This window comes from Dendropsophus ebraccatus, chromosome 5 (assembly GCF_027789765.1).
Source record: "Dendropsophus ebraccatus isolate aDenEbr1 chromosome 5, aDenEbr1.pat, whole genome shotgun sequence".
NCBI classification, from domain to species: Eukaryota; Metazoa; Chordata; class Amphibia; order Anura; family Hylidae; genus Dendropsophus; species Dendropsophus ebraccatus.
Genome location: NC_091458.1, coordinates 139,666,063 through 139,787,958, shown reverse-complemented (window position 1 = coordinate 139,787,958; position 121,896 = coordinate 139,666,063). Strand labels below are relative to the sequence as shown.

Here is a 121,896-nt window from a genome sequence, read left to right as displayed (position 1 = left end):
GTATCCAGCCCTGATATACAGCTATATGGATATACTGTACCCAGCCCTGGTATACAGCTATATGGATATACTGTATCCAGTCCTGATATACAGCTATATGGATATACTGTATCCAGCCCTGATATACTGTATCCAGCTATATGGATATACTGTACCCAGCCCTGATATACTGTATACAGCTATATGGATATACTGTACCCAGCCCTGATATACTGTATACAGCTATATGCATATACTGTATCCAGCCCTGATATACTGTATACAGCTATATGGATATACTGTACCCAGCCCTGATATACTGTATACAGCTATATGCATATACTGTATCCAGCCCTGATATACAGCTATATGGATATACTGTATCCAGTCCTGATATACAGCTATATAGATATACTGTATCCAGCCCTGATATACTGTATACAGCCCTGATATACTGTATCCAGTGATATGGATATACTGTACCCAGCCCTGATATACTGTATACAGCTATATGCATATACTGTATCCAGCCCTGATATACAGCTATATGGATATACTGTATCCAGTCCTGATATCCTGTTTCCAGATATATGGATATCTCTGATATACTGTATCCCTGTATATTGTGTCCTGCAGTCTTCCTTCATGCTGGATGTCAGACCCCCTTCAGTTCCAGCAATCCCTGTCCTGTTCTGGAGTGGCCCGGTAACCTGTATAGGAGATGACTTGTAGAAGCCCAATAGAGAATGTCTGCAAGTTATCAATTGTTTGCAAGGAAAGAAATGAGTTTGCATTGTGGGGGATTGTGCTACACGTGTAGTCTCCATAGGGGTCACTGCCATCACCTGGTCAGGGGTCACCCTCACTATAAGCACAATGCACTTAGAATAGAATTGGTGTCCTGGGGGCCATTGTTTCTGAACTTCGTTTGAACATGGTGGATGCGGCAACAACTGATAACCTGATCACCTGATCAAACCATCAATGACTGAGGAGACAATGCACGGGGGGCTACAGACCATTACTCTGCCTGATATCACAGGGAACAGTATATACCTGTATACAATGATCGCTGAGCTATAAGAACGAAGTCCAGACTACAAATGAGAGGACCTCTGAGCTGTCACTGTCTATAGAACATTACTAAAGACTCTGCTTAGGCCAATTCTATGGATAGGAAACGAACGTTTTGATACTCTCTCTCTCTCTCTCCTCTCTCTCTCTCTCTCTCTCTCTCTCTCTCTCTCTCTCCTCTCTCTCCTCTCTCTCTCTATCTCTCTGTCTCTCTCTCCCTCCCTCTCCTCCATTAGACTGGAGTTTGACACTGTGTCTCCTGGATAATGTGCTGGGGCCCCTGGATAATGTGCTGGAGCTCCTGGATAATGTGCTGGGGCCGCTGGATAATGTGCTGGGGCCCCTGGATAATGTGCTGGGGCCCCTGGATAATGTGCTGGGGCTCCTGGATAATGTGCTGGGGCTCCTGGATAATGTGCTGGGGCTCCTGGATAATGTGCTGGGGTCCCTGGATAATGTGCTGGGGCCGCTGGATAATGTGCTGGGGCTCCTGGATAATGTGCTGGGGCTCCTGGATAATGTGCTGGGGCCCCTGGATAATGTGCTGGGGCTCCTGGATAATGTGCTGGGGCCCCTGGGGCCACTGAGCTCCTTCTCTCCTTCTCTGTTGCACTTGTTGGTGTCTTGCTAGTCCAAAGTTCACCCTGAGTGTTTGAACGATAAACAGAGGCAATAAGTGAGTGTGTGTGGTGAGTGGAGTCCAGCCTCCAGCCTCCTCCTCTCCTGCCTCCCCTCTCATTTGCATGTGTTATGATGTCCCATGGTGGAGACCATGTCTGCCCAGTAGACTAGCTGCCTGTGGAGGAGCTGCTGAGTTGGTGCAGGCACCAGGAGGACAGGTGCTCGGTGCCAGGGACCCTCTTCCTTCTCTCTCCCTCCCTCCCCTCTCCTGGGAAGATGGTCTCCAAGTTATCGTCTCTGCAGCAGGAACTCCTCAGTGCCCTCCTGAGCTCGGGAATAAGCAAGGAGGTGCTGCTCCAAGCCCTGGAGGACCTCATCCCCACACAGCCCAGCTTTGGGGTCAAGCTGGAGAACCTGCACATGTCCCCGGGACACGACCCCGACAACAAGCCCGTCTTCCATACACTGACCAATGGCCACCACAAGGGCAAGCTGTCCGGGGATGAAGGCTCCGAGGATGGGGAGGACTATGACACCCCCCCAATCCTGAAGGAACTGCAGAGCCTCAACACTGAGGAGGCTGCGGAGCAGAGGGCGGAGGTGGACAGGATGCTGAGGTAAGGACAGCGAGTATATACTATATACTATCAACCATTATATATATTATACACTGAGGGGGCAGAGGTGGACAGGATGCTGAGGTAAGGACAGCGAGTATATACTATATACTATCACCCATTATATACATGTATATTATACACTGAGGGGGCAGAGGTGGACAGGATGCTGAGGTAAGGACAGCGAGTATATACTATATACTATCACCCATATTATACACTGAGGGGGCAGAGGTGGACAGGATGCTGAGGTAAGGACAGCGAGTATATACTATATACTATCACCCATTATATACATGTATATTATACACTGAGGGGGCAGAGGTGGACAGGATGCTGAGGTAAGGACAGCAAGTCTATCTATCTATCTATCTATCTATCTATCTATCTATCTATCTATCTATATTATATTACCCATTATATACACTGAGGAGGCTGTGGAGCAGAGGGCAGAGGTGGACAGGATGCTGAGGTGAAGACAGCAAGTATGTACTATATACCTAATAAATATATATAAATATATATATAAATATATAAATATATAAATATATATATATATATATATATATATATATATATATTAATAGAAATATGTCTGAGGAGGCAGAGAGCAGAGGTGGATAGGATGCTGAGGTGAGGACAGCAATATATATATATATGTGTATATATATATATTACCCATCTCTTCCATCTTCTGAACAGGGAAAGCTGTTATGTCTCTGTGTTCTCTATAAATGTGTATATAATATAATGAAAATTGTTTCAAAAAAAATGTAGAACCACCCCTCCACACTTCACAGTTCTAGGACAGAGCCAGATCCTCCCATGGTTTATGTACCTGCTGTTATCTGTAACCTGCTTTTCTTACTGCATTATATTCAATGCCATTCAGAACATACAGATACATACAGATACATACAGAATACACAAATACATACAGAACACACAGATACATACAGAACACACAGATACATACAGAACACACAGATACATACAGAACACACAGATATATACAGAACACACAGATACATACAGAACACACAGATACATACAGAACACACAGATACATACAGAACATACAGATATATACAGAACACACAGATACATACAGAATACACAGATACATACAGAACATACAGATACATACCGAACACACAGATACATACAGAATACACAGATACATACAGAACATACAGATACATACAGAACACACAGATACATACAGAACACACAGATACATACAGAATATACAGATATATACAGAACACACATATACATACAGAATACACAGATAAATACAGAACACACAGATACATACAGAACACACAGATACATCCAGAATACACAGTTGCATACAGAACATCCAGAATACACAGATATATATAGAACACACAGATACATCCAGAATACACAGATACATCCAGAATACACAGATATATACAGAACACACAGATACATCCAGAACACACAGATACATAAAGAATACACATATACATCCAGAATACACAGTTGCATACAGAACATACAGAATACACAGATATATACAGAACACACAGATACACACTGATACATACAGAACATACAGAATACACAGATACATACAGAATACACAGATACATCCAGAACACACAGATATATACAGAACACACAGATACAAACAGAATACACAGATACATACAGAACATACAGATATATACAGAACACACAGATACATACAGAATACACAGGTACATACAGATACATACAGAACACACAGATACATACAAAACATACAGATACATACAGAATACACAGATACATACAGAACACACAGACATATACAAAACACACAGATACATCCAGAACACACAGATATATACAGAACACACAGATACATACAGAACACACAGATACATACAGAACATACAGATATATACAGAACACACAGATACATACAGAATACACAGGTACATACAGATACATACAGAACACACAGATACATACAAAACATACAGATACATACAGAATACACAGATACATACAGAACACACAGACATATACAAAACACACAGATACATCCAGAACACACAGATATATACAGAACACACAGATACATACAGAACACACAGATATATACAGAACATACAGATATATACAGAACATACAGATATATACAGAACACACAGATATATACAGAACACACAGATACATACAGAACACACAGATACATACAGAACATACAGATATATACAGAACACACAGATACATACAGAACACACAGATACATACAGAACATACAGATATATACAGAACACACAGATACATACAGAATACACAGATACATACAAAACAAAGATATTTTATACACAAATAAATAACAATAAATATAAGTAAATACACTGGATTGATGTCACACTTGTTGCCGTAAAGTTGGTAAAATAAATATAATAAATAGATTTCTGTGACCTATATTTATTATTAATAAGGTAATACTTTTTTCCATGTGTTAGATATATAATATAGTATACGAAAATAATAGATAAATATCGCGTATGTGTATATTTTCATCTATATAGTGAGAGACAAGTAATTACTATATTTACAACATTATCAAAAAATTGGGAACGAAAGTGTATATGTATGTGTGTATGTATGTATGTGTGTATGTATATATGTGTATGTGTGTATGTATGTATGTGTGTGTATATGTATATATGTATTTGTGTATGTATATATGTGTATGTGTGTATGTATATATGTGTATGTTTGTATGTATGTGTGTGTATATGTATATATGTATGTGTGTATGTATATATGTGTATGTGTGTATGTATGTGTGTGTATATGTAAATATGTATATATATATATGTATGGACTCATTGGAATCGTTAGTAAATCGCACGGAACCTGTGAAAATCGTGTAGAAGAGAAGCGGAAATATCCGCCGTTTATCCCCGATATATTTCAGCTCCGTTCTCGTTCTCCGGTTGTTGCTGCGGTTTTACAAGAATATTATATTATCGCGTGTATCAGCATGGCGGAGCCGCCCCGGTATCGCCGCTCGGAGTATTAGTATAGTCTTGTATTTATGTTTGAGCGACTTTTGTAGTTGAGTGCGGTACCGGAGAGGAGGGCAGCGAGTGTGGCCGGTACCGGGGAGCTCGGGGCGGTAACGCGTGCAGGAGACACCGGGGCCTCCCCTGTGTGATCGGCCGCCACTGCTTACTATATATTTATTATACTTTATACTTTATTATAGTAAAGCTGGATATTAGTGACAGAGGATGCTGATTTTTTTTTTTAATTTTTTTTGTGGTTCTTGCAGAAGTTTTGAAGTTTTCCCTGTATAATTCAATGGTGTTATATAATGGAACAGAGACTAAATGCAATAGATCACCATTGTATATTGATCTATTAGTTATAGAAGAAGAGATTACATTTTTTTTTCTTTAGCATTTTTACCTGGAAATGATTGAACATAAATAAATAAATCCATGTATCCTTCCCTTCCCCATGTTTCTGTGCTGAGCTCTATGTCCTGTGCTGCTTATTCCTACCTGGGCCTTCCTAATCCACATCAAAGGGGATGACTGATGTACAGTCAGGAGGTGAATATGCTCCCCGCCATTGTGTACTTTTACCATGAGAACAATGAGCCGCCTATGCTGCCAGTTGTAGCTGTACGAAAATATATGATATGAGCTTTCCTACAGAATCAGAGCCCAGTGTAATGGAATATATAGGACTCTGGGTAGGAGCCAGTCTGCTTCATTATATATATATATATATATATATATATATAATTTATTTTTTTCCCCCTACTTTTATGTACTGGATATTTGTGCAGTTATAATTTTTTTCCCACCACCTAAAATGTTGGTGTGTCTATATATACACATATATATATATATTTTCTCAAATGCATTTGCCACGATTTACATCTACTTAAAAAAAAAAAAGAAAGTTGTGTGGGAGTTGTGAAGAGAGGAGACAGGCCGGGCACTTTGTAACAATACAGTCCACACCTCAACCAGCCAACAATGGTCGCTCCTCAATCAATAATCCTGCTTCTAATTTAATTTGTGTTGTATTCTGCCTGAGCCAAAAACCACATGTAAACCCTATGGGTGGATACAGGCCCGAAATGAGCAATGCCCAAAGGGAATAATAATGATGCATTCTGGGCGTAGTGATTTCTAAGTATAGTAACTAGATGAAATGGATACTGTACACAGTATTATTATAAAGGTATGGCACAGATTGACTATGGTATGTTATATGAATTAGATTTATACATCATCCTTTGTTATGGACTTTCCATCTGAGGCTATGTTCACACTACGTAAATTAACGGCCGTTTTTACCCGGCCGGATGTGTGCGCCTGAAACTACGGCCGTACAAATATGGCCATATGGGCTAGTCATGAAACTACGTCCGTTGTTAAATTTTGCTTTCTAGCCTGTTTCTAAGCGGACTGAAACAGGTCATTCATTTGGAATTCTGTGCCCAGCCCAATAAAGCAGTCCGAAAATTTTTAATTTCAAAATCAAGTTTAATTTGGCTGAAATAAGTATTCTGTGCGCGGCCGCATTGAAATCCACGGCCGTTGTTGGAGCATTACCGGACGGAAATAATTGACATGTTCATTTTTCACGGGGCCGTATAAACAACGGCCATTGTCTGATACGTAGTGTGCATAGTTCATATATATTGCAGCCATGGTACAAACCTCAAAACAACGGCCGTAGTTTTGCAGCGAGGACTACGGCCGTACTTTTATGTAGTGTGAACATAGCCTAAAAGTATTAGACAAGTATTTATACTACTTTCAATGAAGTTGAAAAATATAATAATAACAAAATAATATATAATAATATAGTATATATATTAAAATATAATACCAAAAATAGTATATAATAATAATAATAATAATAATTATATATATATATATATATATATATATATATATATATATATATATATATATATTAATATACTTTGGAGATTGTAGGATACAAGGATATTTGTTATATTAAAAAAAAAAAAAAAAAAAAAAAAATCTGGACAACTTTTCTGTTATTGCTTGAAAAATACGTTCCCATTATCCTCCCACTATTTTTGTAGTTGACATTATACCTTTGTTTTTTAAAACAAAATATACTGTCCAATGATATAAAATCCATGCACATTTACCTTCCTTTACTTATATCTGCTATGCAGAACATATAGCATAACCTGTGCAATATCGATCCTATTGAAGCCTATGGACGCTAGTATATAGTATACACAGTTCATAGTGTGAGAGTAAACAGGTGGTCACTCAGGAGGCCGGAGGATTTTGGTGTTTCACCTTTTTTACATTCTTTCTCCAGGTCCTGAGTATCAGTGTTAGCTCTGGATTTACCTTAGTATTAGTGGGAGGGTATAGTAAATAGCTACATGAAAAGGAGATGTGGTTATGAATACATGTGTGTGTTTATTTAAATGGCATTGTATACTAAGGAGTCCTTGAAGAAAAACTTCACCGCTGATCTTTCATCTATTCACCATTAAGCAGAACAGGCGGCCTAGCACCACAATGCAAACATAAATATAGCCTAATATTGGGTTAGTATCCGGGTAGAAGGACAACACTCGTTTTGCAAGGAAATTTCTTGCTTTCTCATTGTTAAGTTCATCGTACCTAGAAAACGAGACGATTGTCAGCAGAAAAGACCGCTTGGTCCATCTAGTCTGACCCTATATCCTGTTCTTTATTTTTAGCTCAGGATCTAAGTTTATCCCATAAACAGGTTTACATTTAGTCACTGACCTACCGCATCTGCTGTAAGTCTGTTTCAAGTATCTACTACTCTTTCAGTAAAGTAGTCTTTTCTCATGTTGTTCCTGATCTTTCCCTTACCTAACCTCAGATCATGCCCCCTTTATCTTGGGTTCGGTTTTGTCCCCCTTTCCCTTCTTTCCTTCGGACTATACAGGTTTAGTTCTTTAAGTTTTTCCTGGCACCTTTTATACTTAAATCCTTTCATATTTGGCGTTTTTGTTCAGTAATAATTTTTCAGGTTTATTCCTGGTTTATTCTCTATGGGTGTTTATAATAATATTACAGCCCTGTATTGTGTAGATATAGATCTATAATGTTTCCCATGTATATTATCTCATGACTGAGGAATGTCCCTGTGTGGAGCATGGATGACCGCTCACATATTCGGGACGTCATAAAGTACACATTGTCACCAGACTGGCATTAGGTTTCCAGCAGTAACCTGTCTGTTCAGGCTGCTACGGCTATGGGCTGCACTAATGTATAAAGGCTAATGGCTCATTTGTCAGTGGATTTGCGTGGTCACACAGCACATCTATTGCTCTGTTAAATCATCTTTCTTTAGGAGTCACTTACGGTTGCTTATTCCTCTGCTTTATAGCATCTTCACAAAATGTATCTTTTAAAAAAAAATCCCCCACAAAAAACCAACGCACTAATATATGAAGGCTTTAATAGACTAATGACTCATTTGTCAGTGGATTTGCGTGGTCGCACAGCACATCTATTGCTCTGTTAAATCATCTTTGGGAGTCACTTATGGGTGCTTATTCCTCTGCTTTACGGCATCTTCACACAATTTATCAGGGGAAAAAAATCCCCCCACAAAAAACGAACGCACTAATATATAAACACTTTAGTAGGCTAATGTCTCATTTGTCAGTGGATTTACGTGGTCACACAGCCCATCTATTGCTCTGTTAAATCGTCTTTCTTTGGGAGTCACTTATGGTTTCTTATTCCTCTGCTTTACGGCATCTTCACAAAATTTATCTGGAACCCCCCCCCCCCAACAAAAAACAAACGTTTTAATATATGAAGGCTTTAATAGGCTAATGACTTATTTGTCAGTGGCCTGTCTCTCTGATAAAGCACATTTAATATTCCAGTGTGTGCATTACTAGCCACTCTGTGTATTCAGCTCCACTGAACATTTATTAGTAGAAAACACAGAAAAAAAATCATTGTGTGAACATAGCCCTAGGTGGTGACAAAACAGGGAGGCGCTCATTATTTTCTGGAAGGTTTCTGCTTTTAGAATTCTGCAAAGTGTTGTTTTTCTTTATTGTTTAATTATTGAAACGTGAGTTTATAGCACCATACCCCAATGTCTATGGTTTTTTTTTTTTTTTGCAATGTTCCATCTTTATACATGTACTTCAATGTCACCCGTATGTGGCAAAAATTTGTGGCATTTAAAGGGGTTATCCAGCGCTACAAAAAAATGGCCGCTTTCTTCTAGAGACAGCACCACTCTTGTCTCCAGTTCAGGAGTTACAAAACCTGCACCCAAACTGAAGACAAAAGCCCAAAATATCTGCACAAGTTCAATTTGGAAATTGACCCTTGGTGTTGACTTCAAATCTGCAGCGTGCAGCTTAGTGGATTTTCCCTACTGACTTCAATGAATAATTCAGAATCTGCATTAAGGCTTCGTTCCCACAAGGTTTATTTTGCTCAGTTTTACGGCTGTCTTTTTGAAAGGATGCCAGTTTGGGCTGAAAATACTGCTGTTTTGGTATATTTAGGTGTATTTCGCAGAGATGCTTTGGATGTCGGTATTTACACTACACGTGGCTGCACCATAAAGCTATGCTTTCACACAGTATTTTTGCTCGGTATTTTGTAACCAAAACCAGGAGTGGATTGAAAACACGGAAAGGCTATGATCACACACTGTTGAAATTGAGTGGATGGCCGTCATTTAATTGCAAATAACGGCCATTATTGAAAAAAATGACAGCAATTTTTTGCCATAAAATGACGGCCATCCACTCAATTTCAACAGAGTATGATCATAACCTTTCTGTGTTTTCAATCCACTCCTGGTTTTGGTTGCAAAATACTGACCAAAATACTAAGCAAAGACACTGTGTGTGAACATTGCCTAAGGGTTGTTTGGAGAATTAGTTTTGAAGAATAATCTGTGTTTTATTACCTTAATGGAGACATATAATGGGGTCCATGTACAGGAATATGACTGACAACAGACACAGTATATAGTTACACAGGGTCTATTCTTGTTAATGGGTAACAGCTTCACACTTCATCACGAGCAAACTCATAGCTGTATGTTGGGAAAGCAAAATGGGATTCTGTGCACAGCTCATGGCTGCAGCCGAACACGTATGAATAGCTCGGAAATGGTTACTGCACACCGGTCCAGATGTACTGAAACCGTCTATGTCAGGGGTAGGGAACCTTGGCTCTCCAGCTGGTGCAAAAGTGCAACTCCCATCATGCATAGACAGTCAAAGCTTTAGCTTTGGCTGTCCAGGCATGATGAGAGTTGTAGTTTTGCACCAGATGGAGAACCGGGGTTCCCTACCCCTGGTCTATGTAGACATTGTCCGAGTGCAGCGGATTTATCGGTGTGATGCAGCTGGTGGAGACACATCAGTACATCAGGGTCAGGATATCTAAAGCTGAAACAGAATTTTTTTTTTTCATAACTAACAATACAAAGATCCAGATGTATTTACGTGTCTGCACCAGACTTCCCTCTCTCTGTCTGTACTGGTGTGATATTTGTCGTTTGGCGTTTTCCTGCCATTTATTAATATGTTGCTCCAGATAAGAGCCAGATTATAGACAGCCTCTGCTTTTTTTTTCTGGCCAAGGGGTTGCGTTGGCTCTCTGTGCACCTTAGCAGACACATTAAAGGAGTACTCTAAGTACAGTGCTCTCTGCTGCCGCCTCTGTCCATGTCAGGAACTGTCCAGAGCAGGAGAGGTTTTCTATGGGGGATTTGCTACTGCTCTGGACAGTTCCTGACATGGACAAAGGTGGCAGCAGAGAGAACTGTGTCAAACTGAAAAGAATACACCACTTCCTGCAGGACATACAGCAGCTGATAAGTACTCACATTACTATCAGGCTTCTCACAAATAGACTCCATTTCCACAAAGTTAACCCCGAGTAAATATTACAGGATGAAATGCGATATAGTTATGCGGTATAGTTTTCATGTTTCCATATGCCTAAATGCAGCTACAATCGTAGATCTACTGAGCCCCAAGGAACGCACCGTGTTACCAGCTCTTAATGCTATCACTTTTACCATTCCAGATGGGATGTCTGCATAATATTATATAGTATATTATTAGTGATATTGTCTCTTTGCTTTCTTTGGGGCCCTGAGTATGCCCACATATAAATGAACCTAACGTTGGTAAATATAAAAAGTCAAGTAATGCCTATACACCCTGTTGACAAAATATTTATTTATCAGATATCATTGGAATGCCTAAAGGAGCAGCCTGTAAGAACTGGTGCAGTCAGCACTTATGGCCTGGAACGTGCGGACATTCCTGCAGCCGCAAACACAGGCGGTATAAAATAATCCCAGGATACAATGTTCAGTGGAGCAGTGGTATCAATACAGGACAGTATACAGATGACATAAAGTAATAAAATAAGGCATTCCTCCAGTATATAATATGTGGTCTTTCCTCCAGTATATAATATGTGGTCTTTCCTTCAGTATAATATGTGGGGGCATGATCTGAGGTTAGGTGGGGGAAAGATTGGGAACAACATGAGAAAATATTACTTTGCTGAAATAGTAGTAGATACTTGAAACAGACTTCCATCAGATATAGTAGGTATATCTGCCACAGGGATGGGGAACCTTTGGCCCTCCAGCTGTTGCAAAACTACAATTCCCATCATGCCTGGACAGCCAAAGCAAAGCTTAGATAAAGTGGTCCATAAACAGGAAAATTTCTGAATATCCGTTTATAATTCGTGCTGTAATGTTCCTGAAGTAGATGGTGAAATCCTGTTCATTAACAAATATCATCAGTTTCTGTAGAGGATTTTACCCCTTTTATTGTAGAGAAATCTGCTGCCTGTGTAAAAACAATACATGTAAATAGTACATGTCTTGGGTCGTTTTATGTTTTACCCTTTTTTTTTTGCACCTGAATTCAAAACACTCGATTTATAGAAAAGAAATTGACAACAAACAAAGCTTTAAAAAACAAACGAGTGCATAAAGAAGCTTCAGCGAGCATAAAGAATAGGCTTAATAATTTGAGACTTGTTATTCTTATATAAAATGAGCATCTTTTAGGCTATGTTTACTTTTTTGTGGCATTTTTTGTTATAGAGATTAGTTAACCTCATCCCATCGACGGGTTGCAAATATTGTTAATGCAACAAGTAAGGATATTGACAGTGTTTGCACAGATAGTTTGTCCCAAGCAGATTTACTTAAAGCTAAAATAAATAAATAAATAAATAAATAAATCCATAACTTCCAGGAGCTTGGAGAAATTCCAGGATACTTTTCCAGAAGTTTTGTTGGCCAGGACAATGGTGTAAAACTAAAGGTTATGATTGGGGATGAGCAAATTTACAGTGGTCGGTTTGTTACCCTGCTGCCTTTAAACTCCCGAGTGCCTGGAAAAGCTGGATCCAGTCCTGGGAAACTGGGGTTACAGAGTAGTATTAGGGATTTATTTTTGACCGTTTCAGAATGAGCCAGCCTTGTGTCTGGAATCATTATTGGGAGATGTCTTATTCTTGTAACTTATAGCTGTGTGACATTACCACTTCTCTCCTCTATAGTGAAGATCCATGGAGAGCGGCAAAGATGATTAAAGGATACATGCAACAGCATAACATCCCCCAAAGAGAAGTGGTCGACATTACTGGACTCAACCAATCACATCTTTCCCAACATCTCAACAAAGGGACTCCTATGAAGACGCAGAAACGTGCCGCACTGTATACCTGGTATGTCAGGAAGCAAAGGGAGATACTAAGACGTAAGTATAGAAGTAAAACGTCTTCCCTCCTACAGGTTTTATAAGATATAGGCCCAGATTTATCAAAGGGTGTGAACTGCCTATAGTAACCAATCACAGCTCAGCTTCCAGCTCTGGTACAATAAAAGATTGGCTGTGATTGGTTGCTGGGGGAGGTTTACAGCAGTGTCTATTTTACGCGCTTTGATAAATTTGGGTCATAGTCCCTATTATTCACCATCATTATTATGGCTTAAAGGGAATATCCAGTGTTAGGCCATGTTCACATGCCTTTCCGTGGTCTCTGCAAAGATCATCTTTATGGCCGTAGAGTTCTGATGCATCAGAACTCCCCACAGCACACTATCAAGCACCCGGACGTAGCCGCTCGCTCCACAGTGTGCACTGACAGTGTTTTCTGCGGCCGCTATTCAATGAATAGCGGCTGCAGAAAACTGACATGTCAGTTGTTTGTGGCGCCGCGAGGGGTCCCGGCCGGAGTGTATACTATGTGTGTATGCTCCGGCCGGGATCCCATAGACACCAGGCCACCGTATTTTTTTTGGATTTACTACGGCCGTTACAACATTCGGATTTACAACAGCCGTATAAATACGAAAAAATATGTTGTGTGAACATAGCCTTTAGAAAACTATGGCCACTTACTTCCAGAGACAGCACCACTCTTGTCTCCAGTCAGGTATGGTTTGCAATTAAGCTCAATTCACTTCAATGCAACGGAGTTGTAAAATCTGCATCCAAACTGGAGACAAGAGTGGTGCTGTCTCTGGAAGACAGTGGCCATGTTTTACTAACACTAGATAACCCCTTTAACACCTCAACTCTTAATATTTCTGCATGTTCAGTAGCTCCGAGCAATGTGGTCTCTACCTACTCTGACATTGCCAGACTCAAATCAATCCTACAAATAATTCTGATCATAACAAAACGATAGATTTTTACCATCAAATCATAGAATCAGACCAATGCTAATACTGACTAATATCAATACCTTTGAATCTGATCTATCAGCCATAAATACACTTGATTCTAAATTGATCCTATTTTGATGTGTAGTATTAAGCGCACTGTTCGGAAGAACTTCCAAACGGTTCGCTGAACACTAGTCATGTGGAAGCTTAAAGCGAATGTACCACTAGGTACATCACTTTGTTTTTTTGTACATAAATAGACCAGTGCCGGTAAGGGGATGCTGGTGCCACGGTCCTTTTTTTGAAACGCCACCTGATTCCCGCACACGATGCCAGTCTATTCCCGAGCACTGGCCTGGCATGAAGCCCTAGAGGTGGGCCCGCCAGCCCCCAGTGTGGCGAAGCTCCCTCCCCTCTGTGTAGTGGCCTATCTCTAGGGCTTCATGCCAGGCCAGTGCTTGGGAATAGACTGGTGTCGTCTGCGGGAATCAGGTGGCGTTTCAAAAAAACGGACCGTGGCTGTATCATCCCCTTACCAGCGCAGTTTGAAAAAGGATCGTGGCACCAGCATCCCCTGCTGGTACCATCCATCACCAGCGCTGGTTTGTTTATGTAAAACATCCAAAGCGATGTACCTATTGGTATATTTGCTTTAATCTCATGTCATTGTTCAACACTACTAAGCTCCAAAAGATAATATTATATAGTAAGGTATTAGTTGTTGTAATGCTCAGTAACGTTTGTCCAGTTTCCATCCAACACCCTTTGTAAGGATAGAGGTCAAGGGCGACCTCAGGTTCTAACTTAACCAAAACAGAAAGAAACCATTGCTAACATTGTCTTTATTATGTTACTCTATGCATGTTTTCTATGGCTAGATATATTTTCCCTTTTCTTTACAGAATTCAGCCAAACAGTCCAGGGTTCTGGGAATATGACAGACAAGAGCAGTCAGGATCAGCTGCTGTTTCTCTTTCCAGAGTTTAACCAACAGAATCAAAGCACAGGGCCGCCTGATGATTCCTGCTCCGAACCCGCCAGCAAGAAAATGAGACGGAATCGCTTCAAATGGGGGCCTGCGTCCCAGCATATCCTCTACCAGGCCTATGAAAGGCAGAAGAACCCCAGCAAAGAAGAAAGAGAGGCTTTGGTGGAAGAGTGTAACAGGTAATGGCGGAGGCCAAGGCTTCAGTCTGTTCTATAGATTCTATAGGGTCCTATTAGAAGAAACGATTTTTAACAATTAATGATAAACAATTTGCAAATGAGATCTTTAACCGAAAATCATTCACTATATTACACAAAAAGATAGTCGTTAGTTTCGAACGTTACTACGATCTTTTAAGGACCTATTACACCCAATGATCATACGTCGAACAAAAAATTTCTTTCAACATGGAAAAATTATCATTGGTAGATCACTGATCGTTTGCAAATCTGTTTATCTAAGGCTGGGTTCACACTTTGTTTTTGCCATCTGTTTTTTTCACCTCTGTCCATGTCCAGAGCAGTAGCAAATCCCCATAGAAAACCTTTCCGGCTCTGGACAGTTTCTGACATGGACAGAGGTGGCAGCAGAGAGCACTGCCACCTATAACCTTCTAGTACTAATTGATTTGCCCTTTAAGACAAGCGTATAAACATCTTGGTGGTAGATTAATCAAACATGGTGTACAGTTAAACTGGCTCAGTTGCCCCTAGCAACCAATCAGATTCCACCTTTCATTTTCTAAAGAGTCTGTGAGGAATGAAAGGTGGATTCTGATTGGTTGCTAGGGGCAACTGAGATGGTTTCACTTTACACCATGTTTGATAAATCTCACCCCATTGTCTTTAACTTATTTTATTCCATTATGTTGTCAAGTAAAGTTCCTCGCTTGCGGAATCTGTTGCTGCTATACAAATTACTATTATTATTATAAAGTGCAATGAAATAAATAATAAACAATGTATAATAATGCCGTAACTTGTCAGACAAAGCAACAACAATGATACTAGAACAGGGATGGGGGACCTTGGCTCTCCAGCTGTTGCAAAACTACAACTCCCATCATGCCTGGACAGCCGCTGCCCAGGCATGATGGCAGTTGTAGTTTTGCAACTGCTGGAGAGCCAAGGTTCCCTACCCCTGTACTAGAAGAAGGAAGCAGCATTGTTACAGTCACGTTTGTGGTTTACAGAGCAGAATGTCTGCAGCGAGGAGTGTCTCCATCCAAAGCGCACGGCTTGGGATCGAATCTAGTGACAGAAGTCCGGGTTTATAACTGGTTCGCTAACAGGCGGAAAGAAGAAGCTTTTCGGCAGAAATTAGCAATGGACGCTTATAGCACAGGATCCTCCCATCCACATAACATGAATCCACTGATGTCTCACGGGTCTCCACATCACACGCAGTCAAGTTCATCTCCACCAAGTAAACTGCAAGGTAAGATACATTGTATCCATCTGTTATAGGGGCAATACATTCATTTCCATCTTCCCCTCTTCTGTATTTCTCGGAGAAGGGGGTCATGCCTTTTGGGGGACGCGGTTCTTGCCTGGAATGTGTTTTCTTGTTTAATGGCATTTAACCTTTTGAGCGCCGCTGCCCATAAATTCTACTATGGCAGGCTGCCACTTCCAGGGGGCCAGGGAGATTCCATATCACACTCTTTGCATTGGAATGTGTATGATGTCATGGCCCCCGATCAGGAAGTCACTCAAGTAAAGTCACTTTTAAAGAATTTAGTTTTATGCTCCAGTAAATGGGAATTTGATGTCATTTCTAGATGTTCTGTTGTTGGTCAGCTTAATGTAGCATGTAAGGGCCGGTGCAATGAATGGGATGCTGAATCGGGACTGATCAGATGCAAAAATATCCGGTGTCAGAGAGTGGAATCACCAAGGACCACATACTCCACATACTCACCTTCATAATCACGGGGAGAGGGTGGATGAAAACAATGACTCCGACTTACCTCCGCCGGCTTCAGCTCTGGTCCCTGTCCATGGCTGCTTCCTGGTCTATAGACCGGTTTTGGTTCCTGGTCTGAGAAGGGACTTGAGACATTATGTTGGAGACCCGCTTAGCCATTCAGCAGCAGGGGTGGGACACCAGTACAGACACTGAATGGATGAGAGGTCCTCCATAGTCAGGTAACAGAGCAGGAAACAGTGGGACACCAGGGACCAGAGCAGCGGGTTCTGAGCGGCAGTGCTGGAGCTGGGGGTAGGATAAGTAGATGTAATTGTTTTCATCCATCCCCCTCCCCGACAATTGTAAAAAGGGGGCCCGGCCAGAGTACCCCTTTAACTTTTTCACTGTTATATGTGTCCTTTATCCTCCTTAAGGGCCTGTTCACATTGAGTAAAACTGGCGGAACCCCCACCACGTACTCCGCTCAGAATCCCGCCTACCTCAGTATCTCAATGTAATGTGTTGCGCACCTTTGCTCATTGACATGTCAGTTCTTTGATCGGAGAGTGGAGGTGCACAACACATTAAGTTCAGACACTGAGGCAGGCAGAATTCCGAGCTAAGTCCGCGGCGGGGGTTCTGCTCGGAATTTCCACCTGTTTTACTCAGTGTGAACGGACACTAAAACTAGTACGTGGGAAAATCTATAGCCATTGATTTTTTTTTTTTTTTAATTTTTACAATCCTATGGTTCCCTGGATTTTATTTGCTCCTATTGCAGCCAATCACAGCTCAGGCCTCATCCTTACTAGCCGATCTGAGCTGTGACTGGTGGCTATAGGCAGAGATTGATAAATCAGAGAAAGACTTCGGCTGACAGATGGTTGTAATAATTTTCTGTAATTGGTGTCACTTTCTGCTCATATTCACACTAGGTTATATAGTGGGAACCTGATCCATAGAGTTGCATGCTTATAAACAATCTCCATGTACTTGAGCCTGTTTGCAGGAGAGTTTGGTTTTCTTATACAAATGCTCAGACACTTCCTCACGGCCCTTTAGCTTGTCCTCTGTTTTGAAGTGCTAATGAGAACCTACTGTAACCCTTCCTGGAGAATTGCCTTGGCCATGGATAGATCCTCTCACTTCCTCTTGCTGAGTCTACAATTACTATTACTACAAGTACTATTACATATAGCATTTTATTATACACACTTGTTTTCGATGAGACTGTCTCTACATTTTGTCTTAGCTTTGGCGCATACTTAGGGTAACATGGCGGTTATGACTCCTGCTGGGTGGAGTCTTCTAATATAAAAATAAATAGATTTGTAAATTATTGCTCTGCCGTGTGTTCTAGGCTGGAAAGAAAAACTGTTACTAACCAGGTTTATGGCCATATTACATTGCCTGATATTTAGGAACAAGCGAGCGCGACCTGCCAGTTCAGTGCTCGCGTGCTTCTTGTTCCCTGTTTGCTGTCGGAGCTATTACACTAACAGACATCGAGCAGGGGGAGCCGCAAGGAGCTGCGAGAGGGGCTTGCTGGATGATCTTTAGCTTGTCCTGGTGGCCTATAGAAAATAGTGTGGCCAGCAGACCGCCGCTATCGTTGACGTTTTTATTCAACATGCAGAAAGACAACGATCAGCCAACATAGTGATCGTTGTCTTTCAGCGTGAGCTATTACACCAGACGATTATCTTCACAAACGGACGATAATCGGTAAAGTATGGCCAAAATCGCTTTGTGTAATAGTACCCAGTCTCTGGTTTCATTTATACCTATTGATTTATATTTTTATTATAGTTTAGAATGTAGACATTATGATTCCTTCCTATGCCGGGGACTTAGGTTCGGAGCCTCCATCGGAGAATCCAGACAGCACCACAAAAGTGAGCCAGATAATCCGTTCAGGAACAGAAACTAACTGATGCAGATGGATACCTGGGAGATGCCATTGACTTTATTGGGGAACTTTGGTTTTTCATCGGGGGTCTGTTTATTTGATTGGACAAAAATTTGCTTGTACAAACGGCTTCCGGAACAGAAGTGCCACCCTAACCTTATTTGCTGTTTACTAATCCCTCCCATGATACATTTGCTGCATATTGTGTCTGTAGTTTCAATTATTTTTACGGGATCCATCTTTATCCCATTGCTGGTATGTGCCCAGGTGATAAGATTCCAGATGGGGAAACCACAAGAAGTAAAATGAAGAGTAGGGCAGGAGGTATTGTGTGATAGCGCCCATTGTCCATCTACCTGTAATCTTAACACTAACCAACTCAAAAGTCAAACAAAAGAAAGCTGACTTTGACAAGCACAAAGGTTAGCTGAGGGTCAGTGCGGGGTTACAGGTCTCTTCTCTTTCTGAGGAGCGGCCCAACATTTGTGTGCTAATGTAACTTTTCTAGGTGGTGGGCGTCTAATGAAATGTAAATGGGGATGACAAATGAGACCAACAAATGTGCACTGGTCTATAGATTCATCAATCCTCTTATTGATAATATAGTAACCACAATGACTATATCATTTCTGTATTGTTCTCGTGTTAATCCCCAGGATTCCTTGCAAATGAAGAATGGTGGGGTAAGGATAGGGCATGTATAGTGGTACAGAGATGACCAATCATTCTGTATCTTGTACCAATATAGCCCATTAGCAGGATAGTAAACCACCATATACTTTGTAGATTCATTGGTTTATGTAGCACTTAGGTACCTGCTGTTAAACAAGAAATCGGCAACTTGTATTTTGTGTGTGACCTCGGCATTATACAATCATCAAGCGGTATAGTTAGGAACAAATATAAAACATGGACTTTTATACAGGATGGTGCCCCGCATGATGAGCTGTGTCATAAGTAACAATTCCTCCAAGTAGACAGAAAAATGCTGTAGCACTCACCAGAAGTGAGCAAAACGTTTTATTGCAAACGCATGGCCGTGGAGACAACAATTGTTTCACGCTGGTGTGCGCTTCCTCTCGGCCCCTCAGCACACCGGCGTACGACAGAGCGAGACGTTCATTGCCTTCATATTGTTTGTATCCGCGGCCATGCATTGGGAATAAAACTTTTTGCACACTTCTGGTGAGTGCCGCAGTGTTTTTCTGTCTACTTGTATTTTTATACTCAAAATCAGTAACCAGGTAATGTTTGAAGTTTTTTTTTTAGAGAGTTCACCATGACAACTCGCTCTGGGGGGATCTCCTTCTATGTCTATGTTCCCTCTTGTTATAGATATACTCCTGAGTAAAAAAAAGAATATGGGAGAGATCACTGTAATTACTTTTTTTCTTTATGTATACTAACCATTGTTTTGATCTTTATGGATACTGTAGTCTTTTCATTACATTAGTTGCCACCTTATAAGTGAATATATAGTGATTTGTTATATGTGAATATATAGCGAATTGTTATATGTGAATATATAGCGAATTGTTATATGTGAATATATAGTGAATTGTTATAAGTGAATAGATAGTGAATTGGTATATGGTAATATATACTGAATTAGTATAGAACTGTATTCCTATCATATGCATCTGTGCTGCTTTTAAAGCCCTTGATGATCTTTTTGGCCTGGCACGGCTGTTGTAGTTAGAGTGATTTCAACTGCCTGATCCTATTGTTCTCAGAGAGATAAGTTGCCACCAGAAGAGTCTGCCAGTGGCTTATACCCCCCTCCCCCTGCACTGAGAACACCTAAACGTTTGGCCAAATTGAACATCGATGTGTGCGGAGGGATCAGGAATGTCATTTGAATGAACGTTAACTATTGAAGGTGTATGGCCACCTCTAGATACAATTGGAAGCGGCACATTCACATTGCATAAATTAACCCACCAATATTAACTGGAAAAGAAATCTACGGTATTATCAGGCTCTCTCCAATTGCAGATGTCTATTTCCAACAGACCTGTTCAAAAGAGGTCTCTGGCCGTAAGCTTTTCCCTTTTTGCCATGTCTGTGGATCTGTCCATTCATTTCTATGAAAGTGACAGTAACATCAGATGGGGTCATAGGTGCATTAAAAAAAAAATTCTATTTCTTATATTTTCTTGAGAGACGTGTATTGGCAAGTGCAAAGAGTGCAATAAAATATACTCGTAACACTCATTACATAGACGTAAAAGGATCAGTAAAGACTTGCCTTATAACAGTACATAAACCCCCCAATATGCATGTGGAATATTTATGCTCTGCATTATAGCTTGTAGACAGGCAACGTCTGATGCCGAGGAGTTTTAGATTCTTTGTTACAATAGTTTGTTTTACTTCTGCCCCTTTTTTATCTTTCGCTTAGATGACTAATAGTCGGGAACATTTGCATATAACTAGTCGGGTGTGTAAATATGTCCAAGCATGTCATATCAGATATACTGTTTGGTTTACTTTTAGGCCCTCTACTGACATCTGGCCTGCAACACAAAACAAATACAAAGGCGCTTGAATGAATCATTTACAATAATAATAATAAAAATTATATATAATAACATACATATCTATATAAAATAAATAATATTAAAATGTTTAAAAACTAAAAATAAAGATTCAACATTAAGGAATTATCAGTGCTCTGTGCATTTACCACTGTGTGGATACATGACTATATTTACATACTATTATTTACAAATTTTTTATGTCAAATCTTTTTCAAGAATTTTTGTTGATTTTTTAAAATTATTTTTAATTTTAATTTAAATATTATCATCGTATCTGTTTTGATCCGTAACTCCATTGACTTACATTATAAAAAAAAAAGGATCAAAGCACATCCGTTTTTTTTAGTGTAGACAAAAATGTGATCGACCACCTTTTTGTGTACGCTTAAAAAATCGGATGTATTTAGATATGTTTCTTTATAATGGAAGGCAATGGAAAAACGGATCAAAATGAATGCACGCAAATACATCTGCTTTTTTATGTTGTTTTTTTTTCTCCATAAAACGGATGGAAAAAAAGATTGCAAAAACGCAATGTGTACCCAGCTTAATACCTACTAAACTTTACACATACCATGATCTCTGTTTGTTAGAATTTTGGGTCACTTTGCTTAGTAAATCTTCACTATACTATGGAGTGATGCACGGTGATGGATGGCACTTTTTTATTTTTTGTTATTTTAAATTTGCTCAATGGCCAACTGTCTATTTGTATTATGGAAAGCTACGAAGTGTATTTTTTTTATTTTTTTACTTTGTAGACTTTGTGGGATTTGTGGACCTTGTATACTTTGCGGACTTTTTTGACTTTGTGGACATTGTATACTTTGTGGACTTTGTAGACTTTTTAGATTTTATGGACTTGTTTATTATATTTATGGTAGATGTTGTGGACTTTGTGGACCTTGTAGACTTTGTGGAACTTGTAGACTTTGTGGACTTTTTAGACTTTGTGGACATTGTATACTTTGTGGACTTTGTAGACTTTATGGACTTGGTAGATGTTGTGGACTTTGTGGACCTTGTAGACTTTGTGGAACTTGTAGACTTTGTGGACTTTTTAGACTTTGTGGACATTGTGGACTTGGTAGACTCTGAGGACTTTGTAGACTTTATGGACTTGGTAGATGTTGTGGACTTTGTGGAACTTGTAGACTTTGTGGACTTTTTAGACTTTGTGGACATTGTGGACTTGGTAGACTCTGAGGACTTTGTAGACTTTATGGACTTGGTAGATGTTGTGGACTTTGTGGACCTTGTAGATTTTGTGGAACTTGTAGACTTTGTGGACTTTTTAGACTTTGTGGACATTATGGACTTGGTAGACTCTGAGGACTTTGTAGACTTTATGGACTTGGTAGATGTTGTGGACTTTGTGGAACTTGTAGACTTTGTGGACTTTTAGACTTAGTGGACTTTGTAGACTTTGTGGGCTTAGTGGACTTGGTAGACTCTGAGGATTTTGTAGACTATATGGACTTGGCAGATGTTGTGGACTTTGTGGAACTTGTAGACTTTGTGGACTTTTTAGACTTTGTGGACATTGTGGACTTGGTAGACTCTGAGGACTTTGTAGACTTTATGGACTTGGTAGATGTTGTGGACTTTGTGGACCTTGTAGATTTTGTGGAACTTGTAGACTTTGTGGACTTTTTAGACTTTGTGGACATTATGGACTTGGTAGACTCTGAGGACTTTGTAGACTTTATGGACTTGGTAGATGTTGTGGACTTTGTGGAACTTGTAGAATTTGTGGACTTTTAGACTTAGTGGACTTTGTAGACTTTGTGGGCTTAGTGGACTTGGTAGACTCTGAGGACTTTGTAGACTATGTAGGCTCCCCCAGACTCTGATCATGGAAAGTGTATTCTGTAGACCTTGATAGGATGACCAACATGTGACCCTGATTCAGGAATGTCCTAAATAAAAGAATGACAGAGGAGAAATTCTGTTCCCAGAGACAGATAGCTCACAAGATGCTCCACAACGTAACACTGTCAGCACAGTCAGCTGTTTTCAGTGTTGTTCAGTGGCCGTTCTATAATACACCAGCATGTTGCCTACTGTTGTCATGGCATTGTTGCCTTTCTGCATACTTAAGACAATTAAATTGTGGCTTTGTACAAGTCTTGTAGTCTTTGATGTGCCCTCATCCTTCCATTGCGTACTCAGTCACACCATGACACCCTTTGTTTTTTTTCTCTTAAAGGGTCTGCAATTACTGTACCAGTGTTCATTTATCTTTACCCAGAAGGCCTCTAAAAGTCGTAGTTTATTTTACTGGCACTAGACTGAGCCAGCAGGAGCTGTCCTACCATCCAGGAGGTATAGTGCTCGGCTATTCTGGAGCTCAGATAGGAGTGATGGTTACCTCCATCACGCGATTACAGAAACAGAGGTCACATAAGGTCGGGGTTAAAATTGATTGAATAAGCTGGAGACTGGTGCGCGCATTGATTAGATTCCATAGAAGAAGGAAATTTGTATAGGACTTTTGTTTAGGTGATACTAAGGCAATACCTGGATAGGACATGGAGTATTAACACAGACAGAACAGGTGGTAAGAAGGATTTCTGGCAGAGAGGAAAATGCTGGAAAAGATTAAAGTAAAAAATAATAATAAAAAATAATAAATAAATAAAAATAAAAAAAATAAGAAGAAGAAGTTAAAACATATACTGTCAGATATGCATAGAAAATCAGGCTATTATATAGGTGTATATATATATATATATATATATATATATATATATATATATATGCACACACACATATTCAGGGAAATTGAAAAGTATTGTGCACATAACTGAGCTACACGTTTCACAACCTCAGGAGACTATACACTGTAGTCTTTGGGGATACAAATTAAAATTTGTTCTGTGCCCAGCAGGCTTCATGTTCATAGGAACAAAGCAAGCCAATACACTAAGGCCATTGAAACACACACTAGGAGGCCATTAACAGCTGACTGGGGAGGAGTTCAGAAGTCAATTGCTTGCACTCGGCTGACTACTAAAATGCATTGTAAAATGCCAATATTTGAGGTAAAAAGTTTCAGTTCTTAAAGGGCATGCTTTCTAGAATCCTGTTGGCTAAATGTCCCTGCACGTAGGATAGGCACAGACACAGAGCCTGTACGTTGGGTCCCTAACAGCTATATATGGGGCTTCCATTAGGCTCTGTAGATGCCGAGTTTCTTGTGGAAAATTATTCCATAATTTGGCATATGATGGAGCACGTTACCCGTTTTTTTTTTTCTTGTGAGAATAAACATCTTTGTGTGAATTGGTTGCACTGACAATCCTGTGTTTTTGGGGCTCATATCCTCCTGCTGCCTATTACATTGGACAGATTGTGTTTTCCCTGCTAGTCCTATAGTATTTCCATTTGGAAACGTATGCGCTTATTGATGAAGATATGAGGTGGATAGCTATTAGCCCAATATACAACAAAAAGCAATAGCACTGAAGCATTGAGTCTTAAAGGGGTTTTCTGGGCAAAATATAAAACAGCTTGGAAGCAGAGGGTACTGCAAATATAATAAACAAGTGCCATCCTGCCGCTTCCCATCTCCCTCTGGTCTTCTCTATCTCCTGCTTCCTGTGATATCACATCACCACCACAGGAAGTGCCTGCTCAGCCAATCAGTGACTGAAGCGGTGTCCCCAACTCCTTCACTGATTGGCTGTGGGGCTGTGGCATCACCTAAACAGGGAAATACAAGAGAGTAGTGGGAGACGGGAAGTGGGGCACTAAGGCTCTGCTAAAGCAGTGGGGTGAGTAGCACCTGTTTATTATGCTTACTTTAATCCCTGCTGCCCATATTTTTTTAAAATTTTGCCCAGACAACCCCTTTAAGGTCTGATCACAACAGGTTATACTTTGCGTATACATTGGGAAAAGCTATATGTCAAACCTATACTGTAGATAAGGCTCCATTCACACGACTGAAGCCCAAAAAGTTGGGCCCACATAGGTAAGTATACTGTCTACTGTGGTGTGGAATAGCCTTTACACTATTCCATATGGTGTCCCAAAAGTTTATCGAGGAAAAATTCTATACTTTTTCTTTATGGGAACCTATATTCCCACAATGTCTTTTTAGGCAAAATAACGTCTATTATTTTATAATGACGGCCGCAAATAATGATCATTTTTCATTAGTTTTTTTTATCTAAAAAAGATGTAGCCTAAGGCTGATGTCTCCCACGGGATGCCTATACAGTATATGGTGCAGGTTTCCATATCTGCACGAGAGAGGGTCATAACATCTGGCATAAGATAATATAACTTTCAACTGGAACTTTGGGTTTATTAAGTTATTAAGCTGAAGTGAATTGTTTTGTCTTTTTAATTCTCCAGTAGTAAATACGTTCATGTATAACATTATTGGTCACAGAATGAATGTGTTCAGACACTATAAGGATTTTGTGGTATTGAGAGTAGGTGGAGAGTCCTCCCATTCCGCCATGGTTCTGGGCCCGGTCAGAGAGAGGGGTTACAGCGGCTGTGGTGGTTACACCTTGCTAAGCATTGCTAATGCGGGAAGATTGTAAAACTAGGAAGCTGGAGGCTATTGCAGTAAATGAGAAATACAGTGTGATTGGAATTACTTAGACATGGTTAAATGACTCTCATGATTGGGCAGAAAGTACTTGGGTTTAAAAAACTAAATAAAAAAATAAAACAATAAAAAAAAGTTGCAGCTGATTTAATAAGGATAATGTGACTCATCCGAGGACAGAGGGCATAGAAGGGAAAGTGGGCCGCACTGAAGTAGCTTAAAGGGAAGGTGTGATCAGAAAATCACTTATTGTTTAAATAATGTTTTTCTGTTAAACATATTTTTAAATATTTTTTTCTATTTTTTTTCTATCTATATTATAAAATAATCCTGAGCTGTTCCAGTTTTCATTCTCACCACTGGGGCTAAAACTAAGCTGAGACTTCCTGTTGTGTCTGTAGTAATAAGAGAAGGCTGCCGTAAAGTGATCTATACAGCATTGTAGCATCACGAGACACCAGTAGATAGAGGAGATCACAGGTCACAGAGCATGCTCAGTAATGTTTCACATTCATCTCAAGGGGACAGACTATCTATTGTCATCTATGTCCATGAGACTTGCTGTAAAGCGTGTCACTAAATGCTGTTAAGAACAGCTCAGGCAATATGGCAGCCCCCATAACTATGTACATAAAGCGAATTTCAAAAAAGTTATAGTGAGGAAATAGAAACAGATTAGATTAGAAATAGATTAGAAAAAAAGAACAATGTTTAGTATCTTAGTATAATCAGTAAAAGAAAAAGGTGACACATTCCCTTTAAAAAAAGTTGCATGCTTTAAAGGGGATATCCGGAGAGCAGGAAAGGTCTTCCTTCTGACCGTCTCTGCTGATGTCTCCCGCAGATGAGAGGGGGGTTGGATCATGTTGCGGGCATGATTAATAACTGCCCAATGTTACCAAGGTCGCAGCCACCTTGGACAGCTATTAAACGTTGTATGTGGAAGTTACTGTATTAGCAGAGACGGTCAGAGGGAAGAAGTGGAGCGCCAGAGAGCAGAAGGGGAAGGACCTTTCCCGCTCTTCGGAAATCCCCTTTACTGTTAGGAAGTTATCGCAAAAAGCAGTCAGGCTTACAATGGAGGTAAAATAGTTTCTACATGAAAGTAGACATATAGGCGTCTGTGTGACACTTTCCTTCAAATAGAGCACCTAATAGCTTTTAAACGGGTATTCCACTCAAACATAACTTTTGATATGTTGCTGGCCATGGTGAGACTAACAATTCCTTCTATACTTATTATTATCTATTCTATCTCCTTCCCCCAGTTCTGAGCTGCTGCTTTCTGCTGAAGACATAAAATCTGTGTGTGATCTTTTCTCTCCATCTCCTCCCCCTCCCTTCTGAGACGACTGATGTAAACAAGTCCCTGGCAGGCTTTATCTGCAACATTGTAGCTTCTTTGTATTGCTGGGAGGGTTCATCTGAGGTCTGTGGAAGGAATTGTTAGTCTCAGCATGGGCAGCAGCATATAAAAATTTATGTTTGAGTGGAATACCCACCCCTTTAAGACACAGCCTACTCCTAGTTTTCCGATAGATATTAAATTGTTAATAAAGCAGCCAGCTACAATAGCCACCTTTCACATTATAACTTTCCGTTTTTTAATAATAGGATGAATACCTTAAAGTTCTCATTACAGCTTTGCATTATGGGTAACAGTCATTTTAGTTTTAGGTCAGCTGCAGGTTTTGGTTGTAATGCAGGGGGGTTTTATACATGGTTTACTGCTTAGAGGTCTTCATTTAACAAATAGGCAAACTAGGCAACGGCCTAAGGCACCACAGATTAGGCTAGGCCAATAGAGAAATGGGACTGCTCTAATTACCTTGTGTAACTACCTACCTGATCTCTCCATAAAATAAAGATTTATGAGGGGGCTCGGATAATGCGGCTCAATCATGTCGGGGGTGCAATTGCTAATTTAGAGTGTACTCACACACAGCGCCCAGGGCAAAGGCAAGCGTGAATACAGACCTGCTAAAAACCCTGCTAGAGAAATTGCTGTCTAGATTTTTATGAGCTCCACTCTATATGTTACAGAAAGGTTAATCAAATGGGATTGACTGAATGAATTCATGGTAACACTGCTTCCTGTCTGCGTTACAGCCTAGAGAAGAAAGAAAACTAGAGAAACTAGTTATGGTGGGGGAGATGGGGGATTGTAAAAGCTGCTGCTATAGATGTTTACCCATGCTTGAGTGACCATGAATCACTAGTAGTTAAAAAAAATATTTAAAGGGGTCATTCGGTGAATTTTCTTTTTTCAAATCAACTGGTACCAGAAGGTTTTGATTTACTTCTATTAAAAAAATATCAAATTTTCTAGTACTTATCAGCCGCTGTATGTACTGCAGTAAGTGGTGTATTCTTTCAGTGCTCTCTGCTGCCACCTCTGTCCATGACAGGAACTGTCCAGAACAACAGCAAATTGCCATAGAAAACTTCTGCTCTGGACAAAGGGGGCAGCAGAGAGCACTGTGTCAGACTGGAAAGAATACACCACTTTCTGCAGGGCATACAGCAGCTAATAAGTACAGGAACACATGAGATTTTTTTAATAGAAGTAAATTACAAATCTCTAGTACTCTCTGGCACAAGTCTGAAATAATAATTTTTTATTTTTTTTTTGCTTAATTAGCCCTTTAAATCTTTTAGGAGGAAAATTATATATATATAGTGGTGAATTGGTGTGAACCTACCTAAATTTGAGAAGAAATATCATTAACCTTGAAAGGCTTGACGTTAACGTTCCCATTGTATGGAGTGCACTGTCATGCCACCACATTGTGAGGCTGAAAAATCTTTTTGTTTTATTGGGGGTAATAAGAGCTTTGAAACCATTGCTGAATGGGTTGGGTTGCTTGCAATAAACAGCTTTATGATGGACATAAAAGCCACACTTTATAACTTTTTGTGACATAATAACTCCCAAGGAGCATGAATGTCAGGACACTTAAAGGGCTCCGCTATTTAGGGGCAGTAAGCCCTCCCACGTCCCTCGTAGTTGCTGCACCCCCCCCCCCCCCTCCGTATACCTGGCGTAGGTTTCTGTATGAATATAAAGGTGGCGGGTAGAAGCCTTCCTCTGAATGGAGGTGTGCTCTTGTTTTGACAGATGTCAGTATTGGTTCTGCAAATGGTGTCTCAACTCCCTTCCCCACCCCCATCCCAGACTCCTTATCTTTATTGACTTACTGATAAGGACACTTGGTTGCCAGGCAACGCGGAACAACGGTGGGATCACTTCATATATTTACTGCACTTTTGTAAAATAAAGAAAGGAACTAAGCATTTTCCTTCCACAATATGAGGGTGGAAGTTGGGTGCAGTGGAGCACAATGGGGAACGAAATGTGAGAAACCACTTTATCGTATAATAGTGAAATCCTAAAACTTTACTTAAAACTAACATAAGATGAGGTATGTGTAACGCCTGGAGTAGTGGATCCACTGGACCGTCACCAGCGATGGCACTAACCTCACCAGGGAGCGGAGTCTAAGGGGCCGCTGGTTTTCACCAGAGCCCGCCGCAAGGCGGGATGGACTTGCTGCGGCAGGTGACCCCCAGGTCGCTACCCCTGGCTTGGTTGCTAGTGACGGCAGGCGAGGCGTGGCAGGAGCAGTAGGCAGGAGATGGTGCTGGCAGAGGTCTGCAGGCGTAATCGCAGGTGACAGGCTGAACATAGGAGCAATGAAGTGACAGGGGAGCAGGAACCAGGAACAAGGACTTGGGACCAGGTAGCGGATAGCAATCAGGAACAAGGACTTGGGACCAGGTAGCGGATAGGAAACAGGAACAACAGGGGGCTGGGCCAAACGCTATGGGAAGCATGTAGAGGCTCCAACACAAGGGACAGGGCATGCTGGGATTTATAGGGAGTGATTGGTGCAATTAACCAATTAAGGGCGGACTGGCCCTTTAAATCTGAGACAGCCGGCGCGCCGCGCCCTAGGAGGCGGGGACGCGTGCGCCAGCCGGCACAGACGGAGACAGGAGCGGAGGAAAGGTGAGGCGCCCCCAGGGGCCGAACTAGCAGCAGCGCCGGGTCCCTGCACAAGGACCCCGGCGGCTGCATGGGGCAGGAGGAGGTCGCGGCGGTGGCCCGGAACACGGGACGCCGCCGTGGCCGTGACAGTACCCCCCCCTTTGGCCTCCCCCTCTTTCTTGCCTGCAGAAGGAGGCATCAGGCAAATCTTGGTATTCCGCCGGTAGGCCGGACAAAGGCTTGGCGGGCTCGGGTGACAATATAGAATGCTTAGGCTGAGGTGACCTCAGACACTGGTTGGAACAGTCCTGACCCCAACTGAGAATCTTCCCGGTTCTCCAGTCCAGTTTAGGGGCATGTAATTGCAGCCAAGGGAGTCCCAGGAGGATGGTGGAAGAAGAATGGGGCAGGACGTAGAAGGAGATCTTTTCCAGATATGAAGTGCCCACCTGGAGGACTAGAGGTGCGGTCTGGTAGTGCACATGGTCGGTAAGAATCTCGCCCGTGACCGAGGAGATAGACAGGGGTCTGGCTAGTGGGGTCACGGGTAGCCGCCATCTCTGGACCAATGTAGCTGCAATAAAATTGCCTGCTGACCCAGAATCGAGAAAGGCAGTAGTCTGGTGAGTTTGTCCTGAGGGTGTCTGGATGGAAACTGGCACAGACAAACTTGGAGAGGTGGCATTCACACTCAGGGAGACCTCTCCCACCGGACCTAGGTGCTGGAGTTTCCCGGACGCTTGAGGACGTTGGGGACATCTCAGCCGAAAGTGATCCGAACCACCGCAGTAGAGGCAGAGATTCAGCTCCAGACGACGAAGTCTTTCATCAGGCGTCAGGTGAGCCCGTTCCACCTGCATAGGAATCTCAGGAGTCGACTGGGACTCCGGAACGTCAGGATACTGGAAGACCGGCGCCAGCTGGTGATGGCGACGGGACAGGCCTAGTCGCCGTTCATGCCAGACCTCCTCCTCCCTCTCAGAAAAACGAGTATCGACCCTGGTGGCCAGTAGGATGAGTTCGTTCAGGGAGGTAGGTAGGTCTCGGGCGGAAAGCACGTCTGTCACCCGACTGGACAGACCCCTCTTGAAGGTGGCTATTAGAGCGGCCTCATTCCAGTCTAATTCTGCCGCCAGGGTGCGGAACTGGATGGCGTAGTCACCAACAGAGGAGCTCCCTTGAGAGAGGTTGAGGAGAGCAGTTTCGGCTGAAGAGGCACGGGCAGGTTCCTCAAAGACAGAGCGGAACTCGGCCAGGAAAATTCGGAGATTAGCAGCCACAGGATCATCACGGTCCCACAGTGGTGTGGCCCAGGCCAGAGCTCTTCCTTCCAATAGGCTGATGATGAAAGCCACTTTAGAGCGCTCGGTGGCAAACTGACTACTTAAAAGTTCAATATGCATGGTGCACTGAGTCAGGAATCCTCTGCACAACTTGGAGTCACCAGAGTATTTACTTGGGAGGGCCAGTCGAAGTGTAGAAAAAGCAGCCGGAGGTGGTGTGTGCTGGGCTGTAGTATGCTGCTGTAAGGCGGCAGTGAGTTGCTGGATCTTCTGCGCCTGTTGGGCGACCACACGGGCTACGTCACGGATATCAGGCACCTCGCCGGGATCCATGGTTGGAGCCTACTGTAACGCCTGGAGTAGTGGATCCACTGGACCGTCACCAGCGATGGCACTAACCTCACCAGGGAGCGGAGTCTAAGGGGCCGCTGGTTTTCACCAGAGCCCGCCGCAAGGCGGGATGGACTTGCTGCGGCAGGCGACCCCCAGGTCGCTACCCCTGGCTTGGTTGCTAGTGACGGCAGGCGAGGCGTGGCAGGAGCAGTAGGCAGGAGATGGTGCTGGCAGAGGTCTGCAGGCGTAATCGCAGGTGACAGGCTGAACACAGGAGCAATGAAGTGACGGGGAGCAGGAACCAGGAACAAGGACTTGGGACCAGGTAGCGGATAGCAATCAGGAACAAGGACTTGGGACCAGGTAGCGGATAGGAAACAGGAACAACAGGGGGCTGGGCCAAACGCTATGGGAAGCATGTAGAGGCTCCAACACAAGGGACAGGGCATGCTGGGATTTATAGGGAGTGATTGGTGCAATTAACCAATTAAGGGCGGACTGGCCCTTTAAATCTGAGACAGCTGGCGCGCGCGCGCCCTAGGAGGCGGGGACGCGCGCGCCGGCCGGCACAGACGGAGACAGGAGCGGAGGAGAGGTGAGGCGCCCCCAGGGGCCGAACTAGCAGCAGCGCCGGGTCCCTGCACAAGGACCCCAGCTGCTGCATGGGGCAGGAGGAGGTCGCGGCGGTGGCCCGGAGCACGGGACGCCGCCGCGGCCGTGACAGTATGCAAGTGCTGACTGCTTGAGTTGGGGTTTACCTGTGGACGAACTCCCCGCAGGGTGCAAGCAGCCGAAGACAAATATAGAAAGGATTCAGCAACATGGCGATCTCCAATTCAGAATGTCTTTATTATATAAAAAAAACAATAAAAGTCACAGTCAATGCAGTTCAGGAAGCCATGATTAAAGGAGTAGCCCGGGGAAAATTGCCAAAAGTTGCAGAGATTTGTGATTTATTTCTATGTAAAAATCATCAGTCTCCACTACTTATCATCTGCTGTATGTCCTGCAGGAAGTAGTGTAGTCTCTCCAGTCTGACACAGTGCTCTCTGCTGCTACCTCTGTCCATGTCAGGAACTGTCAAGAGCAGTAGCAAATTCTTATAGAAAACCTCTTTTGCTGTAGACATTTCCTGACATGGACAGAGGTGGCAGCAGAGAGCACTGTGTCAGACTGGAGAAAATAGACCACTTCCTGCAGGACATACAGCAGCTGATAAGTACTGGAAGACTGGAGATTTTCTAATTGTAGTAAATTACAAATCTCTAGCACTTTCTGGCACCAGTTGATTTGAAAGAAAACATTTTCTCTAGAGTTCCCTTTTATGGGGTGAGAGTACCTGGAATGCATTGATTCTAACTGATATTGTGGATTGGAGAACGCCGTGTTGCTGAATCCTTTTGGTAAAATAAGACTAGAGTATATGACAGATGAGAGTAACATACAAACAATGGTTATTGTTTCGAAATAAAAATATTAATAACATTGGCTTTTTCTTATTAAAGAGTTTTCAAATTGCATGTTGTTATTGTTATTATTATTATTATTATTACTACTACCACCATTACTACCACTATTACTACTATTACCACCATTACTACCACTATTACTAATACTACCGCTGCCATTATATTCTACTACTACCACTATTATTACTACTACTACTACTACCAGTACCACCACCACTAGCACCACTATTACTACTTCTACTACCACCACTAGTACCACTTTTACTACTACTACCACCACCACTATTACTACTACCACTACTACTACTACTACCACCACCACTATTACTACTACTACTACTACTACTACTACTACTACTACTACCACCATCACTACTTCTACCACTGCCATTATATTCCACTACTAACACCACTACTACTACCACTATTATTACTACTACTACTACCACCATCATCACTAGTACCACTATTATTACTACTACCACCACTTCTACCACTTTTACTACTACTACCACCACCACCACTATTACTACTACCACCACTACTACTACTACTACTACTACTACCACCACTATTACTACTACTACTACTACTACTACTACCTACTACCACCACTACTACCATTATCACTACTTCTACCACTGCCATTATATTTCACTACTAACACCACTACTACTACCACTATTATTACTACTACTACCACCATCATCACTAGTACCACTATTATTACTACTACCACCACTAGTACCACTTTTACTACTACCACTATTACTACTACTACCACCACTACCACTACTAATATTACTACTACTACTACTACCACCACCATTACTACCACTATTACTACTACTACTACCACCACTACTACCACTATCACTACTTCTACCACTGCCATTATATTCCACTACTTACACCACTACTACTACCACCACTATTATTATTACTACTACTACTACCACCATCATCACTAGTACCACTATTATTACTACTACCACCACTAGTACCACTATTACTACTACCACTACTACTACTACCACTACCACTATTACCACCACCACTATTACTACTACTACTAATATTACTACTACTACTGCCACCACCATTACTACCACTATTACTACTACTACCACCACTACTACCACTATTACTACTACCACTATTACTACTACCACCATTACTACTACTACTACTACTAACACCACTATTACTTTTACTACTACCACCACTACTAATAATATTACTTCTACTACCACCACTATTATCACTATTACTACTACCACTATTACTACGACTACCACCATCACTACTACCACTATTACTACCACCATTACACCCACTATTACTACTACCACTACGGCTATTACTACTACTAATGCCACTACTATTACCACCAAAAGTACCACTATTACTACTACTACTACTACCACCACCACCACCACCACTACTACTACTAAAATTACTGCTACTTCCTCCACTATTACTACTACTACTACTACCACTACTGCTATTACTACTACTACCACCACTACTATCACTACTACCACTATTACTACTACCACTACAGCTAATACTACTACTACCGCCACAACTACCACTATTACTACTACCACGACCACTATTACTACTATTACCACCGCAAGTACCACTATTACTACTACTAGTGCCACCACTACTAACACTATTACTACTACCACCATCACTACTACCACTATTACTACTACCACTACCGCTAATACTACTACTACCGCCACTACTACCACTATTACTACTACCACTACTGCTAATACTACTACTACCGCCACTACTACCACTATTACTACTACTACCACCACTATTACTACTATTACCACCACAAGTACCACTACTACTACTACTACTAATACTGTTTGTTTTAACAAAAAAAAGTCCAAATGGCAAAGGACACTTGTAAAAGTGGCTTATAGAATCTACGTGGTCCCTGGGTACAGGCAGCAGCTTCTATTGCTTTTCCCTATTGCTGTATAAGAAAGCATGTACAGTATTCTTCGAAATGAATGTATAGAATCCAGGCACAGGCCCAGCCAGGACATCTGGACATCATTTGTAAATAAAAAAAATAATTTAAAAAAATAATTCTTTAGATATGATAAAGAACAAAGTGATCCCTGTAAGAAGATAAATCCCGGATTACTGTAGGCACCACAGATGTCTAGGATGCTGTTAGAATGTAAGTCCATGTCAGCCCCTTTGCAGTCCATTAAGTTTAAACAGAGAATGACGATCAGTGAAATAATTTTGCTGACCATCTCAGGTTAAATAGTGGCTGGTGGTCGGTTAGTTCTAGATAGTTGTTTCATTGGTCGGGACAATTATTCGGCCTTATTGATTGTGATAATTGCTTCAGTCCTGGTGTTTGAACAGCTGCTAGAAGGAGACAGATACAGAGACAGTGAGATTCCCAATTGTTTCACATATCTCTGCTTATATACCAGACTCTGCTATCCTATCCAGAAGACCACAACTTTTTGAAGGTAAAATAGTGTCTAAAAAGTTTCTAAACATTACAAAAGATTGATGGCTCCTTTACATGGGACATGATCGGGTAAATGAGCGTTCCTATAATCCACCCCTGTACAAAGACTCTGAGAGAATATCCGGTACTGTACAATATGATGACAGATGCTTTCAGATCTCTAGTCTGGCCTATATGGCTTCACCTATAACTAAAAATATAAAACTATCCATAATCAATGTGTATGGGAAGCTTAAAGGGGTACTCAATTAAAAATCTTTTTCTTTTAAATCAACTGGTTTCATAAAGTTATATAGATTTGTTATAGATTTACTTCTATTTGCCAATCTCCAGTCTTCCCATACTTATCAGCTGCTGTATGTTCTGCAGGAAGGGGTGTATTCTTTTTAGTCTGACACAGTGCTCTCTGCTGCCACCTCTGTCCATGTCAGGAACAGAGCAGAAAATGTTTTCTATTGGGATTTGCTACTGCTCTGGACAGTTCCTGACATGGACAGAGGTGACAGCTGAGAGCACTGTGTCAGACTGGAAAGAAAACACCACTTCCTGTAGGGCGTACAGCAGCTGATAAGTATGGGAAGACTTGAGATTTTTAAATAGAAGTCAATTACAAATCTATATAACATTCTGAAACCAGTTAATTTGAAAGAAAAAGATTTTCACTTGATAACCCCTTTAAGGTTTAGACAGTATTAATAAATTCCCCACCACTGTTTGTATGTATTCTCTAGCAGTCTGTATAATGCAAAATTGCCACATACTATAGGTAATCGCAAATTGGACATAGCATACTCTATCTATGGGTACAATTTTACATCATGTCTCTGCTGGACACCAAAAGTAACCTTCCTAGTTGTTTAGGCGACATACACCACCATAGGGGTCCTTTTACATGTGGCAATTTCTCGCTCATGGGCCGCTGATCAGCGAGATTGGCACTTGTTTGCGGTGCCTTTACACAGCACGAGAAATAAGGCGGCTGGGCTGCCCGAACGATCTATGTATTGTTCGTGTAGCCATTGAAACTGACAACACAAATATACATGTAAGATATACTGTACTTATAGGATATGTATATATCCATGCTGTCATTTTGCCACACACACAGTGGTTGCATACTTACCTAGTGTGCTGCTGCTTGTAATCCAGCATCCCGCTCTTAGGCTCTCCATCCTCTGTCTTCAGGCCTAAAGACAGCGGCTCGAAGGGAGAGCCGTAGCACAGTATGGCGAGTCACAGCAGCAGTGAGCTAGGTAAGTATGCAACTGCTCTGTGTCTGGCAAAATGACAGCATAGATATATGTATATTCGTGCTGTCTGTTTGTAGCCGGGTCTAAATGAAGGAGGGGCTGAGGATCAGGCATTTTCCCTATCCTCAGGTGATAGCTATCACTTTTAGGCTATGTTCACACAACGTTTTTTCAGCTCCATTCAAAATTACGCGTTATTTTGAGTCTAAAATAACGGACGTCATTTAGCTGTTTAGCCTCCCCTTAGTGCAATGACTGGTGTTGGTACATTATTCTAGTTTGGGATTACTAATTGCCCTTTGGATGCAGTTTAATTGAAAAGTCCATTGAATTTAATAGTAAAAACGGAGAAAGAACGGTGGAAAAAGAAAAACTGTGTGTGAACAACTAATAAAAAACATTCGCTGCTTCCAAAACACGATCATGTTCATTATTTTGACATCCGCGGTAAAAATGTCCAATATACAATGCATTGTGTGCATTGGACATCCGTCTTCCCATTGACTTCAATACATTGCCATTGCGGTCAGTTAAATTGTGGCAAAAACAGACGTTTTTTAAAATATCAAAATCGTCCGCCTTTTCTGTATTTTTGACGTTGTGTGAACATAGTCTTACACAGGCCAAGTATTGGCCACAATAGCATTTCTAGCAACACCCAGTGTAAAAGGCCCTTAAAGGTACTATGTCAATGTCTGTTTTAACATCTGTTTTTAGAGGTTTTACAAACTCCAAATGACTGATGGAAAATGACTGTAACAAACAAAGCAATATGGATATTCCCATTCCAGGTGACATTATATTAGAGGAGACAATAGAAAACACTGCTTTTCTTTCTTTGTTTGTGCAATTTTTTTTTGTTCCTTTAAAGGGGAACTATCAGCAGGTTGGAGGAATCTAACCTGCTGATAGTCCCCTATAGCCCTCGGGACGCTGAGGAGGGAGGTATGCCTGCTACCTTCCTCTTCAGGGCCAGTCTCGCGCTGTTAGTCAGAGTAATCTGTTAGGAGGACTGCCGCATCATTTGGAGCAGACCTATGACATGGCAGGGCTCCTAACCGTGCACCAGAGCGAAGACTACTCCGACTAGGGGCCCTATGACATCGTTCTGTGCAATTGCAGGCAACAATTGAAAAATCGTTTGAGTGTTGTTTATGTTCATTTAGATCTGACCCTAGAATCTTCGTTCATTGTTCGCTAATTGTTCGCTGTAATTACACATTCGTTCACTAACCATTCAGTGTAATTCCAAATCGTTCCTTCTTTTGCTGTTGTAAACGATTGTAGATTGTTGTAATGATCGTAACTAACGACTATGGTGAACGATTTAAGGTTAACGATAGACCAGGCGCGGTACTTTACCATCAATGTACATAGGGTGACCCTTTACTATCAGCGCACAGGGGTGGTACTTTACCATCAATGTACATAGGGTGACCCTTTACTATCAGCGCACAGGGGTGGTACTTTACCATCAATGTACATAGGGTGACACTTTACTATCAGCGCACAGGGGTGGTACTTTACCATCAGTGTACATAGGGTGACCCTTTACTATCAGCGCACAGGGGTGGTACTTTACCATCGATGTACATAGGGTGACCCTTTACTATCAGCGCACAGGGGTGGTACTTTACCATCGATGTACATAGGGTGACCCTTTACTATCAGCGCACAGGGGTGGTACTTTACCATCAATGTACATAGGGTGACCCTTTACTATCAGCGCACAGGGGTGGTACTTTACCATCAGTGTACATAGGGTGACCCTTTACTATCAGCGCACAGGGGTGGTACTTTACCATCAGTGTACATAGGGTGACCCTTTACTATCAGCGCACAGGGGTGGTACTTTACCATCAGTGTACATAGGGTGACCCTTTACTATCAGCGCACAGGGGTGGTACTTTACCATCAATGTACATAGGGTGACCCTTTACTATCAGCGCACAGGGGTGGTACTTTACCATCAATGTACATAAGGTGACACTTTACTATCAGCGCACAGGGGTGGTACTTTACCATGAATGTACATAGGGTGACCCTTTACTATCAGCGCACAGGGGTGGTACTTTACCATCAGTGTACATAGGGTGACCCTTTACTATCAGCGCACAGGGGTGGTACTTTACCATGAATGTACATAGGGTGACCCTTTACTATCAGCGCACAGGGGTGGTACTTTACCATCAGTGTACATAAGGTGACCCTTTACTATCAGCGCACAGGGGTGGTACTTTACCATCAGTGTACATAGGGTGACCCTTTACTATCAGCGCACAGGGGTGGTACTTTACCATGAATGTACATAGGGTGACACTTTACTATCAGTGCACAGGGGTGGTACTTTACCATGAATGTACATAGGGTGACCCTTTACTATCAGCGCACAGGGGTGGTACTTTACCATCAGTGTACATAGGGTGACCCTTTACTATCAGCGCACAGGGGTGGTACTTTACCATCAATGTACATAGGGTGACACTTTACTATCAGTGCACAGGGGTGGTACTTTACCATGAATGTACATAGGGTGACCCTTTACTATCAGCGCACAGGGGTGGTACTTTACCATCAGTGTACATAGGGTGACCCTTTACTATCAGCGCACAGGGGTGGTACTTTACCATGAATGTACATAGGGTGACACTTTACTATCAGTGCACAGGGGTAGTACTTTACCATCAATGTACATAGGGTGACCCTTTACTATCAGCGCACAGGGGCGCTACTTTACTATCAGCGTACCAGGGCGGTACTTTACCACCAATGTCTCATACGCACATGTATATTACATCTGGGATCAAATGGAGTAAACAATAGTAGTAACAATTGTTGTAATGATCATAACTAACAACTATGGTGAATGATTTAAGTTTATCGATAAACAATTTAGTTTGCGATCATTTATCGTTAATCATTAAAAATCACCTAATAGGACCCTAACAGTGCTGGACCAGCGCCGAGGAGGAAGGTAAGACACATACTTTCCTCCTCAGCGTCCCCAGCGCTATAAGGGGCAATCAGCAGGTTAGATTCGTCTAACCTGCTGAGAGTTTCCCTTTAAGAAATTGCTGGTAAAATGGGCCATTCTCTCTACCTCTCTCTAGCTATCTGTCTGTATATAAAAATATTTTATCTTCGTAGAGCAGAGATAGACGTCCGGTGACCTGACTGTTTAGATATTTTCTCACTGTGACAAATTGAAAGTAGTTATCACCAGAGTTTTGTTTGCCTTTCCTCATCCACAGTGGGGTAATACGGAAAGGCTGAACTCTGTGGACTTGGGTTTTTTCAAGCTTAATAACTATGCAGCTATGCATGAGGTTAAAAATACAGCAGAAGAATGTGTGTAACATTGCCCGGGTTAATGAATGTTTACACTGTTACAAGCTCGGGCAATTCTACGGGTCTGCTGGCTTTTATAAAGACCATTTTTAGCAGATGGAAATAACCTTCTTTTATCCCCATTTTAACAATGAATAATAGACGGCATAAAACAATACATTTAAATATCTTAAAAACTTGGGTTACAAGCTGTAATGTTACAGCTCAAAAGTGGTTGTTTTTGTTTAGGTTTTTTTTTTTTTTTAATGCCTAAAATTTCAGTCTTTCAATATTTTGGGATGTAACAAAAATTCGAGCTCAGAAAAAAATCTGATTTCTGTGTATTCTGGACGTAATCTGGACGTAATTTATGGCTTTAGACCAAAAGAGGTCCTGAGGCCTCACATATGGTTTGTTTAACCATTTATGGGCCAAATATTTATATGTGTTTGAACTTACAGACTGAACTCACGAGCCATTGGAAGGGAAAATATGGACTTTTTTCCCTTTTTTTTGCCCCATAACAATCAAAAAACAACAAAAACAGGTAGAAAAACCTGTATGGCCATTTAAAGGGATCCTGTCACATAGAAAGCATTGAGATCGACAGGAACTGAGCAGCTTGGCCTATACAATAGCCTTTGTTAGAAATCTTACAGCATAAGTTGTTTACCATTGAGATCTCTGTTCTTTTGGGGCTTAGGAGTCCAGTGGGCGGTCCTACTCAGCCACTGACAGTTACATTGCTATGCCACCCAAGCGCTCTGTGATAGGTCAGATTAAACAAAAGAGCTTTGTTCTGTACTCACAAGCCTGTCCCCCTTCTTATCTGTTCCCCACTAAAGGGAATATCACACAGCCAGACCTGCGTTGTACGCTAGTTTACCAAGCCTATTACATGGCTCGATAATCGAGATAATCAATGGCCATCAGCAGACAAAGGCATCTTTTGTTTTCTCTCCCTATAGCCTATCTGTCTGTGTCTGCAGCTCTGTTTCTGGTATGAGAACTACAGAGTCCCTTTAAGGGAAAGCCAATTACAGCAGAGTAAAGCAGAGCGATGATTAGCTTACACTAGCTATACACACCTATGGAGGGAGGAGGGGGCAAGAGGATGAGTGACCAGAAAGTGCTGGCAAGCAGAGAGGATGCAGAGTTTCTGGCCAGAGAAATGGCTGAAATCACAAGTCAGACCGCTCTGGGAACTTGTGAAATAGTGCTGCCTCTCATGTACACACACCGGACAGCTAATCCTGTAAAGTTATGTTCTTACAGGGCACCAAATGCTGACCAATACTGTACCTTTATTCTGCTCTTTCGCTGGTCCGTTATTTGGAATTGTTACTTTTTAATAATGTGTTGAATAGGTGATTGAGTGTACAGAGGCAACACTTAACTATCAGCACACAGGGGCAGTACTTAACCATCAGCTCACAGGGGCAGTACTTAGCCATCAGCGCACAGGGGCAGTACTTTATTATCAGTGCATAGGGGCAGTACTTAACCATCAGCGCACAGGGGCAGTACTTAACAATCAGCTCACAGGGGCAGTACTTAACCATCAGCTCACAGGGGCAGTAATTAGCCATCAGTGCACAAGGGCAGTAATTAGCCATCAGCACACAGGGGCAGTACTTTATTATCTGTACATAGGGGCAGTACTTAACCATTAGCGCACAGGGGCAGTACTTTATTATCAGTGCATAGGGGCAGTACTTAACCATCAGCGCACAGGGGCAGTACTTTACCATAAGCACACAGCCCTGACACTTTACCATCAGCACCCAGGGGCGGTACTTTATTATCAAGGTACAGGGGCGGTACTTTACCTTTGGTATAAAGGGGCTGTACTTTACCAACAAGGTCTCATACGCACATGTCTATTACATCTCCATTCAACTAGCGCCATATTACAGCACCCTCAGGTTTCTGTATGACCCTACTTTACCTCCAGATGTTGTCTTTTTGTCTCAGACTTCATCCAGGGCCTATATCACAATAACCTATTCTCAGACCCTGTATGTACAGTATAATAATGTGCACACTTTATTTTCCAGGAGTAAGATACAATCAACAAGGAAACAGCGAGGTTACTTCATCGTCAACAATTAATCACCATGGTAACAATGCCATGTTGACCAGTCAGTCAGTCCTCCAGCAGGTTTCTCCAGTGAGCTTGGATCCCGGCCATAACATGCTTTCACCTGATGGTAAATTGGTGAGTACACCTGGTCTATTGTAGCCGCAGAGCTGATAAGATAAGGGAGACAAGCAAGAAAAACACACAGGATTCTTTTTTTAGGTTCTCACAGGGTCAGCAGTAAACAAAGAAGCATTGTAGAATAAAAATCCTGAATGGAGAGTTTGCACTAAAAAACAGCTCCCTGACCCACTTTAAGGCCTTTTTGAAGCTGACCAATAAACGAAACAAAGAGCCGTTCACTTTTTATTGATTAAATACCTGACAGAGAGAGAAGTGGGTGGAACAGTGTTTGTTTTTCCTCGCAGATGACTCGCACATTGATAAAACTGACTCTCCAAAAGCTTCAAGGGGTGGGACAGGCCCAGGGGTTTGGTTTGCTTCATTTTGTAACATACTTTCCCTTTTTTCTGTGATTGACTTCTTTATTCAGCCCGCAGAACTTTTATGTTTAAGATGTCGATGGAGAGTTGTTAGCTACAGATAGTATGGGGTATAGATGGAGAGTTGTTAGCTACAGATAGTATGGGGTATATATGGAGAGTTGTTAGCTACAGATAGTATGGGGTATATATGGAGAGTTGTTAGCTACAGATAGTATGGGGTATAAATGGAGAGTTGTTAGCTACAGATAGTATGGGGTATAGATGGAGACTTGTTAGCTACAGATAGTATGGGGTATATAAGGGGAGTTGTTAGCTACAGATAGTATGGGGTATATATGGAGAGTTGTTAGCTACAGATAGTATGGGGTATGTAAGGGCAGTTGTTAGCTACAGATAATATGGGGTATATACTGTATGGAGAGTTGTTAGCTACAGATAGTATGGAGTATATATGGAGAGTTGTTAGCTACAGATAGTATGGGGTATATATGGAGAGTTGTTAGCTACAGATAGTATGGGATATATAAGGGGAGCTGTTAGCTATAGATAGTATGGAGTATATACTGTATGGAGAGTTGTTAGCTACAGATAGTATGGGGTATATAAGGGGAATTGTTAGCTACAGATAGTATAGAGTATATATGGAGAGTTGTTAGCTACAGATAGTATGGGGTATATATGGAGAGTTGTTAGCCATAGATAGTATGGGGTATATAAGGGAAGTTGTTAGCTACAGATAATATGGGGTATATACTGTATGGAGAGTTGTTAGCTACAGATAGTATGGGGTATATATGGAGAGTTGTTAGCTACAGATAGTATAGAGTATATATGGAGAGTTGTTAGCTACAGATAGTATGGTGTATATAAGGGGAGTTGTTAGCTACAGATAGTATGGGATATATAAGGGGAGCTGTTAGCTATAGATAGTATGGAGTATATACTGTATGGAGAGTTGTTAGCTACAGATAGTATGGATTATATATGGAGAGTTGTTAGCTACAGATAGTATGGGGTATATACTGTATGGAGAGTTGTTAGCTACAGATAGTATGGGGTATGTAAGGGCAGTTGTTAGCTACAGATAGTATGGAGTATATACTGTATAGAGAGTTTCTGGCTACAGATGATGATAATCTGCTAGTCATGGATTTCACTAAATACCAAAATGTTACACGCTTTTTGGTTGTATGTATCTATGTGAGATGTATGTATGGTAACCGTATATGTACGTATGTATGTATGGTAGATGTATGTATATATGATAGATGTATGTATGTATGTTAGATGTATGTATGTATGGTAGATGTAAGTATATATGGAAGATGCATGTATGGATGTATGGTAGATGTATGTATGGTAGATGTTGTATGTATGTATATATGGTAGATGTATGTATGTATGTATAGTAGATGTATATATGTATGTATATATGGTAGACGTGGTCCTTTTGCACATTTGGGTTCCCCTGACCCAGGCTTGCAGTACTTGATATTTCAGATTGGCACTGCTGCATCCCAGCTCACTCCCTGGATTGGAGCTGGGGGTGCTATGCCAAGATGCAGTGGTGCCATGCTGAAACAGCTCAGACTTTCTGCATCTCCCAATGGGGCTACACATGTCTCCAGGGATGATCCAAGCCTTGAGACCTGTGTGCCTCACTGGGCTTCCCTAGGTCCCGACCACCCGATTGGCAGCTTAGCCAGGCCAGGGCACCTAGGCAACAGTACAGGGACACCAAGGGGCAAATCGAATGTATCTGGAAAATTACTTTCTTTGCATTTCCCATCACCTAAAAATCGCACAAGGAGAATTTCCAAAACTGTGTAAAATATTCTTGTGATCTGATCTGTTTTTTCTCGGGAGACATTAATAGGCAGGGAAATGTCTTCTTCTGTATTCCTAATGGTACATACATTGTAAGTTGTAGACTTGTAAGGGCTTTATATCACGTCATGTTTTTATAGATTCCTGTCTCCGGAGGAGGTCTCCCGCCTGTAAGCACCTTGACAAATATTCACAGTTTGTCGCAGTCCGTTCATCACAATTCTCAACAATCACAGAATCTCATCATGGCGCCTATATCTGGAGTCATGGCGATAACACAAAGTAAGTCTTTACTATCTTGTAGGGGTGCGGCACCCTGTTTTATATGAAAAAATGGCTTATTTTTCTTCTGACAGAGAGGCACAGCATGCTTGCTAGTGACTGGGGCTCACACTTGGTGGGATAGTACACCTTAAAGGGGTAGTTCACAAAAAAATTTCTTTCAACTGATGCCAAAAAGTGCCAGAGATTTGTAATTTACTTCTATAAAAAAAAAATCTGCAGTCTTCCCGTACTTATCAGCTGCTGCATGTCATGCAGGAAGTGGTGTATTCTTTCCAGTCTGGAGAGCAGGAGAGGTTTTCTTTCGGGATTTGCTACTGTTCTGGACAGTTCCTGACATGAACAGAGGTTGCAGCAGTGTGTCAGACTGAAAAGAATACACCATTTCCTGCAGGACATATAAAAGCTCATAAATATTGGAAGACTGGAGATTTTTTTTATAGTAGTAAATTACAAATCTCTGGCACTTTCTGGCATCAAATGATTTGAAAGAAGTTTTTTTGGTGAGCCACCCCTTTAACAGTCATGCACCTGATATTCACCCCCTTATAAAAGTTAGGTTGAGTCGCTGTTATTATTTTAATTATTCTGGTAAAATGAAAGCTGAGCTGTGATTGGTTGCTATGGGCGTTGTTTGTTTTTTTAGATGGTTTTGATAAATCTGCCCCATTTCTTCCATCATCCATGCTACAGTAATGCTAATGTATGCAAAATTTTCCTAGTAAATTTCTGAGAAAACAAAACAATAGCGTACAAACATTGCAACAAAATGTTACATTTGTCTGTTTGCACAGGAAGTTACATTTTCATTGCAAATGAGGAAATTCTTAAATGAGAGGAAATAATTTTTTGACCTACCTTGTGTCAAATAATGGTCTTTGTCTGTAGAACATTGGTAAAGATTTTTTTATAAAAATCTCCAGTCTTCCAGTACCTATCAGCTGCAGTATGTCCTGCAGGAAGTAGTGTATTGTCTCCAGTCTGACACAGTGCTCTCTGCGGCCACCTCTGTCCATGTCAGGAACTGCCCAGAGCAGCAGCAAATCCCCATAGAAAACCTCTCCTGCCATGGACAGAGGTCACAGCAGAGAGCACTGTGTCAGACTGGACACACACACACACCCACACACAAACCACATCCTGCAGGACATACAGCAGCTGATAAGTGCTGGAAGACTGGAGAATGTTAAATAGAAGTAATTTACAATTTTTTTTCCCGATTTCTCATTCAATTCTACTTTGCCTAATCTTTGAGTTTCATTTCCAGATGGTTTACAGTCATCTAGCGTAGAAGTTTCAAATATCAATGACAAAAGTTGCAATGATTTTATGGTGTTCTTGTCTCCAGATCTGAACACCTCTCAGGCGCAGAGCGTTCCCGTCATAAACAGCGTGGCCGGAAGCCTGGCAGCTTTACAGTCGGTACAGTTTTCACCACAACTGCACAGTCCCCATCAACAGTCCTTAATGCAGCACTCGTCTGGTCACATGACACAACAACCATTCATGGCTACTATGGCACAACTTCAGAATTCTCACAGTAAGTGCTAAAGCAATCTTTTCTGCTAGATCGGGGCTCGTTTACTGGACCTATTACACAGCCTGATAATTGTTTAGCAAGGGCCGCATGAACATTGTTAGCGATGCCCGTGCAGCCCTTGCTTGAACAGTTAATACTTTACCTGTCCACACTCCCGGACTTCTCCTGTGCACTGTGTGCATCCCCGCACCACAAGCTGCAGTAGTAAGTGCAGGGAAAAAAGCATTTTATAAGCATTTACCGTAATAAGTGTATATTGGTGATTTGCATAACTTTTGGGGGGCAATACAATACTTTAATAAAAATTTATGCCAGACTTCTCCTTTAACTCTTTGGGTAATCGTCAGCCATTGGCCGTGCACCGCTATTACACGTAGCAATGTGCGGTCGGCAGCAATGATTTTAGCTTTGGGCCTAAAGATTTTAGCTTTGGGGCGATGATTGTTTCATCTGCTGATCGTTGTCTCTATTATAATCCGAATTGGCCGATTTTCACGCCATGTAATCGGGCCCTAAGAACAGCAGGAAAGTACAGGGAATTGGCGAACTCAACAAAAATTTCCATACAAAACTTTGTACTGGAGCCCCATAAACTGGGTATATACCTCCCATAGACCCAATATTAGAGGAGAATATTGTTGCATTGACCAAATACAGAATCCCTAGTAACTGGAGAGAATTATATATTGGTAGTATTTAGTAATATTCCACCCTTATATAAGCAGCCCTCTCTGTTTATTAGATGGTTCTTGCATGAACATATTATTAGTATTAATAAACTAGAAGGTATGGCGTAGTGTGTTTGGTTAAACTAGTAAGTGCCCATATGCTTTGCTTTGTAAGACGGGCATATTTGTATATATTGTATAATATATTTGTATATTGAATTATATAATGTATCTGTATGTAGCAGAGCTAGGTATATAGATAATTGCAGGAGGCAGGATGGTGTCAGTGCTGTAGCTATATTCCATTTAGCATATATATCTCTAGTTATGCTTTTGTGGGCAAGAGGCTTTTTATACTTCTATAATGTAATTTATTTCATTCACACATCCGTCAGACTGTCTGTAGCTGCGGACCCACAGATGTGAATTCCATAGCTGTCCATAATCGCACAGTCCCATTCATAGTTATAGGTGATCCGTGTAATAACGGCACATATTAGGGCTCACAAGAAATTTTTTGCAGCATGGATCATGGCCTTTTTATGGATCCGTAGCAACTATGGAGGGGTAACCCATTGAAATCAATGGGTACTGCACTGTCTAGAACAGTATATTACTAATGTGTGTGTGTGGGGCATTAGGTATCGTTTACAGTTTGCACGGCAGAAATAATTGAAAAAAGTAAAATTTTTACAATTTCTATATTACAATTGCAGTTAGAAGGTTGGATTACATAAATTCTTAAGGGTGCGTTCACACGTACAGGATCTGCACCAAATCTGCAGCAGATTTGATGGTGCAGATTTGAAGTTGCACATTCAAAGCAAATCTGCAGCTTCAAATCTGCGCCATCAGATCTGCTGCAGATCCTGTAGGTGTGAACGCACCCTAAAGCTATTATGTGTATTATGGTAAAGCTATTGTGTTTATTTTGTAACTCAGTATTTTTTGTGCTATATTTCCAGTGTATGCACATAAACAGGAACCTCCCCAGTATTCCCACACATCCCGCTTTCCTTCAGCAATGGTTGTCACAGATACCGGCAGCATCAGCACATTATCAAACATGTCCTCTAGTAAACAGGTAAGAGAAGCAGGGTAATAAGCCTTGGTTGTTGTCTCTTTTATTTGACTTTCAAAAAACTAGAACTCACTTTTAAATCTTCCACAGTCACCTAGGTTCAAAAGCGATTCTGGATCGTTTCTTTTAGCCAATTATCACACCTGAAGTGTTCAACCGATATGACACAAATCATCATTAATTCATTGATCTCTTCATCTATGAGGTTCATCTTTACTGACGGATAGGAAGACATATACAACAAGAGGAAATAATGCAGTTATATAAAAAATACCACAAGACGTACAAAAAATATTAAAGTATCAGCTTCGTTTTAGGCCTAGTAACCAAAGCTTTCATGATTATTTTATAATATAGAGAGTAAGAGGGAAATAAAAAAAAATCACCAGAAATTTAAATAAGAGAAATTAGAAAGAATAATAATAATAATAATAATAATAATAATAATAATAATTATAATTGTAATAATAAGTTTTTGAGACTGAGGCAAATTTTTGTGGGAGAAATGCTTTCCAGTATGTCTTAAAGGTCAGAAGGATTAAATTATGGCTGTGAATAGAAAATATAATAATAATAATAATAATAATAATAATAATAATAATAATAATAATAATATTATTATTATTATTATTATTATTAATTCTACTACTATTATTATTATTATTATTACTACTACTTATACTATTATATGTTTATTCTCCCTTGAGCTGAGTTCCAATTTTCTATTCCCATCAAACAACATGTAAATGTAAATGGAGCCTAAAATCAGCCTGTTTAGAAGTTATTAATCTTCAACAAATGACATCCTATACCCTTGTAAAGCAACATTCACATCTGACTTCATAATCAAATAATCTGGATTGCAGACAGTTGCGCAGTAGTGGGATTGCACATATAGGCTATGTTCACTCTATGTATTAAAAACGGCCGCTGCTTGACATGTTCCTGTGGCTGATATTGCCTAATATGGAATTTGAGCCTGCACTCCTATTGGCCTTCGAAGTCTATGCAATGTACGGCCGTCAAAAGGGCCATACATTTTGTAAACAAAGCGGTAATAATTGTTTAATACAGTATATGGCAAATGGTCGTTGTTCCCATAGACTTCAATACAGTGCATTATTTTAAGTCAAGAACAGCCGTTGTTTTACTTGCCAACAACGGCCATTCTGCTCATAAAAACTGTGTGAACATAGGCATGAAGTGTACTCGCAACTATATGACGCAGAATAACAAAGGAGCATCCACTTGAGGCTTAATTGTAGCACTTTTAATGGATCAGTAGTTCTTGGTAGATGTGACACCCTAGCGGGCAGAATCCTAATAGACTGGGATTAGATAATTAGGTTCTGCATCTGTAGGGCTTGTTTCAACAAGCATCAAAGTCTGCTTGGGCAAGATGAATAATTAATCAGGTCTGGTTAGGGCTGAGTACCCACCAGATGGATTGATAAGCCCTTTCAAGGAAATAGTATTCCATGGAGCCTTGATCTGCTTGATTGCCTGACTGATTATGATTTGTGGGGTTAGATAAATGTTTTCTCTTGACTACAAAGAGTGGGAAATCACAAAAAAAGAACTGACCGAGAATACAAGGAATTACGTTTTCATTACTGGCTTTGTCAAACAAGGGGAATATTAAAAGTCGTTCCTTTATTGCTCTTCTAACAAAATATTTGTAGGCATTTGGCCAGTAGTGGAGTCGTAAAAAGTTTTGGCCCTTCAGATTCCAAAAGAGACACGAAAAACGGTGTCCAAATATTGTCATGACCATTTTCTGTCATTGCGAGGACAAGTAAGGAATAGCTTAAAAGCGTAAGGTCCCAATGTATAAAGCAACTTTACGAAGCACCAACAATGATCGCTGCTTTATGCTGATGGTCTGTTTTTTTTTTATCGAGGCAGTCCTTACTGGTAGGAAGGAGTAACCTCTCCTCCAAAGAGGACCATCAGTGTTACTTAGTGCTGTGTCTTAGGCAACCTCATGTAAATCGCCACTAGAGATGAGCAAAACTTTAAAACATTTGGTTCGACAGGTTTGACAAACTTTGAAGAAAAGTTGGGGTTCGTCCAAACCAAACCTTAAAAGAACCCCATTAAACCAGCTGAATGCCTGTAATCACCACGCACGGCATAATCACATGGCCAATAGATACCATTTTTATAGAGGTTCAATGGATAATTATGAATATATGAATATTATTCATTATTGATCTTCTGGCCTAGTGACCACTTCTTTTTGGACAATGGCCCCACACACCGTCCCTTAGTTAGACACAAGCAAATGCTAATAAGTGGCTGGTGGAGACAGGTGTTTAATCGACTAATTCAACCATTATAATTTTAACTACTTTAGTATTTAAAAAGAGGAAAAGTATTATAGGAGTGATATCTTTGTTGACTTACTAGAAAACCAATTAGCTAATGAAAGGTATTATCAAATATGAGGGACATTACAAAGGATAAGGCTTAAATGGTTGTCTGGGCATTAAGAAAATAGCATTTGGCACAGGGGGACAAAAAAATTCAGGACAAGGTATACTCACCTCTTCTTAGCAACCACAGCTGCACTGCCGATGCCCCCGACCCCTTTGGTGACTGCTACTTCCTGGTAGCTGATGACACATGCTTCCTGCAGGAATTGCCCCACTTTATTCATTGATGAAGCAGGACACAACTGCAGTCAGTGATGGGTCAAGCAAAGCTAGTACTGCTAGGAAGAAGCAGTGAAGAAGGACTGGGAGCATTGATGGTGCAGCTGGAGGAGGCTCGGGGGAGTAAACCTTGTTTTTTTAATTTTTAAGCTACCCTGCACCAAACAATATTCTTTTAATGCTGGGCGACACCTGATTGTGTCAGTATGGCAGACTGTATGGGTGTTCATGTGTGGACTAACACTATTACCTTACTCTGTTTGTCGGTTGAATGTGAACAGAGAATGCAATGTATAAATGTTGCATAAAGCATACAATAAATCTATGCAATGTTTTATGTTTCCATCTGGCTATATAGTCTTTTTAATATCATCACTAAATATTATATACAGAAATGTGTATGATAGAATTTTAGTGTCATCTTATCTTAAAGGAGAAGTCCGTTTTGAAAATCTGGCAGCTGGCAAGGGTAGGGGGGAATTTGATAAGAACGAACTTAACTCTCCCTGTGCCTGCCTTGGGACCAGCTTCGAGACCCCCGCTCCGGGATCTCCAGGGCTGCGGCCAGTCCATCAGCCGGGACAGGCATTTTCCCCCAAGTTGTGAAGTCACAACTCGGGGGAAAATGCCTCGTGGCGGGGGTTCCGAGTCCGCTTGGAAAGGTAAGTTCATACTTGTTATCAAATTCCCCTCTGCCCCTGCCGGCTGCCGGATTTTTAAAACGGTCAGACTTCTTCTTTAACAATACAGAGAGATAAATATTTGCAAGTTTGCAGTTTCTTCTCGGTGTTTGATCTTTGTATTTGTCCCTCATAATATAATTGCACATAACCCTCCTGCAATAAAGCTCCCTGTAGCGTCTTTGGTGTTTAGGAAGTTCCTTCTTGACGCTGGCTTTCCCATGTGCTCACGCTTATGTATATGTCTCAGGGATGTAGCCGTATATTGTTAAGGGCAAATGTCCATGTTTCATGGCCAAGTAACACTGTCATAAAACTCATTTGCGACACCATAAAATCATTTTGCTGAATTAGGGTAATTTATCATAATCAAAACCGGTTTCAAAAAGTTTTTTTTTTCCTTTTCCCCTCGCAGTGTCCTCTGCAAGCCTGGTGATATCCTGCTGCACTTATCTTTCTGCATTGCTACATGAACATCTTGGCGAAAACATCTAGGACTTTATGGTGTTGCCAAGTGGAACGGACTCAAGATCAATTTGAAATGCTGGATACTTGAGAGCGACGGTCTCTGAAGGAGATGGCTCCTACTCAGAGATGGATGCTCTATAATCTCCGCGACAGTACTTGATTTTCAGTCTCCTTCTCAGGTGATTCGAAGACTTTAGTGTCCCCCCCCCCTCAATCTCATGAACCAGACCTGACATGGAGATTGGAGTTTGATAAAGTAAATCACTTATTTGTTAGGGAATCTACAAGCCCTTGAGGTGCCTACATGACCGCTGCCGGAACGGGGCCCGGAAAATGGGAAAATCAGGAGCCGAAAACAGGACACAAAGCTAAACTGAGCCATGTTGTTGGAATAAAATAGCGAGAGATTGCCATAAATATTAATCTGTTGAATAGTTGTAAATTGTAAAGAAGAAAAGTGCAATTTTTTTTTGTATATAATGCCTAATATAAAGTTTGTTTAAAGGGATAGGTCAAATAGCCAAAAAGGAAGCATTTGATCAATATACATCAAGCCATTGGATGAATTTGCCATGTTGCACAACGAACGTGTTCTACAGATGATGCAATCCAAAATATCACCATATCAACACCATATCACCATACCGATCCCATTGGAACCAATATGAAACATAGGGCTTCTACTGTAGCTCTTGTCTGACATAGGAAATACATTATGCTGGCCAGTAGTATACATACTCTTGTATAACCATCTAAGTGTTATACTTTTACTCTTATTCTATCACTGCCTTAACCCAACACACCCTATTAAGTAATGGCCTATGACATCATTACCATATAAGTAATAGCCTATGACATCATTACCATATAAGTAATAGCCTATGACATCATTACCATATAAGTAATAGCCTATGACATCATTACCATATCCCACATATAACTCAGTGTTACTACAGGGTCCGGCCTATGCTCAGATACCATTATCCGGTAGGTACAGAGAGTCCTCTATGTTAGGGGAGGCCACACACATTAGCTCCACGACTCATGATTGAATCCTTTGGATATTCCTATTTGTGTCTAAATAACAATATTTAAACAACACTATTTACAATGCAAACAAGTTGGGCTCCAGGTCAGACTGAATGGTTGACCCTAAAGCAAACATATCTTAAAAGTATATTTATTTGCTGATATTTTCCCTTTACCTCTATGTGAAAGACTACTGTAATCTGTCTATTCAATGCTCGCTATTCCTGGAATAGAATACAATATATACAATATCAACGGGGGGTAGGAAATGGAAGAAGGGCAACTTACATTACATGACTCTGTGGATTGAGTGCCTTAATACATCCCTTATCTGCACAGTACACTTATCATTCGTGCACTTTTTTTTGCACTTGCACAATTTTTGCATGCTGTGCAAAAACACAGACCTTGCTGAAATGTATCATTAGAAGCACAGGCCTTAATGAAGATGCACGTTATCTATGTGCTTGCACAATTTTTTTGCAGCGAAAATTGGCTAAAAACTATGCCCAGGTCTGACTGGAGGGCTGCTGTGCAATTTTATTTTTTTTTATGCGCAAAATAAAAAAAAATGCACATAATAAATTTGGCTAAAAAATAACTAAACCAAGCCCCCTCCAAACAAAAATTTTCAAAAACGGTGCAGCTGGGGTAAACAGCTCAAAAATAGTGCTTCATAAATGATGCGTGAAATTTTACCGAAAAAAACGAATGATAAATATTTGAATATTGCCATTATTGTGTACACCTCAACCATTCCCACGTGTAGCGGTCGTGAGCCAGTTGTTCCGTAGCTGAGAACAGAAGTGAGTTTGTCATATGACCCTGTCATGTGACCCCTGTTTCCTCGCCTCACTTCACAAACCTGCACCTTCTTCCAGTTCTCATTGGATGATTGACAGTCTATAGAACCCATCAAACTGCTGAATTGGAACAAAGGTCAGCTAAATGCCCCCACCTTCCCGAAAGGAAGTAAGAAAGGAAAGAAAAACTCAATGTGTATCCATCACCGGGCAGAGAAGGGACCAGCGTCAGGGGACAAATCCAGTGCAGCCCGAACAGTATTATTTATGCCGTCCGTAGAATTTACAGTTCATTTCTGTACAGTCCATGCCATGTATTTGTAACCATCATGTGATAATGTTTTATATGTAACAGTATTAATTTAATTCTTTTGTTTCATTGTAATGTTTTGATATGTGAATCCAATGACGCTTCAGACGTAGTGTTCACACTGGACAAATTCTTCCCGCTGCAGATTTTTGGCAGAATGTTTTTTTTTTTTTTTTCTTTCCTGTACTAGAACTGAAAAGAACAAGTTGACAAAAGTCAGTTCAGCCGGATACTGCCAAAGATCCAGTTCTCTATAGGGAAGGAAGATTTCACTCGATGATTTCTTGTAATATAGTATTTGTTTGTAAGAAATTGAAGCCAATCTTTTATAATCATATTTATATATGCTGTAAAGTCAATTTTTCAAGTAAAACAAAAAGATCCCTAAATGATTCTATGTTCTTCTGTTCATAAATGTTTATGAAGGGTCTTCTTAGGGTGACAGAAAAGGGGTCTGCAATAGTTCGGTCTAGGACAGGGCCTATGGGACTCAAAGCACTCACAATAGACTATGGGACCCAAAGGACTGACAGTAGATTATGGGACTCAAAGGACTCACAGTAGACTATGGGACTCAAAAAGGACTGACAGTAGACTATGGGACTCAAAGGACTCACAGTAGACTATGGGACTCAAAAAGGACTGACAGTAGACTATGGGACTCAAAGGACTCACAGTAGACTATGGGACTTAAATGGCTCACAGTAGAATATGGGACTCAAAGGACTGACAGTAGACTATGGGACTTAAATGGCTCACAGTAGAATATGGGACTCAAAGGACTGACAGTAGACTATGGGACTTAAAGGACTGACAGTAGACTATGGGACTCAAAGGATTCACAGTAGAATATGGGACTCAAAGGACTGACAGTAGACTATGGGACTTAAAGGACTGACAGTAGGCCATGGGACTCAAAGGACTGACAGTAGACTATAGGACTCAAAGCACTCACAGAAGAATATGGGACTCAAAGAACTGACAGTAGACTATGGGGCTAAAAGGACTCACAGAAGAATAAGGGACTCAAAGAACTGACAGTAGACTATGGGGCTCAAAGAACTGACAGTAGACTATGGGGCTCAAAGAACTGACTGTAGACTATGGGGCTCAAAGGACTCACAGTAGGAGAGATGGCCTTATTGTAGCCTCTTTCTTTGCAGGTACATTTGAGGTAATTTGTCAGTGGTTCTTTGAAGTTTTTATCCACACTACATGAATGCCTTCGTGTCCAGATCCCAATCTATATTCATTGAAGATACGCGGTAAGGCCCTTTTACACCAAGCAATTATAGCCTTGTGTAATAGAAGACAACGATCAGCCAACATGCACAATGTCGGCTGATTGTTGTCTTTCAACATGCTGAAAAGTCAATGATCACGGTAGCAGTCACCTGCTGATGTCGATCCGTGTAATTGGACCGCCGCTATCTTCTACAATGATCACCTGGGCAGCCCCCCCGCAGCTCCCCGCACCCCCCTGGTTCTTAACCGCTCACTGCCAACGCATGTAATAACGTTGGCAGTGAGTAGGGTAGGAGGTCAGCGCTCGCTTGCTTCCTTTCGTTGCCCCATGTAATAGGGGCTTTAGGGCCCTATTACACCGAACGCTAATCTGCCGAATCAGAAAAAGATTGGCCGATGACAACTATGATCAGCTGATTTTGTCTCTTAGTCCATCAGCAACTGACCACTCATCAATATGTGTAAGAGACGGTCTTTGAAGTGACAGGCTGCTCAGTCAGTCACTGGCTGAGACAGGACCACAGTGGCCAGTGATTGGCTCAGCAGCCACTTTCTTCAGAGACTGGCTCTGCACTTCCCCTGGCGGCTCCGGACAGCAGGCAGAAGACAAAAAAATACCTGGGAATGTGGACAGGTACGTGTATATTTTATTATTTTACATTACACGGCAAGATCTGCACAATCATTGCTAACTATATATATATATATATATATATATATATATATATATATATATACACTCACCGTCCACTTTATTAGGTACACCATGCTAGTAACGGGTGGTCTTCTGCTGCTGTAGCCCATCTGCCTCAAAGTTCGACGTACTGTGCGTTCAGAGATGCTCCTCTGCCTACCTTGGTTGTAACGGTTGGCTATTTGAGTCACTGTTGCCTTTCTATCAGCTCGAACCAGTCTGCCCATTCTCCTCTGACCTCTGGCATCAACAAGGCATTTCCGCCCACAGAACTGCCGCGCACTGGATGTTTTTTCTTTTTCGGACCATTCTCTGTAAACCCTAGAGATGGTTGTGCGTGAAAATCCCAGTAGATCAGCAGTTTCTGAAATACTCAGACCAGCCCTTCTGGCACCAACAACCATTCCACGTTCAAAGGCCCTCAAATCACCTTTCTTCCCCATACTGATGCTCGGTTTGAACTGCAGGAGATTGTCTTGACCATGTCTACATGCCTAAATGCACTGAGTTGCCGCCATGTGATTGGCTGATTAGAAATTAAGTGGTAACGTGCAGTTGGACAGGTGTACCTAATAAAGTAGCCGGTGAGTGTATATATACATATATATATATATATATATATATATATATATATATATACAGCCTTTGCTGCACGATAGTGGATCCCTGTAATAGGCTCAGTAAACGAGCGCTTATCTAGCTGATTAGAACATGAGATTAACCCCAGGGATGAGAGAATCCATTCATGTCTTCATGTTCTTTGTCTATAGCTGTTAGAGTGACATTATCAATCTAAAAATTACATTCGCTTCATTTTACCTTCCAAAATCTCCCAAAAATCCCAGTTCATCCCTGTGCTATGTGTCCCTGGGAACTGGACGCGGCTACTGGTAATTAGGATGATACTCTTGATTTGTGGGACAGGTCACAGACTTAATTTAAAGGAAGCAAAGGTCAAATCACGAGCAAACCTGAGCAATTACACAAAGTCAAGCTCAGAGCTAAGAGGTCAGGGGATCCGGGAATCCCATGGTAAAAGGCTTAGAACTTTATTGTAAGCGGTTTCTTAAATAATACAGTACTGGGTTATATACGAGAAAGAACATGTATATATGGCTTATAGTGCAAACCTATAGATTACAATGAAATGTAGCTAATGAAAATAGTATAAGGGTAGCTTTACACGTAACAGAATCGCAGTGGACTTCATGCTGTGGGTCCACAGCGAAATCCGCTGTGATTCCCATATGGTCAGTTTGAATTGCATTGCATACTCGTAGCGGAGTTTTCATCTGTCATGGCCATATGCCTACTACACATGGTCACAGGTAATATTATACATCAACTAATTCCAACTAATTCAGATTTTTTTTTTTTTTTTACAATTTTTTACTCTGTTTGAAAACCTAACTGAGAAGTCCAGTAAAATGTTTTAATAAAGTATTGTATTATACAAATCCCCAATATACACTTATTACAGAAAATGCTTATAAAGTGCTTTTTTCCCTGCACTTACTACTGCATCAAGGCTTCATTTCCTGGATAACATGGTGATGTCACTTCCTGGATAACATGGTGATGTCACTTCCTGCATAACATGGTGATGTCACTTCCTGGATAACATGGTGATGTCATGACCCGACTCCCAGAGCTGTGCGGGCTGTGGCTGCTGGAGAGGATGATGGCAGGGGGTGCTCAGTGTCCCTCCAGTGCCCTGTGTCCCTCAGTGTAATAAGTGTATATTGGTGATTTGTATAACTTTTGGGGGTAATACTATACTTTTTCTCCAGACTTCTCCTTTAATGATATTTGCTTTGTGACCAAATCCAGTATTCTAAATTATTATTTCAACATCAAATCCATCAACTTGACCTGTCCTTACTGTAAATAGGTCATGATCCATATCTCTCCTGGTCTTTTAGAAAATATACCACTTCCTGTAGGACATACAGCAGCTTATCCTTATATACAGTACACTGGTGTGTGTGTGGGGGGGGATTACTATCACCGCTCGCTCTGCATCTACCACTGGCCATGTCTTCCCTTACTACTGCCAGGCACAAAAGTATGTTTGCAAATAAGAGAGACATTTCTTAAAAAAAAGAGTTATATTACAGGGGACGGCTGTGTCAGCACAGTAGCGGGACGATTTGAAGAGAGTTGGAGCTCCTAGAATCATAATGATACATGATGCCGGGAATTCCTGATGCCGACCCACAGCTTCCTGTTCCATCCATGATGTACGGAGTGTGTGAGTGCCCCCATAATCAGAAGAGCGCTGATATAACTGATCATAGCTATGCAGAAGCCTAGCATTGATCAGTAGATTCAATCTAGTGACTGCATATTATAGACCCCTAGGGGGACTTAAAAAATGTAAAAATAGGGGAAAAAAGTTTTTGAAAGTCCCCCCCCCCCCTCTTTATTAAAGTTATAGGTCACCACAAAAATCTTCTTTCAAATCAACTGGTGTCAGAAAGTGCAGAGGATTTGTAATTTACTTCTGTTAAAAAAATCTCAAGTCTTCCATTTCTTATCAGCTGCTGTATGTACTGCAGGAAGTGGTGTATTCTTTCCAGTCTGGAAAGCAGGAGAGGTTTTCTATTGGGATTTGCTACTGCTCTGGACAGCAGAGAACACTGTGTCAGACTGGAAAGAATACACTACTTCAGGGCCGTTTCTAGGTAATTTTGACTACAGGGCGAATCTTGCTAAAATCGCCCCCCCCACCACCTTTAAGTAATGTCAAGGGGGGGGGGGCGATTGTTGCTATAGAGAAGCAGTGTGTGTATTATGGCATAGAGCCATGTTATTCAACCTTTTTTTTCAACTTGAGGCAAAAAAAAGTAATTCAGTGACTCACAGGTGACGTCTTCTTTGATCTGGGGCGTCACTTTTCCCCTCCATCTGGCCCGGACCCCCATGATGATTTCTTGCAGCCACAATTAATCTCTTCTGAACCTGCCAGACAAACATCTTAGGCTCCGCACTTTTACAACAACTTCTACTTCTTTGTGTCATATGCAGTAAAGTCAGTAGGTATGTAGGTTGCCCCCTGTAGGTAGGATCCCCTGCTGTGTCCTCCATATAGTAATAATGCCCCCTGCTTTGCCTCTATATAATAATAATGCCCACTGTGCAGTACCCAAATACTTATCCCCCCCCGTGCTGTCCCTATAGTAATAATCCCCCCCAGTGCTCCCCTTAATAGTAATAATTCCCCCCCAGAGCTCCCCTCTAATAGTAATAATCCCCCCAGTGCTCCCCCTAATAGTAATAATCCCCCCCAGTGCTCCCCCTAATAGTAATAATCCCCCCAGTGCTCCCCCTAATAGTAATAATCTCCCCAGTGCTCCCCCTAATAGTAATAATCTCCCCAGTGCTCCCCCCTAATAGTAATAATCCCCCCAGTGCTCCCCCTTACAGTAATAATCCCCCCAGTGCTCCCCCTTACAGTAATAAATAATCCCCCAGGGCTCCCCCTAATAGTAATAATCCCCCCAGTGCTCCCCCTTACAGTAATAAATAATCCCCCCAGTGCTCCCCCTTACAGTAATAATCCCCCCACTGCCCCCCCCCTAATAGTAATAATCCCCCCAGGGCTCCCCCCACAGTAATAGTAATAAACCCCCTTGTGGTTTTTCCTATAGCAACACTGCCCCCCCCCCGCCCCCGCTAAATACACACACACACAAAAGAAAATAAAAACACATTATACTCACCTCATCCTAGCATACGGCGGGGTCCTTCTCTCTTCTTCTCTTCTCCCCAAGCCTGCGCGGAACAGGATCCCCCAGCAGAGAAGATGCGTGCGGGGGCTGCGGCCTGGCGGTGGCGGCTGAGCGCGGTCCGGGGAGAGCTGCAGTGCAGGCAGGGGTCATCTGAGCAGGTGATGGGGCGCGGGGGGGGGGGGGGGGGGTTGCCGCGCACGGCCTTGAGGTGAGGTGCGGTCCGGGGAAGGGGGGGGAGCTGTGGGGGATCTTCCAGAGAGCTGCAGGCGGTATTGTGGCAGGTGATGGGCCGAGCGCAGGGGCAGATGATGGGGCGGGCGTGCAGGCGGAAGGCACGCACGGGGCTGAGTGAGGTCCGGAGGGTGCACCAGCGCCCCCTATCTGTCAGCGCCCCGTGCAATCGCCCGGCCCGCCCGCCGCTAGAAACGGCCCTGCACTACTTCCTGCAGGACATACAGCAGCTGGAAATTTTTTTAATAGAAGTAAATTACACATTTTTTGCACTTGCTGGGATCAGTTGATTGATGTTTGATATCTCTGTGTGCCGAATTGTCTGAATTATTACAATAAACTGTAATTGATCGTGTACGTGATCGGTGGTAACGAAAAATGATACCAAGCTCCAGAATGGCATATTTTTAATGATATCTTCTACCAGATAAAAATGGAATAAAAAGCATATAAAGTGTCCCATCCACCTGAATCTGGTATTGTTAAAATCTAAAGATCACAGCGCAATAAACAAGCTGTCATATGTCTCTGTATACGAAAAATGATGAGGTTCTAGAAGTCAGAAACCATGTTTTTCTAAAAAGTTTACATAAAAAAAATGTATATAAACAGCCTATGAGAATAATTGTACTGACCGACAGAATAAAGATTACTGATCCGTTTTATAGTGAAGGAGCAAAATCCCTTAATAGATTTCATCATAAAAACGAATGTGGTCATTAGAAAGGTTTATAGGTCCCCAAAAACTATAAGCCCCCATATGGCTAATTATATGGAAAATATACAAATTATGATTTTCTGAATGTGAGGAGCCACAAATCTGCCAAAAATCAGGGCTTCATTTCTCTCGTTATTTTGTCATTAATGGGGTCCTCCGCCTCAATCCCCCCTTTATCATACATCAGAGTCATAGAGATGTAATACAGGGGGGTCTCAGGCACTTCCCCTATTACCAAGGGAAGATGTTTTACTGGGTTCCTTGTAATGCTTCCCGTCTATTGCAAATTAATTGCAAAAAATAGGAGAACTGGACGATAACTTCCTCCAGCAATTAGATAGGTAGACATTGCTTAAAGGGGAAATATCAGCAAGTTAGAATCTAACCTGCTGATAGCCCCCTATAGTGCCGGGACACTGAGGAGTAAGGTATATGTCTTCGGTCCCTGTCCTGCGATATTAGTAGGAGTAATCTTTGCTCCCGAGCAAGAGACTGCATGAGACTGTTTGGAATTAAAATATGTATCATTGTTCCATAACGGATCGTACATTTACCATTTACTATGGCAGAAAATAGTGTATTGTCCTCTGTCGTAAGAATACAGATGAAAAAAAATTCTTAAAAGGAAACTATAAGCAGGTTAGACAAATCTAACCTGCTGATAGCCCCCTATAGCGCCAGGGACACTGAGGAGGAAGGCATGTGTTGGGTATGGGTCGGTATTAGTCAGGGTAAACTCCGTTCCGGAGCACCGTTAGGAGCACTGCCACGTCATCCAGCCCGCCACTTCTAATGATAATCAATGGAGAGGAAAGGCTGAATGACGTGGCAGTGCTCCTAACGGTGCTCTGGAACGGAGTTTACCCTGACTAATACCAACCCATACCCCAACACATGCCTTCCTCCTCAGTGTCCCTAGCGCTATAGGGGGCTATCAGCAGGTTAGATTTGTCTAACCTGCTTATAGTTCCCCTTTAGGGTGCGTTCACACCTACAGGATCTGCAGCAGATTTGATGCTGTGTTCAGTTATTTGAATGAAATCTGCTGCAGAAAATCAGCTGCAGATCCTGTAGGTGTGAACGCACCATTAAGAATTTTTTTTCATCTGTATTCTTACGACAGAGGACAATACACTATTTTCTGCCATAGTAAATGGTAAATGTACGATCCGTTATGGAACAATGATACATATTTTAATTCCAAACAGTCTCATCAGTTCTTATATGAACAATTTCTATTGGATGAGACTCAAACCACCGACCATGAATGGAGCACAGAGTTCAAACCATGCTGGATCCCAGTTGGAAGTTCTTTCAATGTCCCAAGACTAAAACAAGAAAAGCAAAAGTTTTCTTTTACTGTACGCGCTGTTACAAGACCTAAGAGAAGGGGGCACAGGGTCAAGAAGTTGTGACCAGGTTACAACACAGGGAACAGAAGGACAAGACAAAGCAACAGAAAGTGGAAATGGGCAAGTGAATAGAAGACCATGTTTCTTTCCTCAAAAAGAATAGACACTACATCAAGTCCTACTGAGATCTAAAGGACATGAGGACTGCTAATGGTTTGGAGGGCACAGCGGGGGGCTCAGGTCAGGAGTCACACATAGAATCATTGGGACTTATTTGCATATTAGCCAGGACAATACAGCATAAACAAAGTGATTTTCCCTTATATTGGAGTGAATACAACCAACAATGACTCTATGAGTGATGGTAAATGACTTGTGGGCCTTTCTAACTATACACCAAACTACTAATGACCTTATGGTAATGACGAGAGCTACTCAAAAAACACTACATGTAGCATATAAGTCAATGGAATAATATATGACATCAATAAATCATGTTTTTTTATATGACAGAGGACAATTTATAAAGTTGTGCAGGGTGGATGTATTATTGTAAAACTTAGGGTTTTATTGACTGGACAAGAAAAACAAAAAGCTAGAAGACATTAAGACTCTGTTACCTGGGATTATCCTATGCACAGAGAATGGATGAAAACAATAGGTAAAAAAAAATTACAAAAAGTTTGAGAATGACCCTAAAAATACAGGATGTGCCTGGAGCCTACGACTGACCATTGCATTATTATTATTATTATTATTATTATTATTATTATTTTTATTGCTCACACAGTTGTTCAGTTTATTTTAGATAATGGTGGTGACCGCTAACAGCACCAAGTAGTTAAAGGAGCAGTATATCTATCTGGGACACTTAAAGGGGTAGTCAGATCAGATCAACGCTCGCTTGCTCTTCGTTCCTTATTTCAAGTGCCGACAGCGGGTGGGTCAGAGATGGGGGGTGGGGGGTGGTTAGTCGTTAAACTGCGGGAGGGGTCCGTTAAAAAACCTTTCAACATAATCTTTGCCTTTTCACAGGAGCTATTACACCAAGCGATTATTGGCTGTAACGGACAATAATCGCTTGGCATAATAGAGTCGTAGGAGCGCGACAATAAAGGGCATCTGCTTACCTCTCTGAACTCCCCCAGTGTTGCTGGTGTTCCCCACTGATCTTAGCCGCCTCCACTACTGTGACAGACTTATTTTGAGAGTAACAGCCCTCTCAGCCAATCACTGACTGAGATGGGACAATGTCGCAATCAGTGATTGGCTGAGGGCTCTGTCATTCCTGAGGCGAGTTTGTCTGAGAAGTGGAGGCGGCTGCAATCAGTGGCGGACACTGGAGACCCATAGCAGGAGACTGGGGGAGCGTGGAGAGGTCTAAAGCCGGACATCCCCTTTAAGGCACGTCTACAAGATAAGTGCCCCCTAGATGTGGGTCCCACCTCTGGAACCCACACCCACCATCTGACCCAAGGCTCCCCCTCTGGCCTGTCTGCAGGTGCTGGAGGTGGTCGGGAAGCCAACTGCCAGGGTAACTTAAACAGCGTAACTCATGGGCTACGCCATTTACTCAATTCCCATTAAAGTCAATCGGAGTTGTGCAAATTGTGTAACTTTCCCGATTCGGCTTCCGACCACCTTCGCTGGCTTCAAACAGGGGGCCAGGGAGTCCTTGATCTGAAGATAAGTGTGGGTCCCAGAGTTGGAACCTGCATCATGTTAAATGCCACAAGTTTTCCACATGACTATACCTCTTTAAAAAAAAAAGACAAAAAATACCCTAATACAGGTCTGTCAACAGAAAAAGTGGAAAAAGTTCTAAAACTTGGAAGGGGAGGTAAAAAACAAAAAAACTATATACAGAGGATAGTAATAGAGGATAGTTTGCAGGCGATCATGCAAGAAGATATTGTAACTAAAATAGGGACAGCCTCCCTAGGTCTCCGATTTAACTCCTGCCTGTATCGGGGGGTGTGTGTGTGTGTGGGGGGGGGGGAGGCTGTATTTTTAAGTAACCATAATAAAAACTATATATATTTTAGTTTGCCGCCAAAAATGACTGTACCATTCTATATGCATACCTCCCAAGTGTCCCCCTTTTGGAGGGACAGTCCTTACTTTGTCCCTCTGTCCCTCTTTGCCCCTTGCATGTCCCTAGAAATGAGATTTGCATTAATATGCTTTCTATGTCACTGTAGAAAGTGTTTGGTTTCTTACTGTATAATTGACACAAACTTGCATAATATTCCATCATGTGGGGCAGGTTGTATCCTAGTTTGCCCCTTTCAAACATCATCTCACACATGCAGACTCATTGATTTCTATGGCCCCATACACGCATCTGTAGGTGTTACAGATCCGTTTTGTGGACATGATCCGTGCTATAAGAAAACGAATAAGCCATTGTGCGTCCGTGTCACCTATTTGAATCAGTGGGTCCTTGTAAATGCGGAGAGTTACCAAAACACATGTGTGGATGGATCCTTTAATTAAAAAGTATAGAGATGTGTGTAACATTTTCCTAGACTGAACTAGCTGACAGTCAGTTTTACAGCAATGCTCAGAGAATGTCTAAAAAAAAGGCCTGTACCTTTAATTTTAGCACGGAAAAAAAGGGCAAGCGCAAAAAAAATAGTGCAGATGATAAATGTGCCCTGTTATGTTTTACATGGTGTAAAGAGGTATACAGATAAACAGAGTTAGGCCTCACGTACACGTTTCGTGCGCGGTCTGTATATACAGATGGTGTCAGTACAGTACCGGGAAGATTTAAAGGGAAGCTGATAAATCTCTGATGTTTCCATGCTAAAGAGTCGAGTCACCGCCCACTGGACACCTTAGAACAGATTAAGGACCATGTTACACGTTATACTGTATATTTCCCCATAAAGATATATATCAATCTGCTCAGCTCTTCCTGCTCTATAACATGATGGCAATAGCCTAGATAGCATTGTCTTGGTGACAGGTTGCCTTTAAACTGTTTTGGAGCTTCCTGCTCCATAATGATACATGATGCCTGGAGTTCTAATAATCTGTTCCACTGCCCGCATATATGTACCGTGCACAGAACGTTTGCGTGAGGCCTTAACTGGAGACAATTATGCAACTTTATTTATAACTCTAAGCTTGAACAGGTTTGTACATGAACTTCTCAGTAACTTGTATGTGACTTCACCTCTCCTGCCCTTTCTGATTTCTGGCATCCTGGAGATGGTGAGACATCATGCCATATACCATCTGTACATGCCGTCATTACTTTCCCTCTTTTGAGCTACTTTGAACTAGTCAAGAATAAGATGTCTATGTTTATATAGGCCATGCATATTATTGTCAGAATGAACAGCTACTCCCCCCACACCACCACCAAAAAATAAAGTGTAACAAAATAAATTAAAGGTAGGTGATATCACGGGGCCCGAATCAACATGTAGTATGTAATGTCATACAGTATGGGTCTGAAATAACATTTTCACAAAATAAGGCTGGGTTCACACTGCGTTTTTGCAGTCTGTTTTTTCATCCATTTTATGCAAAACAATGACGAAAAACTGGCGCATTGTGTGCATCTGTTTTTCTGTTGTCTTCCATTATTAAAAAAAAGCATAAAAAAACGGAACACAACGCATCCTTTTTTTTTTACTGTACACAAAAACGCGGTTACATTTTTGTGTACGTTAACAAAAAAGGGATTTGCTTTGAGGTGTTTTTTGATTTTTTTTTTTTAAAGGGAAGTCAATAAAAAAAAAAAAAAACAGATCAAAACGGATGCACACAAATGCATCTTTTTTTTTTTTATCCGTTTTTCATCCGTTCTTTGCATAAAACGGATTAAAAAAATATATATCTTAATGGTCCATACTGTATATTATAAGTTCTACATGGGACCCTAAGTAACTTTTCTCTTCCGCACTAACTTCAGAACCTGGAAGTAAATTAAAAGAAAAAAAAAAAAAAAAAAAAAAAAAAAAAAAAGCTTGATAGATGACTTCAATACAATTTTCATCCCAGCAGAAATTCCCATGTGAAGCCTTGTGAGGTGATTGATAGGAAAGGGGCTGGAGTGGAGCACTGTACTGAAGGACTAATTATACTGTAAATCATGCAAATGTGGACATGTGTGAACAAAAGTTGTTTGTGGGGTTTTGTCTCCTTATTTCAATGAGAGGGTCAGCTTTTTTCATGACATTCGCTCGCTCTGGTAATTACCTGCTCATTAAGATTATTGCAAAGATCAGAATACAGAAAGGGCCTGTAAAGATGTAGCACAGCTTTACGATTACAATAAATTATGAAATTCTCCGAGAGTTTAATGATTTGTGTTGACAGCGTCTGACAGCTTCATGTTTAGTTGTGCTTTGTGGATGACTTGGAACCCAAAAGCTACAGAATACAGAATGAATACAGGAAAGTTTATATTGTTTAGGCTGAGTTCACACTACGCTTTTGCACTGTTTTTTTTTTTTTGTAAAAAAAAAAGGATGAAAAACGGATGTATTTGTGTGCATCCATTGCGATCCATTTTTCTATTATAAAAAAAAAAACTGATCAAAATGCATGTTTTTTATTTGTACGCACACAAAAAGATTGTAGCCCATGTTTTAGTGTAGGTTAAAAAACAGATGAGTTTTGATCAGTTTTTTGACTTTTTTTTTTATAGTGGAAAATCGGATGAAAATGGATGCACACAAATACATCAGTTTTTCATCCTTTTTTTTTTTGCATAAAACGGATGAAAAAAAGAAAACGGGCTGCAAAAACGCATCCTTACATTTTATACATATGGGGGAGATTTATCAAACAAGTAGAAGTTCCTTAGTTCTGAACAACCGAACTTCCATGCTCATCTGAACAACAGATAAATAAAAGCGTTACTATATTTTAACCCCTTACATTTCAGGACAAAGCTGATTATAAATCTGACTAATAGTCTTACATTATATGGTCATAACGTTGTAATGCTTTAACATATCCATGTGGTTTTGTAGCACACTGCACTTTATATTAGTGTTACATTTTGGTGGATACATTCAGCAATTATTTGTGTAAATTAGCTTAAGGGGTACTCAGAAAACACCTCATTTTTGTTGTTGTACGCCACCTCACAAAAGGCCCCATTATGGAAACTACACCCCTTAAGGTATGCTCAAACAATGTTTTATTTTTTAAAAGAACGGATGCTGTTTTCAATTAAAACAGTGGCCGTTCTTTTAAGCCTGGGTGGTATTGGATCACATTAAGGCAATGCTGCCGTTACATGCAAATGCCATATCAACAGACGTTGCTCGGTGCGGCCGTGCAAGAAAACAAGCATGTCAATTAATAATGGCCGCTATGTCACCTGGGAAGTCCGCTCAGCCAGTCGGTGGCCGAGGTGGGGCCCCACTACAGCCGCTGACTGGCTGAGTAGACCTCATACGTCACAACCTGGGTCCCCGCTCAGACCAGGAAGCAGGCGGGGACCAAAGTACCGGAGCATCAGGGTGCTTTATTTTGCCTTATCTGAGAGCAGAATATGATAGAGGGAATGAGGCTGAGCTGTTGTTTATATATTAGGTGTAAAAACATATAATCAAAAAGGATCATTGGCAGAATAAGGGCCCTATTCCACCGGACGATTATCGTTTGCATAATCGTTAGCGATGAACGATCTCAAACGACCGCTATTGCGAAAGACCTGAAAACGTTCAGTCATTTCCATGGAACGATAATCGTTACTTATGATCATAATTGCGATAGTTTTTTCTTCGCTATTTATTCGCTATTGCGTTTGTATCTATTGCGAACGATGTCTTATTCAATGCGAATGATTTGCGAGCGTTTTGCGAACGAGCAACGATAAAACTAGGTCCAGGTCTTATAAAGCGATCAACGATTTCTCGTTCGGTCGTTAATCGTTAACTGCATTTCAACCGAACGATTATCGTTTAGATTCGAACGATTTAACGATAATCTGAACGATAATAGTCCGGTGGAATAGGGTCCTAAGGCTACCAGTGTAGGATTGCCCCCAGCCCAGCACCTGCAGACTGATACTGTGGCCAGAGATATACTGTGCTCCAGAGATGTACTGTGCCCTGGAGACATACAGTACCCCAGAGATATACAGTACCCCAGAGATATACTGTGTCCCAGAGATATACTGTGCCCCATAGATATACTGTGCCCCAGAGATATACTGTGCCCCAGAGATATATATACTGTGCCCCAGAGAAATACTGTGCCCCAGAGATATATATATACTGTACCCCAGAGATATACTGTGCCCCAGAGATATATATACTGTGCCCCAGAGATATACTGTGCCCCATAGATATACTGTGCCCCAGAGATATACTGTGCCCCAGAGATATATATACTGTACCCCAGAGATATATATTACCCCAGAGATAAACTGTACCCCAGAGATATACTGTGCCCCAGAGATATACTGCCATTATACTGTGTTCTAGAGGTGCCTATAGAGAGATATATGATAGAGATATGGGGGAGATTTATACTGGTTTAAAGTAGAACTGGCTCAGTTGCCCCTAGCACATACCTCCCAACTTTTGCAAAGAGCAAAGAGGGACATGTGCGCCGCGGTCCCCATAGCCACGCCCCCATAGCAACCCTCCATAGCCACGCCCCCATAGCAACCCTCCATAGCCATGCCCCCATAGCAACCCTCCATAGCCACTCCCCTACAGTCACCACATGCTGATGACTGAATAGTGCCCTATACAGTATCCAAACCCGCCAAAAATGCCCTATATAGTATCCAATCCCCATTATAGTGCCCCACATAGTAGCCAATGCCCCCATATAGTGACCAACATAGTATCCAATCCTCCACATAGTGCCCCACATAGTGTCCAATCCCCCACATAGTGCCCCACATAGTATCCAATCCCCCATATAGTGCCCCACATAGAATCCAATCCCCACATAGTGCCCCACATAGTATCCAATGCCCCCATATAGAGCCCCACATAGTAGCCTATGCCCCCATATAGTGCCCCACATAGTAGCCAATGCCCCCATATAGTGCCCCACATAGTAGCCAATCCCCATATAGTACCCCACATAGTAGCCAATCCCCCCATATAGTGCCCCACATAGTAGCCAATCCCCCCATATAGTGCCCACATAGTAGCCAATCCCCATATAGTACCCCACATAGTAGCCAATCCCCCCATATAGTGCCCCACATAGTAGCCAATCCCCATATAGTACCCCACATAGTAGCCAATCCCCCCATATAGTGTCCACATAGTAGCCAATCCCCATATAGTGCCCCACATAGTAGCCAATCCCCCATATAGTGCCCCACATAATATCCAATCCCCTCATATAGTGCCCCACATAGTAGCCAATCCCCATATAGTGCCCCACATAGTAGCCAATGCCCCCATATAGTGCCCCACATATTATCCAATCCCCCATATAGTGCCCCACATAGTAGCCAATCCCCCATATAGTGCCCACATAGTAGCCAATCCCCCCATATAGTGCCCCACATAGTAGCCAATCCCCCATATATGCCCACATAGTAGCCAATCCCCCCATATATGCCCACATAGTAGCCAATGCCCCCATATAGTGCCCCACATAGTAGCCAATCCCCATATAGTGCCCCACATAGTAGCCAATCCCCATATAGTGCCCCACATAGTAGCCAATCCCCATATAGTGCCCCACATAGTAGCCAATTCCTCTATATAGTGCCCCACATAGTAGCCAATCCCCCATAGAGTGCCCCACATAGTAGCCAATCCCCCATATATGCCCCACATAGTAGCCAATGCCCACCTATATGCCCCACATAGTAGCCAATCCCCCATATAGTGCCCCACATAGTAGCCAATCCCCCATATATGCCCCACATAGTAGCCAATCCCCCATATAGTGCCCCACATAGTAGCCAATCCCCCATATATGCCCCACATAGTAGCCAATCCCCATATAGTGCCCCACATAGTAGCCAATCCCTCTATATAGTGCCCCACATAGTAGCCAATCCCCCATAGAGTGTCCCACATAGTAGCCAATCCCCCATATATGCCCCACATAGTAGCCAAATCCCTCATATATGCCCCACATAGTAGCCAATGCCCCCATATATGCCCCACATAGTAGCCAATCCCCCATATAGTGCCCCACATAGTAGCCAATCCCCCATATATGCCCCACATAGTAGCCAATACCCCCCATTTGTGTGGCCCCAGCGGAAAAAACAATAAACCAGTAACTCACCTGTCCGCCGGTCCCAGCAGCTCCTCTCCCGGCAGAGCGCGCACTCCCGTCATGCTCCGGGGCGGTCAGCGGGTTACAGAGTCACTGACTGTACCGGAAGTGATTCATGAAGGAGGCTGCAGGTCACTTCCGGCACAGTCAGTGTCTGTATACCCCGCTGCCCGCCCCGGAGGATGACGGGAGTGCGGGCTCTGCCGGGAGAGGAGCTGCTAGGACCGGTGGACAGGTGAGTTACTGGTTTATTGTTTTTTTCGCTGGGGCCACATATAATGCGGGACACTGGGTGCCGTTCCGGGACCGCGGGACAGCACGCCGAAAACGGGACTGTCCAGCGAAATCCGGGACGGTTGGGAGGTATGCCCTAGCAACCAATCAGATTCCACCTTTCATTCCTCCCAGACTCTTTGAAAAATAAAAGGTGGAATCTGAGCCGGGCCCTGAGTTTCCTGAGGTGTTTTAGCAGCTTGAGCAGCAGCATGGGGCATCTTATCAGCCTGTAGTCCTGCCTGAGGTTGCTGAGGAGTCTCTGCAGCTCATAATGCAGTTTTCCTCATGGCCATGTGAGATTTCCTGCCAAACAGGAGTGGTGTATACCTGCTTTTTGTAGTGGCTGGCTATATTGATCCCCAATGGTCGGTGAAGGGTCCCTTGGGCTCTTATCACGGTGGTCCAGAGTGGGAAGTTGACCCATCCGGACTGTTGGTACCGCCACCCACAGAAAGGGGAAAATGACCCAAGGATGGTGTAACCGGTGTGTGTAGGTGCTGGGGCAATGATCACTGAATCCCAGTAGAATAAATAAAGTGGTTTTACTGAAAATCTCTTGCAATACAGAGTAGCTGTTCAACAGGTGACTTCTATAATACAGACTTGAGCTCACTGAATTTGTGCTGAGAGATACTTAAGCGCTGAGGTAGAGCAGCAGTGTTGGTTTGGTTTAGTGTTGAGAGGAGTAGAAGAGTTTAGAGGAGGTGAGAGGAATTTGTTGGGAGAGCCCGAACCCAAAGTAGTAATGTGCTCTGCCAGAACTTGAGAGAAGGAATACTTGAAGAAGAATACTTGAGAATAAGATACTTGTGCCCATGTTTCGACCTTACTGTCGCTAGAACCACCTTCTGCCCTGCAGTATCGGGATACCCATCCTATGAGGGTGACACAAGCCTTAGTCTTGGTTACCTGAGAGTTGCCAAATGTCTGAAATTATCTGGTATCACCTGCGCTTCGAGATAGAGTACATAGACATTTATACGGTTGCTTTGCTCTATCCACGTCAGTTTCTCTGTCTAGGATACCGCCCTGCTCTGTTAAGAGAGGTTTTCGGCGTGAACAGGGATGATCTCTGACTTGTCCCCTTTTAGTTGCTTAGCACTGCTCAGCACTGTAGGTATAGCTTGTTGAAAGAAAGTCTCTGTGTTCTCCATACACGTGTGTCTGTCCACTACAACAGCTAGACTGTCCTGGACAGGGAACCATTTTTATGGGTGTGTGTGGTGTCCCACCACGGGTGGTACTAGTATGTTACACCCCTTACAAAAGCCTGTACTTCAAGTAACTGTGGTAATGAAGTAGTACCTATGTTTTGCCACAAGATGTCATTATTGTATGTAATTGTACTTGTATTTTGCATAGCTGCAGGTTACTAAAAGGTTATTGTTTGTTGTAATCTGTACACCAATGAGGACCTTCTCTTCTTCTCTACCTATCTCTAAGCTCCTTTCTTTCTATGCTCTCTTCTCCACCACTCACAGGTGACATTACACCTCCTGCAGAAAGTTGTCACATAGGGAGAGGAAGTATACACCTACTCTTAGTCAGTCTTAGTCTGGTTGTTGAGCAGAGAAGAAAAGAAGCTGGTCCCTGCTGTGGTCCAGCTGGGTCTTGGCTTTGCCAGGTCCCCACTCCAGAACATGTCCAAACAATAAGTCAGTGTCCGTGGTGCGGTCTGGTCGGTGGTAGTAAACAGGCGCACATGGGAGACGCAGACACCAGTTTCTTGAAAGCAGCATTTCTACACACTATGCAGTGTTAAGCTACTCAAGGAGAGGACAAGTAAGAGAAACCCCAACCCACGCCGAGAACTAAAAGTGTAAAAGTGCAGGACAGTATCCTGATAACAAGAGGGACTGATCCGGATAGAGCAAAGTTGCTAGAAGCCTATGTACTTTATCTCGCAGCACAGGTGTAACCAGGAAACCTTGGACACTCTGCTCAACCCAGATAACAAGGTCTGGGGCTTGTGTCACCCTCATAGGACAGGTCACCCCACACTGGTGGGCAAAAGGTGGTATAGTGACAAAAGTCGAAAACACAGGCACAAGTAAACTTCTATTTTCAAGTCTTCAGTATTCTACTACTTCTTCTTCTAAAGTTTTGGCAGAGCACACTACTACTTGGGTTGGGACTCATGACCTACTCCTCTCTCTACTACTCGTAACCTGCAGCACAAACTCCTCTCAACTATTCTGGACCCCCCCCCCCCCCCACACACACACACACACCTACTCCTCTCTACTACTCTGAACCTGCAGTATTAACTCCTCTTTACAGCTCGAGTCACTCAGCACTCTCAGTACTCAGTACTCTCCTCTCAACTATTCTCAGCTCTATTACTCTGAAGGTTCTCAGTACAGCTTCTGTCTTGTCAGGTCTACAGTCTGCTATCAGCTATATTGTATAAAGTATTCTCTCAGTAAAGAAAATCTATTTATGCTAACTGCACGCTGTCATTATTACTCAGGCACCTACACAGTAGATACCACATCCTTGGGTCATCTCTCCTTTCTGTGGGTGGCGGTACCGATAGTCCGGTTGGGTCGCAACTCCACTCCGGACCACTGTGATAAATACCCAAGGGACCCCCTCACAGCTCGGCAGGTCACCGACCACAGGGGTAATGGTGCTTTTAGACGGAACGATTATCGTTCGAATTTGCGCGATAACGATCGGATTCGAACGATAATCGTACGCGTAAAAGCTGCAAACGATCAAACGACGAACGAGAAATGTTTCATTTTGATCTTTTAACATGTTCTTAAATTGCCATTAGTCGTTCGCAAAAAAATCGCAGATCATTCCGTGTAAACAGTCGTTCACAGATTTAAGCTATGTGTGAGATAGGCATAAGCGATCGCAAAACGATCACAAAATGATTTTTCTGTACGATGTATCGTTCCGTTTAAACGCTGATCGTTATAAAAAAACACATCGTTCATACAAAATAGTTAATCGTGTGATCGGGCGAATTATTGCTCCGTCTAAAAGCACCATAAGAGTATAGCTCGCCATTCTAAAATAAAAGCAGGTGTTCCCCAATACCTGTGTGCCCACCTGGCGTAACGACAATATACCATCTGGCTGAGCTATATCTCGACCAACCACCACAGTATCGGCATCACACAGTACCATCTGGCAAGTGACTGGTTTAGCCTCACAAAAGTGCACCACATGTGGCCTCCTTGTGAGCTCCCGCCAGGCCTGGCTGTCATATCTGTGACTGTGATGCTTTGGATCTGCACATTCATGTCTCTATAGCTCCGGCTGAGGTTAATCCTCTCACCTGTGCATTACTGGGGAGCTGCAGCTCTAATGATATCACCTGTGTGTCCAGTGTGCTGGAGATCCTCCCATTCATACCTATGGGGCACCCTTCCCCACCCCCCTCTTCTCCTGTACATCTGGAAAGGATGGGACCTTTGCGCTAACCTTCCCGGGCACGCAATGTATCTGCGGGCCAAATTTGGGGTCAAATGGCTCAGGCGTTTCCTCATCTCAAACTATGTTATTGAAATAAAAGGCGCCCTCAGTGGTGGGTATACCCAATAATATATAATGTCACTGTCTATAATTTATCATGTGTCCTTGAATATCAATTACAGCTGACAACGACGCCTCCTGCTGGTCACAAGTTGCCTTATTGTCTGCTGAGGCAATAATAATCGTATACTTAACTTCTAAGGCATGTAATTTGCACACTTTTGATAAAATTGCACCAAATTTACTATATGTCCTATAATACAGGAAGGAAATACTATGAAGGTAGCACTCTTTTTTAGGGTCGGCATAATGATATAAATTGTGTTACAATGTTAAGGATACAAATAAGGATGAACAGTGTTGTGGTTTATGTGCATCTTCACTTTCTGTTATTGGCTATTAGAACAGAAGATGAACTGAAGGGAACACCTAAGATTACTGCTGCTCCATATAATCCAGATAGTGGTGGCCAGTGCCATCTTCTCCTGTACTCCTAGGGCTATGCTGCCATCTGCTGGATGTTTATGGTTATGCTGCCATCTGCTGGATGTTTATGGCTATGCTGCCATCTGCTGGATGTTTATGGTTATGCTGCCATCTGCTGGATGTTTATGGTTATGCTGCCATCTGCTGGATGTTTATGGTTATGCTGCCATCTGCTGGACGTTATGAAACATTTGGAAAACCAGCAGTATTCATTACATCTAGTGTAAACTGTACTGTACAGTATAGTCACACATCTTATTTTACACATTCCTATACTTAAAGGGTTACTCACATTTTGTAAATGCCAAGTTTTTCCTGCAGACATCTCCTGTTATGCTCAGCCAATCCCGGCTGAGCAGCTGATGACGCTGGAGGGGGGCCGGCACGAGGGAGGGCTGTAGCAGTCAGTGATGTGATCGTCCCAAGATGGGGGCCGGGATCGACAGTGATTTTGTGAGTATACTGTATCACACTTTCGGGTCAACGGTCAGGGGGTGGAAACATGGGGAAGGGGGCCATTCACATAAATAACACACATTCCAATGTTGTATAACTTTGTAATGTGTGTTATTTAGTGAAAAAAGGTTTTATACCGCACTACCCCTTTAAACATTCACTGGATCAACAAGGGTCCCGGAGATCAGATCCCCGCTAATCATAAAGTTATGGCATAACCTCGAAATATAGACAAAGACAAAATGGTAATTGGCGCCATGCACTGAAGAAGTTGGAAGTCACCCAGGGAGTCCTGGAAAACATGTATATTGCCTTTGGTCTATGGCTGTATTCATGTGTTCCAGACAGCCTTAGGGCTACATCCAACTTCTTCAGCCACTGGCAATCAAATGGCGCACGTTCAGGTTCAGCACGCTCACGGTTCGCTCATCTCTAATGTTCATACAATAGAGACCCATCAACTTGCACTCTGTGATGTCTAAATATATATAATCCTATGAAGAGAAAGACATGGCAGCAAATCCACATGCTATACACCAATCCTCTTCTTCTCAGCACAATCACAACTAACATCAGGAGTTAGTATATTGGTTCAAAGCCCGCACACAACTTCATGGTTTCTTATTTGTGTGGGTCCCTAACCTAAATGGAGTAGCGTTGGGCAGTGACCACCATCGTCAAACCAATGCCCATAGAGGAAATGACCCATTGGTCTGACAAACCCAATTCCACAAGACTAAGCCCCTTGCTCTGGGTCACCCCCCGCCCCCCAGACTCTACACTGCAGCAATGACCACCGCATAGCACCACACCAGTGTGAACAGATGGATAAGCTCATCTTATACTCCCAGCCAACTGAGTGAGGAGAGCTAGGTACAGACCCTGGGGGGCACTCACACGTTCCGTGCACAGTCCGTAAATATGGAAGATGTGCTACAGAAATCTCCATTCTCCCACTACTTATGAGCTTCTGTATGTCCTGCAGGAAGTGGTGTATTTTCTCCAGTCTGACACAGTGCTCTCTGCTGCCACCTCTGTCCATGTCAGGAACTGTCCAGAGCAGCAGCAAATCCCCATAGAAAACCTCTCCTGCTCTCCAGACTGGAAAGAATAGAGGGTAGAGTTAAATATATTAGTTCTATTAAAAGGCATTAAGCGGATCGTATGGCAAGCTGTTATGAAACATCCAGCAGCAGGTAGAGCCGACATAAAATGAAGATGTCATCTTATCAGCTATTTACCTGTCAATTTCATAGAGAAATGGCTGCAGGAAGCTTTTCATTAAGATCTGCTGCAGCCTTGACTCTATGTGCCCTGAATGCAGAAAAACCTCCAAGTCGATTTGAATTCTCCTCATTGCGAGCAGCGGTTTAGTTTGTGCGATGAGGATCTTCACATGATTCCATAGCTTCTCTTCATATAACGATAGAGAGGTCTCATTGGCTTATAACAGGCTATAGATTTCATATTTTTTCTTTGCAAATGCTGATGGATAGTTTAGCTCCATGCAGACCAAAGTGACAATATACTGTACAAATATATAAACTTGCAACCTAATTCTAATGGCAACTGAATTGTATTTCTGATTGTCTAATTCTATATGTACATGTAAGGATGGGTCATTGGTGTCACCAGTGCAAGAACTAAATTACAGCAGAGTATTGTCCTCTTTAATAGAGATGATTGAACCAGGACTGTAAAGTCTAGGTCCGTGGCTGAATCTTCATATTCAGGTCCAGCGTTCTGACCGGAATTTGCTGGAGTTACACTCTGGCTGCCAGGGGGTTAAGTTGGAAGGAACGGACCCGGCACATCAAGTGCTGCGTGCCGGGTCTGCTGATGATAGAAGACCGGTGCCTGGGAGTATGATTACTTTCCCCATCTCAGTCTGGTCCCCAGGGGGTTAAGTAAAGATGCTAAGCATCTCCACTTGACCACCTAGGGACCAGACTGAGGGAGTGGGGAAGCAATCATACTCACCCTCCCAGGCACCAGTCTACTACATCAACAGACCCGGCACGCAGCACTTGATGTGCTGGGTCTGCTCCTGCAGTGTCTGCTCAGCCCATCAGAGACGGGTCAAAAAACAGTCAGACCCACATTGAAGTTTCCCTCCAGCAGCAGCTGAAATTACAGGTCGAGTTATACTTTGAGTCACCGTTGCCCCTAAATATTTTTTACCCGGTGTAGTTATGGGCAGAAAAGGTTTCTATCTGGCCAAGTGTGGCAGAGTTCACTCTGACCCTGCTGCCCTAGCCAGCCAGCAGTGTGGCATCTGAGAGGGTATTCAGTGGGACAGGAGCCATTGGGAAACCTAGGAGGATGTCTTACCCCAGTGTGAAGAGGCCCCGCTAGCATCAATGCCCTTGGCTGGTGGCGCCTTGATGCTCTAGGCCACGCCAGTTTGACTGCCCAACCTGCCATGTTCAGAAAAGTAGTTTTTCTTCTAAATACCGCCAGAGGAAGACAGGCCGAGTCACGAAACGACATGGCGTAAGGAGCCTTACAACTCGGTGCCAGTACAGAGTGGCTTTAATGAAACTGAGCTGGAAAAACCCCATCCAAACTAAGGAGAAGAGTGATACTGTCTCTGGAAGAACGTGACCATGTTTTTTCTAATCCTGGACAACCCATTTAAGTGTAACATTATACATATTTACAGGAAACGGGCAAAAATAATAATGAATAATATAAAAAATATAAAAAAAATAATGAGCATAAGAGCACAACATGATAGTAACCATTTTTATTTATACATATACATACTTATACATTTATAAAAACAACAACAACAAAGGTCTGCTGGCTGTCGCTCAATGCACTAGGAACGGCAGCAGCAGGCTGCCACTCTCTTCAATGAGCCATCTTTAGATTGTCTAGGCCACCCGCCCCTCCCCGCTTGATGTCTGTTCATGTAATAGCACAGGCAGCGACCGGGACAGGTCAGCGCCCAGTTCCTCTTCACATCAGGCCATGTAATACGGCCCTAAGACTTCATTTTCTATGGTTCATATTTTTCTATGGTACTTAAATAAGGGTGAACCAGCCATATTTATTTAAAGTGACTCTGTACCTACAATCCGCCCCCCCCCCCCCTCCCCAAACCGTTTGTACCTTCGGATAGCTGCTTTTAATCCAAGATCTGTCCTGGGGTCCATTCGGCAGGTGATGCAGCTATTGTCCTAAAAACAACTTTAAACTGGCAGCCCCGTGCCCAACGGCCGGGGCTTAGATTGTGTATGCATTAGGCTGGCACAACATTTCTGTCCCTCCTCCCTGCCCTACTCATCATTAGGAATGCTCCAGGCAGATTGTCTCCTATTCCTCACCTGTGTAAGCACAGCACATGGGCTGGATGGTTAAGGCACCTGTGCAATGTTTAGACAGGAGAAAATGTTCCAGTGGCATTCCTAATGATGAAGAGGGGTGGTGCAAAGTTAAGGCACAGATACTCCCGTTGGGCACAGGGCTGCAATTGTTTTTTTAGGACAATAACTGCATCACCTGCCGAACGGACCCTAGGACAGATCTTGGATTGAAAGCAGCTATCTGCAGGTAAAAGTGGTTTGGGGGGGGGGGGGTCAGATTGTGGGTACAGAGTTGCTTTAATTTAGCTAGAATATAGCCATGTTCCCACTACAACGGACTGAATTTATGTTCACAATCATTAATTCCAGCCATTCTTTTACAACAATGCCCATGGTTTAGCGTTAACTAACGCCCGGTCACTAAAGAGCGGCCATTGCTAATATGTAGTGGGAAAATAGCTAAAATATCTCAGCCCTAACCTTCTGACATACCTGACAGCTATACCATAGAGATTTGAAGAATAAAACTGCTCCTGCTTTATAAAACTATACATTTATTAGATCCATAATGCCCTGTAATTTTTCAGCGCTGTCATTTATTATATACAATATACTACTATAAATAGCCAATATACAAATAAATTGCACCTAAACAGTAGAGCTATATCTTCCCTCATCTTTACCAGACGCAATGTTTTAGAAGTTCAAACCTTCTTTAATCCCCTAAAATAATATAATTGATATTAATTTAGGAGATTAAGCAGTTGTGTACAGTTAGTTTTCAGTTTGTTAGCTTAGCATAGATGCGATCCCCGTGTATGCTGTTAGATTTCTACCCCACCAGCTTGTTTTGTGTATATTTACTTATCGCAGCATGTTTTCGTTCCAACGTTTCAGTTTTAGTTTCCAACAGCAACATTGTAAGGAAAACATTCTGTCATAACCAATCAATAAGAGGTTTAGTAAAATGAATTTAACCAATCAATGAACAGTGTGAACGATTAATATCTACAAAAGTTGGTTAGTTTGGGAGTCAAATTTTTTGCAAAATTTTAAACGACTCTTGAGTCGGGAAGTTCGGTTCCCTCATCTCTAATATCTGGTGATCTTGGTGCATTAACAATTTTATTATGGGTGAAAACTATTTTCATTAGTGAAAAATATACTTGGATAGATTTCTATTAATGTGGGGCGCCGACTTCTTAAAAGCGAGTCCATATGGTGCCGGATTCTAAGCTGACACAGCTGGTCGCCCTCCATTTACATACCTGGAAAACACATAGAAGTGCAGCAAGTCAGAGAGTAGGTCTACAGCATTTAAAAGGAGATTTAAAGGGGTTATCCAGCGCTACAAAAACATGGGCACTTTCTTCCAGAGACAGCCCCACTCTTGTCTCCAGCTTGGGCGGGGTTTTGCTGCTCAGTTCCATTGAAGTGAATGGAGCTTAATTGCAAATCACACCTGAACTGGAGACAAGAGTGGTGCTGTCTCTGAAAGAAAGTGACCATGTTTTTGTAGCACTGGATAACCCCTTTAACCCCTTCTTTATTTCCTCTAATTTTGCATGTCTTAGGCTGGGTTCACACTGTGTTTTTGCAGTCCATTTAACATATATATTTTTTTTATGAAGAAAAAGAAAAAAGGATGAAAAAAATCAATGCAAAAAAACAGATGCAATTGTGTGCATTATAAATAAAAAAAACTGATTAAAATAGATGTGTCTTCTTTCTTTTTTTTTAACATATACAAAAAACATGGTTGACCATGCGTACAATAAAAATAACCATTTCAAAACCGATATGTTAAATGGACTGGAAAAACGCAGTGTGAACCCAGCCTTACTTGCTGTAAAGCATGTTACTAAATGCTGTTAAGAAAAGCCCAGGCAACATGGCCGCCCCCATAACAATAAAAAAAGGGGGAAATAAAAAAAGAAAATTAGTCAGAAAATAGAAATGGATTGGATTAAAAGAACAAATTTTAGTGTCTGATTCTAATCAGTAAAAGAAAATGTAGGTGACATGATCCCATTAAGTAAAGCAAAAGTGTGAAATAAAACACAATTTAAAAAAAAAAAAATCACCCCATCACACACACACAAAAATAAAAGAAAAATAACAACAACAAAAAAAAAACAACAAAAAAACAGCCCACACCCGGTTTTGTCTCACAAGAAATATAAGAAAGCTATAGATTTAAGGGATGTGGCGTAGTTTTTTTTTTTTAGGATAATAGTTACTACTGTGTCAAAGTGAAAACACTTAAAAAAAAATAAATCACTAATTGTAGTGCAGTGACCGAAAGATTACACATATTATATTATTTTCTGTGAGTTAAAGCTTTCATGACATAATATATACTTACTAGTTACTGAGATGTGCATTGAATCCTTCAGCACGTTTGCGTCTTGGCATTCAGACTTTTCATACATATCTTGCCTCAAAATTCCCTCCACAAGCTCCGGACTGAATAGATATTTCGTAGAGGGGCGGGCAAAGTCCAGATGAATGACCGCCGACTTATCATCATCGCTGAAAGAGGAAAAAAACAACAAAACACTTTCCTGAACTGTTTAAAAAAATGTTGTTATCAAACAATAGACTTAGGTTTAGAATAGACCCAATGCTTGAACTGAGAATCTAGAGGCTGCAAACAATGTGCAACTTCTTAAAGGGGTACGCCAGGTGGGAGGCGTTTTTTGAGTATCGCTCCAATGATGACGCCTGCATTATGCAGCTCTGGACCCCCGTTGCTCAAGTCTTGAAGGGAACTTGAGATGTGATGTGTCAGGCCTGCTCAGCCATTCAGCAGCAGAAGTGGGACCCCACTAAAGTCGCTAAATCGCTGAGAGGGCCCTTACCAGTCGCAGAGCTGGTGATGTGGCAATGTGGGGGTACTGGGACAGGTAAGTATTGATTCTTTATTATGTTTCCGCACACCCCTGCCTGCAGTGTATTTTTTGTTTTGGTCGGAGTTCTCCTTTAACTCCTTCTTATATGTTATTACAGTGGTGCCTTGGATTCCGAGCATAATTGGTTCCAGAACGGTGCTTGTAATCCAAATCCACTCTTAAACCAAAGCAAATTTTCCCATAAGAAATTATAGAAATGCAGACAATTGGTTCCACACCCCAAAATAATGATTTATTATTCTGAATAACATGTAGGACAGATGAAACAAACATTCAGAAACGGCAGAATATGTGATATTATAAGTTACTGTACAGTAATGGAGAGGATGGGAAACACAAGGGGGGACAGAGACTGCAGGGAGTATGAAGGAATGAGCAGGACAGATGTGGGCACATACATGCAGCGCTCTCTGTCTGGGGAGAGAGAGGTTACAGCTATGGAGAGATTACCTCCACAGTCCTGTCCCCTGATGTAAGCCCCAGCCTGAAGTGGATCTGCTATGATTTGGAAGGTGAGTGAGACTTCCTGGGTAAGAGTACAGTGCCGTAGACCCCGCTATGAAGACCATACCCCTACCCCACTCGCGCTCCCACCCAGGACAGGGAGCTCTTAAACCAAAGCAATGCTCTTAAACCAAGTCACAATTTTGAAAAACTGTGAGCTCTTAAACCAAGTTACTCTTAAACCAAGGTACCACTGTACATGTTATTATTCTTTATTATGAGCCCGCACCCCCATGCCTGCAGTATATTTTTAGTTGTTGAAGGAGTCCTCCTTTAATTCCTTCTTATATGTTATTACATTCTTACTTAGCTCTTTCTGCATTTATAATAGGGGTAAAATCAACTTACGCTGAATTATAATCAACTTTGGCAGCAATGAAGAAGTTTTTCAGAAATGGAGACATTGAATATACACTCGTTATCTGTAAAATAAAGTCAGAAAATGTTTAGTTACATATAATTCCAAGAGGCAGAATATCTAAGACCACCTTGTATGAAGACACAATGGGGGAGATTTATCAAACTGGTGTCAAGTAGAATTGGCCCAGTTGCCCCTAGCAACCAATCAGATTCCACTTTTCATTCCTCCCAGATTCTTTAAAAACTAAAGGTGGAATCTGATTGGTTGCTAGGGGCAACTGAGACAATTCTACTTTACAGTTTGATAAATCTCCCCAATGTGCATTATGGGTAGAGCTCATATAGAATGGGGATAGAAATTGCTATTGTCCTGAGAATCCAGAAAACATGCAGCTTTCATATCTGCCATGCATACTATAAAGATGTAAAGGGGTAGTGCGGCGTTAAACTTTTCTGTGAATCTAGCACCACATGACAAAGCTATATAACTTTATCATGTGGTGCTATTACATGTTTTGTCAGCTTCCACCCATTCTTGTTCCGTGGAAGTTCATTACTTATAGATTTTGTGTCATTGAGTCATTAAATGGCGTTTAAGGGGGTGGAAGGCCATCCGTCCCCTGTTCAGCTAACCTCTAGCTCGGCTCTCCCTTACTTTCAGGTTCCAGTAAAATGAATGGGAGAGAAAAGGCTACCAGTGCACACGTGCATCGGCAGCCTTTTAATTGGCTGGATCACATCACATGGCTTCCAGCTTGCTCAGCCAATCAGGGACGAGCAAGCTGGAAGGTCAGGCTCGCCCTCCGCTCTGAAGACACCAACACAAAATGGCGCCAGGAGAAGAGGAAGTGGTTGATAGTTATTAGGTGGCCCGTCATTTATGGTGAGGACAGCGTTCCTCACCCACCATGAACCACTGGACCTTATGGCATACAGGTAAGTCATGGGGTTAAGACTGTCTTTGTTTTTTACATATTTATTATTTTGGCACAAATCACTTAAAGGGGTTCTCCGGCATTACAAAAACATGGCCACTTTCTTCCAGAGATAGCACCACTCTTGTCTCCTGGTTGAGAGCAGGTTTTAGGGCCAGTATTGAGGCTGGGAGCCTCTGTTTATTGAGGGTGGGAGCCTCTGATTATTAAGGCCGGGAGCCTCTGATTATTAAGGCCGGGAGCCTCTGATTATTAAGGCCGGGAGCCTCTGATTATTAAGGCCGGGAGCCTCTGATTATTAAGGCCGGGAGCCTCTGATTATTAAGGCCGGGAGCCTCTGATTATTAAGGCCGGGAGCCTCTGATTGAGGGTGGGAGCCTCTGATTATTGAGGCCTGCCTTACAATGAATATATCTGTTACACTCAGTTATATTACATACCCGTTCTTGAAACATTGTTTCATTCTTAATCCAGGAATCCCAGACACACGGGTCTGATACATTCACAAATCCTGTGTAACTGCAGGTGATGTTCGATGATGAACGGTTCATCAAGTTTTGTTCATCTTTATCATAATAAACATCTGTAAAGAAGCGGAGATGATAAGAAACCAGCTCCAGGTTACCTGCTAGGATACAGGATGGCCGGTGTGGGGTCCAATCCACATTTTACAAGAGATTTGTTTAATCAAACGCTGCTTTCAGTTTCTACGGCATCATCATCATCATCATCATCATCCATTGATGCATAAGGGTTTTTTCTTCTTCTATCTGCGGGCTGCACTTAGATGATACCTCTCCCAAGGGCCAGGATATAGAATAGGGGTTGTCCCATCACAGTCAATGGCTGCATATCAGCTGTATACACCAATAATGCCTAATAAATGGAGGTTCAACTTGGAGAATAGGAGTCCCAGTTTAGCACTACAGAGAAAAGGAGATTCCCATCCTGTTCATGGCTATATCCACTATAGACCCATGTCATATGTTATACGGCCATTATGTGTGCTAGAAAATAACAGGGCAGGTCCTAGTACAGACCCGCAACTGCAGCACGGAGCATTATCTATCTATGTAGAGGTCTGTGTATTGCGGACACCTATGGATGCACATTTGTAGTACAGTCCACAATTGCAGGTCTAAGGACGTGTGAATGAGGCCACATCCCAAAACAGATGACAAAATTCACACACTTGTTATGTTCTCAGGGGGGCTGAGCATTTTTGCAAAGCACAGTGGGGGGGATTTATTAAACATGGTGTAAAGTAAAACTGGCGCAGTTGCCCCTAGCAACCAATCAGATTCCACCTTTCATTTTCCAAAGAGTCTTTGAGGCATGAAAGGTGGAATCTGATTGGTTGCTAGGGGCAACTGAGCCAGTTTCACTTTACACCATGTTTGATAAATCTTCCCCAGTATCTATATATTAAAGTCATGGCTTACTTGTTATTAGTTTATGTCACTTACTTGAATAGAGAACAAGGCTGATAATTATTACAACGATGACCATCAAAAATACGAGGCCTATCCATAACTTGGGGTTCCTGGGAATCCGGATCCTGTGTTGCTTCTTTACATTGTTCTAAAACATGAATTAATAATATTAGATTAAAATGCTGAGGATTACAGGAGCGGGCGGGAAGAGAAATCCCATTCACACCCTACACATATAGAAATTTACACAGCAGATTCCTTTTTCCCCATTGAAATCCAAAGTAAAAAAAAATAAAAATAGAAACAACAAATCCATTCAAGTAAAAATGTGCAGTCAGTCTGCGGCTGAGGATTTCCTTGCAGTTTTCTGCCGAAAAGCCGTGGACGTTTTCAGCTGCAAATCTGTTATGTACAAAGATCCCCTTAGGTGATTAGCCGAGATGGGAATACTCCTGTAAAAGGGTCGTTCAAACAAATGTTTCTCTTTCAAATCAACTGGTGCCAGAGATTTGTAATTTATTTCTATAAAAAAAAAAATCCTCTGGTTTTCCAGTACTTATCAGCTGCTGTATGTCCTACAGAAAATTATGGTATTCTCTCCAGTCTGGCACAGCGCCACCTCTGTCCATGTCAGGAACTGTCCAGAGCAGTAGAAAATGCCCATAGAAAACTTCTCCTGCTCTGGACAGTTCCTGACATGGACAGAGGTGGCAGTAGAGAGCACTGTGTCAGACTGCAAAGAATACACCACTTCCTGCAGGACATACAGCAGCTGATAAGTATTGGAAGACTGGAGATTTTTTTAATAGAAGTAAACTAAAAAGTCTCTGGCGCCAGTTCATTTGAAAGAAAAATATTTTTGGCAAAGATCCTCTTTAAGCATAGACAGAGAAGAAAGTTCAAACAAATTCTTCATTTGTATGTGACATTTAGCGTGATATTGTGAACAAATAAAGCTTTCTTCTCTCCGCTGTATCCCAGGCGAGAGCTGAATGAATCATAAGAAATTCTCGCGGATCTGACTTCATAAACAAAGTAATCATATAATGGAAGTGAGAGCCTGAAAACACTACGATACATCTACCCGAACCTTCGACCCTCCAGCTGTTGCAAAACTACAACTCCCATCATGCCTGGACAGCCAAAGGCTGTCCAGGCATGATGGGGATTGTAGTTTTGCAACAGCTGGAGGGTCTAAAGTTCCCCATCCCTGCTTTACTGACTCTTTTACTTTCTGAATGTATCTGCGCCTACTGTGACCAGGCTGTAGAGATTTATATACACACTTGGCTATGGGCAGAGACGCACACAATGTATTTTAGTCTTTATTTCATGTTATCGCCCCACAGATATGAATTTTCTATGTATACACTGTACGCTCACTAGTGTGTGTACAGTCACTAGCAATATTACAAATACAAATCCCTATAATTTTATGTATAGAGAATATCATGCTGTACATAAAAAGGACGCCTTACCGGAGTTTCTACGATAAAAGGTAAGAGCTCCCTGTGATTCTGGTTAGAATCCATGGTGTGATCCAGGAGAGGCACCCTGACTCATAGACACATCCGGTTTCTCTTTGCTGGTTCACAGGTTTTTAAGGAGTGGCCAGAAAGAGAGGTTAGACGAGTCTGAGCACACAGGGCCGGACAGGAATTTCCAGTTTAGCTTCGAAATATAGTAGAGAAGGAGGAAACAAGTCTATACACAAGGTCTATACACAATATATTGATCCAGATCCTGGACTATGTATAGAATATAAGGGCCCCATTACACGGGATGATTATCATGCAAGAAATCGTTATAACGTTTGAATTTAAACGATAATCGTCCTGTGTAAATTGCAGGCAAAAAATCATTTGTGTTTCGTTGATTTAGATCTGACCCTAAAATCATTGTTAATTGTTCGCTGTAATCCCGCATTCGGTCACTAATTGTTCAGTGTAAGGCAGTGTAATGTTCACACAACGTATGAGACCGGCCGTTCCGTGACCCCCGTCATCCCGGCCGGTACTTAAAGGGACTGTACCACCAGGCCCAGGCTGAAGCACTGGAGGCAAGCCGACCCACCCTTAGTGGGAGGAAACCCTAGCCCCTCTATGATAGGGTTCCATTGATTCTAATGGAGTCACGTCATGGAGGGGCTGGGGTTTCTGGGTCGGCCCGCCTCCAGTGCTTCTGCCTGGGCCTTGTGGTACAGTCACTTTAAGTATCAGCCGCAGAGCTCTGATGCGGGCACATCACTGCACGCCCGCATCAGAACCTCCCATAGCACACAATGAAGCAAGCGGCTGGTGCCGCTCGCTTCTCTGTTTGAACTGACAGGGTTTCATTGAATTGCAGCTGCAGAAAACTGACATGTCAGTTATTTGCGGCCCCACACTGAATCCCGTTCGGAGCGTGTATGATGTATATACGGTCCGGCCGGGATCCCATTGAAAAAAAGGCATTGTTCCACCCCGCTAAAAGTACGGCCGTTGTTGCCGATGGCAACAACAGCTGTACTTTTACGTATTGTGAACATAGCCTAAGGGTGCATTTACACAGAAAGATTATCTGACAGATTATCTGCCAAAGATTATCTGCCAAAGCCAGGAATGGATTCGAAAAGAGGAGAAATCTCAGGCTTTCCTTTATGACCTGATCTCTGTTTATAGTCTGTTTCTGGCTGTCTTTGGCAGATAATCTGTCAGATAATCTTTCTGTGTAAAAGGACCCTAATTCCAAATTGTTCCTTCATTTGCTGGGATCAGATGGAGTAAACCATCGTAGTAACAATCATTGTAACGATTGTAACTAACGACTATCGTTCTCTGTTATACGGTTAACGATTTCATGTTAAAGATAAATAATCTTGTTTGCGATCGCTTATCGTTAATCGTTTAAAGTTGCTTTGTCTGCCATTATAATGCTCATTTGCTACCAGATCGGCGTTGGTCCACAGTTACAGTATAGCGGTATTGTTCAGGTCTGGTGTGGCAGTGCTATCCAGTCACCGTATGGCGGTATTGTTCAGGTCTGGTGTGGCAGTGCTATCCAGTCACCGTATGGCGGTATTGTTCAGGTCTAATGTGGCAGTGCTATCCAGTCACAGTATGGTGGTATTGGTCAGGTCTGGTGTGGTGGTGTTACCCAGTCACAGTATTGTGGTATTGGTCAGGTCTGGTATGGCAGTGCTATCCAGTCATGGTATGGCGGTATTGTTCAGGTCTGGTATGGCGGTGTTATCCAGTCACAGTATGGTGGTACTGGTCAGGTCTGGTGTGGCGGTGTTATCCAGTCACAGTATGGCGGTACTGGTCAGGTCTGGTGTGGCGGTGTTATCCAGTCACAGTATGGCGGTATTAGTAAGGTCTGTTGTGGTGATGTTATCCAGTCACAGTGTGGAAGTATTGGTAAAGTCTGGTGTGGTGGTGTTATCCAGTCACAGTATAGTGGTATTGTTCAGGTTTGGAGTGGCGGTGTTATCCAGTCACAGTATGGCGGTGTCGTTCAGGTCTGGTATAGTGGTGTTATCCAGTCACAGTATGGCAGTATTGGTCAGGTCTGGTATGGCGGTGCTATTCAGTCACAGTATGGAGGTATTAGTCAGGTCTGGTATGGCAGTGTTATCCAGTCACAGTATGGTGGTATTGGTCAGGTCTGGTATGGCGGTGTTATTCAGTCATAGTATAGCGATATTGGTCAGGTCTGGTATGGCGGTGTTATTCAGTCACAGTATGGAGGTATTGGTCAGGTCTGGTATGGCAGTGTTATCCAGTCACAGTATGGCGGTATTGGTCAGGTCTGGTGTGGCGGTATCCAGTCACAGTATGGCGGTATTGGTTAGGTCTGGTATGGCAGTGTTATCCAGTCACAGTATAGCGGTATTAGTCAGGTCTGATGTGGCAGTGTTATCCAGTCACAGTATGGCGGTATTGATCTGGTATGGAGGTGTTAAATGTGACTCCTGGAGCTATTATCTACCAATCCTGTGGTGGAGCGTCTTCAAGCTTAGTGCCTAGGGCAGCAGCAGCTGTTAATACGGCCCTAGCATTAGCAGGATCAGGGCTTGTAGCAGATCAGAAGCCTGGGAAAGCTTTTTATTTGCATTTTCCTACTTACGGAAGCACAGGTACAAATATATGAAAGGTACCATGTGATAACAGCATCTAACAATGTCAGCAATTTGGAAAGCGAATTGCAGCTGACAGTTTCCCTTTAAGCGGCAGCATTACGGAAACCCCTGCCTAGTGTGTTTCCATTTTGGGACATAAACATGCGACCTGCTATCTGCATCGCTCCAGTCATGCATACTTGCTATGTTGGCTATTACATGAATGTATTCAGCCATATTTCACAATATTTAAAGTGAGCATGTGGAAATATCAGATGTGCGGATATCACATGTACACCCACAGTCCTAGAGACATCTGCTAATTCATTACTGGTGGGCGACAAACTGCTAATGGAGAAACAAACTATTTCTATTTACATATAGTACGTTAATGTGTTTAACCCCTTGCTGCTTTCTTTGTAATCCCCATCTTGCATCATTCTATTATCATTGCCTCAATGTGGCCTCATGTTGTTGTTATTGTTTTTGCTGTATATGTCTCTGTAGAATAGCGGAGTAGCCTGCACTATTCCATAAGAAAATAAATAATTCACATGACAAGATGACGCTTATGGGGTCTTTAGGGGTCTATGGATACGTATACTAGTTCCTTGGTTTCAGTCAGCACTATAAATCCATGTATGCATCTTGTAGAGGTACCCCTGGACACTGGGGTTATAATATACCAGATAATTCCCTCCAGCCCTGGTTTTAAAAATTTCTTATTGCTTTATTTCCATACTAAAAATTGCTGTCGCCTTTCAGACCTTCTGGTCCTTAAAGGGACATGTCACTTCTTTTGGCGGATAGAGGAATACGCCGGCCCATAGAATGGTGTCTATGGAGCAGGCGGAAAGGCGCGCGGCCGTGTGCGCGGACATACTGCGGTATTCCGCTGAGTTTATCAGCGAGAAGTCCTCAGTATGAACCCACCCTTAAACTGGAAAGAATTTCTGCTGGGCATACAGCAGCTGATAAGTATGGGAAGACTTTTATATAGGAGTAAATTACAAATCTATATAACTTTTTGAAACCAGTTGATTTGAAAGAAAAAGGATAACCCCTTTAATCGTGGCTTTATAGAACAAGAATGCATGTATGTTGTATAGTAGGGAAATCAGAGCAGAGATGGAGTGAACAGCTCACACACAGTTTTCTGTGTCTTCAGCAGAAAGCAACAGCTCAGAGCTGGGGAAGGAGACTGAAAAGGTAATAACAAGTATGGAAGGAATTGTTTGTCTCCAGGAGGGGGCATGATTCAACATGTATTTTACCTGAGCGGATAAACCCTTTAAAGGTCCTGAAGCTTTTCTGAATGTATTATAGGTATAATATTCCCTGACCTGATAAACATTCAGCACAGTCAGAGTTTGTTCTGCTCAAATAAACCAGCAATTTAACTTTGTAGGGCACCATATGAATAGGGCAACCTTTAGATTTGAGTTCTATGAATATTTTTAGAACCATCATGCATTCATAAAGTAAACCAGACAAAAAAACTTTCAAATATTTATCAAATTTTTAATGACATTTTAGGAAAATCCACAACATCCAATAAATTTTCAAATGACCCAAAATAAAGCAGAGAAAACAAAGTATAGCTATACAATTGAAGAGAAAGCAGCAGTGTGAACCCCAGTGTAGCCCCATTGTCAGGGGCAATCTTATATCTAGGATCGGTGTCACACACAGAATTTTTTGGGGAAAACTGAAGCCCCTATTCCACGGGTCGTTTAAAGGAGCAATATCGTTCGTATTCGGCCGATATCGGCCGCTACGAACGATATTCGTCCCGTGGAATAGAGTGCAACGATCAGCCGACATCGTTCATGTCGGCTGATCGTTGCAGTCGCTTGTTTTTCAACATGTTGAAAAACAAGCGACTGATATAGCCGCGATCTGCTGCCGTCGCTCCGTTGAATAGGAGCATCGGCAGCAGACGCTGCTATATCCTATGGGCTGCCCGGACGATCAGCGATCCCCCGGGCAGCCCCCCCGCAGCTCCCCGCCGCCCCCTCCCGCACCCACCCGCTCGCTGCAGCCGCGTTGAATAGCGGCGGCAGCGAGCGGGGAACGAGGAGCAAACGAGCGCTAATAGCGCTCGTTTGCTCCTCCAAACGACTCGTGGAATAGGGGCATAACACTGAACTTTTTGATGCAGTTTATAAGCCAAAGCCAATTTACCAATAGAATGGCCCTGACATGTACAGTGTGTGCTCCTACCAGTTGATCTGGTGCTATAGGATATTTATATGCCAATTTTATCATTGTTTCCCTCATTTTGCATAGAGCACCACTCCTTATCTCCACAGATATGCAAAAATCCTGTCATTGCATATTGAAAATGGAGGAAAAAGTATTTTTCCCGTCAGTAATTTCACTGTATCTGTCTTTTATCTATGTTTTTTAAAGGTTTTCCAGGCTGTCAATTCTTTGAGCCAAAAGGAGCGCAAGCCCTCCCATTCAAACAGATAGCAAACAGGATTTGGCACCAAGTCTGTAGTGTGAACGGGCCCTAACGCTGATCACATTACACAGACCACACAAATTAGGCTGAGTTCACACTGCGTTTTTGCAGTCCGTTTCTTTTTCATCCGTTGTATGCAAAGAAAAAAAAATGATAAAAAACTGATGTATGTGTATGACCCCAGACTTAACTTGTGATTATATAAACTGCAAATGTTGCATTTACACGTCTGTGATTTTGCGGGCCTTATGGACAGTAAAGCCCGGTAATGGAGAGTTTTCCCGCCTGTCATGGTGTAACAATATCATGAAAATGTTTGAGTCTCCGTGGCAGTGTAGTGGTAGAGCCGCACGGCTTTGTCATTACAGTCCTGCAATCCATTACAGGCCTTCACCGTTCGTAAGGTCTGCAAAATTACGGACGTGTGAATAAAATATATCAGGTGAAGTCCAACTCCTGGCACCACAACCCATCAGCTAAATGAAGGAGCTTCTCAAATGTGATCAGGCACAGCTGAAGTTCTAGTGGCTGCAGTACCTGGTACAGCCACTGGGTGGAGTATGAACTAAAGACTGCCGCCTAAGGCAGACATGATCAGAGGAATAAACTAGGCATTAAAATAACAATTACACTGTAAATGACAAAAGATGAAAGGGAAAAACAGAAACGGCTTTTAAGGAAAGAATTAAAAAAAAAAAATAGAACATTCGAATCCCTTAAAATGCAAAATCAAACCATAAACAGCCATTTCTATCTGAACACGTACTAATGACTTGTGCAATTACAAACACTTTTGAATTTAGTAAAAAAAAATAAAAAATTGGGGGAGATAATTAAAAACTTTGTTGCCCATAACAACCAATCACAGCTCAGCTCACGTTTCAAGAGCAGAATACAAAATAAAAGCTGAGCTGTGATTGGCTGCTATGGGCAACAGACTATCTGCCGTTATCTCTGTCCATGCTTTGAAGCGGCCATATAGCAATCTCTCTACATTGTATCAACTGCTCTTCCCTCCTAAATATTTGCCCTAATAGAAGCATTCCCATCTCAGCTAATATATATATATATATATATATATATATATATATATATATATATATAGGACTCGTCAAGTTATTATTGCAGATACATTTATTCAGCAAACTTGTCTCCCGCTGATATGCTGCTCTTTCCATCCAATTGTTGACAGCTTGTTGTCTAGGTCACCGACCACCACCCTGCTCTAAAAGCAGTGGTCTGGCAGGTGTATATGTCAGTTGTAGATGTATAGAAATAGAATGTTTATACCCTGTATAATTTATATGACCACTGCTTTTGCAGCAGAGTGGTGGTCGGTAACCTAGACAACAAGCTGTTAACAATGGGAGGAAAAGAGCAGCATATCGGGAGGAGGAGACGGAGTTGTTAAATGATTGCAGAATATTTATGTTGACAAGTTGAGATGGCAATCCCCCTTTAAGCCATATGATGGCGCCGTTTATTGTACATTTATCTCATAATTTCTGCCAACTTCTCCTCATAATATTTAGAGTTTTCTTCTAAATCCTCCCAGGGAATAAAGGCTCCTTGTTCGCTCTTTTGCTCGCTTTCTCCTTCTTCATTCAGAACTACATCTGGCTCTACAAAATTCTGCCATACATGCAAATAATCAGCGCTCTTCATCATCCGGAGTTGGCAGCCGGCAGAGCCTATACCCCGTAAGGCACCTCGGATTTCAGATTCTTCCCATTGGAAAAGCCGAGCGACTACTAAACGTAGTTTCAATGTCTTACTTCGCCGCAAGCAACGAGCAATAGCGGCCGCGCAATTTACACAAGGGCTGGATGAGACATAACAGGTGACGCTGACAGGGCCAGAAGAGAGGAACTGCGGCAGGACATTGGAGAAGAAGGCCTCTTCTGCGTGGGCCGAGGCATGCTCGTCTTCCAAGTAGCCGCGAAACACCTGGCCTTCTCCTCGCTCTATAGTGTAGCATAACAAAGTCTTATTTCGCCCAGAACTATACTCCACATTCTTAAACTGGAACATAAAGGAAGAAGCGGGGATGCGGCTCCTAGGAATAAGAACATAGAGAAAAAAGGATTTAAATTCTACCCAATAAAGCAGCAATAGTATATACACCTATACACATCCATATATTGTGTCTACTGGTCACCTTTTTTGAGATGACTTAGTTTTGTAATCTCTTATAATAACTACAAAACATGTAGTTTTGTCAACAAAGATTTATGGCCCATTGATTTTAATTGGGTCACTCACACTGTCCGTATTATTATGGATACGCAATCCTCAAAAATTGCTGATGAGCTGTAGTACAGTCCCGTAGAAGTCTATGGGAGCGTCTTTAAATTTTTACAGATTTTTTTGTGGATTGCGTAGGATTGCAGGCATCGTACACGGTCCTGAAAATGCGTGAATGTCTAAATGTGTAAAGACCCTATGACGCAAAACGATTATCGGCTGTACTGTTCTGGCCGATAATCGTTTGTTGTAGTAACTCATGATAAGAAGACAACGATCAGCGCACATGCACAATGTCGATCAACCGTCTTTCAGCATGTTGCATTAAAACAATGATAGCGACGGTCCGCTGCGCATCACTCCGTGCAATAGGAGTGGCAGCAGCAGACCGCCGCTATCTTCTATGGGCCACCCAGACGATCTAAAGATCATGTGGGCAACCCTCTGTAGACCTGACAGGTCGCTGCTTGCTCCTTATATCGGACCTTGGGCTATGTTCACAAAACTTTGACAATAACGGCTATAAATAATGATCATGATTATTGTCGTCCGTCATTGTGAAATAATGGCCGTTATTTTGCATATATAGATGTTATGTGAATATAGCCTTTTTTCAGTCTCTTTAACATATCCATTTCGAACGGATGCAATTGTGTGCATCTATTTGGATCCGTTGTTCCATTGACTTCCATTATATATATATATATATATATATATATATATATATATATATATATATATATATATATATATATATATAAAAACATATCGAAACAAATCGTTTTTTGGGTTATTTTTTTTATCCTGCACAAAAACATATTTGACCATGTTTTTCTGTCTGTCAAGGCTATGTTTCATTGTAGAATGAAAACAACGGCTGTTAAATTGTAGACGTTATTTTACAGCGTGAGAACATAGCCTAAAATTAACCATCAAAAAACAGATCCTTTAAATGGACTGCAAAACCGCCGTGTGAACTTAGCCTTATACTGTATGGATGTGTGAATATATAATTCTTTCATTTATATTTAGCGCATTTTAATGCATTCTGCCCATCACTGTAATTCTATGTTTAGAAGGAGAAATTCCATGTCCGGGGGCGATATATTCTAGTGGCTGTCAGATCGGCTTCTATTTGTGGTGGGCTCTGACAGACGCCCTGGCCCGCTCTTTATCCTAGGTAATTGTTTGTACAGATGCCGGGGCTTGCCCGCCTTCTTCTCACTGGGTAGACAGATGAATACATTGCACATGTACTCAGCTCAATCTTCTCTGCCATTGTCATCATGTTCAAGATAACACAACGTTTTCTGTCTGCAGATTGTTCTGCCCTGAGAGGAGCATCTGTCCCTTTAACCTCAGCGTGTCACAGATTTGGGAAAGCTATATTTAGTTTTGCTGTAGGCTTCTCTTATCATCTGTCACTTTCCTAATCTCTGGTCTCCCACAGCAAGTATGAAACTCATCCAGTATACTCTGGGTTTCTGCAGCAAAGACCACTACTTAAATGGCCCCATTTATCATATCAGGGAAACTGGATAAATATCCAGACCCATAGCTTCCTACTGGTCTTTTTCCCTGAAGGGTGTTTGTGCTGGAAAATAGCTCCAGAAAATATAGGACAGATTTTATGGGGGCATCGAGGATTCCAGACAGCTCCGGATGCGCAACCGGAATTTGTTTGGATGCATTATATGGCAGCCCGGGCCTGCTGACTCAGACTCTTTAACTGTATACGCTCCTTATCAGGGGTGCATACAGTTAAATGCAGCTCTGTGATTAACCGGTTCGGAAGCCAATGACTCTCCCAACCCTGTCAAGTACGTTGTACCTCCGACCACAAGAGGCCGCTACCTTTCCCTGCAGCACCAGAAGAGCAAAGGAGAAACTGGAGGAGGATACGACTGCAGCCTGCAGCAGGTGAGTATGATTTTATTTCCTACTCTGTTTTTACAGTCAGGAAACACTAATGGTTTCCTGAAGTCTCCTGAAAGGCCTCCCCATCAGTTATTCCTGACCATAAAAACGGCCACGGATGTGTGGAGGGGGCCTAAGGGTTGAGGTAGGAATCAGAAAAATACTATTTAATAAATATATAAATATAATATAATAATAAATTAATAAATATGGAATTTTACAAAAGCATGGCAGTCTACCCAAATATTTAGTAAAGCTGGACGTCTGTTATCGCAGATTTTTGCTCCATCGCTTTATTGCTTTAAAATTAGCGGCAATTTTTTTTTTTTTGCTCTAAGTAAGGCTGGAAAACGTTTAAAAAAAAAAACTGATGAAAAAATGGATGTATTTGTGTGCATCTGTTTTGATCCGTTTTTCCATTTACTTCCATTATTACAAAAAGGATCAAAACGCATCTGTTTTTTTTTTTTAGCGCACTCAAAAATGTAGTTGACCACGTTTCTGTGCATGTTAAAAAAAAAGATCAGCAGAAAAGCGGATCAACACAGATGCACACAAATGCAGCTGTTTTCCATCTATTTTTTTGTAAAAATGGTCAGTCTAGTTACAGTTGTCCGTCAACCTCACAGCAAATTTATGAAGGTCAGTGCTCCTTTTGATAAATTTGGCGCATAGCGCGCAGTACATTCAGGGCCCTCATATACACACATATACATTTACACTTCCAATGAGAAATTGCCCCCAAGGTGTTTATGTATTGTTTGCTGACCAGCTGCCTCTGTAACTTGAGAGGGGTCATAGCTGTCTCTGTTATAGCAACAGATGAGGGAGCCGGAGATAAATCACTACCAGAAAACTTTCCAATAGAACAATGGATCTCACTCACGGCTGATAGCATGCCTAATGCACCGAAAGCCCATAATAACGTCCATATTGCACTGGTTTCATCTGCATGCAAAACCCCATATCATTATTATATAGAGACTTATTGCCCTACACTGTAACAGTCAAAGTCATAACATGTTATAGTTATATGCTACCACACCAAGTCTGACTGTAAACTCTGCTACATCTGTAAGTATGTGATAGGTAAGGTCCAACCATTGGGATCCCTCACCAATCATGAGAACAAAGATTGCCCTCTGCTCCATTTATTCTCTATGGGATCTTTGTACGCTGGTGAGTTCAGCGACCCAGTAAGTACCATAGAGAATGTATGGAGTGACGGGTGCTCATGAACTGCTGTTCTGTTCCCATTGGGGACAATTGATCTTCATTCTCATGTGGGGACTCAGAAAGGCCTTATACTATATGGGGGGCACAGAGGGGGTTTAACTACTATATGGATGCACAGAGGGGGTCCCACTACTGTATTGATGCACCAAGGAGGCCTAACTACTATATGGGGACACAAAGGTGACCTAACTACATTATGGGGGCATATAGGTGACCTAATTACTATATAGGAAGCACAGAGTAGGCTTCCTATATGTGGTAGAGAACCCAATATGTTTTTCTCGCAGATTCTGCAGAAAAGAGTCATGGCCTGGATGGAAAATACAGTGGTCCTAGTAAAGTATAGCATTTTATTCAGTAACAGTATGGTAGCAATCGCAGTGGTCATGGTATGATGGTATTATTGGTCACTTGTATACTGGAATGGTTGGTAATTCTGATCTTGGTAAACTTTTTTTTTTTCCAGCAACTAACCCGCTGTAAGGTATAGTAGTAGCATAGTGCTGGAACCAACCTAAACTCACAGTGCAAGGTCACCACAGGTTTTACCCCAGCATGTTAGGGGCCTACTCCACGTAGCGATAATTGGCCTGATTCGGCCGATTATCACTCGGTGGAATAGAGAAAACGATCAGCCAATGATCGTGTCATCAGCTGATCGTTTATTTAGGCCCAAACCTAAAATCATTGGTTACCCATTGCGCATCGCTTCGTGGAATAGCGTTGTGCGGCGGACGACCGACAATTCAAGCAGCATACATTACCTAGCAGGGCTTCTCCTCCGCTCCGTCTTCATCCCGGTCCCACGCGCAGCAGCAGCTTCGGTGCCGCCTGACTAAGCTGTCAGACCGCTCAGCCAATCACAGGCCGGGACCGCTGCTGCCAGGGATTGGCTGAGCGGTCTGACAGCTCAGTCAGGCCGCTCCGGAGTTGATGCTGCGAGCGGGACTGGGATGAAGACGGAGCGGAGGAGAAGACCTGCTAGGTAATGTATGCTGCGAGGGCTGCAAGGACAGCGGTAACGATGTCCCTGCAGCCCTCGCTAAACGATCATCAGGCCGTGGAATAAGCCCAGTAAACGAGCGCCGATCTAGTAGATCGGCGCTCATTTACATTATTGATCGGCCTGTGAAATAGAGCCTTTAGTGGGTTTCACCCAATGCTTGTAACTAGATATGACCGAACTGGGGCAAATAAACCTTCAGCATTTTAATCCTGCTGTCTTCCTGTTCCATGGGGAAAGTGGAGACAGCTCAAGTCCTGGCTGGAAAACATAGGCTGTTGCCACCTTTCCCACAGAACGGGAAGACAGCAGGATTCAAATTCCGATGGTTCGGGTTTGTGCCGAGGTTCGCTCATATGTATTTGTAACCTCTGCAATGTAACAGAAGAGCTGGTGCAATAGGTACAGTAGGTGTCCAGAAATTACTCCCAGCGCTCTGGCAAATTATCTGATACTGTCTAAGGGTGTGTTCCCACTATGAAACACGGACTCCGCTTGATGTTCCACCTGTTCCATAGGCATGTCAATTCTTTGTGCGGACGGTGGATTAAATTTCGGTGCAAGTTCTATAGTGTGTTTTTTAAATTAGTTTTTTCATCCGTTTCATGCAAAAAATGGATGCATTTGTGTGCATCTGTTTTTCCATTGACTTCCATTATAAAAACGCCCCAAAAAAAAAAAAACACAGATAAATGTGGTCAACCACATTTTTGTATACGCCAAAAAAACAGATGCGTTTTGATTTGTTTTCTATGATGGAAGTTTTTTGGCATAAAACGGATGACAAAAACGGATTGCAGAAACGCAGTGTGAACTCAGCCTAAAACTCCAGCAATAATTACAGCCCCCTTGTAATCATTTTGTCAATTATCAGTTGGATTTATTCAGTGAACAATCATTTGGATCAGCAGATAAGGGGCCACTCAGCTGACACTCTGCAGACTTGGGGAAATGTTTTGTTTTGTTTTTTTCTTTATTTGGAGGAGAAGAGGGAAGGAGATCAGAGACAGCATTGTGTCCCTGGAAATAAAATAAATGCATTATTACCTTTCTAATTCCAAATATTTTTTCCCAATAGATTTTATTTTATTTGTGTCAGGCTATATTCACACGTTCACACAGAATTTAGGGCCTATTGATTTCTATTGGGCTGTTCACACTGTCCATATATTTACCGATTCGCAATCAGCAAAAATGACTGACAAGCTCTAGTTCGGACCGTAATTGCGGCACAGATCGTCCCATCGATGTTTATGGGAGGGAGATTAAATAAATAAGTAAATAAATGATCAAAAGTGTGGAATCTATTACTGTTCACAAAGTAGAACAGTTGACATCCACATTTCATACAGCTACTGAGAAGCACAATCTTGTTCCAACTAGCCAGCGGTATTAATAGACGCGGCCGGCTTCTAGTGTATGTGTACAGGGCACTGCATTTCAGACATTCCGTTATATAGAACAATGCTTCAGTATATTGTCACTCATGATTTAGCTAAACAGAAACCTTCATACAACAGAATTGTAACTGCACATTAGGAATTACTTTATAGGTGGTTATACACACAGTGCTTTTTTTAGCCAAAGTCAGAAGTGGATCCTGAAAATCCTTACTTTATATTATAATTTTTTTTTATCCACTTCTGACACTGATCAAAATACTGAATTTAACCTGCCACAAAAGCTCTGTGTATATGTGTGTGTGTGCGCGTGTGTGTATATGTATGTGTGTGTGTGTATGTATGTATGTATGTGTGCATGTGTATATGTGCGTATATGTGTAAATGAATGTATATGTATATCTGTATGTATATATATGTGTGTATATATGTATGTGTATGTGTTCGTATATCTATGTATGCGTGTGTATGTATGTATATGTACTGTATGTGTATGTATGTATGTGCATATGAATGTGTATGTATTATGTATGTGTGTATGTATGTGTGTGCATGTGTATGTATGTATATGTACTGTATGTGTACGTATGTATATGCATCTGTATGTATGTGTGTACATATGTATGTGTATGTATTTTGTATGTATGTCTATGTATGTGTGTGCATATGTATGTGTATGTATGTATATGTGTGTATGTATGTGTATGACCCCCCAAGCAGTTTACTTTGTAAAATCTTTTTCTATGAATTCTCTTATACACTTACCCTTCCACTACTTCAAAGGGGGGCAGCTCTTCCAGTTTTTTCTTTTCACCATTCTCTTCTGCTGGGACCTCTGAACTCTCGGGAGGATCTTTAGGTACGTCTTCATTTTTATTAGGCTTTGGTATTTTGGCATTATTTTTTTGGGCCATGATGTGATGAACGGATTTATATATTAAAAAAAGGAAAGAGTCCCTATCATAGGAGATGCAGGAGGAGAATAGAGAAGGGAAAGTTTGCTGTATGGGGTCAGAGAGACCAGGGGTGGGCTGACAGAGCACTTGGGTGGAGAGCAGATTTATCTAGGTTCTAAATATGGCACCAGGAGTGACAGTGACAGGGTGACCTCTCTGGAATCGACATCCCCCACTCCCTGACACATATCCCTTTGCTGCCGCCAGACTGCAACTAATGATCAGAACGAAGCAGATGAAAGCAGCATCTTCATAGAGACTGGTGGATATAACAATAGCCGGACCATTGTTATTTCAGGACTCGTGTCAGACAGGTGTCTACAGCTCTATAACATTTGTCAGACTCCTCGACCGAAAGACACAATAATGGCTACAGAATAGTATTGTTGGTGTGGAATGAGTCATTGCTTAGGTGTCCATGGAAAATCAAGTAAAAAACCAAGTCTCTATATAAACTCCATAAGGATATACTGTATAACCTCAGGTATAGAATATATACTATTACAAAAGTATTTGCCCAGCAGGTTCTATAATCAGAATGTGACCTTTTTTTTTAGTCAACTAATCTAATTTTAATAATGGATATGGTATGTATGTACAGTATGTATGTATGAATGTATGTTAGATATTTCTATTCTAAAGCGTTTTTATATATATATATATATATATATACATATATATATATATATATATATATATATATATATATATATATATATATACATATATAGAGCGTTATCACTAATATGAATGGGGCTTAAATGGGTTCTCCAGCGAAAATCTTCTTCTTTCAAATCAACTGGTTTCAGAAACTTACATAGCCTTGTAATTTACCTCTATTTAAAAATCTCAAGTCTTCCAGTATTTATCAGCTGCTGTATGTCCTGCAAGAAGTGTTGTATTCTTTCCAGTCTGACACAGTGCTCTCTGCTGCCACCTCTATCCATGTCAGGAACTCTCCAGAGCAGATGCTGTTTTCTATGGGCATTTGCTATTGTTCTGGACAGTTCCTGACATGGACAGAGGTGGCAGCAGAGAGCACTGTGTTAGACTGGAAAAAATACATCACTTCCTGCAGGACATACAGCAGCTGAAAAGTACCAGAAGACTTAATAGAAGTAATTTACAAACCTGTATAACTTTCTGGCACCAGTTGATTTGAAAACAATTTTCTTCACCGGAGTACCCCTTTCATTGTATGAACACACCTTTAAGCCAGCTAGTCCCTTGTTCCAGGTCTTCTGGAACCACATCACTAAGGTAATAACGATTGCACAGCCAAAAAGAAATTCAGGTTGCCGTAAACACGTTAGAATAACATTTTGGGTGTCTCATACGTTGCAGTCACAACACACCGTTCCTCCTCCCTCCTGCAGCCCCTAATCACTTTATATAGATATACAGTATGTGGCGATAGAAAATTCCCACAATGTATGACAGGTGCGACCCTTCGCCAGCATAGTTACTAAGTTAGTAAACAGCTGTGCTGCTGCTCCAGAAGACTCATATTCTACCTAAAGCTATAGCCTTGTACTAGAGCCATCACAGACAAAGTGTCCCCACGCTTGTTGCGACGACATGCAGACTGGTTGCTGCAACAAAGCTCTTCTGGGCGGCGTGCACGGAGGGAATAAGCACTATTTATAGACAGGATTTCTTTCTGGTTACACTGGTGAAATATTAAATGGTGCACGTCCTGTGTGTAGAATAGATGTGGGACGGAATAATCTGCACCGTCTTGCATGTGTGTAAAATATTCTAAAAATAATCGGAAATGATTGAGAGGTAAATTGCAACATTGTTCACTTTTGGAAGGAAGTGTGATGTATCGTCTCAACCTTCACTGATCAACAAATCCCCTTTTCTCCAGCATTCTTAGGGTATGTTCACATGACGTTTTTGGCCGCACGTCGGGCTACACGGCACAAATCAGTGAAAAAAGGATGCTGCCGTGCAGCCCGAAGTGCGGCCGGCGGCCACATTGACTTAAATGAGCAGGACGGAGTCATTATGTGACAACGTTCTGCTCATTTGCGGGACGTACACGGCTTTTGTGCAGGACTCAAAAGCGTAGTCAACTACGCTTTAGAGTCCTGCACAAAAGCCGTGTACGTCCCGCACATAATAACTCCGTCCTGCTCATTTAAGTCAATGTGGCTCCCGGCCGCACTTCGGGCTGCACAGCAGCATCCTTTTATCACTGATTTGTGCCGTGTAGCCCGATGTGCGGCCAAAAACGTCATGTGAACATACCCTTATTCCTGCATGCGTCGGACATTCCTCTTAAAGGCTACCGTCACTCTATTCTCCAACAATTGGTTAACGCTGCCCGAGCTTGTATTCCCGCTCTTTGGTGTCCACCTGACCCTCCAAGTGTTTCCATGCGGATCCGGAAGGTTGAAGACATTAACTGTATGGAGGATCTCACTGCACAGCTACGTGATCGTGTTCCCCGTTTGTTCCGGACAAGGTTTAATGGGGACCGATTTACCGAAACAGACGAATATAAATCTCTCATGGCTTAGTGAGGAGTTGCCTATTCCTCCCCTCCCACCCTACCCCCCTTCCCCTTTTTTTTCTTCTTTCCTCGTCTTGCTTTGCCCTCTTTGTTACCTTTCTCTTCTCTCTTTTCTTCTGCAGTTCTGGACTGAGCGTTAGTTAGCTCCTTCCTAGAGATGAGCGAACCCTGAGCATGCTCGACTTGATCCAAACCCGAACTTTCGGCATTTGATTAGCGTTGGCTGCTGAAGTTGGATAAAGCCCTAAGGCTATGTGGAAAGTATGGATATAGTCATTGGCTGTATCCATGTTTTCCATGTTAGAGCTTTATCCAAGTTCAGCAGCCCCAGCTAATCAAATACCGAAATACCGTGTCGAGTTTGTATTTTTGTGTGCCTCTCTACAGGGGTCCTTGCACCTTATGGGTGCCAGTTGTAATGGCGGTTTTTATTAAAAAAAAAATTGTAAAATGAATAAAATTTAGAATAAAAAAAAAATGCAACATTGTCCTCTCAGCTACTAAATGGAATTTCACAAATATAATAGTGCACAACTAGGAAGTACATGACGGATTAGCCTGTTACTAATGTTCATCATCTACTGTCTTCAGGGCAGTACTGAGATATGTTTCCATTGTCAATCTTTCCGCAACAGCTGTCATAAACCAGCAAAGTTTAGACTGGGATAATGTGATCCTCGGTGTAAATTATTAGTAAATGAAATATTGTAACAGAATCCTTCAGACCAATAAACACTAAATGGTCAAACAACTTCAAGGTCATATAAAAACTACTATTCCCCATATGAAGAGTGTACGCTTTACTATAAGGCTGTGTACACACAGCATTTTAGCCCCCATTTTGGTCAGGCAGACACTGGTGCAAATCTTTACATGATATTTCTCCCTGTGTCAGTTCCACTCCTGGTTTGGTAAGAAATACTGAGGCCTCCTTCACACGTCCTTTAGGTTTTTACGGTCAGTGAACAATGATCAGGAAGCTATTTTTCCCAATGGGTCTGGGTCTGGGATGGGGAGGGGGGGGGAGGGTTTTACACCAGTTCAAATAGTGGACAGGGTGAAAAGTTTTTCGCTGGAATACCTCTTCAAGTGCCCTGTAGGTCTTCACCTGAGAAAAAAGCAGGTATTGCAAAGTCAGCAAGCCATGTTGTCATCAGAACAGGGCCAGGGATGAGGCAGCGGTAGAAGGTCAGGGCAGGTGGCTCAGATGCAGGACAAACTGTCTAGAGAAGGAAGAGAAATCCAAGAAGGTGCACACTAGAGGAACTGTATGTGTGGCCCAAAGCATGGAGCATAGGTTAGGAGGTCATCATGGACTTGAGAATGGAGAATGAAGAGGCAGAAGTGCTGGCAGGACCAGGTAGCAACACCTGAAGACACCCAGAGGCATTCCAGTAAGCCTTAACTTAATCTCTGGTGCAATTAGCTCCATAAAACTGGCTTACATGACTTTTACCACATTTTCAATTTTTTTTAGATACTTTTGGAGACAGAAATTGCTAAAAGTGATTTTGGGGAGAAATAGGAGTAACTTATGTGCGTCAGAAATGCATCTGTGGTGGAGTCCCGGTGTGAGGCTCGACTGGTCACTTGCTAGATGGTGAAGTGTGACTCCACTCCAGTGGTGGTTGGTTGGGATATAGCTCAGCCAGATGTTAGGTTGTCGTGACGCCAGTGCCGGTTGGGCACACAGGTATGGTGGCACACCTGCTTTTATTTTAGGGAGGCTGCCTATACCCTTTCCCCTGTGGTCGTTGACCTGCTGGGCTGTGAGAGGGTCCCTTGGATGTTTATCACAGTGGTCAGGAGTGGAGTTGAGGCCCACCAGGACAATCGGTACCGCCACCCACAGAAAGGGGAGTTGACCCAAGGAGTCTGTTACCATAAATAAACTCTCTTTTATTTTAGAAATACTTGATACAGTGATATACAATGATTTTCTGACTTGACATTATACTTTGGACTGGACTTACAAGACTGGTGCTGAGAGCTTGAGAGGTAGAACAACTGTGCTGGCTTGGTTGCGTGCTGAGAAGTAGAGAGAGTGCAGAAGAGTAGAGAGGAGGATGTTGAGAGTCACAACCCAATTTAGTACTATGCTCTGCCAGAAAATTTTTTATTAAATTATTGTATTGCCCCCTAAAAGTTATACAAATCCCCAATATACACTTATTACAGGAAATGCTTATAAAGTGCTTTTTCCCCTGCACTTACTACTGCATCAAGGCTTCACTTCCTGGATAAAATGGTGATGTCACGACCCGACTCCCAGAGCTGTGCGGGCTGTGGCTGCTGGAGAGAATGATGGCAGGGGGACACTGAGGGACAAAGGGCACTGGAGGGACACTGAGCATCCCTCTTCCATCATCCTCTCCAGCACCCACAGCCCGCACAGCTCTGGGAGTCGGGTCGTGACATCACCATTTTGTCCAGGAAGTGAAGCCTTAATGCAGTAGTAAGTGCAGGGAAAAAAACACTTTATAAGCATTTCCCATAATAAGTGTATATTGGTGATTTGTATAACTTTTGGGGGGTAATACAATACTTTAATAAAATTTTTTTGCTGGACTTCTCCTTTAAGAAGTAGAATAAGAAGAATACTTGAGAGTAGACCGTGTTTCAACCTTTGTCTTTGCACCGCCTATTGCCTACCAGTGTCGGGTGACCCGTCCTAGAAGGTGACACAAGCCCCAGACCTTGTTACCTGGGTTGAGCAGAGTGGCCAAGGTTTCCTGGTTACACCCGCGCTGTGAGATAGAGTACATAGGCTTCTTGCAACTTTGCTCTATCCGGATTAGTTCCTCTTTCTTCAGGATACTGTCCTGCATCTTTAGACTTGTTAACGGCGTGGGCTAGGATTATCCCTGACTTGCCCTCTCTGAGAGTGTTTAGCACTGGAAGTGCTGCTTTCAAGAAAAGAGTGTCCTTTTTTTTTCCATGTGTGTCTGTTCACTAACGCACATCAGACTACACTAGACTGTGGCTCTAGCAGAGGACCTGACATAATCCAGGGCCCAACGTGACTGCTGTAGGGACCATTCTGGCTTGCGTCCTCTCCTTACAGGAACCAGACTAAGACTCACTAACACTTCCTCTCCCCATGTGACTACCTTCTACAGGGTATGTAAAACCTGCTGTGAGTGGGTGTGAAAAGAGTGCAGAGAAGGAAGGAGAAAATAGAAATGTAGAAAAGAGGAAAGAGCTCTCATTGGTGCACAAATCACAAACAATAACCCCTTGAGTACTACAGCTGTGCAATACTTAAGCATACAATATACATACTAGCGACATCTAGTGGCAAAACTTAGGTACAAATGCATCACCACTTTTAGTTAGAGTACAGGCTTTTGCGAAGGGTGTATACATCAGCAAAACCCGTAGTGGGACACCACACATCTTTTGTCTTAACCCCTTTAATCATAAATTGTAAACTCTTGCAAACAGGGCCCTTACTCCTAATATTTGTTCACCGGAGCAAGCTTGTGTGGTGTCCCACTGCTAGTGGTTTCTCATGTGCACCTGTCGTAAAGCTTTTCTCTTGGGTTAAACAAAGGGGTGGATGAGGTATTAAGTTTTCCCACCAGGTGTCAGTGTTTATTAAGGAAGCAAATGGGTTAATGTTTATGTTTCTACCATGTGTTTTGTGCTGACCACTAGGAGGTGCTCTTTCTCTGTGTCTTATCCTCTTCTGCCTTTCTTCTGCACATATTCATCCCCACCACTTGCAGTCAGGCACACAAAAGTCCCTTGTAGGAGGAGTTACTGGTGGAGAAAGTGCAGGTCAGTTCTACCTAGATTCTTAGTGAGAGAGGACACACAGCAAACCGTTAATGCAGTAGCTAAGCCAGGGCCTGGCTTATGCCAGGACCCTTGCCAAGGACAGCAGTTCAGTTGAGTCTAGCTACCAGAGTGAGCAGATGCAGCAAGAGAACTACAGTTTTTTTAAAGTAACCACCACTTGCACTATGCAGTGCTAACCACCAACAAGGGAGAGTAGCCACCAAGGAAGACCCTAGCCCACGCCAGGAACACATCTAAAAAGTGCAGGGAAGTATCCTGAAGTAAGAGGAACTGACCTCAGTAGGACAAAGCTACCAGTATATAAAGGTCTTTGTATCCTACTGTGCAGTGCAGGTAACTGGGACACTTTGGACACCTAGCTACACCCAGATAACCACGGCTGGGGTTTGTACTACCCTAGATGACTGGGTTCTACAATACAAGAGGGCAGAAGGTGGTCAGACACACTCTCAACGTGAGTACGAGTATCACTTTACTACTAAAGATATCTATCCAGGTTCCGACAGAGTACAAGGCTACATTGGGTTAGGGCTCCTCTGGCAAACTCCTCTCCTCTACTCCCTACAAGCACTACTACAACTACTTCTTCATCAGCAGTACTAAAGTCTGTATCAAGATTATTCTATGTGAAGCCTTATGGTAAAGTTGTTATATTTTTACATAAACGCACAGGACATCCTCTGTTTGCACCTGCACCCTTCTGTGGGTGGCGGTACCGACAATTCTGGTGGGTCAGTTGCCACTCAGGGTTGCGGTGACAAGAGCCCAAGGAACCCACAACAACCCGGTGTAACAGGCCAGAGTATACCCCCAGCCCAGACTATACCCGGGGTTAAAATGGCCTAGGCTAGATTGTACCCCGGGTATATTTTGGCCTAGGCTGTTTTATACCCCGGGTTTATTCTGGCCTAGGCCAATTCAAAACCCCCATAGGCCATTTTATACCCCCATGAAATCAGCAGCACTGAGTGATAGACACAAGAATTACTTACTTTTTCACCATTTTATTGGGGATTTGGCTTTGTCTGCTGAGTTAGGTGAGAAGCTGCTGATGGAAATCTTAAAAGTCTTAATCTTAAAATCTTAAAATACATTGGGGCATATTTATCATTGTGTTTGCACTATTGTTTTATTTTTAGTTTTTTTTTAATAAGGAGATTTGTGCAAAATCGTGCAAGATTTATTAAGGGTTTTGCGCTATTTTCCATTAGTTTCCGCCACCTGCACTGTTTGCACTGGGTGGGGGGCGGGGTTTTCTAGTAACTACTTTTATCATTAGATTTATCATGTGCAAATTTTCTGTTTTTGCGCAAATTCCTCCCCTAGCGTAGCTTTTTAGCAAAGCTGTGTTAGGCTGGGTTCACACTGCATTTTTGCAGTCTGTTTTTTTCCATCCACTTTTTGCAAAAAACGGATGAAAAATGAATGAAGAATATGGATGCATTTGTGTGCCTCCGTTTTGATCCGTTTTTTTCCATTGACTTCCATAATAAAAAAAAGGAAAAAATAGGGATCAAAATGCATCGTTTTTTTTAGTGTACACAAAAATATGGTCCGCCACGTTTTTATGTACGCTAAAAAAGATACGTTTTGATTCGTTTTAAATCCGTTTTTTTTACAAGCAGCACATGACGTGTCATACACTGATCAGCACATGATGTATCCTACACCGATCAGCACATGACGTATGCCGCACCGATCAGCACATGACGTGTCCTACACCGATCAGCACATGACGTGTAATACACAGATCAGCACATGACGTGTCCTACACCGATCAGCACATGACGTGTCATACACTGATCAGCACATGATGTATCTTACACCGATCAGCACATAACGTGTAATACACGGATCAGCACATGACGTGTCCTACACCGATCAGCACATGACGTGTAATACACTGATCAGCACATGACGTGTAATACACTGATCAGCACATGACGTGTAATACACCGATCAGCACATGACGTGTAATACACAGATCAGCACATTGACTTCCATAATAAAAAAAAGGAAAAAATAGGGATCAAAATGCATCGTTTTTTTTAGTGTACACAAAAATATGGTCCGCCACGTTTTTATGTACGCTAAAAAAGATACGTTTTGATTCGTTTTAAATCCGTTTTTTTTACAAGCAGCACATGACGTGTCATACACTGATCAGCACATGATGTATCCTACACCGATCAGCACATGACGTATGCCGCACCGATCAGCACATGACGTGTCCTACACCGATCAGCACATGACGTGTCATACACTGATCAGCACATGATGTATCTTACACCGATCAGCACATAACGTGTAATACACGGATCAGCACATGACGTGTCCTACACCGATCAGCACATGACGTGTCCTACACCGATCAGCACATGACGTGTAATACACTGATCAGCACATGATGTGTAATACACCGATCAGCACATGACGTGTAATACACAGATCAGCACATGATGTGTAATACACGGATCAGCACATGACGTGTAATACACGGATCAGCACATGACGTGTAATACACCGATCAGCACATGACGTGTAATACACGGATCAGCACATGACGTGTAATACACCGATCAGCACATGACGTGTAATACACCGATCAGCACATGACGTGTAATACACCGATCAGCACATGACGTGTAATACACCGATCAGCACATGATGTGTAATACACGGATCAGCACATGACGTGTAATACACAGATCAGCACATGATGTGTAATACACCGATCAGCACATGACGTGTAATACACCGATCAGCACATGACGTGTAATACACCGATCAGCACATGATGTGTAATACACCGATCAGCACATGATGTGTAATACACAGATCAGCACATGATGTGTAATACACAGATCAGCACATGACGTGTAATACACGGATCAGTACATGACGTGTCCTACACTGATCAGCACGTGACGTGTAATACATGGATCAGCACATAATGTGTAATACACGAATCAGCACATGACGTGTAATACATGAATCAGCACATAACGTGTAATACACGGATCAGCACATGACGTGTCCTACACCGATCAGCACATGGCGTGTAATACACGGATCAGCACATGACGTGTAATACACCGATCAGCACATAACGTGTAATACACCGATCAGCACATAACGTGTAATACACCGATCAGCACATAACGTGTAATACACGGATCAGCACATGACGTGTCCTACACCGATCAGCACATGACGTGTAATACACCGATCAGCACATGACGCATAATACACTGATCAGCACATGACGTGTAATACACTGATCCGCATATGATGTGACCTGGAAGCCCTGCAGAGATAGGAGACAGCGCACTTTTTAACAAAGTAGAGACAGTGTGAGAAAACCAGTGAAGTGATAACATTGTGACCTGGAGAGATATAGTCTATTTTAAGCTATTTCACACACCCCGGGGTATACTCTGGCCTAGGCTATTTTATACCCCGGGGTATACTCTGGCCTAGGCTATTTTATACCCCGGGGTATACTCTGGCCTAGGCTATTTTATACCCCGGGGTATACTCTGGCCTAGGCCACACCTCCCAACTGTCCCGGATTCAGCGGGACGGTCCCGATTTTGGGGTCACGTCCCGCTGTCCCGGTACAGCCCCCGTGTGTACAGCACACTGGTACAGCACACTGGCAAAGCAGGAAACATCAGCTTCCTGCTCTGCTAAAACTCTTGTGGCCGCAGGCGTCATTCTGCCTCCAGCCACAAGAGGCCGCTCTCTCCCCCATAGCTCCCAGGGCCGGATTATCACAGGTCTATGGTGCGCCCCCTATACACCATCAGTACCTGGCAGAGAGAGCTGGGGCCGGAGGAGGAGGCTGCCGGGGTCCAGAGCACATGACCTGCATCAGCCTGGAGGGAGGGAGAGCAGAGCAGTGGTGAGTGCTCCGGGGAGGGGGGGTCTGTCAGGTGTCCCTCAGCTGTGCATGGTGCTTATCCCCCCCTCCTTCCCCAGCTCTGTGCCCCTGTGCTTATCTCCACCAGCTCTGTGCCCCCTGTGCTTATCTCCACCAGCTCTGTGCCCCTGTGCTTATCTCCACCAGCTCTGTGCCCCCTGTGCTTATCTCCACCAGCTCTGTGCCCCTGTGCTTATCTACACCAGCTCTGTGCCCCTGTGCTTATCTCCACCAGCTCTGTGCCCCTGTGCTTATCTCCACCAGCTCTGTGCCCCTGTGCTTATCTCCACCAGCTCTGTGCCCCCTGTGCTTATCTCCACCAGCTCTGTGCCCCTGTGCTTATCTCCACCAGCTCTGTGCCCCCTGTGCTTATCTCCTTATAGGGGGCACAGAGGTGGTGTATCTACTATATGAGGGCACAGAGGTGGGGTATCTACTATATGAGGGCACAGAGGTGGGGTATCTACTATATGAGGGCACAGAGGGAGTGTATATACTATATGAGGGCACAGAGGGGGTGTATATACTATATGAGGGCACAGAGGGGGTGTATCTACTATATGAGGGCACAGAGGTGGGGTATATACTATATGAGGGCACAGAGGTGGGGTATATACTATATGAGGGCACAGAGGTGGGGTATATACTATATGAGGGCACAGAGGTGGGGTATATACTATATGAGGGCACAGAGGTGGGGTATCTACTATAAGAGGGCACAGAGGTGGTGTATCTACTATATGAGGGCACAGAGGGGCCTAAGTACTATTTGAGGGTCCACAGTAGGCCTAAACACTACAGGGTGGCATAGAGTGAGCACTGTTACAGTGCAGAGCAATATAGATGGGGACTTAGTATAGATGGTGAGGATGGTGCAAAAGCAAAAAGCCTAAAATATTTCTCTGCCAGATTCTTCAGGGACGAGGCATTGCCAGGAGTGGTTTTCATGATGGACTGTACCAGATGGAGAAGAAGAGAAAAAGTGAGCAATTCCAATCAGAGAAGACGCCCCCTGTGAGTCACTGAATGTAGCTGTACTGTAATCATGTAGATGGTGTGCAGAGCCTGTGCACCATTTGTATCTACATCCATATGGGTCAGTGTAGTGGAGATACTGGTCTTTATATAGTGGATGTTATGTAGTAATGGTATGGAGGGTATAAGTCATGATATGGTGATATTTGTTTTTTATATAATGGTAATAGGTGACGTGGATATGAGGGTGTGGCTATGGGGGCATGGTTATGGGGAGGGCGTGGCTATAGGGGTGCGGTGCATTGCCGTGACTGTCCCTCTTTCCTCTCAGCAAAAGTTGGGAGGTATGGCCTAGGCTATTTTATACAGCGGGGTATACTCTGGCCTAGGCTATTTTATACCCCGGGGTATACTCTGACCTAGGCTATTTTATACCCCGGGGTATATTCTGGCCTGGAGGGGTATAGTTTGGCCTAGGCTATTTTATAGCCGGGTATAATCTGGACGGGGGTTAATCTGGCCTGCTACACCGGAAAGGTTACTGACTCTTTTGGGGAATACAGCCAGCCACACATCACAAGCAGGTATCAACACCTGTGTGCTGGACTAGCACTGGTGTCACGACAATTAACATTATTGCAGTGTGCCGCAGTTAGGCGTAATACACACACTGCTCCTTTCTAGCAAACCCCCTGCGGACTTTGCTATGTGTTGCAGTGATCAATAGTAGCACCACTTTCATTATCCCCTTTTATCAAGATTTGCTCTGTTGCGAAAAATACTTAAATATGGCCTTGCTCATCCCTAATGGCAAGCATAGGGAACCTGGTTTGTGATTGATGTGGATGAGATCATTGACTGCTGACATAAAAAAGGTGCATATCCCAACAAGCAGGTCAGCAAGCTGGGATTTGAGATCCTGGCATGTGTGTGCTGAGCCACCACTGGCACAATACTGTGAGAGTCTCCTGAAAAACTAAAGACATCAGTATGCAGCGCGTGTGCCGCGATGTGATAAGTAACGTTTCTGAGGCTGGACAGAGCTCAGCTGTGAGTAGGAAGAACTGCGCCACATGATTCACATGAGTGACAGAGAGAACTGATGATGATGATGATGATGAGTGAGAGCGGCCACAGAGAAAGCTGAGACCAGAGTGTGACATCTGTGATATCTAAATGAAGCCGGAGTAGAGACTGTGCAGCCTCCAAAGAAATGTGCTGCAAGCGGAACCTATAGTGAAGACTCTGGTGCATGGTGGCCGGCGTGAGTGACTTGTAAATAAATCTATTCCACTGGTGTGGTGGTGGGACTGATCTCCATCCAGTCTGTACAGTGTTAGGCCTCATTCACATGTCCAGTGATTTTTAAGCACCGTGATTAACTCCACTAGCTAGCTCTGTGATTTTCTATCTTTTGATCCATTAAAATTGTACAGTGTTTGACAATTGTAAGATGTTCACACAACATATGTGTTGTAGAAATCGGCCATGATTTATACAGCATAGGATCCCGGCCAGAGTGTATACACATGGTATACACCCTGGCCGGGATCCCTAGCGGCGCCGCGAGAAACTGACATGTCAGTTTTCTGCGGCCGCTTTTTACTGAATAGCGGCCGCAGAAACCCCTGTCAGTTCACACAATGGAGCGTGTGGCTCCGGCCGCACGCTCCATTGTGAGCAGTGGGGAGTTCTGATGTGGGCAAGCACGGATGGGCTCGCATCAGAATTCAGTGAAGCTAAAGATCATCCGGATGGTACTGCTGTACCGGCCAAGATGATCTTTTCTGACACCGGCCGTTCCATGTCATACAACGTCTGAATATAGCCTTAGACAGCATTCACATGTTCCGTGAAGTTATCTGTGCGCACGGACACATGTATAGCCCATGGGCTATTCACATGTTCAGTGTTTTCATGGATCTCCAATCTGTTCTGTTTAAAAGTAGGACGGCATGGACTCCCCCATAGAAATTAATGGGATCCATGTTTTTCAAGGATCAAGTATGTACATGCATGTGATCCGTGAAAAACACGGATGTGAGCTAATCAATGTAATTTAAAATGCTTTAAACAGTTCTGTTAAAAACACAGACACAGATACAAAACGGATGTAAACACTGACAGTTTTGCCCGGATCATGGAGGTACCTAGCGGACTACATTCACGGACCAGGAAAAACACTGAAAGTGTGAATGCAGCCTTAGTTATAATAAAGTTCATCACATCTCTGACATCACATCAGTGTTTTTCACGGATTTGAAAAAAACATGGATTCCATTGATTTTAATGGGGGATCGGTGCCATGATTTACTGATGTTGGGAAAGGCGATGGTGTCTCTGCAGTGTTTTGGTCTCTGAGGTCAATCATCATTCTTCTGATGTGTAGTGCGTGCGTGTGCGCGTGTGGCAATGTAACCCATTCCCTGCCTGACAGCTATACTGCTACAGAGAATACAAAGCATAGTTTACAACAAAACCCATTTTCCTTATAAAACATATAAATACCACTTGGTGAACAGGTGCCATCCTAAGGCCAGCCGCAGCAATTGTGCCTTGGTATAAAGAAGGTGGACAGTTTGTGTCATAGGGTTATGAAGGGGGAGATATGTGAAACATGATGTAAAGTGAAACTGGCTCAGTTGCCCCTAGCAACCAATCAGATGAAAGGTGGAAATTGAAAGGTGGAATCTGATTGGTTCCTAGGGGCAACTTTACACCATGTTTGATAAATCTCCCCCCGAGTTTATAAGCCTATTACACATACTGTCCACCTACTTTGTGACAACCCTGTATATATCGAGTTTCCCCAAAAATAAGACAGTGCCTTATATTAATTTTCGTTCCCAAAGAGGCACTCTGTCTTATTTTTGGGGGATGTCTTATTTCTCCAGAGTGGCATCACACAAGCACGGTGCAGGAGAAGGGTGAGCGGCACGGTCGGGAGAGGGGAGAGTGGCATTGGAGGAAGAGTAATGAGAGACTCGGGCAGGAGAGGGTCAGCAGCACTAGAGTGAGAGGGGTCAGCGGCACGAGAGTGATCATTGGCAGGGGAGGGAGACTGGTGAGCAGCACGGGTCAATCACAGGGGAGGGGGTTAGCGGTGTCGGGTGGTGGACAGCCATACTTTCAGGGGGGCGCCTTACTTTTGGGGTGGGAGTGCCTTATTTTTGGGGGGTGCCTTTCTTTGGGCTACTCGGTAGATTAGTTGGGGTGTCTTATATAAGAAGGATGCCTTATTTTCGGGGAAACACAGTAGCAAATCTGAATGTATTTACTTACGCACTGTAGTCTTATCTGTTGCAATTTTTCAGTTATCATCCATAGAGAATCCACAGCAACAATGCTACATAGGAACAGTAGCTCAGTGTTTACCACTGCTGTGTTGCAGCACTGAAGTCCTAAGTTTAAGTCCAAAAAACAATGTAGCGACGACAAAGGGTACTATTATCGCTCCTTGTAATAAATACAAAGATCAGCCGATGACAACGATCATCGGCTGATCGTTGATATAGGTTAGAACCTATATTTGTCCGGCGCCGACCGCGCATCGCTATGTGTAATAGTGGTGCGCGGCCTTCGACTGACGATATACATTACCTATCCAAGCTCCAGGGCTGCTCCTGCGGTCCGTCTCTCCTCGGGTCCCGCTCGCTCTAGCTTCATATCGGCCTGACAGCGGACCGCAGCAGCCCTGCAGCGTGGATAGATAAATTATACAGGGCTGGAAGGACATCGGTAACAATGTCCATGCAGCCCTTGTTAAACGACCGTCTATCGGGCCGTGTAATAGGCCCAGTAAACGAGGGCCAATCTAGCAGATCGGAGCTAATTTACAGGTATTATCGGGCCCCCATCGGCCCGTGTAATACCACCCAAAGTCAATGTAGTGGTTATTGGAAATTCCATGCGGGTGAGTCTTTGCCCACATGCAATGATTGTAACGGGCAGAGGGAACACTAGGGAGCAGAACAGGGAAGACCTTTTTTGCTCCTGGACAACCCCTGATGGGTTGATAGCAGAAAACTGCTGACAGGTCTGCTTTAAGTGGCCAAATGTAGTGTCCCAGTACAGGTGTGCCACTCTTAACTTATGTATTGTATTGTTATTTGTTAACCAATCACTAGCTTGACACACCTGCACCTATCACACTCTTGCCCCTTGCTCTTTCCAGCACTTTCCCCACCAATAGGAGGTTAGTCCCGGTCACCTCTATTTAGGATAGTTAGTTCCTGGTGGGAGGGTTTTCAGTCAGTTGGAGTTAGGGTGCGTTCACACCTACAGGATCCGCAGCAGATCCGCAACAGATTTGATGGTGCAGATTTGATGCTGTGTTAAGTTATTTAAATGAAATCTGCTGAAAATCCGCAGAAAATCCGCTGCGGATCCGGTAAGTGTGAACGTACCCTAATTAGAGACAGAACTTGTTTTCTGAGAGTCTGTAAAATAAAAGCTATGCAGTGCTAAACCTAAAAGTGGGGTAACTGTCGCCTGAGATCAACCTTGCCTACTCTAGGGATAACCAAGTGAGATTCAGTCAGGACTATCCAAGAACAGGATTAGTCTGCAGTGGAGCAAAGAGCATAAGCTGAAGTACTCCATTAGCTATACCCAGTTGTTTAAACGATGGGACTACCAATCCTGACACTTGGTGGCCTCTTCTGGCAAAAGGCGGTCTTCTTCTTCGCTTCCTATTATTATCTGTGAATATGAGGATCTTCACCTACACAAAGTCACACTACAAGTTATCCCGGCAGAGTGTTGTACTACATAGGAAAGGCCCCAAGACCTGTTCAACTCAAGCTACAATTCTTAACCTACTCTACTCAAGTAACCTACTGTCAGGACTGGCAGGCGTAGACAAGACAAGAGACAGTGACCCTAGATCTGAACCCACCCACTGTCACCTGCCTACTTGCCTCGGTCGACCCTAAACGGTCGCGGACAACCACGGAGTCGGTCCCTACACTGCGTAGGTGAATACACAAAACGTAGACAGACAAACAAAACACAATAGAGGAAAGTCAACTAGCAGGGTCAAAACCAAACAGACAATGCAGTACAAAATCAGAAGGAGAGCGGATAGTCAAATGTCAAGCAAGAGGTCAGAACACGGGCAGAGCAATAGCAAGGGGATTAGGACAGGGAACGCTGGGAAAGGAGTAGGGGAGCTGGGACTAGTGACAACTAATAGCCAGCGGGGAACTGAGGATCTGACTGCTTTTTATCCAGGGTAAGAGCTTAGGTCCAGCAGCTGATTGGAGCAGCCCTGATTCCAGCACCAAGCTCAGCTGAACAGACCTAGCAGTGCAGTAACCCCTGCACTGCCAGAAGTCTCACAGGCAAGGCAGGCGTGGCTGAAGTAAAACACAGTTCAGACACAATTCCTATGCAAACACAGACAAAAATTCAGCGCTTCCTCGGCCGCCTGGCACAGACCGAGGAGCGCAAAGTCACATTCCTAACAGTACCCCCCCTCTTATGAGGGGCCTCCGGACCCTCTTTCAAAGGACTCGGCTTAGAGGGATTGCGAGCATGGAACTGGCGTATGAGACGAGGAGCATGAATATCTTTGCTCGCCACCCAAGTTCGCTCTTCTGGGCCGAACCCCTTCCAATGGATGAGGTATTGGACAGAGTTCTGCACCCGACGAGAGTCCAGAATCTTTTCCACTTCAAACTCAAGATCCCCCTGAACGACCAGAGGGGCAGGGGGAGTAGATGGCAACACTGGAGTAACATACATCTTTAATAAAGATTTGTGAAACACATTATGAATGCGCATGGTTCTTGGCAGTTGTAACCTGAAAGAAACAGGGTTAATGATTTCAGTAATGGCATATGGACCAATATATTTAGGTGCTAGCTTTCCGGACGGAACCCTAAGCTTCAAGTTTTTGGTGGAAAGCCACACTTTGTCACCCACACAATACTCTGGGCCAGATATGCGTCTTTTGTTGGCTTGTCTTTTAGAAGATTCTTGGGCTTTAACCAAGCTCTCAAGAGCTCGAGCCCAGACTGTGCACAGTCTACTATAGGTCTTTTCAGCGGACGGGTTAACAGATTCAGAAGCATGCGCAGATGAATACCTTGGATGAAAACCATAATTACAGAAAAACGGCGACATTTTGATAGATTGATTTTCCCTATTATTGAGGGCAAATTCTGCCAAGGACAAATACTCCTTCCATTTGTCCTGGGCACCAGAAACAAAGCATCTGAGAAATTGTTCCAATGACTGGTTCACTCTTTCAGTTTGCCCATTGCTCTGAGGGTGAAAGGCAGATGAAAATGATAGTAAAGTGCCCAATCGACCACAGAACTCCCTCCAGAACTTAGACACAAACTGCACCCCTCTATCAGATACAATGTTCTCTGGCACCCCATGTAGCCGTAGAATATGATTGATAAACAAAGATGCTAAAGTACGTGAATTAGGAAGTTTCTTAAGGGGAATGAGATGGCACATTTTGGAGAATCTATCAACAACAACCCAGATGACAGTCTTTCCTTTTGATGGCGGCAAGTCAGTGATGAAGTCCATTGAAAGGTGAGTCCAAGGTCTCTCAGGTAAAGGTAGAGGATGTAAAAGACCTTCGGGTAATCTGCGAGGGACCTTGGACCTGGCACAGACCTCACAGGCCTCAACAAACAGTTTAACATCTCTGGCCCAAGTAGGCCACCAATAACAACGTGAGAGCAAATACTTTGTGCCAGCAATGCCCGGGTGACCTGCTAATACAGAACAATGGGTCTCTTCAAGAACCCTGAGTCTAAGATTAGGAGGTACAAAGAGTTTCCCATCTGGAGTATTCCTGGGTGCTAGGGACTGTGAGTTTACCACCTGAGCTGCAAGTTCAGGTTGGAGAGTGGCAATGACCACTCCTGGTGTTAAAATAGTCTCAGGTTCTTCCCTGGGGGCACTGCTGACATCAAAGCTGCGAGACAGGGCATCAGCTCGGACATTTTTAGAACCAGGACGAAAGGTAATCTCAAAATTAAACCGGGTGAAGAATAATGCCCACCTGGCTTGCCGGGGGGTAAGGCGTTTAGCCTTGTCCAGGTATAATAGGTTCTTATGGTCAGTTAAAACCTTAATCTTATGCTTAGCCCCTTCAAGAAAATGTCTCCATTCATCAAAGGCCCACTTAATGGCCAGTAGTTCTCTGTTGCCGATATCATAATTACACTCTGTTTTAGAGAATTTTCTTGAAAAGTAGGCTACAGGGCTTAAGTTAGTCAGTGTCACAGGACCCTGTGAGAGAACTGCTCCAACCCCTACCTCCGAAGCATCCACCTCAATGATAAATGGTTGCTCAGGATCAGGCTGAATAAGGATTGGAGCTTCAGAGAAACACCTCTTCAACTGTCCAAATGCCTGTACGGCTTCGGGGCTCCAGTTCACCAGATCTGCCCCTTTTCTGGTCAAATCAGTTAATGGTTTAGCAATGACAGAGAACCCCTTAATAAATTTTCTATAGTAATTGGCAAACCCCAAAAACCGTTGCAGGGCCTTGAGGTTAGTTGGGCGTTCCCATTTCTCAATAGCGGTCACTTTAAGGGGGTCCATACAAAAAGAGTTAGGGGTGATAATATAACCAAGAAAAGAGACTTTCTGGATCCCGAACTGGCACTTGGACAATTTAGCGTAGAGGTGATTCTGTCGGAGTAACTCCAATACCTTACGGACATGACAAACATGAGAGGACCAATCTGGTGAAAAAATTAAGATGTCGTCCAGGTATACTACCAGAAACTGACCAAGATATTTACGAAAGACATCATTTACAAAGTGCTGAAAAACTGCCGGCGCGTTACTTAACCCAAAGGGCATGACTAGGTATTCAAAATGCCCTTCAGGGGTATTGAAGGCAGTTTTCCATTCATCCCCTTCTCTTATTCGAATCAGATTGTAGGCCCCACGAAGATCAATCTTGGAGAACCACTGAGCACCCACAATCTGATTAAACAGATCTGGAATAAGAGGAAGGGGGTGCTGATTCTTAATGGTGATCTTATTAAGTTCACGGTAATCTATGCAGGGTCTAAGTCCACCATCTTTCTTCCCCACAAAAAAGAAACCAGCACCTAATGGAGAGCAAGAGGGACGAATATGACCTTTGCGAAGACTATCCTGGATGTATTCTCGCATGGCCTCCCTCTCGGGTCTGGACAAATTAAAAATTCTCCCCTTAGGATATTTGGACCCTGGAATCAAATCAATAGCACAATCGTACGGACGGTGCGGTGGCAGAACTTCCACAGATTTTTCATCAAACACATCAGCAAAGTCAGCTACAAACTCAGGAATCTCTCCCTCCATAGTAGAGCAGTCTGTGACATTTAATGCAATACAGTGAGAAGAACACTTAGAACCCCATTTAATCAACTCCTTAGTGGACCAATCAAATACAGGATTATGTTGTTCCAACCAGGGCAAACCCAAAATTATGTCAGAAGACAAGTTATCCATGACCAGAAAATCAAGAATCTCCTTGTGTACTGACCCAACCTGCACCTCCATAGAAGGAGTAATGTACCTGACTTTACCCTGGGCCAGGGGTGTAAAATCAGCACCAGTAATAGTCAACGGACATCTAAGCTGAAGCGGGCATATTCCCAGAGCTGACCAGAATGCAGAATTAATGAAGTTGGCCGAGGCCCCCGAATCCACATGAGCGTAACCAGAAACAGATTTGTCTCCCAAAAACAAAGAAATAGGCAACATTAATTTGTTTTTCTTTTCAAGAGGTACCTGGGCACCTGAGTGACCCCCTCGATCGTCACTCAGGCGCTGGAGTTTTTCCGGAGGTGGTTCTGGTTTGGAGGTACATTCCCTCACCCGGTGTCCGGCCTTTCCACAGTACAAGCAGAGATTATGTTGTAGGCGGTAAGCCCGTCTAATCTTGGCATCCGCAACCCCGAGTTGCATGGGTTCATCTTGCAATCGGGGAACAGAAGGACTTAACTTAGGAGTAGAAACAGCAGAGGACAGGGTTTTAGAAGATTCAGGGGTGTCTTTCTCTCTGCGTCTGTCTCTGAGTCGTCTGTCCACCCGTATGGCTAATGTCATGGTCCCCTCTAAAGTATCAGGGGTAGGGTACACTACCAATAGATCTTTAAGCTGATCCGACAACCCCATCCGGAACTGGCAACGCAGAGCTGGATCGTTCCAGCCGGATGGTACACACCACTGCCGGAACTCAGCACAATATTCTTCTACAGGTCTCTTACCCTGTCTCAGAGAAGTAAGCTGATGCTCTGCTACTGCCGCCTGGTCTGGGTCATCATATAATAGCCCTAGGGCAGCAAAAAATTGATTCACGGAGGTCAACTCCATGGATCCAGGGGACAATGAAAAAGCCCACTCCTGAGGAGGACCCTGCAAGAGGGACATAATAATGCCCACCCTTTGGTCCTCGCCCCCAGAGGAGCAGGGGCGCAAACGAAAAAACAACATGCATCCCTCTCTAAATGTTCGGAAACTCCTCCTGTCTCCCTTAAACTTTTCAGGGAGCTGCACAGGAGGTTCCAGAGGTAGAGGGGTGGTCATGGTCACCTGTCGTGGTGCAGTCTCTTGCTCCTGGACGCGCTCAGCAAGGTTCTGAACCAGCGTGTTCAGACCTTGCATCTGGTTAACCAGAGCCTCCATGGCGTCCATGATGCAAGGTGACTGCAAAAAAAAAAAAAAAATTTTTTTTTTTTTTTTTTTTTTATATATGGCTGGCTATTCTGTCAGGACTGGCAGGCGTAGACAAGACAAGAGACAGTGACCCTAGATCTGAACCCACCCACTGTCACCTGCCTACTTGCCTCGGTCGACCCTAAACGGTCGCGGACAACCACGGAGTCGGTCCCTACACTGCGTAGGTGAATACACAAAACGTAGACAGACAAACAAAACACAATAGAGGAAAGTCAACTAGCAGGGTCAAAACCAAACAGACAATGCAGTACAAAATCAGAAGGAGAGCGGATAGTCAAATGTCAAGCAAGAGGTCAGAACACGGGCAGAGCAATAGCAAGGGGATTAGGACAGGGAACGCTGGGAAAGGAGTAGGGGAGCTGGGACTAGTGACAACTAATAGCCAGCAGGGAACTGAGGATCTGACTGCTTTTTATCCAGGGTAAGAGCTTAGGTCCAGCAGCTGATTGGAGCAGCCCTGATTCCAGCACCAAGCTCAGCTGAACAGACCTAGCAGTGCAGTAACCCCTGCACTGCCAGAAGTCTCACAGGCAAGGCAGGCGTGGCTGAAGTAAAACACAGTTCAGACACAATTCCTATGCAAACACAGACAAAAATTCAGCGCTTCCTCGGCCGCCTGGCACAGACCGAGGAGCGCAAAGTCACATTCCTAACACCTACTATCTACACTACCAGCACCCAAGCTAAACGTTCCGTTGTCCTTTAAGAGAATTTTTAGAATTTTTTTATCTTTTGCAAACTGTTCACTTTGAAAAGTACCAAGTTGTATTGCACTGAAGATTTACTCTGTTATCCTTGTTTACGTGTTGGGTCACTTGGGCACTTGTCACGGTGGCCAGGAGTGGTGTTGGAACCCACCGTGGACACTGGCACTGCACTTGAAGAAAAGTTAACCCAAGTGTAAGGTGTAAGTGGAGGTGCAGTGGTACACAAAAATAGAGCAGAGTCCAATGACTTAACCAGAACAACTTCTTTACTGGTAACTTCAGTGCAATGTCCACATATACGGTAACTGAGCCACTGTTCACACTGTGTGATGTCCAGTCAAAGCCGGGTCCGCCTACTACGACAAACAATACAGTCTAATAAAAAAGAACTCAGGACTCAAACAGTACTTTTTGCTAATTCTTTCTTTGTTCAAAAAATGTGATACAGAATATTAAAACAAAGACATCACCACAGTGCAGAGACGTTCGGGAATCAAGTCTTTACGCCAGGAAGACAGCTCTCTTCGGTCTCCCTAGTCCATGGGAGACTCTCACTCTCGGGGAACTAGACAGAGACGTGCTTATGTCGCAATG

The 121,896-nt window shown here is 42.7% G+C and overlaps 3 protein-coding genes across 5 annotated transcripts; 1 reads left to right on the top strand and 2 right to left on the bottom strand.

Moving 5' to 3' along the window:
- The first annotated feature begins 1,825 nt into the window (after nt 1-1,825).
- HNF1B (HNF1 homeobox B) lies at nt 1,826-52,277 on the top strand. Of its 2 annotated transcripts, none has more exons than XM_069971467.1 (9): nt 1,826-2,291; nt 12,887-13,086; nt 14,900-15,164; nt 16,178-16,422; nt 42,126-42,286; nt 44,622-44,763; nt 46,112-46,303; nt 47,937-48,055; nt 51,802-52,277. In XM_069971467.1, the coding sequence occupies exons 1-9, from the start codon at nt 1,951-1,953 to the stop codon at nt 51,820-51,822; spliced, it is 1,686 nt and encodes a 561-aa protein (XP_069827568.1). In that variant the 5' UTR covers nt 1,826-1,950; the 3' UTR covers nt 51,823-52,277. The 2 variants fall into 2 exon arrangements, with proteins under 2 accessions (XP_069827568.1, XP_069827569.1); XM_069971468.1 differs by lacking the exon at nt 1,826-2,291 and adding an exon at nt 2,749-2,763.
- Nucleotides 52,278-78,474: 26,197 nt separating this feature from the next.
- Nucleotides 78,475-85,933, bottom strand: C5H3orf52 (chromosome 5 C3orf52 homolog). 2 transcript variants are annotated; one of them, XM_069971474.1, is made up of 6 exons: nt 85,831-85,933; nt 84,386-84,500; nt 83,360-83,547; nt 81,973-82,046; nt 80,574-80,740; nt 78,475-79,476 (listed from the first exon to the last, which is right to left on the bottom strand). In XM_069971474.1, the coding sequence occupies exons 1-6, from the start codon at nt 85,882-85,884 to the stop codon at nt 79,469-79,471; spliced, it is 606 nt and encodes a 201-aa protein (XP_069827575.1). In that variant the 5' UTR covers nt 85,885-85,933; the 3' UTR covers nt 78,475-79,468. The 2 variants fall into 2 exon arrangements, with proteins under 2 accessions (XP_069827575.1, XP_069827576.1); XM_069971475.1 differs by having other exon boundaries at nt 83,360-83,502.
- A 4,625-nt stretch (nt 85,934-90,558) lies between these two features.
- APOBEC2 (apolipoprotein B mRNA editing enzyme catalytic subunit 2) lies at nt 90,559-99,739 on the bottom strand. Its single transcript, XM_069971471.1, has 2 exons — nt 99,484-99,739; nt 90,559-92,974 (listed from the first exon to the last, which is right to left on the bottom strand). The coding sequence occupies exons 1-2, from the start codon at nt 99,630-99,632 to the stop codon at nt 92,410-92,412; spliced, it is 714 nt and encodes a 237-aa protein (XP_069827572.1). The 5' UTR covers nt 99,633-99,739; the 3' UTR covers nt 90,559-92,409.
- Between the last annotated feature and the right edge of the window lie 22,157 nt (nt 99,740-121,896).

What these genes read in the sequence shown, in the direction of transcription:
- HNF1B (XM_069971467.1), top strand. Translation starts at nt 1,951, where the DNA reads ATGGTCTCCAAGTTATCGTCTCTGCAGCAGGAACTCCTCAGTGCCCTC. An exon ending in TTTCACCTGATGGTAAATTG is followed by an intron (nt 42,287 to 44,621) that starts GTGAGTACACCT and finishes ATGTTTTTATAG; the next exon opens with ATTCCTGTCTCCGGAGGAGG. An exon ending in ACATGTCCTCTAGTAAACAG is followed by an intron (nt 48,056 to 51,801) that starts GTAAGAGAAGCA and finishes TTCCCCTCGCAG; the next exon opens with TGTCCTCTGCAAGCCTGGTG.
- APOBEC2 (XM_069971471.1), bottom strand. Translation starts at nt 99,632, where the DNA reads ATGGCCCAAAAAAATAATGCCAAAATACCAAAGCCTAATAAAAATGAA. An exon ending in CCCTTTGAAGTAGTGGAAGG is followed by an intron (nt 92,975 to 99,483) that starts GTAAGTGTATAA and finishes TCTTATTCCTAG; the next exon opens with GAGCCGCATCCCCGCTTCTT.
- C5H3orf52 (XM_069971474.1), bottom strand. Translation starts at nt 85,884, where the DNA reads ATGGATTCTAACCAGAATCACAGGGAGCTCTTACCTTTTATCGTAGAA. An exon ending in CTTTTATCGTAGAAACTCCG is followed by an intron (nt 84,501 to 85,830) that starts GTAAGGCGTCCT and finishes TTCATGTTTTAG; the next exon opens with AACAATGTAAAGAAGCAACA. An exon ending in AAACAATGTTTCAAGAACGG is followed by an intron (nt 82,047 to 83,359) that starts GTATGTAATATA and finishes TTTATTTTACAG; the next exon opens with ATAACGAGTGTATATTCAAT.